Source organism: Tachyglossus aculeatus, chromosome X5 (genome assembly GCF_015852505.1).
Source record: "Tachyglossus aculeatus isolate mTacAcu1 chromosome X5, mTacAcu1.pri, whole genome shotgun sequence".
Classification (NCBI taxonomy): domain Eukaryota; kingdom Metazoa; phylum Chordata; class Mammalia; order Monotremata; family Tachyglossidae; genus Tachyglossus; species Tachyglossus aculeatus.
Window position 1 is genome coordinate 13,311,819 of NC_052097.1, and position 144,179 is coordinate 13,455,997.

The window sequence follows — 144,179 nt, forward strand, 5'->3', positions numbered from 1 at the left end:
CCGTGTATTTCTCCTTGTCTTTTTTCATGTTGTATTGTTTCATCACTCCTAGTGTGTCTGTCTCCAGTCCCCATTCCCCTATATATATATATATATGTATATAAAGTGATCTCCTTGAGGGACAGGATCTCTATCTAATTCCCAGTACTTATTTAATACAGTGCTCTATATTCATTCATTCAATCATATTTATTGAGTGCTTTCTGTGTGCACAGCACTGTACTAAGCGCATGGCAAGTACAAATCGGCAACATATAGAGACGGTCCCTACCAAACAACGGGCTAGCAGTCAAGAAGGGACATAGTAAGTGGTTAATAAATACTATTACTACTACTACTACTACTATTACTACCCAGTATCCAATAGAACCTGGGTAAAGTGCATTGATGAGGGGACACTCTGGTGGTTTCAAAGTCTGAACACACTAAAGGGGTCTAGCGCTGTGGAGAACTAAGTGCAAAGGCATTCTCCAATCAATCCATCAATAGTTTGGATTCTAGAAGACAGAAGACAACAGCCAAGAACACTTAGCTCATTGTCTTCCTCCCTTCTAGGCTGAGAGCCCTTTGGGTAGAGGTTGCCTCTATTTGTTGCCAAATCGTATTTTCCAAGTGCTTAGTACACTGCTCTGCACACAGTAAGCACTCAATAAATACGATTGAATGAATATATTGAGTGTTTACTGCGTACAGAGCACAGTACTAAGTGCAAGGGAGAGTAATAATAATAATAGTATTTGTTAAGCACTTCCGATGTGCCAAGCACTGTTCTAAGTGCTGGGAGAGGTATAAGGCAATCAGGTGGTTCCACATGGGGCTCACAGCCTTACTCCCCATTTGACAGATGAGGTAACTGAGGCACAGAGAAGTTAAATGACTTGCTCAAAGTCACACAGCTGACAAGTGGTGAAGCCCAGCTTAGAATCCACAACCTGACTCCCAAGCCCGAGCTCTTTCCACTGAGCCACGCTGCTTCTCTGTACAGTACAACAGAGTTAGTAGACAAGTTCTCTACCCACAAAGATGTCTCAGACACCAGTCCTTCTGCTCTAAAACCTAACGACCCTTCAGGTCATGCCAGAGGATGAAACAGGTCAGGTTTTCCTGCATTTTATTTGAAATCAATTTCTGGATGGAGGTTCTTATGAGACGAGGGCAGATTTTATTACCAAGTTGTTTTCCAGCAGAGCAGAACCAAATTTCAGGCTGGCTATCTTCTCCCCTGTGTTATGTGAAGAACACTTAGCTCATTGACTTAACCTAACCAGATACTGATGGAAATCACTAAATTGGTTGGTGACCTAATTTGAAACAATTCTATGTAGCCTACTGGAAGGAAACTGGAAAGCAGCTTGGCCTAGAGGAAAGATCGCAGGATTGATGAGAGAGGAGACAGTTGATATAAATCGATGCCGATGCCATAATTGAAAATGAGATAAATATTTCATCAACACAAGTCAATGTTTAAATAAATAATTGTTAAAAAGAAATTTGTTAGTGCATTCATTCAATAGTATTTATTGAGCGCTTACTATAGGCAGAGCATATAGTACTAAACACTTGGGTAAGTACAATATGGCAATAAAGAGTGAAAATAATAATAGTAATAATAATGGCATTTATTAAGCTCTTACTAGTGCAAAGCACTGTTCTAAGTGCTAGGAGGTTACAAAGTGATCAGGTTGTCCCACGGGGGGCTCACAGTCTTAATCCCCATTTTACAGATGTGGTAACTGAGGCACAGAGAAGTTAAGTGACTTGCCCACAGTCACATAGCTGACAATTGGCAGAGACAGGATTTGAACCCATGACCCCAACTCCAAAGCCCATGCTCTTTTAACTAAGCCACACTGCTTCTCTGCCCACAGTGAGCTCACAATTGTGAGGGGGTTGATGAGATAACAATAATAATAATAATAATAATAATAATGGCATTTATTAATCGCTTACTATGTTTAAAACACTGTTCTAACTGCTGGTAGTTTGACAAGAAAAATGGGGTGGAGGAAAGATGATAAATCGAAGAAAGCCTCCTGAGGGAGGTGACTTTAGGAAGGTTTGGGAAGAGGCTCTTAGGTGAGGAATGGTGAAAGAAAGGAAAATTTCCCCAAATCTTTGACTTCTATTTTCTTGTCCATCATTTAACCCCTCCAACAATGAGATTCGATGCCATTCAAAACACAGTATCCAAAGGATAACAGAACTTCTAAGGGCAATCAATTAATCACTCATTCATATTTATTGAAAACTTACTCTGCGCAGAGCACTGTACTAAGCACTTCGGAGAGTACAATATTAACGGAGTTGGTAGATTTGTCTCCTGCCCAGAAGGAGCTTACAATTTAGAGGGATGAAACTGAAGAGTCAAAGCTATATCTACCATCTGTTACCTACTCACTGGAATTGGCAGATGCATTTTAAATTTTCATTTTTAGGCAGTGAAGTGTAGCGGATGGAGGGTTTTTGTTCCAAATGGCAAGATCTGAATTTTCTTTCCCCCTCCTCTTCCCTGTGATTAAAACCATATGAGGGAGGAAGGAGTATCAGAACACACACCAGGCAATGTGTGATTGACTGGGACACAATTACCAATGTAGCTTCATTACAGTAACCATAATTATTGTAATTACCTTCCTACATAAATGTATTTCTCTGCTAAATCCTCGAATTAAAAACTCAGAACACTTTGAAAGAGGGGACTGTGAAACAAAGGCCATTTTCAAGCTGTTTCCCCTGAAAATTGTGAGTATTTATGTTGGTCAAAATGTTGGCAAATGGCTGAATTTGTTTATCTTGAGGTAACGAGGCTGAATGGTTTTCCTCAAGACTTGTATGCACACAGAAATATGGGGCATATAGAAAGAATGGTATTCCAAATATAGGGTTCATTACCACAGCAGCATTTTTATCTGGGGAGCTCAAAGGGAATTAAATAAGTCACTTCTAAAGCGGTAGAAATAGCATTTAAAAAGAGGGGAGAGGAAGAGCAGTATATGTTAAGTGCTTGCTATGTGACAAACCCCATTTTAAGTACTGGGAAAGGTACAAGATAATAATAATTATTATTACTGATGGTAGACCGCGTGCCCCATTTGGGACCTGATTATCTTGTATCTACCCCTTTGCTTAGTAAAGTGCCCTTTTTTTCCTGGTACTTGTTATAACAATGATGGTATTCGTTAAGCGCTGTACTAAGCCCTGGGGTAGAGACAAGCTATTCAGCTTGAACACAGTCCATGCCCCACACAAGGATCACGGTTTTAATCCCCATTTTACAGATGAGGTAACTGAGGCACAGATAAGTGATGTGACCAAGGTCACACAGCAGACGAGTGGCAGAGTTGGGACTAGAATCCAGATCCTTCTGATTCCTAGGCTCTATCCCCTAACCCCACTGCTTCTCACGCTTCTTCTCACCTTGCTTGGCACATAGTAAGTGCTTAAAAAAAAAATGCAATTATTACGGCACAGTAAGCAAAGACCAGGAAGAAAATCATGATGACACATGCATCTGTATTAAAACACCACTGGCATAAGCACAACTGCTCATTCATACAGCAAACCTCTACTTACGCCAACATTTGGATGATGTAAAACCTAAACAGACAGCTATATTGAGGGAAGAATATTGCCTAATATTTCCAACAGGGGATGGTCAAATCGGTTAATGAAAATACATGTTCCAGTAGAACTGAGGTGCAGCTCCCATACTGAATTGAAATCTCCTTGAGACCAGAATCATGTCTAGTAATAATAATAATAATGGCATTTATTAAGCACTTACTATGTGCAGAGCACTGTTCTAAGTGCTGAGCACTGTTCTAAGCACTTCTTCTAAGCTCTTACTACAGTGTTCTGCATAGAGTAAGTGCTCAATAAACGCTAATGACTAATTAATTAACAGGCTGGGTCAGCAGGGGAATGATATCATCTGGTGACATTTAATTGGGTACACTGTAAGTCGTGCTGAGTGCCCAGTTATTTGTTTCTGTTTCAAGATGTTAATTATCTTACTTCATTCTACAGCACAGTCACTTCATTTAGCACTTGATTTTAATACTTTTGAATGTATCTCTCAGGTCACTGCACCATAACTTTGTGATACTATTTTTTCACTATTTTGTTCTTTGACACTGGAATATTGCAATATGGAAACATCAGAAACCAAGTCTTTGGGGAAGCAGCGTGACCAACAGGGTAGACCACGGGCCTGAGAGTCAGAGGACCTGGGTTCTAATTCTGCCCTAATTAACTTGTGTTTACCCCAGCTTAGAACAATGCTTGACACATAATAATCACGTAAATATTTTTTTAAAAAAGGCTGCTGGGACATTTTGGGGGATCCTAAGTGGTTTCATAACTGGGCCATATACACAAGTCTGGATCTCCAGAGAAGCAGCGTGGCTCAGTGGAAAGAGCATGGGCTTTGGAGTCAGAGGTCATGGGTTTGAATCCCGGCTCCACCACTTATCAGCTGTGTGACATTGGACAAGCCACTTCACGTCTTTGTGACTCAGTTACCTCATGGGGATTAAGACTGTGAGCACCCTGTGGGACAACCTGATCACCTTGTAACCTCCCCAGAGCTTAGAACAGTGCCTTGCACATAGTAAGCACTTAATAAATACCATCATTATTATTATCATCTCACTAAGTAATGAGAGTTTAGTCGTCCATGCAGCCTCAATAGCAACAGAATTTAGGCACCTACTCTGGGAGAGCACTGTTCCAGGTGCTTGGGGAACATTCAGAAGAAGGAAAAGAAACAATTCCTGCAGTGTGGCCTAGTGGTGAGAGCCTGGGCTTCAAAGGACCTGCATTTTAATCCTGGCTCTGCCACTCACCTATGGCAAATCACTTAATTTCCTGGGCCTCAGTTTCCTCACCTGTAGAATGAGGATTCAATACCTGTATTCCTTCCCCTTTAGAAAACAAGCCCCGTGTGGGACAGGGACTGTGTCTGACCTGATTTTATTGTATCTGCCCCAGTGCTTAGCCCAGAGTAAGCACTTAAATATCACAGTTACTACTACTACCACCATTATCAAGTGGTGGAGCCAAGACTAGAACTCAGGCCCTTGCTCTATCCACTAGGCCACACTGCTGGGTTCAAATCCAGCTCTGCCTGCTGTGAGACCTTGGGCAACTTATTTAACTTCTCTGTGCCTCCATTATCTCATCTGTGAAATGGGGTTTAAGACAGAGTCCCGTGTGGAACATGGATTGAGACCAACCTAATTAACTGTAGCCTCCCCAGCGCTTAGAACAGTGCTTTGCACATAGTAAGTGCTTAATAAATGCCATTACTATTATTATTATTATTGTGTCTACACCTGTGCTTAGGACAGTGCTTGGCACAGAGTAAGCTCTTCAATACCATAAAAAAGTGAACATGGGCAGCGTGGCTAGTGGAGAAGCAGCGTGGCTTAGTGGAAAGAGCACAGGCTTGGAAGTCAGAGGTCATGGGTTCTAATCCTGCTCCACCACTTACCGGCTGTGTGACCTTGGGCAAGTCGCTTAACTCCTCTGTGCCTCAGTTACCTCATCTGTAAAACGGGGATTAAGACTGTGAGCCCCAGGTGGGACAACCTGAATACCTTATATCTACCCCATGCTTAGAACAGTGCTTGGCACATGGTAAGTGCTTAACAAATACCACAGAGTCGGCGAAGCCAAGGTAAATTCAGTGCTTCCACAGTGTCGAAGGTAGCTGAGGGGTCTAAGAGGATTAAAATAGGGTAGAGTCACTGCATTTAGCCAGAAGGAGATCATCGTTCATCTTTGAGAGGGCAATTTTGGTGTACTGAAGCCGGCAGAAGCCAGACTGGTGTGGATCAAGGAGAGAACTGGATTAGAGGAAGTGGAGAGAACAGGTGTAGACAAGTTGCTCAAGGAGTTTGGTGAGGAATGGTAGAAGGGAGAAGGGGTGATTCCTGAACAGAGCTAAGAGGTCAAGGGTGGGGTTTTTTAGGAGATACATGAGCATGTTTGAAAGCTGTGGGGAAGAATAATAAATGATGGCATTTGTTAAGCGCTTACTATGTGTAAAGCACTGTTCTAAGCGCTGGGGAGGATACAAGGAGAAGCAGCGTGGCTCAGTGGAAAGAGCACGGGCTTTGGAGTCAGAGGTCATGGGTTCAAATTCCGGCTCCACCAATTGTCAGCTGTTTGCCTTTGGGCAAGTCACTTAACTTCTCTGTGCCTCAGTTACCTCATCTGTAAAGTAGGGATTAAGATTGTGAGCCCCATGTGGAACAACCTGATCACCTTGTATCCCCCCAGCGCTTAGAACAGTGCTTTGTACATAGTAAGTGCTTAACAAATACCATCATTATTATTATTATTATATCAGGTTGTCCCACGTGGGACTCACAGTCTTCATCCCCATTTTACAGTTGAGGCAATTGAGGCACAGAGAAGCTAAGTGACTTGCCCAAGGTCACACAGCTGACAATTGGCAGAGCCAGGATTTGAACCCATGACCTCTGACTCCCAAGGTTGTGCTCTTTCCATTGAGCCATGCTGAAGAAGCCACTGGTGAGGGAACAATTGAAAATGGCAGTCAGGGAGGGAAGAAGGGAAAGGGGAAATGTTTTGATAAGGTGCAGAGGGATGGAGTTGGAGTCACAGATGGAAGGATAGATTTTGTGAGGAGGCATGAGATCTCCTCTTGAAATGCTGCTGGGAAAAATGGGAGAGTGGAAGAGGGGAAAGGAGGAGGGAGGGACTGAAGAGGAGCAGGGAAGATTTTAGGGAGATCACACCTGTTAGTTTCAATAAAGTACGTGGTCAGGTCATTAGCAGCAAGAGTTAGGAGGGTGTGGTGGATGGGAAATGCAAGGGAGCAGGGGTTTTGAGAAGGGAGTTAAATGCCTGAAACAACTGGAGAGGACAATGGACATGGGAGTCAATAAATATGGAGTAATAATCTTGCTTGGTGGAGAGTTCAGCCGCTCTCATGGCTTCAGCTACTACTTCTAGGCTGCTAATTCCCAAATCTGTTTTGCTAGCCCCAATCTCTTTTCCCATCTGAAATCTCACATCACCTGTTACCTGCAGGACATCCCCCCTTGAACAGTTCGATCTGTCCTAAACTGAACTCCTCACCTGCCTTCCCAAATTCCCTCCTCCGCCTACTTTTCCCATCACAATTGACATCACCATGTCATTCTCCTCATATCACTGAGGACTGCAATCTCAGGTCACTCCTCCCTCTCTTCCTCTTCCCATATTCAGTCAGTTGCCAGACACTGTTAGTTCTTCCTCTACCTCATTTCCAGGATCTGCCCCTCCTAAGTAGCCACCAGGCGCTTTTCATATTCCAACTTGTCCACCTCATCAACTTCTTTGCTGACTTCCCTGCCTTTTCAGTTCATGTTTCACTCTACTTCATGGATCATTTCTCTCTTCAGGCCTCCAAAACCTCAAAGCCCTGTCCATTCTTCTCCAAAACAAGTGGAAACTCACAGCCATTGCCTACCTTTCCACTCTCTTCTCTCATTACACCACAGACCACATGCTTAGTTCCTCTCCAGTTAACCTACTCACTGTGCTTCGTTCATTACTGTCTCCCTTCCTATGACCTCATTGTCCAGTTCAGCTGGGCTTAGTCCAGGATGTAACAGAAACTCCATCTGCTAGCCACTCCCCAAACTACAGGTTCCTCTCTCCACCCGTCCCAATCAGCAGGGTCAGGAAAGGGACCAGTTATGTTCATTTAACCAAGGTTGAGCTGATAAAGATCCCAGGAGGGTTCAGATTAGATCATCACTCTGCTGACCAGGTCTTCCTTATTTCATCCACTCCATTTTTAGCTTTCTCCCGCCCCCTAAAATCCCTTCTCCCAGCTTGCTCCACGCCCCCCATGCCGGGGATAAAAGCTGTTCCCATGTGCTCTCAGACTCTTCCATCACCACCGAGAAAAACAGCATGTAACAACCGCCTTCCCTCTCACCCGCTAGGTCCTGGCTTGCTCCCACATGTGCACAGTCTCTGCCATAACTGCCGAGATTTGGAGCTTATTTTGTCTCTTTGTTCATATTGTGTTTCACTATTTCATCACTCCAACCCCATTCCCCCACACTTAAAAACTTTGAGATTGTGAGACCTATGAGGGACAGGGACCATGTTTAATTTCCATTTGTGTATTCTCTCCCAACACACAGTAAGCACATAACAGTGTTACTATTACTATTATTGCTGCTGCTGATACTACTACTACCAAGCTCCTTAAGGACAGGGAGAAGCAGCGTGGCTCAATGGAAAGAGCCCAGGAATGGGAGTCAGAGGTCATGGGTTCAAATCCCACTCCGCCAATTGTCAGCTATGTGACTTTGGGCAAATCACTTCACTTCTCTGTGCCTCAGTTACCTCATCTGTAAAATGGGGATGAAGCCTGTGAACCCCATGTGGGACAACCTGATCACCTTGTATCCTTCCCAGCGCTTAGAACAGTGCTTTGCACATAGTAAGCACTTACCAAATGCCATTATTATTGTTACTACTAACTCCAGCACTTAGAAGAGTGCTTTGCACATAGTAAGCACTTAATAAATGCTTAATATATACCATTATTATTATAATAAATAATAATAATGGTATATATTAAGCACTTACTATGTGCCAGGCACTGTACTAAGCGCTGGGATACAGGTAAACTGAGTTGGACACAGTCCCTTGGCCCACGTGGGGCTCACAATCTCAAACCCCATTTTACAGAAGAGGTAACTGAGGGATGGAAAAGCAAAGTGACTTACCCAAGGTCATACAACAGACAAATGGCAGAACTGGGATTAGAACCTCGTGCTCTAGCCACTACACCAGGTTGCTTATAGGTTGTATTCTCCCAAATGTTTGGTTCTATATTCTGCACAGAATGAACATTGTACATATTTACTATTCTATTTATTTTGTTAATGATGTGCATCTAGCTTTACTTCTATTTATTCTGATGACTTGCCACCCGTCTACATGTTTTGTTTTGTTGTCTGTCTCCCCCTTCTAGACTGTGAGCCCGTTGTTGGGTACATGTTGCCAACATGGACTTCCCAAGCGCTTAGTACAGTGCTCTGCACACGGTAAGCGCTCAATAAATACAATTGAATGAATGAATGAACTATCGATTGGTCGATTACCCCTTTTCCAACATGCCCTAGACCTCATCTTTAAAATGGGGATCAAATCCTACTCCCTCCTAGTTAGGCTGTGAGCCTCATGTGAGACAAGGACTGTATCCAAACCTGTATCCAACCCATTGCTTAGTACAGCATTTGACACAGTTATTGCTTAACAAGTACCACTGACTAATCCTCACCCCATTTTAGGGTTATAAACCCACTGATCAGACAAGGAGGGGGAGACAGTTTATCCCACCTTCCATCATCAGCGTGGCTCAGTGAATAGAGCCCGGGCTTTGGAGTCAGAGGTCATGGGTTCAAATCCCAGCTCCTCCACTTGTCAGCTGTGTGATTTTGGGCAAGTCACTTAACTTCTCTGGGCCCCAGTTACCTCATCTGTAAAATGGGGATGAAGACAGTGAGCCCCTCCGTGGGACAACCTGATTACTTTGTAGCCTCCTCAGCTCTTGGAACAGTGCTTTGCACATAGTAAGCATTTAATAAATGCCATCATCATTATTATTATTATTATCATCATCCCCACATGACCCTTGGGAAACTGTTTTCTCCTTTCAGGTGTCACCCCTGGAGGTTGCCTCATTATGTTGTCACATTCCCCAACAACGTTATTTCCATTCCACTTCACCATTTTCCAGTGTCGGCAAATTGATAGCCTGGAGCCGTGCTGGGCATGTGGCTCCAGCTGGAGAGGAAGGGCAAGTCCAGAACTGAGTTGCTAAGGAAGCCACATGGGAGATAGAAGCAAAAACCGAGTCCTTAACTTCAAAGAAATAGCCCTAAACATAAATGGTGCCACACTGACAGGGTGAATGGAGGCAGAGGCACCAGATGAAAAGAGCATATGCTGAGTAGAGTGGTTATTATAACAGGCCTGGACTCTGACAGCTACTCAGTAAGTTTGGAAAGCCAGAGAAGTTCATTTATAAAGCCCTAGGGTTACTGTAGAATGAGATGAGTGGTTGGGTTAGAGTTGATGGCTTTATGCTGGAGCCTTTTCCCACTGACAAAAGAATGAAACAGGGAGGCATAGTGGGTCCAATTTTTGTAAATCTATTTTATACAACCATAATTGAAGACACGACAGGAAACCTAGCAGCCAGAGTTATGATATGTGTTTGGCACCCTGGGAAGTTCTTCCAGCTCAACAGGCTATGAAAGTCCCCGAGAGAAGCTTACAGGAACCGCTCTCTCCCCAAAAGTGCACTCACAAGCAGAGATGCCAGAGATCATGCATTACTTTGCAGGATCTGTTCAGTCCTGTGGAAGAATGGGTTTGTGGACCAGCTTGAAGTAGGGAAACTAACTACATGGATCTTCATCAGAAATCAGAGCTGAAAGCTGAAATCTGACAAATACAGTGACAAGTGATGCACCAATAGCCAAAGAATAAGAAGATAGTACTAGAAACCTTTGGTACAAGAACTGATTGAGCGAGGAAAAAGTATGGCAGGATAAAGCATGGGCTTAGGAGTCAGAAGGACCTGGGTTCTAATCCCAGCTCTGTCACTGGTCTGCTGTGTGACCTTGGGAACATCTCCCTATGTCCCTGTGCTCAAGCTGTGGAGAGCTGCGGGCAGAAATCCAGACATCACCCTGACCTCACCCATCTCAAATTCATCATCACCTGCTTTAATTCTAACCGCTCCTCCACCCGGCAACAATACTTCTCCATCCTTACTGAATCCCACTCCTATTACCCCCACTAGCTGCTCCAGATGTTTAATTCTCTCCTCAAACTTTGTTCCCCCTACCCTCATCTTGCCCCTGATGATCCAGCCACATACTTAGCTGATAAAATAGAAGCCAGCAAGCACGATCTCCCTAAAATGATCTCCAGTCCCTCCCTCCTCCTGCCCCATCTTTGATTCTCCCATATTTCCCAATTTCCCAGCAGATTGGGATCTCAAGAGGAGATCTCCTGCATCATTTTTTTTTGTAATGGCACTTGTTAAACACTTCCTATGTGCCAAGCACTGTTCTAAGCACTGGAATAGATACAAGATGATCAAAATCTTCTCCTCTCAAAATCTGTTTCCTCCATCTGCACCTCCGACTCCAGCCCTTCATACCTTATCAAAGGACTTGACTTATCAAAGGAAGGCAGCTGAGAGGTAAGAGAGGATTAGGATGGAGTAGAGGTCACTGGATTTGGCAGGAAGAAGATCATTGGTGACCTTTGAGAGGGCAGTTTCTGTGGAGAGAAGGGGGGGAAAAAGCCAGATTGGAGGGAAAGGGGGTCAAGAAGAGGATCAAAGGAGAGGAAGTGGAGGCAGAGGTGTAGGTAACTTGTTCAAGGAATTTGGAGAGGAATGGTAGGTGACAGATGGAGGAAGCCATTGGGTCAAAGGAGAATTTTTTTTTTGGATAGGGGAAACATGAGCACGTTTGAAAAAAGTGGGGGATGAATCCAGTGGAGAGTGAACAGTTGAAGGTGGCGGTTAGGGAGAAAAGAAGGGAAGAGGCAAGCACTTTGATAAGGCACAGAGGAATGGGTTCGGAGCTACAGGTTGAGAGGGTGGATTTTGAGGGAAGGCAGCAGATCTCTTAAGGTACTGTTGGGAAAGATGGGAGAGTTGAAGAAAGGGCAGGCAGAGGGAGGAACTGTTGCCAGCTTGTACTTCCCAAGCGCTTAGTACAGTGCTCTGCACACAGTAAGTGCTCAATAAATACAATTGAATGAATGAACTGAAGAGGAGTAAGGGAGATTTGACACCTGATGGAGTCAATTTTCTCTATAATGCACATTGCCAGGTCATTTGGGGCAAGAGATGGGGGAGCTGGGGGGAAATGGGGTTGAAGGAGGGAGTTAAACATCTAAATCAGCTGGCAAGGAAGTCAATAAGGATGGAGAAATAATGTTGCCTGGCAAAGGAAAGGGCAGAGTTAAAAACAGGAAATGCTGAATTTAAGGTGGACAAGGTTGGCTTGATATCAGTCAAGCTGAGTGAAGCCAATTTTGAATAATATTTCCAGGAGAAGGAGGAGGTCCTAGTGTCAATGGGATACTAAGTAATATTACTGACCAAACAATTCTGAAATCACACTGTGGCATCAGACTATAATATGGCACAGTTGGCATGCTCTATGCTGTGTGTCAGATCTAAGAAAAAAGTGCAGGAAACCACATCAAGACATTTATATGGTCTTCATAGACCTTGTGAAAATATTTGATACCTTTCATACATCTGGGCCCTCAAAATTTAGCAGATTTGACTGTCTTGAAAAGTTCATCAAGGTTCTGAGGCTACTTCTTGTCCAGCCAGGTCAAATGAGAAGGGGCCCATACAAATCAGTCCCCATCGGCAATGCTCTAAATTAGGGCCAGATCCTGGTCAACTAATTCTCTGCAGCCATGCTGAAAGATGCAAAAAGAAACATGAATGCAAGTGTTTGAAACTCTTCTAGCTCAGTAAATTTCTAGCGTCATCCAAAGTCCTAGAAACAGTCGTTTTATCATTACTGCATGCAGATGCCTGCACACAAGAACTCGAAAATGAATGTAAACCATTTCAATAATTCAGCAAGGCAATATGAGCTGATGGTATGTCTAGATAAAAATCGAGGTGATGTAACAGCCTATAACAGGGAACTCATACTCCCAATAAAAAAATTCCAATTAGCATTGTCTTATGCAGTCGAGTCATCGCCGACCCATAGAGACTCCATGGCACATCTCTCCCAGAATATCCCACCTCCATCTGCAATCGTTCTGGTAGTATATCCATAGAGTTTTCTTGGTAAAAATACAGAAGTGGTTTACTATTGCTTCCTTCCATGCAGTAAACTTGAGTCCCCTGACTCTCTTCCATACTGCTGCTGCCCAGCACCAGGGAGTTACTATCACAAAATTATGTTACCTAAGCAGCAAGCTGAATAAAAGTAGAAAATAGAATCAAAATCTCCAGAACATCCTTTGGGAGACTGTCATTGTGGCATTAGAGAAGCAGCATGGCTTAGTGGAAAGAGCACGGACTTGAGAGTCAGAGGTCGTGGGTTCCACCAATTATCAGCTGTGTGACTTCGGGCAAGCCACTTCATTTCCCTTGCCTCAGTTACCTCATCTGTAAAATGGGGATTAAGACTGAGTCCCATGTGGGACAACCTGATTACCGTGTATCTACCCCAGTGCTTAGAACAGTGCTTGGCACATAGTAAGCTCTTAAATACCATCATTGTAATTATTATTATTAGTATCAGTGTGCTTTAGACTCAGGGCCAATCTAAAGAAACATGGAATGACACTTTTGTGTAAACGGTCTAGGCAGGGCTGTGGTTGAGGATTTTGGCCTATTCAAATAGCAGATACACTCATGAGTAAATTTCCTCAGCAGAGGACTCCAAGTATGGAGGACAATAATATGCACACAGATAGGGCCTATGGCTGTTGTGCATAATAGATGAAAGATCAAATGCTTTGATTTACAGCAAGTTGTATAGCAGGGTAAGAGAGGCATAGAAACGAAGGGTGACCATTCACTTGCCTACTGACTGTCACTTCTGTAGTCAGGCAGATCAACAGAGATTTAGGAAACAGACATCTAAGCACACACTAATGTCTCTTCCCTGATTGGCTATGCCTGCTTGTTTCCATGGTGATTACACACATTCTTCCCTCATCCTCCATCCTTTCCAAGTCACTGCATCACCCCTTTATTTGCTAGAGACAGAAAGTATAATAAGATGCATTTTAATAAATTCAGATAAGTTTCAAAGAAGACCCCTTATGTTATAGATGGAAGTAGGTCTCTAATCATTTGTTCACACATTCATTTCCTCAAAGGAGACTGAGAAAGGTAGTCCTTTCATTCATTTCTCATTCTCATCACCTTCAGATATTTTTTTCCAAAAATATTTGGGCATGCTGTCTTCCTTTTCTGAAAGCTCATTATTGCTTGGAATGATTAGGGAGAAGAACATGCTGTCTGACCTCTCTGATGACAGCTTAAAGTTTTTTCATTGCACATTGTAAGTGCTTAATAAATGCCATGCACTGTTCTAAGTGCTGGGGAGGTTACAAGGTGATCAGGTTGTCCCATGGGGGGTTCACAGTCTTAATCCCCATTTTACAGATGAGGTAACTGAGGCACAGAGAAATTAAGTGACTTGCCCAAAGTAACACAGCTGACAATTGGCAGAGCCGGGATCTGAACCCATGATCTATGACTCCAAAGCCCATGCTCTTTCCACTGAGCCACGCTGCTTCTCTATTCCCTTCCCTTGTTCAACACTAATCCTTGGTCACATCTGATATTTAAAATTCTATATAGACTGGAGTCTTGGTGACTTGATTGTGAATATGGTTCTTCTTTCACTGATCTGCCCTTTGCTCTCCACCCAGAAATCAATGACTCATATTTATTTAGCACTTACTGTGTGCAGAACACTGTTCTAAGCAATTGGGAGAGTACAGTATCATACAGCAGAGTTGGCAGCCGTGTTCTCTGCCCACAAGGTGCTTGCAGCCATTACTTTGGTCCAAATGCTCGACATGACATGATTGGACTATTGGATTTTTTTGTCTTGCTGGTCTCTTTGCTTCTAGTCTCTCTCCCCATCTTCCAGAAGTGTCACACAGCACACACCCCACCTCTCCTCAAAACCTTCCAATGCTTATTCCTCTCCTTTCACATCAAGGAAAACTCTCCAGTGGCTTCCAGGTTCTCTCTCACCTCTCTCCATTTGACATATCAGCTCTTTACCCACTAGTCCCCAGCTCACACTCACTGCTTCTCCCAAATTCACCTCCTATCTCTATCCCACACTCCTCTCGCCCACCTCTAATCCCTTCTTTGCAGAATCCTCAGTCTACAGTCTGCCAGACTTCCTCCCACTCCTCTTTCAAGCCCTCCTAAAATCCCAGCTCCTCCAATAAACCTTCCCCAACTATCAGTTCCCTGAATTTTCTCTGCCATTCAGCCTCCCCTTGCTCTTTCATATTTATCTATGCCATCCTCAGCACTTGTGTAAAAAAGTGTGGCCTGGTGGAAAGAGCATAGTCCTGAGAGTCAGGAGACCTGGATTCTTAACCCAGCTTTGCCACTTACCTGCTGTGTGACCTTGGGCTAGTTACTTAACCTCTCTGGGTCTCAGTTGCCTCCTCTGTAAATTGGGGGTTAAATGCTTTTCTTTCTCCCGATTAGATGGTGAGCTTCATTTGGAACAGGGATTGTGTCTGACCTAATTATCTTGTATCTACCCCGTTGCTTAGTCCAGTGCTTGGTACAGAACAGAAAGCACCATTATTACATCATGTTTAACAGAATTTTGCAGAAGCACAGTGATTAAAGCCACTGGAAAATTCAGCTATTTAAGCACATATCATTGGTGGATACCACTGGGGCAGGCACTGTGGACTTTGATTGTTTGGCTATCTTCTATCCAAACATAAGTGAGGCTAAGTGAAGCAAAGTACACCTACTTCTCTTCTGCAGAAGACTGCATAATAGCAAACTCGCTTTGCAGAGAATATCATATACATGCATACTCTAGCCCCATGTTATGCTAAATCCAAGCAGACTCTTCTGAAAGGCTTGCCGATACTTGGAGTTTTCACCAAGCCCTATGTTTACTTTCTACTTCATCAATTCCTTCCTCCCATAGAAGAAGGACTAAATTCTGTCAAAGAACAGAACAGAGAATTACCATATTTACTTTCATAATAGCTGCCATGGCATAATTTCCTCTCCCTCACCCCCCTGATTTTTAAAAAGGAAATAAAATATTGTTTTCAAAAGCAGTGATAGTGGCACAAGCCAGGGGAAGAGGAGGCATGGAGTCAGGATATTTGGGCTGTAGGCTCAAGCTGTGATGGTTTTCTCTTAGAAAAATATGTTTCCCAGAGTGGAACAAGGACAAGGCAGGAGGGGTTACCGTAATTCACTGAATACTTGCAGTAGTTGGGAGCATGCAGTTGAAGGAAGTGCCCTCTTACCCTTCTGTTCCTTGTGCCCTCCCTTACTCCTTTTTCTCTTCTCCTGCTTCCCTTATTGCTAAATTTAATTCCCCATATACTCGCCCCATCCCTGTTTTGTGGTTGCAGAAATTATGAAAGAAGAGGGTAAATTACACAAATAAGAACTGAGTAGGGAATTGGATTCTGTCAAAGAACAGAATAGATAATTGGGTTCTATCATCAGACTGAGAATTGGGTTCTGCTTTAGAGTACAACTCTGTTGCATTGTATGGTCCCAAGAGCTTAGAGTCAGCACTCGATAAATATCACTGATTGACTGACTAGAACAAATAAGGTTCTGTTGAAGAACAGACTAGAGAGAACTAAGTTTGATGCAGGAAGTTCAAACCGCAAAGTTCAAGAAGTTAGAGAAAATTTGGAGAACATTTGCCATTTTTTATCATAGTGTCGTCAGGTAAGAGGATCATGTCTGAAAGTTTCCCTGCTCAGGGGAAGAGCTGGCTTGAGAGTTAAAATATTCCTCCTTTCCAAAATCCAGACCCAGAGATGGAGACTTCCCAAGGCCCAAGTATCATGGCTGTGAAAACAGATAGAAGGAAAAATAGCCACGACATCAAGCTGAAATACTTTTCAGTCACCGTGATGATAGTGTCTCAAATCATGACCCATTCACATCCCTTGGCACTCTCAGGCCAAAGCACTTTGCAACTAAAACAAAACAAAGCAAAAAAATGAAAAAAAAGGATGAAATTTGCAGTCCCATGGGGATTGAAGTATTTCTAGGGCTGATGTCCTGAGCCCTGATGAATGTATCATGTATCCAGAGAGAGCTGAAGAGTTTTGTTGTTTTTTTTTTTAAATGGTACTTGTTAAGCACTGTTCTAAGCACTGGGGCAGATACATGATAAGTAGGTTGGACCCAATCCATGTCCCACATAGGACTCACAATCATAAACCCCATTTTACAGGTGAGGTAACTTGGGCACAGAGAAGTTAAGTGACTTGCCCAGCAGGCACGTGGCAAAGGCAGGATTAAAACCCAGGGCCTCTGATTCCCAGGCATGTGCTCTTTCCACACTAGGCCATGCTGCTTCTCTAATAAATTCAGGGGATCATAGTATAAATGCATGAAAGTTGCCATTCTACCTGATTTTCAAAAGCTCGTTTTGTAAGCTTGTTGGATTCCATTTCTATGGAAGATATGGAACACATATCCAATAAGACTTTTTAAGTCAACCTTTAGTACAGTGTTTTGCACACAATAAATACCATCAATTAATTAATTATATGGATTTGCTTGTATGGACTGTATGATGGTTTGGATTATGAGAAGCAGCGTGGCATAGTAGATAGAGCATGAGACTGGGAGTCCAAAGGTCATGGGTTCTAAACCTGTCTCTGCCAGTTGTCTGCTGTATGACCTTGGGTAAGTTATTTCACTTCTCTGTGCCTCAGTTACCTCATCTATAAAATGGGGATTGAGACTTTGAGCCTCATATGGGACAAAGACTGTGTCCAACTCCATTTGCTTGTATCCACCCTGGTCCAGTTCTGGCACTTATAAGTATCCACCCTGGCGCTTAGCACAGTTCTGGTGCTTAGTAAGCACTTAAATGCCATCATTATTATTATTATTTGCTGGTTAAACACAACTATCAACCTACTGGACTAGAGAAACAGCACTCACATTAAGTTACTAACTTCATTTCACTCCCACAACATTGACTCCTATTGGTTTGATGAATGTGTATTCATTCCCTGTAATTGTTTTAAAAGATCCGTAACTCAGAATTAATGTGGTCAAAACAAATTACGATCAATTAGAACATGGATAAATCCAATTAAAGGCCTGCTCACTCTGTGTCCCTAATACTCAGTAGGTATATAAGCATAAAAACCATAATATTCTCAGCCTAACAGTGAAACTCAATCAGAGGCTTAGAGGGATGGGGGAGAAAGGAAGACAAGGAAAGGAGAAAGATGATATATCCTGCAAACACTTCTGATGAATGTATTTTGTTCTAGGAATACAATTCCCAACACCCCTAGTGGGATTCTGGGGGAGAAGTACTATTCCAAAAGGACTCCAGAATTCTGGATGCACAAGTGCAAGCAGCCAGAATTTTCTGAGTAAATAGTTCGATTATATAACAGTCATAATTATAATTGTGTTATTTGTTAAGTGCCTACTATGTTCCAAGTCCTGTACTGATCACTGGGATAGATACAATTCAATCAGATCAGACACACAATCTAAGTGGAAGGGAGAACAAGGACATCTTCCCTATGTTACAGAAGTGGTAACTTTGGCACAGAGAATCAAACAGTGGTATTTATTGAGCTCTTACTGTGTGCAGAGCACTATTAGGCACTTAAGAAGGTATAATAAAATACAACTGGAAAACATAATCCCTTCCCATAAGGAGTTTACAGCACACAGAAGCAGTGTGGCTTAGTGGTAAGAGCAAGGGCTTGGGAGTCAGAGGTCGAGGGCTCTAATCCCACCTCTGCCACTTAGCTGAGTGACTTTGCGCAAGTCACTTAACTTCTCTGTGCCTCTGTTACAGTCTTAATCCCCACTTTACAGATGAGATGAGCCCCACGTGGGACAACCTGATTGCCTTATATCTACCCCAGTGCTTAGAACAATGCTCGGCACATAGTAACTGCTTAACAAATACCAACATTATTGTTATTCATTGGTTCAAATGCCGGCTCCGCCAATTGTCAGCTGTGTGACTTTGGGCTAGTCACTTAACTTCTCTGTGCCTCAGTTCCCTCATCTGTAAAATGGGGATTAAGACTGTGAGCCCCCCATGGGACAACCTGATCACCTTGTAACCTCCTCAGCACTTAGAACAGTGCTTTGCACATAGTAAGCACTTAATAAATGTCATTATTATTATTATTATTCGATCATATTTGAGTGCTTACTATGTACAAGCACTGTACTATGTGCTTGGGAAGTACAAGTCGGCAATATATATAAAGACTGCCCCTACCCAACAACGGGCTCACAATCTATAAGGGGGAGACAGACAACAAAACAGAACATGTAGACAGGTGTCAAAACCATCAGAATAAATAGAATTATAGCTATATGCACATCATTAATAAAATGAATAGAATAGTAAATACATACAAGTAAAATTACAGGAAGTTAAGTGACTTGTCCAAGGTCACACAACAGGCAATTGGCAGAGCTGGAATTATAACCCAGGTCCTTTTGCTCCCAGGCCTTGGGAGAGAGTGGTCTCTGGGGTTGGGAACAGAAAAAAAGGCAGGGAAAGGAAAACAGAAAGATAGAGAGAGAATGGCAGAGAAAAAGGTAATTTGGAGGAGAGAAAAAGAGAAAAGCTGTAAGAAAAATAAATACAGAAAAAAACATGGGCAGAGAGGACAGAGACAATGGGGAAGAGAATAAGGCCAGGGGAATAGACACGTATTTCCACACTTAAACACACCCGAACTACCGCTACCATTCCTGCCTCTGTTTCCTCTTCATCACCACAACCTTGGGCCTGGCGGCAAGTCCTTCCCACCCTGGATGCTGGCAGCAGAAGCAGGAGAAGCCTCGGCTATGGGAAAGCCCTTCCCCATTGCTTTTTTTGCGGCAGCTAGTTCTCAACCCTCCATTTATCACTACTCCAAGGGGGGCCCCTATGTTTGCAAACTTTTCAGAAATAATCAATCCTATTTATTGAGAACTTACTCTAATAGTAGTAATAATGCCTTCCTTCGCTGATTTCCTATTATAATCTAGCACACTCACTTTGCTCCTGACAACCTACTCAGTGCATCTCGATCTAATAATAATAATAATGATGATGATGATGGCATTTATTAAGCACTTACTATGTGCAAAGCACTTTTCTAAGCGCTGGGGAGGATACGAGGTGATCAAGTTGTCCCACATGGGGCTCACAGTCTTCATCCCCATTTTACAGATGAGGTAACTGAGGCACAGAGAAGGGATTTGCCCAAAGTCACACAGCTGACAATTGGCGGAGCCAGGATTTGAGCCCATGATCTCTGACTCCAAAGCCCAGGCTCTTTCCACTGAGCCACGCTGCTTCTCTAATAGATCTAATCTATCTTGCCGCCAACCCCCATAGACCATGCTGTGCAGAGCACTGCACTAAGCATTGAGGAAGGTACAATAGAGTTAGTAGACACAATCTCTGACCTCCAGGAGTTTACAATCTACTGGAAATTGCTCTACCAAAGAGTATAACATCAAACAAAATAATTCCATTTAAGTGTAATTTTGTAAGACATGTTGCAAAATCTAAGGTTGCGAAAAGTAATGGCCCATGACTATTAAGACTAAATTCAATGAATTTTTGTTGGACTATTACTCCCTATGTGACCTCAGGGCATTGGGTATTACATGGGATCAAAAGAGTTAAGAGATTATTTTTAAAGCAAAAAAATCAGGAGAGGACCCCTGTTTGACATTACTGAATTATCAAACTCCACTTCTGACCCCAGAATGGTTGTTCATGGAATTCTATTTGGGAGGAAATATAAGACCAGACTTCTAAGATGTTTGAAAATGAAACCCGTGAAGGAGAGGACATTAAGAGAGGCAAAATAACAAAACTAAAAAATGTGGTGTGATAGATGTTTTCATAGTTTTCCTAAATTAAAGAAGGATAATACACTCAGAAGTTTTAATCAGTCAATAATATGTATGGCCTGCTTACTCTATGCAAAGCAATGGTATTTACTGGACACTTACTATGAGCAGAACACTGTACTAAGCTCTTGGCAGAGTACAGTACAACAGCATTAGCCAACGTATTCCCTGCCTATAGTGAACTCACAGTCTAGAAAGGGAAATAGACATTAATATAAGGAATTTAAAATATATAATTTAGAGATATGTACATCCAATACTGTGGGGTGGCAGGAGGGGTGACTATCACCCCTATCATCCCAGCTCCACCACTTCTCAGCTGTGTGACTTTGGGCAAGTCACTTAACTTCTCTGTGCCTCAGTTCCCTCATCTGTAAAATGGGGATTAAGCCTGTGAGCCCCACTTGGGACAAACTTGATTAGCTGGTATCCCCCAGTGTTTAGAACAGTGCTTGGCACATAGTAAGCACTTAACAAATACCAACATTATTATTATTATTATTATCAAATGCCCAAAAGTCACAGATCCAAGTGCATAGATAATGCAGAAGGGAGAGGGAAAAGAGGGCTTAAATCAGGGAAGGCCCCTTGGAGGAGGTGTGACCTTAATAATGTTTTAAAGGTGGAGAGAGTGGTGGTCTGGCATATATTGAGGAGGAGAGACTTCTAGGCTGGAGGGAGGATGTGAAAGGGGTCAGCGACGAGAGACAAGAACAGGGCAGAAAGAGTAGGGTGACGCTAGAGGAGCAGAACGTATGGGCTAGGTATAGTAATCAATCAATCATATTTATTGAGCGCTTACTGTGTGCAGAGCACTGTACTAAGCGCTTGGGAAGTACAAGTTGGCAACATATAGAGACAGTCCCTACCCAATTCATTCATTCAATCGTATTTATTGAGCGCTTACTGTGTGTAGAGTACTGTACTAAGGCCTTGGGAAGTACAAGTCGGCAACATACAGAGACGGTCCCTACCCAACAGCAGGCTCACAGTCTAGAAGGGGGAGACAGACAACAAAACAAAACATCGTATGATATCAGTGAAGTGAGGTAGGATGGAGAGAGGTGATTGCTTTAAAGTCAAGGGTAATGAGTCTCTGATATAGAAATAGATGAACAACCATTGGAGGTTCTTAAGGAGTAGGGAGTCATGCATTGAACGTTTTTGCTGAAAAATGACCTTTGCAGCAGCGTTAAGTATGGACTTGAATGGGACGACGCAGGAGGCCTCGAGGTCAGCAAAGAGGTGGAAGCAGCAGTCAAGGCAGGAGAGGAGGATAAGTGCTTGGATCAGCATGGATGGAGAGAAAAGGGCAGATTTTTGCAATGCCGTAAAGGTAGAATTGACAGGATTTGGCGACAGATTGAATATATGTCAGTGGAATGAGAGAGATAAGCCAAGGACAATGTCAAGGTTAAGAGCATGAGATAGGGAGGACAGTCGTATTGTCTACAGTGATGGGAAATCAATCAATCAATCAATCATATTTATTGAGCACTTACTGTGTGCAGAGCACTGTACTAAGCGCTTGGGAAGTACAAGTTGGCAACATATAGAGCCCAACAGTGGGCTCACAGGGTTTGGGTGGGAAGATAAGGAGTTCAGTTTGGGATATCTTTAATTTGAGATGTTGGCAGGACACTTAGGTAAAGATGTACTGGAGGCAGGAGGAAATGTGAGATTCAGAGAGGGAGAGAGTTCAAGGCTGGAGATGTAGATTTGGGAATCATCTGCATAGAGTTGGTATTTGAGGCCTTGGGAGCGAATGAGTTCTCCAAAGGAGTGGGTGTAAAGGGAGAATAGATGGGAACCTATAACTGAAACTTGAGGGAGCCCCACTGTCAGAAGGTGAGAAATAGAGAAGGAGTCAGCAAAAGAGAGAACGAGAAGGAGCAGACTGAGAGATAGGAGGAGAACCAAGAGGGGACAGGATCAGTGAATCCAAAGTTGAACACAGTTTTAAGGAGAAGGGAGTGGTCTTTCATGTCCAAGGGGGCTGAGAATTCTGGTAGGATTAGAATAGAGTAGAGGCCATCAGATTTCTTTCCGGCAAATCTGTGCTGTTCCTCCGCAGAGACCTCTGGGCCTTTTCTCAACTCATCATACCTCATTTAGCCTCCATTCCCAAACTACCTTCCCTGGATAACCAAATTGACCCTCTTAACTCCACCACTCCCCTATCCCTTCGTTGATCTCGTACCACTAATCCCCAACCCTGAATCACCTTCACAGTCCATTATTCTTGCTCCTGTGCACAAGCCGCAGAGCGCTGCTGATGGAAATCTAGGTATCAGAACGACCTCATGAACTTCATTTATCTTTGCATGCCTTAACTCTGTTCTCCACTCTGCCTGGAAAAATTATTTCTCCATCCTTGTTGACACCCATGCCCAAACCTCCTGTCCCCCTGCCCGTCCATCTCTTACTCCTAATAACCTGGCCACCTATTTTATTGAGAAAATAGAAACTATCTGATGTGATCACCCTAAAATCTCCCCTACCCTGCCCCAGTCCCTTCTTCCTCCTACCCTTTTTTCAACTATCCTACCTTTCCTAGCAGTATCTTGAGGAGATCTCAAAATCCACCCTCTCCAGATCCAACTCCATCCCTTCACATCTTGTCACTCTTGTCCCCTCACTTCTTCCCAACCTAACAGCCATCTTTAACTGTTTGCTTTCCAAAGGCTTCTTCCCCCCTGCTTTCAAACATGCCCATGTCTCCTCTAGCCCCAGAAAAACCCTCCCTCGATCCCTCGGCTCCCTCCAGTTACCGCCCCATTTCCCTCCTACCATTCCTCTCCAAACTCCTTGAGCGAGTTGTCTACACCTGCTGCCTCAGGTTCTTCTCTCCAATTCTCTCCTTGACTCCCTCCAACCTGGCTACCATTCCTTTCACTCCACAGAAACTTCGTTGAGGTGGAAATTGAAGCCATGAGAGCAAAAGAGTTCTCCAAGGGAGTGGGTATATAGATGGAGAATAGAAGGGGACCCAAAATTGAATCTTGGACACCCACAGTCAGGGGGTGGGAGGCAGAGGAGGGGCCCCCAAAAGGGACTGAGAATGAATGGCCAGAGAGATAGGAGGAGAACCAGGAGAGGACAGTGTTTGTGATTTATTTATTTATATTAATGTCTGTCTCTCCCTCTAGACTTTCAGAGTAGCAGCTTGGCCTAATGGAGTCATAGGACCTGATTTCTAATCCCAGCTCTGTCAATTGCTTGCTGTGTGACCTTGGGCTTCTTAACTTCTCTGTGCCTCAGTTTCCTCAACTGTAAAATGGGGATTCAATAACTGTTCTCCCACCTATTGAAGACTGTGAGCTCCCTTATGGGACAGGGACTGTGTCCAACCTAACTTATACCTACCCCAGGTCTGAGAACAGTGTTTGACACATAGTAAACCCTTTAACAAGTACCATAAAACCAATAAATAGGGCATGCCTCTCCTATATTGTACTCTCCTAAGTGCTTGCATGCAGTAAATGCTCAATGAATGTGATTGATTGATTATCTTAATAATAATAATAGTAATAATAATGACATCTGTTAAGCACTTACTATGGCTAAGCACTGGAGGGATACAAGGTGATCAGGTTGTCCCACGTGGGGCTCACAGTCTTAATCCCCATTTTACAGATGAGGTAACTGAGGCCCAGAGAAGTGACTTACCCAAAGTCACACAGGTAACAAGAGGCGGAGCCAGGATTAGAACCCATGACCTCTGGCTCCCAAACCCGTGCTCTTTCCACTGAGCCACACTGCTTCAGAGAGGGTGGGCAGTTTCTGTGGAGTATAGAGGGCAGAAGCCAAATTGGAGGAGATCTAGGAGAGAATTGGAGGAGGGAAAGTGGTGACAGTGGGTATAAATAACTCTCATAAGAAGTTCGAAGAGAAATGGTAGGAGATGGGCTGAGAACTAGAAGGAGCCCTGTGGTCAAGGAGGGATAGGGAATACATAAGCATGTTTGAAAGCAATGGGGAAGAAACCACTGGGAAGTGAACAGTTGAATATGGCCACCAACGAGGGAAGAAGGTGATGTGGTGTGAGTGTTTTAAAAATGTATGAAGGGTTGGGCTCAGAAACACAGACGGAGGACTTAAGATTTAGAGAAGAGACAAGAGATTTTATCTCGAGCTATTACCGTGAATATATGGAGAGTCCAAGAGAGTGGCAGGGGTGGCGGGGATTGGAGAGGAGCAGGGGAATTTTAGGGAGATCATGCCTGATAGTTTTGATTTCGTTGAAGTGTGCAGCCAGGTCATTAAGAGAAAGTTGGTTGGGTGGGGTAGGGGACAGAAAGTTTGAGGAGGGAGTTAAATGTTTGGAACAGCTGGTGGGGGAAATGGGTATGGAAGTGAATTACAAAGTAGTATTGTGGTCGGACAGTAGAGATGGTGGCAGAGACCCTCCCCTTGATTTAATTTTTGCCCCCATCTTGCCAAGTGGGCACTGGGGTGTTCGGCATCCCTTCTCGTTTGCATGATTTTAGGCTTCTGGTGTGAGGATAAGGGGCAGAGGGCTCAGTGTACCTTCCTTCTAGTGCCATCCTAGACCCCCCTGGTAGGTGGAGAAGGGGCACCATGCCTAGAGCCCCAGGTTCATACCAACCATTACCTTCCTGGACTGGGGGAGCCTCAGTGACACACAGTAGAAGTCAAACCACATCTCTGATCACCAAGATTAATGTGGGAAGGTTTTTACTTACTCCACCAAGGGTCCAATACCAGTCTGTGGTCAAAGGAGCCCATTCTGCCAATGCTTGCAACACCAGTCTGTGGTCAAAGGAGCCCATTCTCTCTGCATGCCCTCTGTCTGCCTCCAAGGGCCCCCTCAGGTGGGCCCATTTGTGTGTCTCAACGCAACAGCCTTTTATCTGCCTTAGGTGTCGCAGCTGGGGCTTTAAATGGCAGTCATTGATTTGTTCAGGCCCATTACAGGGTAGAACAGGAAGAGGAAGCCACATCTCCCTCCATGATCTCTCCCCACAGGCATGCAATCACCGGCCCTCAAGTAAAGCCCGTGAGTGCCTTCTCAAAGTCTCTTCGTTGTTGTTGCTCACACGATCACAGTCAGTCGCTAAAAAGGCAGCTTACTATGGGCTCACCACACACTGGGGTTATGGTGTGGGAAGGGATCCTCCCCTTCTACTCTCACAGCCCTGCTGCTACCGCCACCATCTTGGAACCACCCCACATGTGAACATTGCTTAGAACAGTGTCTGACACATAGTAAAGTCTTAACAAATACCATTTTAAAAAATGAATAAGCAAATATGACTGATTGATAAGGTCTGCTGCTCCATTGACTCCCACATTTCTCTTTACCTCAATCACCAGACTTCCCTACTCCTGCAAGACATTCCCCCTCACTCCCTCATCCTCCCCTCTCCTTTCCCCTTTGCCCTGGCACACTGCAAATGTTTTCCCAGTTGTGACTCTTGGGAACCTAGTGGATAGAGCAATTGCCTGGGAGCCAGAAGGACATGGGTTCTAATCCCAGCTCTGCCACATTTCTGCTGTGTGACTTTGGGCAAGTCACTTCACTTCTCTGGGCCTCAGTTTAACTCATCTGTAAAATGGGGATTAAGAAGGTGAGTCCCACGTGGGACAGGGACTGCATCCAACCTGATAACCTTTTATCTACCCCAGGGCTTAGAACAGTGCTAGGCATTCATTCATTCATTTATTCATTCAATCGTATTTATTGAGCGCTTACTGTGTGCAGAGCACTGTATTAAGTGCTTGGGAAGTACAAGCTGGCAACATATAGAGACGATCCCTACCCAACAGTGGGCTCACAGTCTAGAAGCACATAGTAAGTGCTTTAAAAATACTATCATTACAGCCATTGTTATTAATATTAACAAACATCATCATTATTATTATTATGTCACCCTATCGATGCCAGACCTGAGCCCAGTTCAAATCATAATGCCCATCTTCAATCAATCAATGGTATTTATTGAACATCTACTGTGTTCGGAACACTGTACTAAGGGCTTGGAAAGCCGCATGGCTCAGTGGAAAGAGCACGAGCTTGGGAGTCAGAGTTCATGGGTTCTAATCCTGGCTCTGCCGCTTATCAGCTCTGTGACTTTGGGCAAGTCACTTAACTTCTTCGTGCCTCAGTTACCTCATCTGTAAAATGGTGATTAAGACTGTGAGCCCTCCGTGGGACAACCTGATCACCTTGTAAACTCCCCAGCGCTTAGAACAGTACTTTGCACATAGTAAGCGCTTAATAAATGCTATTATTATTATTATTATTATTATGTGGAGTGGGACTCAAATCAATGGCCTAGATTCTTATTTCCAAGTGTGAGTTGTCAGAGAGTAAATCGCTACCTCAGCATCTGCCAATCTCTAAGTACTCTGAGTACTTCTATTACACTGTTCTAATATACAGGATCATTTAGATTATAACTGTTGTTGTTGTTGTTTTATGCTCTCAAGTTGTGTCCTACCCTCAGCGACGCCACGGACACTTCTCTCCCAGAACGCCCCACCTCCATCTGCAATCGTTCTGGTAGCGTATCTTGGTAAAAATATGGAAATGGTTTACCATTGCCTCCTTCCACAAAGTAAAGAGTTTCTGCCCTCGACTCTCTTCCATGACACTCTGGGAGCAATTATTTATCTTTTTACCCAAATTGATCTGTTTCTTCCACACCGGCCCCAAACAGATCCTTTTTTTAAAATAGGGTTAAATCCAAAGGAAAATTAACTTTCAAAGTAGAATTTTCAAAATTTTGCTGTTTCTTCTAATATTTTCACAGGGAAAGTGGCCTGAAGGCAGCTTGTGAATACATCCTACTTTGATTTATTACATTTGCATGATGAATTCCAGTTATCTCATCGACATCGGTATTATTGATGGGCCTTTGGGGATGTAGCCACGCGCTGCCTAGAATTCCTCAACGACAACTCTCTCCTCGACCCCCTCCAGTCTGGCTTCCGTCCCCTTCATTCCACGGAAACTGCCCTCTCAAAGGTCACCAATGACCTCCTGCTTGCCAAATCCAACGGCTCATATTCTGTCCTAATCCTCCTCGACCTCTCAGCTGCCTTTGACACTGTGGACCACCCCCTTCTCCTCAACACACTATCTGACCTTGGCTTCACAGGCTCCGTCCTCTCCTGGTTCTCCTCTTATCTCTCCGGCCGTTCTTTCTCAGTCTCTTTTGCAGGCTCCTCCTCCCCCTCCCATCCTCTTACTGTGGGGGTTCCCCAAGGTTCAGTGCTTGGTCCCCTTCTGTTCTCAATCTACACTCACTCCCTTGGTGACCTCATTCGCTCCCACGGCTTCAACTATCATCTCTACACTGATGACACCCAGATCTACATCTCTGCCCCTGCTCTCTCCCCCTCCCTCCAGGCTCGCATCTCCTCCTGCCTTCAGGACATCTCCATCTGGATGTCCGCCCGCCACCTAAAGCTCAACATGTCGAAGACTGAGCTCCTTGTCTTCCCTCCCAAACCTTGTCCTCTCCCTGACTTTCCCATCTCTGTTGACGGCACTACCATCCTTCCCGTCTCACAAGCCCGCAACCTTGGTGTCATCCTCGACTCCGCTCTCTCATTCACCCCTCACATCCAAGCCGTCACCAAAACCTACCGGTCTCAGCTCCGCAACATTGCCAAGATCCGCCCTTTCCTCTCCATCCAAACTGCTACCCTGCTCATTCAAGCTCTCATCCTATCCCGTCTGGACTACTGCACCAGCCTTCTCTCTGATCTCCCATCCTCGTGTCTCTCTCCACTTCAATCCATACTTCATGCTGCTGCCCGGATTATCTTTGTCCAGAAACGCTCTGGGCATATTACTCCCCTCCTCAAAAATCTCCAGTGGCTACCAATCAATCTGCGCATCAGGCAGAAACTCCTCACCCTCGGCTTCCAGGCTGTCCATCACCTCGCCCCCTCCTACCTCACCTCCCTTCTCTCCTTCTACTGCCCAGCCCGCAACCTCCGCTCCTCCACCGCTAATCTCCTCACTGTACCTCGTTCTCGCCTGTCCCGCCGTCGACCCCTGGCCCACGTCATCCCCCGGGCCTGGAATGCCCTCCCTCTGCCCATCCGCCAAGCTAGCTCTCTTCCTCCCTTCAAGGCCCTGCTGAGAGCTCACCTCCTCCAGGAGGCCTTCCCAGACTGAGCCCCTTCCTTCCTCTCCCCCTCGTCCCCCTCTCCATCCCCCCATCTTACCTCCTTCCCTTCCCCACAGCACCTGTATATATGTATATATGGTTGTACATATTGATTACTCTATTTATTTATTTATTTATTTATTTTACTTGTACATTTCTATCCTATTTATTTTATTTTGTTGGTATGTTTGGTTCTGTTCTCTGTCTCCCCCTTTTAGACTGTGAGCCCACTGTTGGGTAGGGACTGTCTCTATGTGTTGCCAATTTGTACTTCCCAAGCGCTTAGTACAGTGCTCTGCACATAGTAAGCGCTCAATAAATACGATTGATTGATTGATTGATTGATTGATGTAGCCTTAGGACAGATGGGGCATTTAAAAATGACTTCTCTTTACTCGGTTCGAGGGGCTGGAGTTTCCTTGTTAACTGACCCACTGGTCAAGTTTTCCTTATCGCTCGCGAATATCAGCATTCTTCTCTCCCCAAATTAGAGAATTCTCTTCCAACCCAATGTCTGTCTCCAACTTTGGACTGACAATGGAGGCTAATAATAATAATAGCAATAATTGTGGTGTTTGTTTAGCGTTTACTATGTGCCTGACACTGTACTAAGCTCTGGGGTTAGCCGCAAATCGGGTTGGATTCAGTCCCTGTCCCACACAAGGCTCACGGACTCAATCCCCATTGTATAGATGAGGTAACTGAGGCGCAGAGAAGTAAAGTGACTTGCCCAAGGTCACACAGCCGATGCACGGCAGAGCCGGGATTAGAACCCATGACCTCTGTTTCCCAGGCCCATGCTCTATCCACCATGCCATGCTGCTAAGTACTTATCATTGCAGTGTGTCCTAGCAGGAGCCCTCCCTGGAAAGCAGTGTGGCCAAGAGGAAAGAGCGTGGGGATGGAAGCCAGAAAATTTGGGTTCTAATTCCAGCTTCCCCATACCTTGCCTGCTGTATGACATTGGGCATGTTATTTAACTGTAAAATGGGAATTAAATACCCAAGGGATAGGGGCTGTCACTGATCTAATAATAATAATGTGTGGTATTTGTTAAGCACTTATTATCTGCCAGGCACTGAATGAAGAGCTGGGGTAGATACCAGATAATTGGGATGAATAATAATAATAATAATGATGGCATTTAAGTGCTTACTATGTGCCCAGCACTGTTCTAAGCACTGGGGGGGATACAAGGTAATCAGGTTGTCCCACATGGGGCTCACAGTCTTAATCCTCGTTTTACAGATGAGGTAACTGAGGCACAGAAAATAACAATAATAATAATAATAATGGCATTTATTAAGCACTTACTATGTGCAAAGCACTGTTCTAAGCCCTGGGGAGGTTACAAGGTGATCAGGTTGTCCCACGGGGGGCTCACAGTCTTCATCCCCATTTTACAGATGAGATAACTGAGGCACAGAGAAGTGAAGTGAATTGCCCAAAGTCACACAGCTGACAAGTGGTGGAGCTGGATTAGAACCCATGACCTCTGACTCCCAAGCCCGGGCTCTTTCCACTGAGCCAGGCTGCTTCTCTAGCCACGCTGCTTCTCTGAACACATTCTCTGACCCATACGGGGCTCCCAGTCTTAACCCCCATTTTACAGATGAGGTAACAGAGGCCCAGAAAAGTAAAGAGACTTGCCCACGCAAGTGGCGGACCCTGGATTAGAACCCAGGTCCTTCTGAATCCCGGGTCCACGCTCTGTTCCCTATGCCAGGCTGCTTCTCTGATTGTATTCTATCTACTCCAGCATTTGGCAAAGAAAAAGTATTAAACAAACATTATGGAGCATTCATTTAGAGATTTGCAGACACCAGAAAATAATAGCCTTTATAGAAACACATCAGTAGCATGTTATTAAATGGGAAATATAAAAACTGAAGTCCAAACAAAAATAGTCGAAATTTTTGAAGTGTAAGCCCAACTGAATGCTGAAAAAGAACAATCAAAATGATCTTTTCACGAGTCCTCGTGAACTTTCCAAATCCAGTGAGGGACAGCAGAGTTTTCGGTTCTTCTTCCTGAGATTTATAAAAATTCAGGTTTCCGCTACGAGTCCCAGCTAGCTATCAATTAAAAAAAAAATTCTTAGAGCTAGCCTGGGACTAGAAACAACACATTAAGGGGAAAGAATTGACTCCCAGTGGGAGAGTCAGGGCACTTAAGATACAAATGAACATTTTCTGCATAGAGATGAAATCCCCGAGGCCTACAAATAAGGCTAATTTCCTATTCATCTCACTTAGATACAGCTAATCATTATTCCTAGCGCATAGTAAGAGAAAGTGAACCTATGGGCATACCTGTTAGGGAAATTTGGCATATGGAGAAAATTAATTATATATTTCACTAGAGCTCATAAAATTGCATGTACAGAGAAGCAGCGTGGCTCAGTGGAAAGAGCACGGGCTTTGGAGTCAAAGTTCATGGGTTCAAATCCCGGCGCCGCCAATTGTCAGCTGTGTGACTTTGGGCAACTCACTTAACTTCTCTGTGTCTGTTACCTCATCTGTAAAATGGGGATTAAGGCTCTGAGCCCCCCATGGGACAACCTCCCCAGCACTCAGAACAGTGCTTTGCACATAGTAAGTGCTTAATAAATGCCATCGTTATTATTATTACCCTTCCCCAGCTGGAGAACTGGGCCATATTGTAAGCATTTATCCAGATCATATTAGAATTATTCCCCCAGCAAAAAGCTTGCCAGCCCATCAAAACTTTCTTCAGCCACCCACCTGTAGGACTTGTCCCCCATTCTGACTGCAGCAGTCCTTGGGTTAACCCCTTGAAGCCACCCATCTCCAGCTACGCCTGCCTCGGGTTCTGTCCCGTCCAATAATAATAATTTTGTTTTGTTGTCTGTCTCCCCCTTCTAGACTGTGAGCCCGTTGTTGGGTAGAGACTGTCTCTATATGTTGCCAACTTGTACTTCCCAAGCGCTTAGTACAGTGCTCTGCACACAGTAAGCGCTCAATTAATGTGATGGAGTGAATGAATGAATAATAATAATAATGATGATAATGGCATTTGTTAAGCACTTACTATGTGCAAAGCACTGTTCTAAGCGCTGGGGAGGTTACAAGGTGATCGGGTTATCCCACAGGGGGCTCACAGTCTTACCCACTCCCCCACTTCTATACTGTAAGCCCGTTATCAGGTAGGGACCGTCTCTATATGTTGCCAACTTGTACTTCCCAAGCGCTTAGTACAGTGCTCTGCAAACAGTAACTGCTCAATAAATATGATTGATTGATTGATTAATCCCCATTTTACAGATGAGGTAACTGAGGCCCAGAGAAGTTAAATGACTTGCCCAAAGTCACACAGCTGACAATTGACAGAGCCGGGATTGGAACCCCTGACCTCTGACTCCAAAGCCCGTGATCTTTCCACTGGGCCACGCTGCTTCCCATAGCCACACTGCTTTCCATCTCCAATCTCAATTTCCCAACTTCCAATCTCTCATCCAAAAGCTAAATTTTTGTCTTCCTCAACTGGATATCCACTCTAATTCCCTCCTCCTTCATCCTTTCCTTTTTGTTTGCTTCCTACACACACACACAAATGCACAAACACGTACACACGTATATTCCCTCCGCTCCCAACCTCCGCTGCCCCGTGGCATGCTGCTTCGTACTCACACTGCCAATGTTGTCTTCTATGTCCCCTTATCTTACCCTGACCTAATCATGAGCACCAGAAGCCCTGATAAAGCAAGGGCCCGCTTTATTTCCCCTCGTCCCGACCCCCCCAGATTACCCTGGCAAGAAGCAGCCCCCGGGGAAGAGTTGGTAGGAGCTCAGCCGGCACTTGGCTTCAGCGGGGAAGTCGAGTCATAGTCAAAGAAGGGAGAACAGGAATTTAATCCCCATTTGACCATGAGCCCGAGGTGGGACACGGACTATGTCTGATCTTGTTTTATTGTATTCATCATCATCATAATGATAATGATGGCATTTATTAAGCGCTTACTACACTCTTCTAAGCGCTGGGGATGGTACAAGGTGATCAGGTTGTCCCACGGGGGGCTCACAGTCTTAACCCCCATTTTACAGATGACGGAACTGAGGCTCAGAGAAGTGAAGTGACTTGCCCAAAGTCACACAGCTGACAAGTGGCAGAGTCGGGATTTGAACCCCTGACCTCTGGCTCCAAAGCCCGCGCTCTTTCCACTGAGCCACACTGCTTCTCTGGTGATTAACGTAATGTTTTGGCATATAGGAAGTGAGATACTGCTATTATTAACATTATTATAGACTAATATAATGTTATTATAGGAAGTAGCTTGATCCAGTGGAAAGAGCACAGGTCTGGGAGACAAAGGACCTGGGTTCCAGTCCGGGCTAACACCACTTACCTGCTGTATGACCTTGGGCAAGTCATTTAACTGCTCTGTGCCTCAGTTTCCTCAACTGTAAAATGAGGATTCAATATCTGTTCTCCCTCCTACTCAGACTGTTGGCCCCATTGGAACAGTGGACTATGTCTACCCCGATCGTCTTGTATCTCCCTGAGTGCTTAGAACAGTACTTGACACACAATGAGCGCTTAACAAATACCTTTATCACAGAGAAGCAGCATGGCTCAGTGGAAAACAGTACTTTGCACATAGTAAGCGCTTAATAAATGCCATCAAAAGAAAGAGCATGAGCTTTGGAGTCATGGGTCATGGGTTCAAATCCCAGCTCCGCCACTTGTCAGCTGTGTGACTTTGGGCAAGTCACTTAACTTCTCCGAGCCTCAGTTACCTCATCTGTAAAATGGGGATTAAGACTGTAAGCCCCCTGTAGGACAACCTGATCACCTTGTAACCTCCCCAGCACTTAGAACAGTGCTTTGCACACAGTAATAGCTTAATAAATGCCATTATTATTATTATGAGCATGATTATTAATGATTAGGAGTGAACGGAAGATGGGGGGACTGAACGAGCAAGATGGGTGACAGTCTGAAAAATGTGTTTCCGTGGTCTTCCAAAATTGGGATGAGAAATGGACAGTTGCGAGTTATGTATGAAGGTAGCCCGTGGGCGGACGTGAACCGGAACTGGTTGGAACTCGGTTCTGGAAAAAGAAAAGGTGACAGAACGACTTTTCCGGTATGATGATGGCATCATTGTGGTGGCATCTCTTTAGGCTCCATGGAGCTCACAGGGGGCTCCAGGGAGAACCAGAGGACCGGGCCACTTCCAACCTCCAACCCTCTCTTCATTTACCACCCCACTGGCCAGCATCAGCCTCATCCGATCGGGGGCTTCCCAAATCTTCGGTGCTCCTCCGGGAAGCAACTGGGCTCACAGCTGCCAATGCAGTTCCGTGAGGTACCCCAGCTTTTCTTCGGGCTCCTCCCCAGCGACAGGCCGACCCCGTGCCCTCTTCTCCCCCTCATTCTACACCACGCCTTCTCACCTTCACCTCCGCGGGCAGCGGAGGTCCAGTTAGAGAAAATATTTTATTTTCCCCCCAGAGATACATCCCACCTACTTCCTCTTGAACTCAGAGGATGTCCTCTGTCATTCAGGTCCTCCTGGTCTCTTTGTCCTCATGTCTCCCAGTATCCCGGATCATGTGTTTAGAGGCCAGTTGTGATGTTTGATGAATTAACGATACACGCACCCCTGTGTCTTTGGAAACTGAGACCATCCTGGTAGGCTGATGAACAAAGGTATGAGATGGCCTGATTATAGAGAAATCTAGTTTTTTTTTTTCAAAACAGAAAACTCTTTTCTAGGGACTGACTGATGAGCGGCGCAGGAACACGAGGAGTCAGGGCATCTGGGGATTTACGCTCAGTCCTGCCATTAAGCTGCCTGGGGAAGCTTTCCATTTGTCAGTTTAAAGTCAGCCTGTCTCCTTTCCCTCATTAGTCCAGTCTGTGAGTGATATTGCCTCCACAGAGCAGAACATTTATGATGAACTGGATCTTTCTCCGCCCGAAGTTATTCTCTGACACTTTGAGAGAAGTGTTAACTCTTTCCGACCACCACAAAACCGATTAGAGCTTTGCATCAGTGCTTTCTCTCTCTCTAAAGATCTGCACACAGTAAGTGCTCAATAAATATGAAGGAATACATAGTTGTATACACATCCACCCACATTTGTTTTCTTTAATCTGGTGGTGGAGCAGTCATTAATTCCCCTTATATCCTAGCTAAAACATAGCATCTCTCGTGAATCTGAGCCTTCAATATTCCCTTGCAACTCAGAGCCACACAGCGGGGGAGGCTGAGATAACTGTTGTATATATTTGACATTATTCATTCATTCAATCATACTTATTGAGTGCTTACCGTGTGCACAGCACTGTACTAAGCGCTTGAGAAGTACAAGTCGGCAACATATAGAGATGGACCCTACCCAACAACGGGCTCTGGGTGGCCCTATCCAGGCATGCCAGAGTAGGAGAAATGACCAATGTGGGATTGACCCCAGTAAGAAGAGAACCAATGATATTCTTGTGGTATTGCACTGTGAGACACAGAGGATAAATAGTATTTACAGTTTGGTGAGACAGGCAAGGTTTAATCAATCAATGATATTTACTGTGTAGCTACAATGTGAAAGAATTGGTAGAATTTACAAGAATTTACAAGGAGCTTACAGTCCATAGGGAGAGACAGACAATGAGATTGATTATGGATAGAGGGCCTTTAGGGACCTTTTCTAATTGCCCTTCCTTCCCCTCTTCCTCCCCAATCAATCCCACATTCCAGGGTGGGCAATGTGCCACTAAATAGGGTTGTTTAGACAGCCAGGGATTCACCAAGTAATGCTGTTGCTGAGCTGTTCCTTCAGCATGGCCTAATAGGAAGAGTAGAGGACTGGGAATCAGGAGCCCTGGGTTCTAGTCTCAGTTCCATAATTTGCTTACTCGGGTCCTTGAAAAAGTGGCTCAGTTCCCTCATCGGCAAAATGAGGGCAAAATGCCTATTCTCCCTCCCCCTAAAACTCAGTCCCACATGGGACAGAAACTGTGGCTGACCAGATTATCTTCTATCTACCCTGGCACTTAGTACACTGTTTGAAACCTAGTAAGAACTTATCAATCACAATGGCATTTATTGAGCACTTACTATGTGCAGAGCACAATTCTAAGCACTTGGGAGAGTCCAATATAAGAGAATTAGCAAACTTGTACTTGAGAAATATCATCATTACTACCATTATGAGCCAACAGCCAATATTCTGAGCAGCCTACTTCCACAGGATTTTTGTTTAGGAGCAGGGGAAGGGAGTAATCAATCAATCAATCAATAAATCATATTTATTGAGTGCTTACTGTGTGCAGAGCACTGTACTAAGTGCTTGGGAAGTACAAGTTGGCAACATATAGAGACGGTCCCTACCCAACAGTGGGCTCACAGTCTAGAAGACTAATATACCACCAGTAGGACATGCATTTGAATTGCTTTTCAGGATGTGGGTTCTAATCCTGCCTCCGCTACTTGTCTGCTGGGTGACCTTGGGCAAGTCACTTAACTTCTCTGTGCCTCAGTTACCTCATCTGTAAAATGGGGATTAAGACTGTGAGCCCCACGTGGGACAACCTAATCACCTTGTAACTATCCCAGCACTTAGAATAGCACTTGGCACATAGTAGGCGCTTAACAAATACCATATTTATTACTACTGTTATTAGTGGTGATGGGCACTCTCATACCCAATTTCCCTGTGAACAATAGCCAGCAGGATTAGATGGCTGATAAGAATCAGGGATGTCTGGTGTGGCCAGGGGGGTACATCTGTGCTGTTTTGGAAGTAGCAGGCATCCCTGGACCCTCATCCATTTTTAGAGAATGGCTGAGTGAAGCATTCACATCCACCATGCAAACCATTCAGGTATTTTTATTTACCTTTAAACTATTAAGGAGTCCTTTTAATTAATAGATAAAATGGGAGAGTGAAAGCATCGGATCCTCAGGGTGGCACCTGGAGAGTTTCCGGCACTCTACCAGTCTCGGCTACAGGAGGGAGAGTTAAGCAGAGGCCTATCCAGTCCATTCTTAGCTTGGGCAGTGGCTAGTGAGTAGAGGGCAATCTGCTACAGGTCAAAGCTCATCTGTGCTGGGCAGCACGGGAAAGAATCGAGGGCGGAGACTCAGGTTTACTGCGCAGAAGGCGGCAATGGGAAACCACTTCCATATTTTTATCAAGAAAACCCTATGGATACATTGTCAGAACGACTGCAGATGGAGAGCGGGGCGTTCTGGGAGAGATTTGTCCGTGGTGCCGCTATGGGTCGAAAACCACTCGACGGCATAAGACAAGGAAGTATCGAACGTTATTTGTAACTCTAAATGTGATACTGGTTTCACGCTTTCATGCCAAGCACTGACCTAAGTGCTGGGATAGATACAAGATAATCATGTCAGAAACAGCCCCTATCACTCGTGGGGCTCACAGTCCAAGTAGGAGGGAGAAGACATATTAAATCCCCGTTTTACAGATGAGGAAACTGAGGCACAGAGAAATGAAGCAGCTTGCCCAAGGTTGCAGAGCAGGAGAATAGCAGAACTGGGATTAGAATGCAGTCCTCGACTCCCTGACTCGTGTTCCTTCCACTAGGCCATGCGCAGGAAAAACGAAAAGGGAGAGGAAGACCAGTAAACTTGGCTCCCCTTTCGGATGAGCAATTCCACTCCTCAAAGAGTTCCCAAGGCAAACTTCCTTCTGGAAGGATGAAGAAGGAGAGGGACGGGGAGTGGGGAACCTAGGAGATTAACTCACCTCTCTGCCCCAAACTATGAGGGTTGCCCGGTCTGCGCCCAGGAATCAACTGGCTCCACGCCCCAAATAATGCCCTGATCTGAAAGAGTGACTGATCTTCCCAGAGTGCTAAATTACTCTCAGGGAGTAACTCTAACTATGAGGATTGGGTTCATTATTATCATCATTAGACCAAGTAATCCCCACTCTTTTCCAAATTACATTTAATAACCTGTAATCATGTGAGCTAAAGAAAAGAAATAGAAAACGGCTAATTGTTCCAATCTGACATTTATTCCAGGGCTCCTTGGGAGTTCTCTTCTGAACGAAAATGTGGGAATTGCAAGGTTGGCGATCCAAGACACTTCTGCTTTATCTAGTTACTTAAATCAAGAGGAAATGTGAACGTGTTATCTCTTGCTCTGTTTCAAAGAGAGGACTGGCAAAGGGGAAGGTAAACTCAGGTCAACCTTCTTCCAGCCAATCTGAAATGAAAGCAGCTTTAAATTGTAAATGAAAATGAACACTGTGCTGCCTTCATTGTTGGTGTGGTCTCACAAATTCTGTACCCATTGAGGCAACATTGAATTTCTGATTTCCAGTCCAGAGAGACTAACTCGAAGCCTTGTGGGCTTGGGAAGAAGCAGGACAGCTCAGATTGGAGCTCCCACTTCCAAGATATCCCCCACTGCCCCCCCCCTCCATTCATATTTGACAGAACACCACTCACCCCATCTTCCAATAATAATAATAATGGCATTTATTAAGCGCTTACTATGTGCAGAGTACTGCTGTAAGCACTGGGGAGGTTACAAGGTGATCAGGTTGTCCCATGGGGGGCTCACAGTTTTAATCCCCATTTTACAGATGAGGTAACTGAGGCCCAGAGAAGTTAAGTGACTTGCCCAAAGTCACACAGCTGACAATTGGCGGAGCCAGGATTTGAACCCATGACCTCTGACTCCAAAGCCCGTGCTCCTTCCACTGAGCCACACTGCTTCCAAGCCCTCCCCAAATCACATCTCCTCCAGGAAGGCCTCCCTAGGTCCTCATTTCCCCTACTTGCTCTCCTATTCTACGTCGCTCACGCATTGTTTCCTTTAAGAAATTGATACTCGTCAAACCTGCTGCCCTCCAGAACTTATGTCCATATCCTTTCACTCAATTTCCCTGATCTGTCATTAATTTTAGTGTCTGTCTTCCCACTCTGGACTGTAAGCTCCTTGAGGGATCATGTCTACCAACTCCATTGTACTGTATTCTCCCAGCCCCTTAGTACAGAGCTCCACGCACAATAAGCATTCAGAATTTATGATTGATTGATGATTGACTGATCAGTAACCACAACAGACCCACCGATGGCTCACTTGAAAACCACGCCAGGAAATTAGCATCGGGGGGGCCAGGGTAACAGTGGTGCCTCCAGAATGCCGCATGGCCTAGTGGCAAGAGCCAGTTTCTAATCCTGCTCGTGCCACTTGGCTGCTGTGGGACCTTGGCCACGTCACTTAGCTTCTCTGGGTTCCAGCTTCCCCATCTGTAAAATAGGGATTATGTATCTGTTCTTCCTCCCCAGTAGTCTGTGGGCCTCATGTGGGACAGAAACTGTCAGATCTCATTTTTCTAGCAAAGTGTTTGGCACATACACTTTAAGAGCAACTGTTATTCTCACTAGTAACAATCACTGATATTCCATTAAGAGACCAGCAGGAAACAACCTGGAAAACCGAAGAACTGTAACACCAAAGACTCCAAATACACCAAAGGTAAGTTGGGAGGGAGAGAGATAAAGGGACTTAAATTGTTTTGCACAAAATTTCATCCAGGGGAACGATGAATCTGTTTTGGAGATGTGCACCCTGTTCTGTTCCCAGCCATGACATGTTACACTCTGAGTAATTTGACTTGAAGCTTCGCACAATATTACCACAACTCCAGAAACTGTGGCAATGAGACAAATTTGACTTGTAACTGCATCACCCATTTGGACAAGTCTTAGTCAGTAGTACTTATTGAGTGCCCACTATGTGCAGAGCACTGTACCAAACATTTGGGAGAGAACAACCAAATGAGTAGTAATGAGCCCCGCTCAAGAGGGGTTTAACAATTAAGTGGGGGAAGTAGACAAAAGCCTTTCCAAATAGGAAGACTTGCTCAAATAGAGTATGAAATGATATCCACAAAAGCACAACAAGAAATTGTGAGCTGAAAATGCTATGATGCAAAAGTGCTGAGGTGATAAAAGGAGGCTATGTCCTGGATGGAAGAAAAATAAATTTGGGAAATCCCCCTGGAGGAGATGGGATGTCAGAAGAGTTTTGAAAAAAGAGAGCGCTGTGGTTTGAAGAATTTGTAGAAAGGAGTTCCAGGCAAGAGGAAGGGATAAAGCCAGGAGTTGGAGAGTGATGAACAAATTTAAACAATCAAGTTCTTTAAAATAAAAAGATATTACCTTCATTCACCCCACCCTCAGACACGAAACACTAATGTACATACCCATAATTTGTATTAATGTCTGCATTCCCCCCTCTAGACTGTAAGCTCCTTATGGGCAGGGAACGTGTCTATCTGCTCTGTTACATTGTACTCTCTTGACTACAGTGTTCTGCATACAGTAAGTCCTCAATAAATACAACTGAAGGATTGTTTTAATCATTTCAAATAGTCAAGTAATAGGTTAATTGCAAAGAAGATTCCAACAACTGTGAGTTCACAGTTCTAGGGAAGTTTACGTTTTGAAACTTTGAAAACAATTCAGCAGCAATAAAATGAGATACAGCTAAAATGCTCATCAAGTCAACTTTATTGCCGCTTAGGAACATTTTACAAATCAGGGAGAAAACTCAGTTCTTGGAATAAATAGTGATCTCAAACAATCATTTTTTGGTTGCCTAGAGACTCTTCCTCTGATTCCACGAGTGGGAATTGGTCTCGTGAGTGAAAGGGTGATGAGTCAGAATCAACCACTTCAGGGCACTTCATAATGTTAGGTAGATGTACAGCTAATGTCTCCTGCGCTTCATCCGAAAGGTACAAAATTAACCTGAGAGCACGGTATCCAGTTGGGACATAACCAACCTAGGAAAACTGACAATCAATGGAAAAAAGTCTTTTTTCAATAGTTCGCAATAATCCAGATATACTTTCTTTGGCATTACATCTCTTATGTCCACCCACATAAGTCCCGCTGTTCTTCTGGCACTTCTAAAAACGTCCTCTTTGCACCAATATGCTGCCCTCTTTCACGTGTCACATTTAAATTTCTCTCAAGGCCTTGCCATGTACAAATATATTTGCCATTCTTACGAGACAAAGTAATTAAACACCGATGCTGAGCTTCTTCAGTAGCTTCTCATGAATGCTATTTGTCAACAGGACTGGCCCAACTCAGAAAGGCAGTTCAGGTTTCAGAATTAAATTATTTGAACTAAAAAAAAACAACCCTAGTGAAGAAAAACGTATTAGATCAACTCTGAGGTAAAATGTGCATTAAAAATGTTCGGAATCCATCACTGGTTAGAAGTGGTAACACATTATCACTTATTTAAAATGAGGTTTGTAAAAATCCAAAACTCCCTAGAGCCTATAAAAAGGAAGCAGCTCAGAAGCTGAGCCTCATCTCTTTTCTTCCAGTGTTAATTAGTAATTAAGACTTCGGCTTCCTTATTTCTGGGAGGAAGTAGTCTTGATTCTCTTCCAAGTTGCGAGAGACTTGTCCGAGAGACGTTTAATAGAAATTAACCTGCTCTGAAATTGCTTCCACGTTCACTTCCACCGCAAAAGCCATTCAAACCATTCAGGGGCCTGCCCTGATTCCTTCTCTCAAGCCTCAGGACGGTGTTTTAGCCTGAGTCATGAGGCATGGAGGCTTTGAGTTTCCTGATGGCTCTTCAATTCACAGAACACGAAACCCCAACAGTTTCCAAAGGATCGGGGACCGTAAGTGCCTGCCCGGGGTAAGGGGGATCCAGTTTCTGCCTTGGTTCTCAAGGCCTACCCAGCTGGTGGCCCATTTTTATGGGCCTAAAAAAAATTTACAGAAGAACGCAGGGTTATCTCAATCACGTAAAATCAACCGACAGGCCCTTTGAGAATGTAAAAAGAGTTCTTCAGTTTTTTGTTTTTTAATTGCTAATTGCCTTCAGTATCTGTGCCGTCCTCAGAGCCGAATTAACGCAGGTTAATATTTCCTGCATACAAGGTAATGATCAGGATAGCCGCAAACCCAGTGAGCAAGCCTGCATTCTGGATAACGAAGTAGGTGAAATCTGTTTTCCTTCCAGTTACTTTCTCACTCAGCACATCATTCATCTCTGCGAACTGTAAAAAAGGAAAAACAAGGAAAAAAGATGCATTTTTGGATAACTGCTGCCATCCTGTGGCTTGCTAAAAATCACAGATTTGGTGAGGCGGGGACAGTGACGGTTTGGCTCAGGAGGAAAGCCTCTTGGATACCTGAAATACAAATCTTTCTCTAAAATTGCAGGCTGAAGTTGTCTTCTACACCTCGGCTGTACTCAGAGGTGCTAGGACCATCAGATTAGCCAAGAAGCTTCATTACAAACTTCATTAGGCCACTGTTGAGGGCACGGAATCGTGTCTAGTTAATTTATTGCACTCTCCCAAGTGCTTAGTATAGTGCATGCAATAAGTGTTCAATAAATACCACTGATTGACTGGACTGTTCTGTAGCCTAGTTTTAAGGGGGGGGGTGGGGGGGGTGCTTCATCTCTTCCATTCTGTCCTTCTTCTCCCTATCTCTTTCTCTGCCCCCCATCCCCAAAAGCATGAGTTTTCATAGGTCAAACCAACTGCCAAACCAACAGAATTTGGATCCGGTAAGGAAGTTTACAGCACCTCTATTCCAGCTGTACCCACCTTACTGTAGCTACCTTCTGCTGTAAACTGGGTGGTCTACATGTGGCCACTTTTTAGGACTCTGCCCAGAGATGTCTAAATAGCATGGACTCTGCTCTGCAAGCCACACTTTATTCAATCATTTGATGGTATTTATTGAGCACTATGTGCAGAGCACTGTACTAAGCATTTGGGAGAGTACAACACAACAGAGGTGGTAGATATGTTCCCTGCCCACAACAAGCTTACAGTCTAGAGGGGGAGACAAGACATTAATATTAGAAGCAGCAAGGCCTAGTGGAAAGAGCAGAGACTGGGTTACAATCCCAGCTCCGCTACTTACCCGCTGTGTGATCTTGGGCAAGTCACCTAACTTCCCTGTGCCTAGTTCCCTCATCTACAAAAGGAGATTTCAATCCCCATTCTCCCTCCCACTTAGACTGTGAGCTCCATGAGGGATCTGTATTCGTTCAATCGTATTTATTGAGCGCTTACTGTGTGCAGAGCACTGTACTAAGCGCTTGGAAAGTACAAGTCGGCAACATATAGAGACGGTCCCTTACCCAACAACAGGCTCACAGTCTAGAAGGGGGAGACAGACAACAAAACACGTAGACAAGTGTATCTACCCCAGCACGCTGTACAGTGCTTGGCACATAGTAGATTCATTCATTCATTTCATTCAATCGTATTTATTGAGCGCTTACTGAGTGCACAGCACTGTATTAAGCGCTTGGGAAGTATAAATTGGCAACAACTAGATGCTTAACAAATACCACAACTATCAATAAGTGAATTACAGATAGGTACATAAGTGCTGTGGGGCTGAGGGTGCAGGGGTCCACTGTGTCAAATACTCTGAGAGGCCTCAAGAACTTCAAAAACACTGACTCGAAAAAAGCTGAACCACCTCGGTCATGTGTTTATAGATGGTGCAAGGGATTGATAATCTGGAGTCCGGGGTGGAACAAATGGGATTGAGGGTGGGTCAACGAAGCCTCTTTCCTCAGCTCCTTGAACCACTAAAAGGAAAACAGCTAGACAAATCACAGAAGTGAAACTGGCCTCATTTGGGAGCTTGATGGGGCGTGGCAGAAAAGGAAATTACCCTCTGAAGATAAATGATCGTAAACCAAACTACCCGGAAATAAAGAGAATGACCCAGCTGATCCATGACTTATTTGATAGCTCACCAGGCTCAAAAAAAAATGTCAGTGCCACCCCTTTTACCTTCATTCATTCATTCAATCGTATTTATTGAGCGCTTACTGTGTGCAGAGCACTGTACTAAGCGCTTGGGAAGTACAGGTCAGCAACATATAGAGACGGTCCCCACCCAACAATGGGCTCATAGTCTGTCAGCTGTGTGACTTTGGGCAAGTCACTTAACTTCTCTGTGCCTCGGTTACCACATCTGTAAAATGGGGATGAAGACTGTGAGCCCTACGAGGAACAACCTGATCACCTTGTATCCTCTCCAGCGCTTAGAACAGTGCTTTGCACATAGTAAGCGCTTAACAAATGCCATCATTATTATGATTAGAAGGGGGAGACAGACAACAAAACATGTGAACAGGTGTGAACAGGTATCAAGAAATCAGAATAAATAGAAGTAAACCTAGATGCACATCACTAACAAAATAAAATAAACAGAATAGTAAATATGTACAAGTAAAATAGAGTAATAAATCTGTACAAACATATGTACAAACAAATTGGAAAATAATTCCATATTGCTCCATTTGTGCTAACTTTATATATGTGACTCAGACAGGTGAGGCAGGAGGGGGAGATAAACGGATCAGTTAATGTTCCATACTCTCAATCAATTGTACTTATTGAGCATTTACTGTGTGCCCGGCACTGTACTAAATGTTTGTGAAAGAACAATAACACAGAGTTGATAGACAAGTTCCCTGCCAACAAGGAGTTTACAGTCTGTAAGAGGAGCTTACAGTCTATCTGAAAAATGAATCAAGCCAACAAACTGTCCAAACTGAACCATCTCAAAGGGAAATGGAGAACTGTGGAAGTCTGCTTCTTATAATAATAATTATAATTATGGTATCTGTTGAGCACTTACTATATGTCAAGCACTGTACTTAGAGAAGAACAGGGTTGGGCCCCACTTCCCTATGGAAATCAAGATTCACACAAAATCATTTCTTACCATGTCTGCCAGGGAAATATACAGGAACATCCCACCAGCTATAGCAAAGATAACATTTGGAGCAAAATTGTTGCCCACCAATATGCCGAAGATTAACCCAAGGTAGCAGGAGCACGAGGAAAGGAAGTTGAAAAAGAGAGCTTGTTGAGTGCTCATTCCCGCATTGAGTAATATCACAAAGTCTCCTAGAAAAGAGTGTGGGGAGAGAAGGGGGGAGGAACAAACAACCACAAGTTACTTGACTGCATTTTTGGCCCAACCGGGGTTTTCCAGTTGAATGCTGTTCCAGTTTTCAAGGGCTGGGTCCTGCACTCCAGACCATACTTTACGCTGCTGCCCGGATCATTTTTTTTTTAGAAAAACTATCTGGCACACGTCACCCCGCCCTTCAAAAAAACCCCAGTGGATGCCTATCCACCTCTGTATCAAACAAAAGCTCCTCTCCATTGGCTTTAAAGCACTGCATCAGCTTGCCCCCTCTTACCTCATCTTGCTTCTGGCCTGGAACGCCCTCCCTCCTCTCATCCAACAGACCACCACTATCCCCTGTTTCAAAGCCTTAAAGAAGGCCCATCTCCTCCGAGAAGCCTTCCCAAACTAAGCCCCACTTTTCCTCATCTCCCACTCCCTTCCGCATCACCGTGACTTGCTCCCTTCACTCTTCCCCACTTCCAGCCCCAAAGCACTTATGTTCATATCTGTCATTTTATTTATCCCTTTTGCTCTTCCCCCTTCCCAACCCCAAATCACTTATGTACAGATCTGTAATTCTATTTACTTGTCTTGATGTCTGTCTCCCCTGCTCTAGACTGTGCTCTCGTTGTGGGCAGGGAATGTCAGTTTCTTGTTGGATTGTACTTTCCCCAGCGCTTAGTACAGTGTTCTGCACACAGTAAGCGCTTGATAAATATGACTGAATGAGGGAATGAATGAAATACTCCACCGACTGCTGCGCTCTGAACTCACCCACTCGGATCGTTAAGGGGGAAGCCTCTTACCCAGTTCATGAGGAAACTCCTCGCAGAGGATCGCTATGGCCGTACTAAGTCCCTGAAGGAGCGAGAGGGTGAAGGAAGCCCCGATGGCCAGGCCATCGATGAAGTTGTGGAGGGCGTCACTGAGGGTGATCATCCAGGCGATCGTGCCAATTTCCGACAGCTTGGGCTTGCTAAAACACTTGCACAGACTCGACTGCTCTTTGCCATCCTGAAGAGGAAAAGGAAAACCCAATGGACAGATAAAATGGCTACGACAATCCCAGATGCGTGCAGTGACCTGTGGAAAGACCACAGGCTTGGGAGTCAGGGAACCTGGGTTCTGTCCCCAGTCCTGCCACGTAACTGCTGGGTGATCCCAGGCAAATCGCTTAGCATCTCTGTACCTCAGTGTTCTAATCTGTAAAATGGAGATTATATACCTGTTCTCCTCCCCCACCTTAAGCTGTGAGTGATGGCCACCTTAAGCTGTGAGTGATGGCGTCCAACCCGATTACTTTGTTTCTACCGCAGCACTTAGTACGGTGCTTGGCACATAGCACGCCCCTAACAAATACCTTGATTATCAGTAGTAGTAGTTGTACAGCGCTTGACACACAGTAAGTGCTTAACACAATCAGTACCGAATGCACGTCGGCCAGTCTGTGGAAGTGCTCAAAAGAAGGGTGACTAAAGGTTTCTCTCCAGTCCAACCAGGTGCCAAGTTTTTTGCTGAGGCAGTCGAAAGACCTGCCAACAGAGGTGCCAACGTCTTATTGTGAGCGTACGGCAAAGAGCGAAATGCGGCCTGGGCTACTGGAGAGAGCAAGGGCCTGAGCGTTAGAAGACCTGGGTTCTAATCCCGGCTCCACCACGTGTCTCCTAAGCCCCCCCTCTTCCCAGACTAAGCCCCCCTTTTCCTCAGCTCTCCCTCCCCATCACCCCAATTTGCTCCCTTTGCTCTACCCCACCTCTGCGCCACAGCACTTGCGTATATATGTACATATCTACAATTCTATTTATTTATATTAATGCCTGCTTCCTTGTTTTGCTGTGTCTCCCCCTTTCTAGACCGTAAACCCGGTGTGGGCAGGGATTGTCTCTCTTTATTGCTGAATTGTACTTTCCAAGTGCTCTGCACACAGTAAGCGCTCAATAAGTACGACTGAATGAATGAATAACCTTGGGCACAACTTCTCTGTTCCTCAGGTATTTCATCTGTAAAACGGGGATTAAGACTGCGAGCCCCATGTGGGACACGCACTGCGTCCAACCTGATAAACTTGTATCTACTCCGGCATTTTAAACAATGCCTGACACGAAGTGTTTCATAAATACCATTAAAAAAAAAAAAAAAAGAGTGGGCGGAGACTTGAAAAGGGTTGACATCGAAGAACTTATCAGGGCAAAAATAGTAGTAGTAATATTATTAACTGAGCTCTTACCACATTCAGAGTACAGTACTAAGCGCTAAAAAGACTACATAGGTAGGAGCTAGACACGCTCACAATCTAGGAGCTCCCATTTCGGGTGGCTTCAACCCGGACTGGACATAGTCCCCGTCCCACATGGGGCTCACACTTCAAGTACAGGGAGTTGGATTTAATCCCCATTTTACAGATGAGGAAACCTAAGTATAAAATTCAGTGACTTGCCCAATCAGGCCCTCCTAAAACCACTTACACACCCACTCCTTACACCTTTGCTGACCCAGAGGATCATTAAGGAGTTACGAGAAATCCTTGAAAATTGTTTCCTGTCTCTCTTTTACATCTGGAGTATACACCAAACGGCTGTTATTTGCAGATGAAACCATTCTGTGTCATTTTCAGTTAGGGACCGGATGATTTTGTTGCTTGGATAAATATGAACTGGGGGCGGGGGGGGACCCAATCAGGGGTGTGATGGTTACCGTACATGGAATTTAAGAGAACGGAATTTAGCTTTCCAAAGTTGTCCGGGTGCTAGGGGCCTCAAACAGCAGAAACAAAAAACTCCAGGGGATGAAAGCAGGTAGGTTATGCTCTTGCACACTGAAAGAAGCAGGATATTTCTGGTTGTGAAAGGCCATGGGATAAGCAGCCTTGTCCACCCAGCCCTTAATCAATCAATAGCACTTATCGAGCACATTTACTGGGTGTAGAGCACTTGGGAAAGTAAAATCTAACAGAGTTGCCAGACAGGCTCTCTGCCCACAAGGAGCTTCCAATCCAGAGGACTAAGGTCAGTAAGGAGTCGGGACATCGAGAATTTATTAAGACCAATCCCTAAGGGTCCCTTGAATTCCCTGAGCCTTCAGGGTGTGGCATCCCAGTCACCATCAAGTCACTAAAGGGCTGAAAGGGGCCAATCATTCTTTCGTATTTATTGAGCATTTACTGTGTACACGGTACTGTACTAAGCGCTCGGAAAGTACAGTTCAGCAATAAAGAGAGACAATCCCAGCCCACACCGGGCTGCGTGTTGGTGTTGCCACTTTAATAACAACAACAACTCTGGTATGTGTTAAGCACTTGCTGTGTGCCAGAAACTGTACTAAGTGCTGGGGTGGATAAAAGCAAATCGGGTTGAACACAGTCCTTGTCCCACATGCGGCTCAGCGTCTTAATCCTCATTTTACAGATGAGGAAACTGAGGCCCAGAGACGTGAAGTGACTTGCCCAGGGTCACAGAGCAGACAAGTGGAGGGGACGGGATTAGAACCCTTGACCTTCTGACTCCAAGGCACAAGCTCTATGCTACGCTGCTTTAATAAGTTGCAGACTAGCCCCAGCTCACAATGGTGACCAGGAAAGGACAGAAATGGATGTTTTTATAAAGAATTGCCCTTCTGAAACTAAGTCACAGCCTCAGGTTGGAGAAGGCTTTAAAACAGGCCAGGGCAGTGCCTGGGAGACACAGAACAAATGGGGTTCTAGCCCCTGTACATTTTCCTAGAAGTCCCCTTCCTAAACCACCACCAATTTCCCAACTGGAGCATACAGTCCCATTAACTATGCTCCAAGGAAACTTTCCCTTGCCACAGTTTTTTGGCCCCATGGCAGGGATGAGATTTTGATTTTGGTTGATTTTAGGACCGCTTCCTGTCCCAATCAAAACTAGGGCAAGGATACCCCCTTCCCAATCAGTATGGCCTAGTGAAAGGAGCTCAGGCCTGGGTTTTAATCCTGGCTCTGCCATTTTTCTGTTATGGGACCTTGGTCAAGTCACAACTTCTCTGGCCTCAGTTTCCTCATCTGTAAAATAGGGATTAACTACCTGATCTCCCTCCTACTTAGACTGTGGGCCCACATAGGATAGGGACTGTGTCTTTCCTGATTATCTTCTTATAATGATGGCATTTATTAAGCACTTACTATGTGCAAAGCACTCTTCTAAGCTCTGGGGAGGTTACAATGTGATCAGGTTGTCCCACGTGGGGCTCACAGTCTTAATCCCCATTTTACATATGAGGTAACTGAGGCCCAGAGAAGTTAAGTGACTTGCCCAAAATCACACAGCAGACAAGTGGCGAAGCCAGAATTTGAATCCCTGACCTCTGACTCCAAAGCCCGGGCTCTTTCCACTGAGCCACTCTGCTTCTCATGTACCTTCTTATATACCTCAGAGCTTAGAATAGTGTTTTGCTCATAGTAAGCACTTAATACCATCATTTTTATTATTATTAGGGCACACAGATTGGGAGTGAGATAGCCATGGTAAGCCATCCTTCTTGAGGCCCATGGAAGACTCTGAGAAAATAAGTGTCCAACCTAACTGAGCTGTACCTAACCCGGTGCTTAGAACAGTGTTTGACTCATAGTAAGCACTTCACAGATACCATAAAAAAAATGTGAGTTGAAGAACCAGAACGAGCAGCTGGCTGGATGGGATCTTGGGAAGACACACTGGACAGGAAATAAGGAGAACACTACGGGGTCACGCTGAGGCTTCCTGAGGTGATACGCAAAGGGCTTTGAACAATCCAAAAGAAAAATGCTCTGTTAATCTGATGAGTCCAATCTTGTCTTTTTGTGGAGGGCAGATAAATTCTCGTCTTTGAACGTCAAGGGGGCAATGGGAGTAACAGCACTCAGTAATCGCCACGTCATTCTAGTGCCAGTACCTTGGTCCCACCCAACTTCATGCCTGTGAACTCACCTGCTTTAGGAAATCAAGAAGGGAGATCAAAGCCTCCTTTTACTTTTTGTCTGCCTCCAAACCTGATTCCAAAAACCATACAGGTGGCCCAAACACTTTCAAGAGCACCCGACAGAAGAGGAGCAGAAACAGAGAGACTAGAGAGGTCTCAGAGAATCAAGTCATGAAGGTTCTTTTCCACTTTATAAAAGAAAATTTAGCCTCGAGAAAATAACTGAGGCTGGAGGCCCTGGAGACATTCCCCATCTGTAAGGCAGGTTCCCCTCGGCACACGGAAATACGAGCTTCAACATTCATCATCCCATCAATGGTCAAGGATGTCCCTGGTTAGGAGGAGAAAATGAATTCGGTCTTGGGTGGATTCAATCATCTGTCTGAGCTGTGACTGTCTACCGAGTAGTGCAGCTGCACAATTCACACTAGACATCAAAGAATTCCTTCAGCTGTATAAACTAAGTGCAAGGAAAAACACAGATGTGGGAAAGTCAGAGGGAGGAAAAAAGGCTTTTGTTGAAAACTGAGAGAACTCTGAAGCAAATTCTAAATTCACCTTAACACACACACACACACACACACACACAAATATTTTTCCACCTCATTGTTATTGCCAGTTACGACCAGAAACAAAAATCACTCACCAAAGCCTTGATCCAGTACCCAGCTGCCAAATGTAGCATGTGAGAAACAGAACAATGTTTAAGTACAAAAGAGAAGGAGAAAGCAACAGCTAAAGAAAGGCCAAAACTATTCCTAACATAGAGGAGATCGCCCAGTCACCCAAACTTCATACATTCCTGGAAAATAAGATTGTTGTTGCAAAAAAACACCTATCCTCTTGGTGTCTGACCCTTGGAGCCTGAGCTCCTGGGGCTGGACGGACCTTCACAGAAAAGATTCATTTCCTTCCCCCTCCCTCCCTTCACATCCTGGAAACTGCACCCTAGGAGTCCAGGCTGGGGCTGAACCTGGGATGGGTCATTCCACACAGGGTGCTGCATCCTCCTACCCCCTAAACCTACTGCTTTTCCCGCTTCCCCAAAATGCCCTTGTTATTGATAAAGAAACCTACCCCATTTCATAGTGAAATACTAAAATGGTTCCCCCTCATCCCATCTTTATTCCTTGAACTGTTAAGGGACAGGCATCAGTATAGGTCCCAGCTGCCTTGGCACATTTGGTCACCTATATGGTTTTCCCCAATTACCAAACTCTCCACTTCCATCCAATTTGTTAGGGTTTACTTAGTGATCGGAGTTTTGAGGGGGTGGAGAGGCAGGGGTTGTGGAAGTTTTTTTCTGTAATCCTTCCTGAAATCAGCCTGAAGTTATTCCTGCTGACAATTCACAAACACTGGCTTGCCGACAGCAGATGGCTCCAGTTCAAGGATTGCTTTCCTGAGAGAAACCAACGAAAACCTCCCTTAAAAAATATGACTGATTCTTATGGGTGTTTTCCCTGAATCTGGAGAAATTATAATGAGTGCTTAACTGCAATGAGCTCATCTTCCTTTATTTCAATGATTTTTAGCTCGTTGTGGGACCATGTCTACCAACTCTACCGTACTGTACTCCCCCATGCACTTAGTACAATGCTCTGTACTCAGTAAGCACTTAATAAATACCACTGATTAAGCCAAATATTAGGAATACAGAGGAGGGAGGAGTGTGAAGAGAAACAAAACATGGTCCATCAAAAACAGTTATTAGATCATTCATACAGGCCACTAAACTATTATTTCTGCCCAATTTGTACAGCAAATACTTAAAATCCTTCCAGCTACAACCAAGAACTCAAAACTTCACACCCATAGTACCATTCCTGTCTATATATGCCAGACCACTACTCTCTCCACCTTCATAGACTTAAGTTCACATAATAATAATTATTATTATTATTGTATTTGCTAAGTGATTATTATGTTCCAAGCACTGTAATAAGTGCTGGGGTGGATATAAGCAGATCAGGTTGGACACAGTATCTATCCCTTGTACGGCTCACAGTCTCAATCCTCATTTTACAGATGAGGTAATTGAGGCCCAGAAAAGTGAAGTGACTTGCCCAAGGTAACCCAGCAGACAGATCTAGGATTAGAACCCATGACCTTCTGATTCCCTGGCCTGGGCTCTATCCATTGTGCCATGCTGCTTCTCTCCTCCAAGAAGCCTTCCCCAATTAAGCCCTCTTTTCACCAGTTCCCTCTCCCTTCTGTGTCATCTAGGCACCTGGATCTGTGACTTTTGGGCATTTGACATCTGCCCCACTGTCAACCCCACAGAAATTAATATACAAAGCTGGGCAGTGTTCGACTGTCTCCAGTAAACCTCACAAGGGGAGAAAGAGGCACCGTCTGATAGTTACCGGGAAATCAATAACATCTCCAAAAAAAAAAAATTCACCCAGTACTCCCTTCCCAATGCACCAGAATGTCCACTTCATCCCACTTCTGATCAGAAGGATGACATACAAATTCATGAAGCATTCCATATTTTTATGTGTATATATCAATAATTCTATTTATTTATAATGAAGCTACTGATGCCTGCTTATTTGTTTTGATATCTGTCTCCCTCCCCTTCAAGACTGTGAGCCCGCTGTGGGCAGGGATTGTCGCTATTTGTTGCTGAATTGTACTTCCCAAGCGCTTAGTACAGTGCTCTATACACAGTAAGTGCCCAATATATGAACAAATGAATGAAGCCAAAAGATTTCTCAATTACCCCTATTTCTTTTTCCTGCATTACTAAAGGTATAGCTCAAATTATCCTACTTTTAAAACAGTGGAATCCACTCAAATTCAACTTTAGGTCATTTAAAAATAACTTGTTGAAATAAGGGCATGCATAGGTAGCTAATGAAATATTCCTGGCCACAGGCCTGATTTTCACCTTTCTTCCACCCTTGCATTCCACTTGTTTTTAATTTCTACCCAGAATATCATTCCCAATGTAAGTCAAAATTAGATAGAATGATGGAACTTGAGTCTTGTGTTATATAGTAATACCAATACACTGGCTAGTGCAGGATAAATATAAGCTTAAAAGAATATCTCCTCCAATAGCTGCATCCATTTTAGGTTCCACCTACCCTCAGTTCTTCCATAATGCAAGTTTTCACGATGCATTTTGGAGAAGAAGTGGTTGACAAAATTAGCGAACGCTCTTCCGACAAAGCATATCGATCTGGATAGAGTGCGATGTGAGAAGAAAGGGTTCCGTGTATGGTTCAAGCTAAATTAGCTCCTCACTTTGCTCAGAGAAGAGAGGCTGCTCAACCCTCAGATTCCTTTGCAAAGGGGTAGCTGTCAATCACCTACCTGGTGACATCAGGAATTAGACAAGGAGGAGGGGGCTAGGGATTGAAAACATCAGCGAGATTCCCCATCACCAGAAGGTACGGGTGGGAAGGCAGGAGGTTGGCATTCTTCCACACCTCAGCCCACTGGGTGCAGGTCTGCCTAGCTCAAGCTGGGCTCTGTCCTAGGCCTTTTCAAAGTTCCAAGTCACAAGTGGGTGGCCCCAAACTGTTCTAGCATGGAGCCCCAGAACAACCCTGATCCTAGCTGAAAATAGCTACAACTGGGCATCCAACCTCTAAATATAACCAGAAAGTGTGGCCTAATGGAAAGAGCCCAAGCCTGGGAGCGAGGACCTGGGTTTTAATCCCAGCTCTGCCACTGTGGCCTTGGGCAAATCACTTAACTTCTCTGTACCTCAGTTCCTCACAAGTTAAATATGAAGATTCAATTCCTCTTCTCCCTTCTACTTGGACTGTGACAGGGGCAAGGACTGGGTTTGACCCAACTGAACCTCAGTGTTTAGTACCAGGCCTGGCACATAGTAAGGCCATACCAAGTATTCATTCATTTAATGGCATTTATTGAGCGCTTACTATGTGCCAACCACTGAACTAAGCACTTGGGAGAATACAATACCACCATTATTTTCATGCACCATGGAATTCACACAGCAATAGCCCCGTATTATAGCCTAAATTTCTGTTGTGGGCAGGGAATGTGACTGTTTATTGCTGTATTGTACTCTTCCAAGCACTTAGTACAGTGCTCTATGCACAGTAAGTGCTCAATAAATATGACTGAATGAATTAATTAATTAATTTAGGAGATCTGGCTGGTCTTGGCAACGGGGCCATAGAACATCTGCAGCATCTTCAATGACAACTGAAAAAGTTCTTTTAAGTGAAGTTCCAGCTCTGCTAGAGAACAGTGTGTGAATTCAGACAACCAACTTCATCATGCTGTGTCTCAGTTATTCATTCCTTCAGTTGTATTTATTAAGCGCTTACTGTGTGCAGAGCACTGCACTAAGCACTTGGGAAGTACAAGTTGGCAACATATAGAGATAGTCCCTACCCAACAGTGGGCTCACAGTCTAGAAAGGGGAGACAGAGAACAAAACAAAACATTAGAGTTTATATACATATATCACCTATGAGTGTTGGGGGTTTTTTTAAGCCAAGTCTTGGGCCCCTAAAACTCACCAAAGACCAGTCAGATATATGCCTGGCCAGGCCAGAGGATGGGGGTGCAATGTCCTGGCTGAAAAGGGAAAGAATGGTCACTCCAACATCAAAGCATCAAAGGTAAAGGATCCCAGCCAGTCTGCCATTTCCCGTTAGCATAAGAAATGCAAAGAATTAGCAAGGAAAATAAAAGAACCATCATACCTGGAAAGAGACCACACTGACATTATCGAAATGCAGCTGTCCATTGGGCTCGGTCACTCCTGGATTTGCAAAGCATGTCCCGCCGTTACTGGAAGGCAACTCTTTGGGCTGATTGGCTTTTCCCTGAGACGGACCCTCCTCGTTGTCTGCAAAGTGCAAGTGATCAGCCTGCATTTAAGGATGACAAAGGATGAAGAAATAACTTAAAGGGAAAAAAAAACCCAAACCTCCTCCACCCCTATCTCCTTCTAGAGGTTTCTTCTCCCCAGGAGTGTCTCGGTGTCAGAAATCAACCATTGCAAAACAGAAAATTAGCTATTCTCAAGAGACTGTTAGCGTCTTGGGGCTGGAATCATGTCTTCTAACTCTACTGTACTCCCTCAAGTATTTCGTACAGTGTTCTGCACATAGTAAGTGCTTAATAAATCGTGGCCTTGCAGAAAGAGGCCTTCATGCTGTTGCTAAAATCCGCTCCATCCAAGCTGATACCATGCTGAAGCAATATCCTTGCTTACTGCATCTGCCTCCTCGCTGATCTCCCGGCCTCCTGTCTCTCCCCACTCTAATAGATACTTCGCTCTGCTGCACGGATTATTTCTTAACAAAAACCCTCAGTCCATGTCTCCCCAGTCCTCAAGAACCTCCAATGGCTGCTCATCCACCTCTGCATTAAACAGAAACCCCTTACCATTGGCTTTAGTGGTCAACTTTAATGACAGAGAAGCACACAATCAGCTTACATTAAATGATCACAATCCCCGAATAAATCCTCTTTTCCTTGGCTCGCTCTCCCTTCTGTGTCATCTCTGCACTTGATTCTGTGACTTTGGCCATCTGATAGTCGCCCCACCCCTAACCCAACAGCACTTGTGTACATATCTTTAAATATTATAAATTACTTAGTCAAGTTCATTTCTGTCTCCCCTTCGTGTCTGCTAATTCTGTTGTATTGTACCCTTCCACACACTTAGTACACTGCTCTGCACAGCGCGCAGTAAATATCTCTGATTGATTGACTGAAGAGCTCAGGCCTGGGAGCCGGAGGACCTGAGTTCTAATCCCAGCTCAACTACTTGCCTGCCATGTGTCTTTGGGCAAATCACTCAACTTCCCTGGGCCTCAGTTCCTCATCTATAAAATGGGGATTCAACCTTATCCCTCCTAGTTAGAATGTGAGCCCCATGTGGGACAGGGATAATCCAACATGATTATCTTGTATATACTCCAGCACTAATACAGTGCTTGGCAAATAGTAAGCGCTTAACAAGCATTATTATTATTAGTGATTATTTTATCATCTCTTCAAAAATTCCAGTATATACTATTTGCACAGATTGATTAATCTCTTCCCAACCCACCTTCACAAAACGGTGACAAGAATAAAATATCTCATTGTATTCACTGTCATTCAATGATTTTAAGCAGGTAAAACATCGAAGAGGAGGCCCATTTACCTGTCCATAAGTCATCAATATCATCTTCAGCACCCTTTCTACAAAGAAAAGGATATAAAATCCACCAAACACAGCAACTGATTTTTCAATGTAGTTATCCACTTTTGGGTCAAATCCAAATGCCTAGGTGAATGGAAAAAGAAGGTCAGGTAAAGTTGTCTCATTCATCTGCATTTCAGGAAACAAACACTGCAAATACTATGGTTTTCAAGCAACACCAGAGGCCTCGACCTTCTAGACTGTAAGCCCGGTGGGGAGGGACTGTCTCTCTTTATTGCTGAATTGAACTCTCCATGCACTTAGTACAGTGCTCTGCACACAGTAAGCGCTCAATAAATATGATCGAATGAATGAACCTAACCTTCCCAACCTGTGCACCTTTGTGAATTTGACTGTGAAAGCAGAATTGGGCCTTGTTACTTTTAAACTTCCATACACTCCATGGTACTTTTTCTGGATGGCCCAGAGTAAGTGTCAAATGTGGTAAAACCCAAACGTCTTCAAGCATCTGCTTTAGAAGACTAAAAGATGGATATTTAATGGAAGAGGAACATGTCTGCTAATTCTGTTGTACTGGACTCTCCCAAGCACTTAGTACAGTGCTCTGCACATACTTAGTGTTCAATAAATACCAATGATTGACTGACTGATTTATAAGCTACAAGTGCCATCTGTTGTGGGGTGAAACAGGAAGCCCAGTTGTGGAAATACTAAAGTCACCGGTCTATGGATATGGGTGTCAAGGGAGCCACCTGTGTACTCTCTCTCATTTTGGAAGGGGGTTGTTTCAGTTTTGTCCAGCCTGGAGCCCTCAGAGCTAAAAGATGCCACCTAAATTTTTCAATAACTAATCTTGATTTATTAGCTGTAAGTAACAACAAGGGTTTGGAGGCAGATGTGAGTTGGGACAGAGAGAATAGGAGAGGTTAACCAGGATAGTAGTCAGAGGGGATATTTTTCAGGGGTTGAGGTTGGCGTTGGGGGAGGAATTAGGGAGAAGGAATGAATGGAAGTTTCACATCTCCTTATCTATCTCACCAATCCCCTTTTCCCGCTTGTATTTTTAGATTGGGAGCCCGCTAAGGGCCAGGGATTGGGTCTAATTCCCACCTCTGTATTCTTTCCCAGTGCTCTCCACAGTCAGCAATTAATAAATGCTATTACGACTACTACCCAGAGCTTAGAACAGTGCTTGGCACATAGTAAGCGCTTAACAAATGCCGTCATTATTATTATCATTATGGAGAAAAAGTCAAAAGGTCAAATCCAAATTCATCCAAGTTTAGAACCCACAAACCAGATCCCCTCACCCCACCATCATCTTTGCTACTGTGATTCCACCTCAGGTCCCTGGGGAAATCACACTCATTCTTTCAGTCCAGTTCCCAGGCATTCTTCTGGGGCAGAGGAGAGCGAATACGGTTCCCCATCAATCAGTAGCATTTGTTGAGCACTTACGACATGCAGAGCACTGTACTAAGCGCTTGGGAGAGTACACTACAATGGTATTAGTGGACACATTCCCTGTCCATAACGAGCTTACAGTATAGCCCCTAACTTGCAACCAGAGCCAAAATTAGGAATGGGAGAAGTCAGTCTCCACATTTGTCAACACAATTAAATCAATCCCTGTCCAGCCTGTGATGATACCACTGGGCTAACGCCACCTTTTTTTCCTAACAAGGACTCACATGTCTTTGGTTGAGCTGGCGTTCTATGAGAAGGAAAGTTAATTTAAATCTGACCCCCAGAGATTTCTTTTAGATAAAAACATTCAATAAATGGTATTTATTGAGCACATACTGTGTGCAGAATACTTTATTAAGTATTTGGGAGAGGACAATATAAAGGAGTTGGTAGACTGTTCCCTGACCATTATGAGCTTCCACTTATAGTCTGCAGAGGACTGTAAACTCTCTCTATTTTAAAAAACATACTCCTTCAAGAGCGCCATTTTGATATCTGCCTTGGAGGAACTGAAACAAACATTGATCCCCACTTATTTAACTCATTCTAATAGAAAACCTGAGAAATTTCCAGAGAATTGTAAAAGAGTGCCTTCTTTCCTGAAGCCACTAGCAACGTTCAATACATTACAAATATGTCAGACCTATCCCGTGATTCACCCATAGCTCCAACTAGCAATTGCAGTTCTTTTCTAATCTCGCTTCAGGAAAGGAAATTGACTTATATGTCCTAAAAAGGATAACCCCATAAAGTTAAATATCCACATCTGTAAATAGTAGGGTATAAAAAGTTCAGAAGCACAGCAGTGTCAGCTAGTTATCTGAGCACATGTGAAGAGCCAGAATAGAGAAGCTGCATGGTCTAGTGGATAGAACATGGGAATTGGGAGGACGTGGGTTCTATTCCCGGCTCCACCATTTGTCTGCTGGGCAACCTTGGGCCTCAGTTGCCTCGTCTGTAAAATGCAGATTAAGACTGGGAGCCCCATGTGGTACATGGACTGTGTCCGACCAGATTAACTTGTATCTACCCCAATGCCCGTCACATACTAAGTGCCTAACAAATGCCATTTAAAAAAAAGAAATTCAGAAATATTCTCTCTATAATTCAGCTCTGTAGCTCAGGATCTTTACTGGGATCCAGCTTTCTCTTCTGCAGAAAGTATTCCAGCTACTAACAGCCTGTGAGAGTGATGAGAGCTCCTAAATTGCGCACAGATTCAAATTGCTCTCTGCATTATTATCACCCAAACATAGGACCCGCAGCCTTACCTCTGGAATAAGCTGGAAAACTGCATTTGAGAAGAGAGTCCCGATGGCCAGGCCTACAAAATAGGTCAAAATCTTGGGAAAATAGGGTTTCTTTACCCAAGGAATTAAAAACACTCCAAGGAGAGAGGCCAGATTAATGATAGTCACTGCGAGGAATCCATATCCCCAAACTGCAAAAGAAAATGAAGCAGAGGCTGAAATATTCTGACTATAATTACTAAATGAAAAACTACTGCATCAAACAATGGTATGTACTGAGTGCTTCCTATGTACACAGCACTGTACTGAGCGCTTGGAAGAGTACAGCAGAGTTGACAGACATGCCCCACTCCCTCCCTCTCCTGCCAAAACTGGGGTGAATTCTCTTCCCAAGAGAATATAAAGGGAAGAAGCCAGACTAGGGAAAGCTCTGGCTGGAGAAGTTAGAAGCTTAAAATGTGTTCCTTTAGCAGGACTGTGCACTGAAACTTGTTGTTAATAAAATCCACTTATTATTTTTGCTAAATTTAACATGTGTCCACCTTCTTTTAGATTGAATCACCCTTGGGGACCAGGAATTGTGCCTAATTCAATATTCTAATACAATTTCCCCAAGAGCTTAATAAAGTGCGTAGCAGAAAGTAACAAATGCAATAAAAACAACAAATGCAGTACAATTCAGTGTTACTCAAAATGTCAAAATTAACTAACTTTCAAATTCAGGATTATGCATATACCAAATTTCTTTTTTAAACTTTTCAACCCTTGCTGACCTCCGCAATTGGCAAGATTTACTTTCTCCTTGGCTCTTTTCTAACTCACATGTACTACTTTTTTCCCCGATTACTCAGCGTCTACAGAATACCTAGGATTATAATTTTATACAGGGCACTGCTTAGGCTATTCGGGCAGAATTCACAAACAAGGATATTCTAGCCAACTCATACTTTGGTTTGTGACCTGAAAGTAGGAACTTCGTCTCCAAGGGGCAAGGATAATTTGTGAAGAAATCTTTTCATTAGAAAAATAAATTTAGACCCAAATTTGCATCAATGATATTTATCAAGTGCTTCCTGTGACAGAGCACTACACAGAGCAGTGTTGAGAGGACCCAGAGTTAGAAGACCTAATCCTGGCCCTCAAGGAGTTTACAATCTAGTAGGGGAGATTTAAGTCAACTATATCTTCGAGGAAGTAATAGAGTATGTACATATGTACCACAGTGATGGTTGGCCTGGATGGGGGTTAGTAGTTAAGCACAAAATTATTGAAGAGGTGGGGGGCATATGAAATGAAGAGATTAGAAATCAATTGGGCAAGGTCTCCTGGAGACGTGGTTTCAGAAGAGCTTGGAAGATGGGGAGAGCAGTGGTCTGTCAGATGTGAAAGGGGCTGGAGTTTCGGGAGAGGTCTGGGGAGGGTGTGAGCGAGAGTTCAGCAGTAGAAGACAACACTAGGAGCAAAGTGATGAAGTCATCCCCAGAGGAGAGGAGCAAAGCATGTGAGCTGAGTAGTGGAAAGTGCTTAGTACAGTGCTCTGCACATGGTAAGTGCTCAATAGATGCGAATGAATAAATGAAGAAGAGGGAGGACAAGGAGGGTGGAAGAGAGCTGGTGAAATGCCTGGAGAAGCCAACGGTCAGGAGTTTCTGCTTAATTACAAAGGAGTGGGCGGCCTTTGGAGTGGGGAGATGGGGCAGAGCGATGGTTTAGAAACAGTGCAGAAAAACAATGTACTTCATTTGGGGAAAACACATACCGTATCTACAAGTTTACCTGCAAATACACACTTTTCCTTAAAAGCGATACTCTCCTTAACGACCACAAACATCATTATTCAGGATTTCTGAAATATAAAAGTAGTAAATAACTTCCCCCCCACAGCCATACTATGCCTCAGACCTTTCCACTGGGTATTATTTCAGAATTCCCCAGCTAATGAAAAAAAAGTCTTCGGGACCAAAGTCAAATATTTAATGATAGGCCAAGACTGTCATAGAATAGGTTGCCATAGGATAAGCAATTAGAAGTGTTAAAGCAGAAGGATGAACTAGCAATTTCCAACCTTGGGAGAAAAATATTCTTACAAACCTTCTGGGGTTGCCGGTTTATGACTCTGTTCTGAGGGAGCACTGCAAGGGTGAAATACCAGCTGCTGTAAGACTGCAGGACATATTGTTGAGAAGTTTTCACTGGTTATCTGGGTATCGTTGGAAACTCCAAGAGTGGAAAAAATCTCTTCGGCCGACAAGCACTGCAATAGAATAAGCAAAGTGAAAAGTCATGTAAGTATAAAGCAGAGAAGCAGCGTGGCTCGGTGGAAAGAGCACGGGCTTGGGAGTCAGAAGTCATGGGTTCTAATCCCAGCTACCCCACATGCCTGCTGTGTTACCTTGGGCAAGTCATTTAACTTCTCTGAGCCTCAGTTCCCTCATCTGTAAAATGGGGATGAAGACTGTGAGCCGCACGTGGGGCAACCTGATCACCTTGTATCCCCCCCAGTGCTTAGAACAGTGTTTTGCACGGAGTAAGCGCTTAACAAATGCCATCATTATTGTTATTATTATTATTATTTTTATTATAAAACCTCCCTAAATAATTAAAAAATAAAATACAAGTCACAAAATAAAACCAAAGATGACAATAGGGTGTAAAGATGCTGCCCATTTCATCAAGACCAAGAAGAACACTGGGCTTGTAACTTCTCTGCTAAAATTTAAGTTAATGTCCGTCTCCCCCTCCAGATTGTACGCTCCTTGTGGGAACGGAATATGTCTCCTAATTCTATTGTATTGAACTCTCCCCAGTGTTTAGCACAGTGCTCTGCACACAGTAAGCACTCAAACAGTCAGAGGTCATGGGTTCAAATCCCAGCTCCGCTGCTTGTCGGCTGTGTGACTTTGGGCAAGTCACTTAACTTCTCTGTGCCTCAGTTACCTCATCTGTAAAATGAGGATTAAGATTGTGAGCCCCACATGGGACAACCTGATCACCTTGCATCCTCCCCAGCGCTTAGAACAGTGCTTTGCACATAGTACGCGCTTAACAAATACCAAAATCATTATTATTATTATTAAAAAGGGAAGCAGCATTACCTAGTGAAAAGAGCACAGGCCTGGGAGACAGAGGACCTGGGTTCTAATACCGGTTCTGCCAACTACTTGCTGAGTGATCTTGGGCAAGTCACTTCACTTCTCGGGGCCTCAGCTTCCTCAAGTGTAAAACGGGGATTAAATCCTACTCCCTTCTACTTAGACTTTGAGTCCCATGTGGGCAGGGACTGTGTCCAACTGATAAACTTGTATCTACCCAGCACTAAGATAAGTCTTTAACAAATAGCATAAAAAATACCATTGATTGATTAAAATGGAAGGCAGTTACAGGGTTACAGAGAGTCTCCCGAATCCGAGTACATGTTGGTTACACATACTTTCCAAATACAGATTCCCAGGAAACGCATCTGTGGCAGGAGTAGCAGAGGTCCCGTAGGTGAGGGAGAGGAGGAGACGGGCTACAGAAAGAGGAATGAAGACAGTGGGGTGGGCCCGTTCAGGAATAATAATAGTTATAATAATGGCATTTGCTAAGCACTATGTGTCAGGCACTGTTTAAAGCACTGGTTTAGATACAAACTAATCAGGTTGGACACAGTCTTGGTCCCACATGGGGCTCACAGTCTGGCTCTCCACATGGGTCATTCCCTCAAAAAAAGGTTAGAACAGCATGGAGGTAAGATCTCCTAGGGCAATACGGGTCATACGTCTAGTTAAACCAGTTCTTGATTACGTATGGATGTGGAGGGAGGGGATGGGGGAGTTCTATGTTTTTGCAACTGTGCTTCAAATAATCCTCCAACCACTCAGACCAGTAAAAACACACTGCAACTCCCCATTAGACTGCAAACTTCTTTAGAGGAGGAGCCATGTCCAATCAATTAGTGGTATTTATTGAGCACATCCAGTTTGCACAGCACTGTACCAAGCACTTGGGAAAGGACACTATAGTAAAGTTGGTAGGTGTGATCAATGCCCACAAGGAGATTACAGTCCTTAAATAAATTAGAGGTAAGGGAAATAGTAGAGTATAAGAATATGTATGTAAATGCTGTGGGGCTAGAGTGAGGATCAAAATGGGAAGCAGCATGGTGAGGTGGATAGAGTCTGGGCCTGGGAGTTAGAAGGTCACGAGTTCTAATCCTGGCTCTGCCACTCATCTGCTGGGTGACCTTGGGCAAGCCAGTTAACTTCTCTGTGCTTTAGTTACCTCATCTGTAAAATGGGGATTAAGACAGCCCCACGTGGGACAACCTGATTACCTTGTATCTACCCCAGAACTTAGAACAGTGCTTGGTACATAATAAGCACTTAAAAATGCCATAATAATAATTCTTATTATAAAATGCTTAAGGGGTACATAGTCAAGTAAAAAGTCAACCCAGAGGGACAGGTGGATACGGGAATTGAGTGCTTAGTCAGGGAAGGCCTCTTGGAGGAGATGTGATATTAAGAGGGTTTTCCCAAGCGCTTAGTACAGTGCTCTGCACACAGTAAGTGCTCAATAAATACAATTGAATGAATGAATGAATGAATGAATGGGGGGAGAATGACTGTCTGTTGGATATAAAGGGAGAGAGAGCTCCAGGGCTGAGGGAGGACTTGGGTAAGGGGTTGGCATCGGGAGAGACAAGATCAAGGTACAGAGAGTAGGTTGGCAGGAGAGGAGGAGAATCCAGTATCTTGTAGATCAGTGAAGTAAGTTAGGAGAGAAAAAGCTAGCTATGTAAGTGCCTTAAAGCCAATAGCAAGAAGTTTCTGTTTGATGCAGAGGTGGATGAGCAACCACTGGAGGTTTCTGAGGAGTAGGGAAATATGGACTAAACAGTTTTTTTAGCAAAGTGATCCGGACGGCAGAGTGAAGTACGGAGAGGGGAGGGGAGAGACAGGAGGAAGGGAGGACAAGGAGGAAGCAATCCAGTGGTCAAGGAGGGGAAAAATGGTTACATCAGCATGCTATCTGGATGGAAACAAACAGGCAGATTCTAGAGGTGTGATGACGGTAGCACAAATTTTGTGACAGATTGAATGAGCAGGCTGAATGAGAGAGATAAATCAGAAATCATGCCAAAGTTACAGGCTTCTGAGACAAGGAGTTCAACGGTGTTATCTAGGGCGATGGGTAAGGTCTGTGTGGGAAGATTTCCGCTTTGGGCACGATACGTTTGAGGTGTCGGTGGGATATCACAACAAGAGATGTCCTGAAGGCAGGAGGAAATGTGAGACTGCAGAGAACTAGAGAGATCAGGGATGGAGAAGTAGATCTGGGAATCATCCCATCCAATAGGCCCTCTTCAAAGCCTCCTGACTGACGATGCACAAACTGTATTGATAGCACTAGTCATTTTGCAAAGGGACAGCATCCTTCTCTCTTTCAGTTGAAGGTAACTGAACACTTGCTGAGTGTAGAGTGCTGTACTAAGCGAGAGTGCAATTCAATACAGATGGTAGACAGGATTCCTACCTGCAAGAAACTTACAATCTAGTGGGAGAAAGACACAAAAATAAATGATAGGTAGGGGGAAGCAAATAATTATAATAATTGTATTTGTAAAGTGCTTACTATTTGCCAAATACTGTCCTAAGTGCTGGAGGTAGATACAAAATAGTCAAGTCCCACATGTAGCTCACAGTTTAAGAGGGAGGGAGAACAGGTGAGGGAACCGAAGCACAGATTAGTTAAGTGACTTGCCCAATCAAAAAGCAGGTACTGGTGGAGGGGGGATTAATAATAATAATAATGATGGCATTTATTAAGCGCCTACTATGTGCAAAGCACTGTTCTAAGCACTGGGGAGGTTACAAGGTGATCAGGTTGTCCCACGGGGGGCTCACAGTCTTCACCCCCATTTTACAGATGAGGTAACTGAGGCCCAGAGAAGTGAAATGACTTACCCCAAAGTCACATAGCTGACAAGTGGAGGAGTGAAGTGACTTACCCCAAAGTCACATAGCTGACAAGTGGAGGAGTCGGGATTTGAACCCATGACCTCTGACTCCAAAGCCCATGCTCTTTCCACTGAGCCACGCTGCTTCTCTAGAACCCAGGTCCTCTGATTCCCAGGCCATGCTCTTTCCACTTGAGTGTCAGTATATATGATAAATGCTCAAGGGGTGAGGGAACTGAGACAAAGTGCGTAGCAGAATGTTAAGCACGATAACTGGATAGACGGTGATGAAAAGAATGTATATAATCAAAACATAATTAAAGCCATTATGCAATGGTAGCTTTTTATCTTGATGGGTAGATGTTTTAACTACAAGTTCTCTCTACCTACTTCAGTGAATTAGATAGCCATAAAAGCCCTTCAATTAAACTTATCTAACAAGGACGCCAATCTCCGGGAGAAAGCTTTGCTACAGCTGAACTATAGCGAAGCATCATGGCATAGCAACAACAGCACAGGCCTGAGAGTCAGAAGGTCACGGGTTCTAATCCCGGCTCCACCACTTGCCTGTTGTGTGACCTTGGGCAAGTCACTTCACTTCTCTGTGCCTCAGTTACATCCTCTGTAAAATGGGGATTGAGACTGTGAGCCCCATGCGGGACAGGGACTGTGTCCAACCCGATCTATTTGTATCCACCCCAACGTTTAGTACAGCACCTGGCACATAGTAAGTCCTTAACAAGCCACGACTATCCCAATTAACAACTTCTCTGGGCCTCATTTACCTTATCTGCAAAATGGGGATTAAATCCTGCTCCCAACTAGGTGGACTGTAATCCCCAGGTGGGATAAGGACTGATTAACTTGTTTCTCCCCCAGCACTTGAAACAGTGCTCAGCACATAGGAAGCACTCAACAAGTATTATTACACGTAGAAAGTCATTTGGTTTAATAGGTGGGGAAGCTCAAGTATCACAAATTCAAGAACTGTTTGCTGAAACGCTCACGATGGTCCCTGTCTTCCAAGCTATTAAAGGTTGCCCACTGAGAGTTCAGCCTTCACTAGGATCTCATTAGCAGCCTGCAAAATCCATTATCAAGAGCTCCTGATTTGATGCTAACAGGTTTGCCACAGGGGAGCTAGAACCTCCCTGCCGTGAAGTTATTTCAATCAGAAATTCCAAATTTCCTCAGCATAATGTTCTATGTAGGTAGTTTCTTCCCTTGTTCCTCCAGAGGGTTACTTACCAGCCCCTTCTGAGGAGCATAAACTAGAGGGAGGAGCACATTGGGAATGTGGTCTACTGGAAAGCGTATGCGCCTAGGAGTCCGGAGACTTGGGTTCATGGCTGCTGGGGTGACCTTGAGCAAATCATTTAACTTCTTTGTTACTCTGTTTCCTCATCTGTACAATGGGGATTCAATACCTATTCTCCCATTCTCATACTGTGGGAGCCCCATGTGATAACCTTGTAACCACCCCAAAGCTCAGTACATGCTCAGCACACAGTAAGTGCTTAACAAATACCCCAATTTCTACTTTTAAGGCCAGCTGGCCTAGTGGATAGAGCACAGGCTTGGGAGGCAGAATTCTGGTTATAATAATAATAATAATTTGGGTATTTGTTAAGCGCTTACTATGTGCCAGGCACTAAGTGCTGGGGAAGACACAAGGTGATCAGGTTGTTCCATGTGGGGCTCACAATCTTAATCCCCATTTTACAGATGAGGCAATTGAGGTGCAGAGCAGTTAAGTGACTTGCCCAAAGTCACACAGCTGACAAGCGGCAGGGCCGGGATTTGAACCCATGACCTCTGACTCCCAAGCCCATGCTCTTTCTACTGAGCCACGCTGCTTCTCTATAAGCATGGTCATGGGTTCTAATCCCAGCTTTGCCACTTGTCTGCTGTATGACCTTGGGTAAGTCACTTCACTTCTCTGGGCCTCAGGTACCTCATCTGTAAAATGGGGACAGGGACTGTGCCTGTACCCACCCCGGTGCTTAGTACAGTGCTCGGCACACAGTAAGTGCTTAACAAATACCACAGTTATCATTACTATTATCATAATTATTATTATTATTGTTATCATCTAGGCTTTACACCCAGAGGCCAGAAGGGAGAGTAGCACCATAGTTAATTCCCAACCAGCGGGGCAAAGTAGCTTCTGGGGAAAGAACTGGCCACAATCCCACTGCAGGTGGCCCAATCTGGGCCAGGCCCCCTTTCCCAACTGCACCAACCATGGAATGCCCACTCCCAGTACCCAGGAGTGAGAAAGAGGGAGCAGAGGGGCAAACAGAAGGGAAAAGGAGGACAGCACGTGCAGATTTTGTTACAGGAAGAACCAGCATATTCCCTGAAGTCTTTCCCAAGCCCACACAGATCAGATGGCAAGGGATTGGCAGCATTAAATTAACAAATGAGCTCCAAGGATGGGCTCTAAATGCAATTAGACCAATGCCAGGTGAATAACTGGAAATGAGCTCAAGACCGGGTCCACGATGGAACTAGATATCCTCGGGTCACAATGAAAAGTCTTCCTGCCTAGCATCGCGGCATCATGCCACTTACCGTGGGGGCAAGGGAATAGTTAAAAACCCAGATTTCTGGATATTAGACACCCAGGCATTAAGGCACCATATGGACTTTAAATCCAGAACAGGAATGTCCAGGTTGGTGGTTGGTGCAGAAGAGAATTTCAGAGTAATAATAATAATAATGGTATTATCTTTGTACAAAAACGCTTTGGGCATGTCACTCCCCATCAAAAATCTCCAGTGGTTGCCTGTCAACCTACGAATCAAGCAAAAACTCAATCTCAGCTTCAAGGCTGTCCATCACCTCGCCCCCTCCTACCTCACCTCCCTTCTCTCCTGTTAAATCCCAGCCCGCGCCCTCCGCTCCTCTGCCGCTAACCTTCTCACTGTGCCTCAATTACCTCATCTGTAAAACGGAGATTAAGACTGTGAGCCCCATGTGGGAAAACCTGATTACCATGTGTCTACCCCAGAGTTTAGAACAGTGCTTGGCGCATAGTAAGCGCTTAAAAATACCATCATTTTTATCTACGCATTTGGACCTGTGACCATTATGCATTTGATAATAATAATAATAATAATGGCATTTATTAAGTGCTTACTATGCGCAAAGCACCGTTCTAAGTGCTGGGGAGGTTACAAGGTGATCAGGTTGTCCCACAGGGGCTCACAGTCTTAATCCCCATTTTACAGATGAGGTAATTGAGGAGTAGAGAAGTTAAGCGACTTCCCCAAAGTCACACAGCTGACAATTGGCAGAGCAGGGATTTGAACCTATGACCTCTCCAAAGCCCGTGCTCTTTCCACTGAACCATGCTGCTTCTCTATTTGATATTCACCCTACCCTCAATCCCACAGCATTTATGCATATATTTTAAAATCATATATTATAAATTACTTATTTATATTACTGTCTGTCTCTCCTCGTCCTCTAATGACTGCAGGCTCACTGTGGCAGGGAACGTGTCTGCCAACTCTGGTGTACTGTGCTCTCCCAATCGCTTAGTATGGTGTTCAGCACATAGTAACCTCTCAATAAATACCACTGATTGATAGGTCAGGGATGGAGAGGTATATCTGGAAACCAACCACAAAGAGATGAGAGTTGAAGCCGTGGCAGCGAGTGAGTTCTCCAAAAGAGCGTGTGCATGTGGAAAATAGAAGGGAACCCAGAACTGAACCTTGAGAGACTCACACAGTTAGGGGACGGGAGGGAGAGGAGATCCAGTGAAAGACTGAAAATGAGCAGTCAGAGAGATAGAAGGAGAAGAAGGAGAGGACGGTGTCAATGAAGCCAAGGTTGGCTAATATGTCCAGGAGAAGTGGGTGGTCCTCAGTGTCAAAGGCGGCTGAAAGGTCGAGAAGGATTAAGATGGAGTGGAGGGGGACCTCAGAGAAGGCCATTTCCATGGAGAGAAGGATGCAGAAGCTAGATTGGAGGGGGTCAAAGAGAGACCTGGAGGAGAAGAAATGGAGATAGCAGGTGTAGATGATTCGTTCAAGAAGTTCGGAGAGGAACAGGAGGATGGAGATGGGGTGATAACTGGAGGGAGCAGTAGGATCAGCACCTAGAACAGTGCTTTCCACATAATAAGCGCTTAATAAATGCCATTGTTAATATTATTAGGATCAAGGGAGGGTTATTTTAGGCTAGGGAACACAGGAGCATGGGTGAAAGTAGAAGCCAAACAGCCACTGGAAAATGAATGGTTGCAGATGGTAGTCATGGAGGGAAGAGGAGAGGGGATAAAAGTGTTTTAATTAGGTGTGAAGAGATGGAGTCAGAATCACTGGTGGAGGCGATAGATTTTGAGACGACGTGGGAGATCGCCTCCTGACATACTGCTGGGAAATATGTGGGCACTGAAGAGAGGACAGGAGGAAAAAGGGACTGAAGAGGAGCAGGGGAGATTTCAGGGATTTCATATTTTTGTAATGATATTTGCTAAGTACTTGGTACATGTCAAGCAGTATTCTAAGTAAACAGACCAGACAAAGTCCCTATTCCACTTGAGGCCTGTCAGTATAAATAGGAGGGCAAACATGTATTGATTCCCAATTTTACAGTTGAGGAAACTGAGGCACGGAGAAGCTAAGTGGCTTGCCTAGGGTTCCACAGCAGATTTGTGGTGCAATGAGGATCTGATGCCCAGGCCTGTGCTCTTTCCACTAGGCCAGGCTGCTTTTCATCAATAAAGTATGTGACCTCATCATTAGGGGTAAGAGATGGTGGATAGAGGAGAGCAGCAGGACAGATGGTTTGAGATGGGAGTTAGATGACTGAAACGGGAGAAATGGGCATTGGAGTCAGTAAGGATGGACAAATATTGTTGCCAGAGAGAACAGAAGTTGAAGCACGTGAGGATGAATTTGTGATGGATATGGTCGGCCAGATGTCTGGATTTCTTTCTACTACAGCAGCACTCCGGGGCTCGTGAACACGAGTGGAGGAAGCGTATTGAGGAGACTTACGAGTCAGAGGTGCAAGATCAGTGGGAGGGGATCAGGGAGTTATGTTCCATGGAGAAAGCTGTTGAGGGAATTGATTTGTGTGTCAAGAGAAGGTAGTTTGGGTATGGACACCAAGTGGGGCATGAAGACTTTAGAAAATTGGAGGTCAAATGATTAAAAGTCTCTGAGGGGGAAAAGGACAGATTTGCAGGCAGGGCGTGGGAGGGAGAGAAGGCAGGGTAGGAGTTTGTGGTCAGATAAAGGCAGCTCTGACTTGGTGAAGTTAAAGACTGTACAGTGACTAGAGCTGATAACCCTTCATTCATTTATTCATTCAATCGTATTTATTAAGCACTTACTATGTGCAGAGCACTGTACTAAGAGCTTGGGAAGTACAAGTTGGCAACATATAGAGATGGTCCCTACCCAACAGTGGGCTCACAGTCTAGAAGGGGGAGAGTTTCCTCCGTTCTGATCCTGAAGTGCTATTCTTCCATCTATTCCTTCTTGCTCATTTCCCTCCCAAGGCCCCAGACTCTGGGCAATTTGCATAGTCCCATCCCTCATTCAGGCAGCGTGGTTCAGTGGAAAAGAGCCCGGGCTTTGGAGTCGGAGGTCATGGGTTCAAATCCAGGTCCGCCAATTGTCAGCTGGGTGACTTTGGGCAAGTCACTTAACTTCTCTGTACCTCAGTTACCTCAGCTGTAAAATGGGGATTAAGACTGTGAGCCCCATGTGGGACAAGCTGACCACCTTGTAACCTCTCTAGTGCTTAGAACAGTGCTTTGCACGCAGTAAGTGCTTAATAAATGCCATTATTATTATTATTACTGCTGCCAGAGCAACTCTGCCACTTTCCACACCTGAAGTAACTTATGGCAGGCCCAGAATCATCTATCATCTGTGGGAGACGGTGCTACCAGAGAACACAGAGCTCTCTCTCTACCAAGCAGCCTCAGCTGACCCAGAACCATCCAACATTTGCTGGGACGGGGTTATCTGAGGGACCAGAGATCTCTCTCTGCCAAGCAGCCTTAGTCAGCCCAGAGTCATACCATCTGCTGGGACACAGAGCTAGCTGAGAATCTCTTAGGTCTAGAGAGATATCTCTCTCTCTCTCTCTCCATCAGAACCTCTGCCTACGGCCCGCTGAGACACATAGAATTTGCTTCCAAACTTCTATGGGCCAGTGCCCATTTCTCCATCTTACTTCCCCCTGCGGCAGGGACTGACTACAAAGTGGACAAGACAGGACACAGGTGCGGTGGTCTGACACCCTGGTGACCAAGACTCACCTTTTCACACATTAACAGCTGACTGCCTGTTTTAGACTGTGAGCCCACTGTTGGGTAGGGACTGTCTCTATATGTTGCCAATTTGTACTTCCCAAGAGCTTAGTACAGTGCTCTGCACATAGTAAGCGCTCAATAAATATGATTGATGATGATGCCTTCTCATCTACTCTCCCAAGTTCTTAGTTCCCCTCCCAGGGTCACACCTGGAGAGTTTCCAGTCCTCTACCAGTCTTGACTACGGGAGGGAGAGTCAAGTGGTGGCATACACATTCCATTCCTTTTCATTCATTCATTCAATCGTATTTATTGAGCGCTTACTGTGTGCAGAGCACTGTACTAAGCACTTGGGAAGTACAAATTTGCAACATATAGAGATGGTCCCTACCCAACAATGGGCTCACAGTCTAGAAGGGGGAGACAGACAACAAAACAAAACATATAAACCAAATAAAATAAATAGAATATGTACAGAGTAATAAATATGTACAAACATATATACATATATACAGGTGCTGTGGGGAGGGAAAGGAGGTAAGGTGAGGGGGATGGGGAGGAGGGGGAGAGGAAGGAAGGGGCTCAGTCTGGGAAGGCCTCCTGGAGAGCTTGGTCAGTGGCTAGTGAGTGGAAGGCCATCTGCTACAGAGAAGCAGCGTGGCTCAGTGGAAAGAGCCCGGGCTTTGGAGTCAGAGGTCATGGGTTCAAATCCCAGCTCCACGACTTATCAGCTGTGTGACTTTGGGCAATTATCTGGGCCTCAGTTCCCTCATCTGTAAAATGGGGATTAAGACTGGGAGCCCTCCGTGGGACAACCTGATCACCTTGTAACCTCCCCAGCGCTTAGAACAGTGCTTTGCACATAGTAAGCGCTTATAAATGCCATCATTATTATTATTATTACATCAAAACTCACCTGTGCGGGGCAGCACTGGCATAGGAGAGAGAGTCGAGGGCAGAGACTCAAGTTTACTGCATGGAAGGAGGCAATGGTAAACCACTTCCGTATCTTTACCAAGAAAACTCTACGGATCCACCACCAGAACGACTGCAGATGGAGGTGGGGTGTTGTGGGAGAGATGTGTCCATCATGTCGCTATAGGTCAGAGACGACTCAATGGCGTAAGGCAAGAAGAAGCCTTCTCATCAACACAGCAGCCTGTTTACTCCTAAATTTTCCCCTCTTTGCTCTCAAGGAATAAACAGTAGTCAAAGAGGTCAAAATATACGAAAATGAGGGGTGAGACAAGGACGGCAAAATAGCCATAGGTTAAATAATCAGTGTTGCCTCAATACCTATGCACGCTTTGAATCAAACAGCAAGGTAGATTTAAAATGTTCTTCAAGCAACACACTTCTGTCTAAATCAAATGGGACACATGGTATCAGAAGAAACGGTTGTTTGCCTGACAGTGCAATTACTACTGTGCCAATTTTCTCAAACTCCCATGTTGTAAGGTTACGGACTGTACTCGGTCAATAATCGACCCGTCTCGGGAAAAATGCCCAACAGGACAAAGACCAAGAGGAAAAAGGGGGAATAACATGCACATTAAGCCAATTAGCCCTTTCAACTGCTGATATTCCCAGAACAGGTACAGAGGAGACGGAATGATGCTTGAGAACTTACAAGGAGGCCCCAAAACAGGTTCGAATGCAAAAAAAAAAAAAAAAAAAAAGTGGCAAACAAAATACAGTACCTGTCTGGACTTTGCTAAAGATTGTTAGACGACAGGGCTAAGAGTTTTTAACTCCATTGCTTTTGTTTATCGGATTATACACAGACTCCCCTGGCAAGGGGTTTAGTGGTAATGACTAGGTTTTCTTTTTAGGACTCCATGACTAAACAAATCAAATATACGGAGCCATCAACGTTGTCCTCGATAGAATGGACGGGGAACCGGGGAATTGGACCAATGTTTATTTCAATTTTAACGAAAAGAAGATGGAGGTGACCGGAGAAGGAAATAATGAGTTCTCTAGGAAAGGAAGAACTCAAAGATGGAAAGCAACAGCATACCAAAAAGATGTCATGAAGGGAACTGCTGTAAGAATATCGAGCAAGCAGGGCCCCAAAGTAAAGACTGTAAACATGGAACTGACAAAAGACTCGCAAGTGACCCGGACAAATGGCACTTAATACAGTGCTCTGCACTCAGTAAGCACTCAATAGAGAATGACGGTAAGCGCTGATGGCTGAATACATTTGCCATCATCAAGGCAAGCATCCAGAGAGGAGAGTCCTATTTTCCATTTGGATTCAAATCCTTAATCGGCAGTCCAGGACTGCCGATTTTGGTTTGGGGAATGAGGGGAAACCGCCTGCTGTCTAGGTTCCTGTAGACCAACAGGGATTGTGTCACTCAAAGAAGGAACAATTACTCATTCTCACCCTTCGGCTCTTTCCAGGAAAACCACAGGCAAAGCCATGAAACAAGGGACAACCTGTGTAGCAAACACATAGCCACATGATTTTTTTCAGGTGCAGCCTAATGGCTCTAGAATGAAAATTAATCTTTCTGAAGTAAATGCCTAAGCCAAGCGTTTCCACTAACACCAAATTTGAAATTGTGAGTTAAGATCAGGGTCAGTGACTGTGAGCCCGTTGTTGGGTAGGGACCGTCTCTATATGTTGCCAACTTGTACTTCCGAAGAGCTCAGTACAGTGCTCTGCACACAGTAAGCGCTCAATAAAAGAGAAGCAGCGTGGCTCAGTGGAAAGAGCCCGGGCTTGAGAGCCAGAGGTCATAGGTTTGATTCCGGCTCTGCCACTTAGCTGTGTGACCTTGGGCAAGTCACTTAACTTCTCTGTGCCTCAGTTCCCTCATCTGTAAAATGGGGATAAGACTGTGAGCCCCACGTGGGACAACCTGATCACCTTGTATCCCCCCCAGCGCTTAGAACAGTGCTTCACACATAGAAAGCACTTAACAAATACCATCCTTATTATTATTATTAAAAACAATTGAACGAATGAATGAATGTCTTTTGTTTGTGGTGCACTTTCCCAGTGCTCTGCACACGACAGGCACCCAATTACCCGAGAAGCACCGTGGCTCAGTGGAAAGAGACCGGGCTTGGGAGTCAGAGGTCATGGGTTCGAATCCCCGCTCCGCCACTTGTCAGCTGTGTGACCTTGGGCAAGTCACTTAACTTCTCTGTGCCTCAGTTCCCTCATCTGTAAAATGGGGATGAAGACTGTGAGCCCCACGTGGGACAACCTGATTACTTTGCATCCCCCAAGCGCTGAGAACACTGCTTTGCACTTAGTAAGCACTTAACAAATACCATCATTATTATTATTAAGATGATAATAACGGACACAAGGCAAAGTTGGAAGAAACGGTTCAGTGCACACACGCAGCAGTGATCCAGACATGCATATTACAGGCTGCGTTTTCCTTAAAAATGTAACTCCACTCCCTTTGTGTTTTCGGAGAACTGGCTCTGACTTTACCAAGATCCAGAGCTCACTGGAGATTATCCATTCCTAGATCATTTCTGCTGGGAGACTTGAAATTTCCTCGGCAACACGGCCTTTGTCCTGCCTCAACCTCCAACGCTCCAGCCTGGCTTGGGCACTACCGGTACGAGTCAGAACCTAACGAAGGGTGGTGTTTCCGAAAGCAAGCGTTTAATCTGAAGATCAGACAGGACCTCAAGTATATTGTCTCAACTTTTAGAACTGCAGCCAAACCAGTCTAGCGATCACTCCGGAGCACTTCAAGTCCTCCCTACAGACATTCCCATACAACTACAAAACAGATAGCGTACAATTAAATAACAAGAACAAAGAGTATAACCTCATAAGGTTAAGTAGGCTGAGTGTTGGTGTGGTCTAGTGAAACTTCTCCCAGGGATTTCATCTTCTTGCCAATTACAAACTGCTGACTTCCTTTGAGCAAACCAGTTTGTCGTTTTCTAAAGAACTGCCTTCGATGTGGCTCCAGGGCTGCTCACTGCAGTTAATGGGTGGTGAATTTCTACTTTGAACAAGAGACATTTGTCCTTCAACAGCACAGCCTCCACTTGCTGTTGCCAATTGGGAATTTCAAGTCTCCCAGCAGAAATGACCTAGGAATGGGTACACTCCAGTGAGCTCTGGATCTCGGCAAAGTCAGAGCCACTTCGCCGAAAACACAAAAGGAGTTACATTTTTGAAGGACCTCATGTTAAGGAAAACTCAGTCTGTAATATGTATGTCTGGATCATTGCTGCATGCGTGTGCCAAGCCATTTCTTCCAACTTTGCCTTGTGTTCATTATTATCAGCCTCAGTGGTATTTGGGTGCCTGTTGTGTGCCTGTTTTCAGGTAGAAGACTTGAAAATTTTAAAAAAAAAAAACCACAAATATTCACCAGGAGTGCATTACAATTGAGAAGCAACGTGGTGTAGTGAACAGAACACAGGCCTGGAAGTCGGAAGGTCATGGGTTCTAATCTTGGCTCCGTCACTTGTCTGCTGTGGGACCTTGGCCAAGTCACTTCACTTCTCTGTTCCTCAGTTACCTCATCTGTAAAATAATAATAATAATAACCATAATAATGGTGCAAAGCACTGTTCTAAGAGCTGGGGGGATACAAGGTGATCACGTAGGACTCACGGTCTTAATTCCCATTTTACAGATGAGGGAAATGAGGCACAGAGAAGTTAAGTGACTTGCCCAAAGTCACACAGCTGACAATTGGCGGAGCAGGGATTTGAACCCATGACCTCTGACTCCAAAGCCCAGGCTCTTTCCACTGACCCACACTTGAGACTGTGAGTCCCACCTAGGACAGGGACTGTGTGCAACCCAATCCACCCCTGAGCTTAATACAGTGCCTTGGGCACATAGTAAGCATTTAACGAATGCCATCATTACCACTGGGGATAACTGTCCTTGGCCAACAATCCTCAGAGATCTCTGATCACTGAAGCTATCAGCAGGGATATGGCTACTCTTTAATAAGAATAATAATAATAGTAATTGTTAAGTGTAGACTACGGACCAAACGCTCTTGAGCTAAAAGCCTGGCCAGCAGCATGAGGGAGGAGAGTAAGTGTGTGTGTAAGCCTACAATATGGGGATGGTGGGAAGGAATAAACTCTGCCCTTCGGCATGGGAAGAATTATCGGGACTCCCACTACCCCCAGACTCAAGAGAGCCTCAGAGCAGCCTTCCCTCCACCACAATACCTAAGTAGCACTAGAAGTCATCCCCCTTCATAACTTGTCACGGAAACCGACAGAATCCAGACGATCGAGATGAATGGAGAAGACGGCCACCCACGGGCAATTCAAAAATCTTCACTTCCACCAATTGTTTCTGTGTGGCCCACCTAACGTTTTCACCAGTACACAACAAAAGGGTAAAAAAATAAGCAGCCAAAGAAAATAAGACAGTTTCCCTTTTTCACCTTTCCTTCTGGCTAATGAATCATATTTACTGAACATTTTCTGTAGGCAGAGCACTGTACTTAGCACTTGGGAGAGACTAATACAATAGATTGTGCTCTCATCCCTGCCCTCAACAGAAGGAAAATACTCGAAGGACAGACAGCAAGAAGGGATAATCCACTAACCCACCCCTGAATAATCAAAAATGGATTGGTCTAAAGTTACTGTCAGTTGCTGGAAATCTTTAAATCTGCCACATTCATTCCCACAAGTCACTCTTAGACCCAAACTGGACTGCCATCTGTTTTGTCTTTGAGTTTTCATGCTTAATTTACGATAAAAATGACTGTCCCAGCGGATTAGAAACATATCCTTGGACCACCTTCAACGAAAAAAGGAACAATCCTATAATGTTTCCCTGCCATTGGATCAAGCCTGCAATTGTTTCACCTGGCCAAACTGAACACTCTGTTTCATTCCACCTATCTAAAAATCAGTATTGCATTGACTCAAGGCGGCCAGTGAGTCCAACACTTCTCAAATCACTGGATCCCTCATTGACACAGCACTAAGACATCATTACACTGTGGGAACTGTTTCTGATTCCAGCCAAGATTGAACGCTGAGGAGGCCAAAAACAAAGCAGAACTAGGGGAAGACAAAAGAAACGTTGATACTTGGCTTAGAAAAGGTAGGGCCTATGTCTTACTCTGGCTCTGCACAGAATCTATGCTGTATTCATATTCCTCCTCTCGCTTTCCATTGCTTGTATTAGTTAGACGTCAAAGGTATGAGGTCACAGTCGACCTGAGCGAGAGTCATCAGGTTGCACAAATAAAAGAACAGACAAACTATGCCGCTGGTAGACTCAAAAAGAAATTTGAAACAATTGTTTTCATCACCAGAACAAGTACCGTGTCCCATTTGGGTCATCGCACTTCTGAAAGGATGGCGGTATTTTTGAGACGAGTCACGGAGGGACTAGAAGTGTTCCCTGTGGGTATTAGACTTTCTCAGCTTTTAAGGAAGACAATTGTGGGCTAGGTGCATTGGCAGTCTTCTAGAGGGTTGGGGTGCAGAATAAGTGCCCCTGAAGGAGGGTCAGAAAGATGGATGTTCAAATATCCAGAAAGGAGGTTGAACTTTGGATACTACAATTAAACACTCCTACAAGTGGCTGAAGATGGCACGATATCTCTTGATCAGAGTTAAGAGCTGACTGGTAGAGATTTGGGGTGTTCCTCCTTCTGCAGTGTGGGAAGATGGGCAGATAGCCTGCTTTGAGGAGCCTCCCATTGCTCACTGAACTTGGGGGCCTCTTCCATTCCCACCCCTAGAGTCTTCTCTGCTGCCGCAAGCCTGGAACACCTCCCCTCTTCCTTCCAGGAAACATCCGTCAGCTTGAACCTTGTCAGGCAGTAGGAAATGGGAGGATTGGAGCGGGAAAGTTTCAAGAGAAAGGAATTCTGGAATCTCTGGCTCCTCTAGTATGCAAATCACTTCACCATAAAATCCGTCAGGGTTCCCGGAGTTTCGCCCTCCCTTGCCAGAGCAATTCCGCTCAGCCACCCTGCTTCTCTTCCCTCCCTGGCTCCCCACATCCACTGCCCCCACAGATTGTCCCAGACCTTTACTTCCCTCCTGAAATCCCAGGCGTCCTCCCCTCCTTCAGATCCTGATGACCTCACTGACCCCTTCCCATCCCAGTGATGCTGAGGAGAACCAGAGATGGAAATGTCTCGCTCTTCCACTCTCCAGCTTCCCACTTTCAGGCCAAATACCAAAGCCCTTAGCTATTGGTGCTTATGACAAAGGCCAAGCAGGGTGACCGTGGGCCACATTTCCCTCCCGCGTTGGGCTTCACTGGGGACAGAGATGGGAGATAGTGGTCAACCCAACCACCCACCGGCCCTTCCTCCAGAATCCTCCACGGTGCATTTATAATCTCCCCTCTACAACAACCCACCACACCACACACACGCACATATAATGGGCTAGAATAGCTTTCCTCCACTGCTACTTTTTACTTTATTTTTTATTTTTTGCCAATAATAATAATAATAAAGGCATTTATTAAGCGCTTACTATGTGCAAAGCACTGTTCTAAGCGCTGAGGAGGTTACAAGGTGATCAGGTTGTCCCTCGGGGGGCTCACAGTCTTCATCCCAATTTTACAGATGAGGTAACTGAGGCCCAGAGAAGTTAAGTGACTTGCCCAAAGTCACACAGCTGGCAATTGGCGGAGCCGGGATTTGAACCCATGGCCTCTGATTCCAAAGCCCGGAATCTTTCCACTGAGCTTCGCTGCTTCTCTATGCTGCTTCAATACCTATGGAGGCTGCTGAAAGGGGAGAAATGCAGGGGGCTTGGGAGAATCCCAAGCTGGGGAAATCTGAGCTGTCCACCCAGTGTGCATTCACCTATTCAATGGGAGGTGAGAGTTGGCCTCAATTAAAATTAAAATAAAAAACAACAACTAAATACAGAGTCAGCAGATGACAGGGGGATGACATTGAAGGAGGAAACAACTCATTTGCTCTCCCTCTGCACCTATCCTTCCAATGATCTACAGTATGCTTCCTCTGCTCCTGTGCTGGTACTGCAAAGAGCTGTTGGCAAAAATCCAGTTGTCAGGCCTACTTATAAAATTTACCCGTATTTGCTTCAGTTCTTCTGCTCAGCGACACTATTTAAGTTCCACATCCATTGCCCCCCACCAGTTATTACAGCCTTTTAAGTCTCTCCCGAAGACCCCACTGTGGCTCTGCTGCCCCACCCCTGATTCCTGCCCCTGGAAACCTCAAACACTTGGCTGGTAAAATTGCAACCAACAGACAAACCTCCCCAAAGACCTTCCCTCATCTCCGCAGCTCCCTTCCGTCTCTCAAGTCTCTCATCCTCCCAACCTTCTTTCAAGACTACCGGTGCATTCAAAAATCTATCGCATTCCACCTGTGCCTCTAACCTAAAATCATCCCCACTCCTTCCTCCTTAATCTCACTCAGTCACTTAACCTCTGTTGGCTCCTTCTCCTCTACTTTAAAAAATGCTGAAGCCTCCCCTCTGCTAAAACGGCCTTTGCTGGAGACTGGATCCCACTGCCCCCTCCAAATATCCATTCCTGCTCTATTCCTGCCCAAACTCCTCCAACAATTTGCAAACACCTCCTCTCCTTCAACCCTCTTATTGATCCACTTCAATCTGGTTTCTGTACTGTGACGCCACTCTCCAAGGCCACCAATGCCTTCAAGAAATCTAAAGGACCCTACTCTGGCAGCCTTTGAGATTATAAACGAATCTCTATGCCAGGAAACACTATGCAATCTCTGTCCGACACTGTTCTCTCCTGGTTCTGCTCCTCCCTCTCGAGTTACTCCTTTTCGGTCTCTTTCACTGGCTCCTCTTCTTTCCGTTAATCTCTAATTGTGGATTCCTTCACGACTCTACTGAGAGCTCACCTCCTCCAGGAGGCCTTCCCAGACTGAGCCCCCTTTTTCCTCTCCTCCTCCTCATCCCCCCTGCCCTACCTCCTTCCCCTCCCCACAGCACCTGTATATATGTTTGTACAGATTTATTACTCTATTTTATTTGTACATATTTACTATTCTATTTTGTTAATGATGTGCATCTAGCTTTATTTCTACTTATTGTGATGACTTGACATCTGTCCACATGTTTTGTTTTGTTGTCTGTCTCCCCCTTCTAGATTGGGAGCCTGTTGTTGGGTAGCGACCGTCTCTATATGTTGCCAACTTGTACTTCCCAAGCGCTTAGTACAGTGCTCTGCACACAGTAAGCGCTCAATAAATATGATTGAATGAATGAATGAATGACTCGGTTCTGGTGCCCCTATTAGCCCTATTTTACAATCACTCTTTTTTTTTTAAAGGTATTTCTTAAGCACTTACTAAGGGCCAAGCACTGTACCAAGAGCTGGGGTAGATGCAAGGATGGACGCAGTCCACGTACCACATAGAGCTCACAGTCTTAATCCCTTTTTTACAGATGGGCTCAGAGAAGTAAAGTGACTTGCCTGAGGTCACACAGCAGGCAAGCAGTCCACTGCAGCCCAGCAGTCCACTGCAGCCCAGGCCTCTGCTTCTGCCACTAGGCCATCCTGCTTCCCACTGCTTCAACAAGCTCAGCCAGTCCCTCTTCTACAGCTACCACCTCCTTGCAGGTGACTCCCAAATCTATCTGCTTAGCTGAGACCATTCGAGCGCTTAGTACACTGATCTGCACACAGTAAGCGCTCAATAAATATGACTGAATGAACGAATCCACTTGCCTTATGCCGTCGAGTCGTTTCTGAACCATAGTGACGCCACGGACACATCTCCCCCAAAACTCCCCGCTCTCCATCTGCAATCGTTCCGGTATTGGATCCAGAGAGTTTTCTTGGGAAAAATACGGAATTGGTTTACCATTGCCGCCTTCTGCCCAGGAAACTCGAGTCTTCGCCCTCGACTCTCTCCCGTGCTGCTGCTGCCCATGTAGCAGATTGCCTTTCACTCATTAGCCACTGGCCAAGCTAGGAATGGATTGGGCAGGCCTCTGCTCGACTCTCCCTTCTGTAGTCGTGACTGGTAGAGTACTGGAAACTCTCCAGGTGCGACCCTGAGAGGATTCACATCCACTGCAATCTCATACTTCCACTCGCTTCCGGGACATCCCCTTACGGATGCCCCGTCGATCCATCAGTGATATTTATTGAGCACTTACTCTGTGCGGATCATTGTACCAAGCCCTTAGGAAAGTACAACAGAAAGACTGTAAGACTGTAAGCTCCCTCTAGACTGTAAGCTCGTTGTGGGCAGGGAATGTGTCTGTTGTTGTATTATACTCTTCCAAGTGCTTGGTACAGTGCTCTGCACACATTAAGTGCTTAATAAATATGATTGAATGAGTGATTGAATGGGATCCCTGCCCACAAGGAACATACATTCTCAGGGGTGACACAAATTAAAGTGGATTAGGGAACCAGGAAACAGTAGACTGTAAGAATATTCACAAAAGTACTGTGGGGCTGGGGTAGGTGTCAAAGTACTTAAGGGATACACAATTAAGTGCACAATTGATGGAGAGGGGAAATAAGAACATAGTCAGGGAAGGCCTCTTGGAGGAGATGTGATTTGGGGAGGGCTGTGAAGGTGGGGAGAGTGATGGATAGTCAGATGAAAAGAGGGGAGGGGTTCCAGATCCAAGGGAGGACGGGAACAAGTGCTTAGTACAGTGCTCTGCACACAGTAAGCACTCAATAAATTCGATTGAATGAATGAAAGTGGTCGGTGGCAGGATAGATGAAATCGAGGTACAGTGAGTAGTTTAGCATTAGAGGACCGACTGATTGATTGATTGCCACGGGGAACGTAAGGGAGGAATAATGGGAGGAGAAGGGCCCAGGAGACTCCCACGTAGGACTATTCCCTAGATTCTTCTTCTTGTGGTCTCCCACCTCATCTCGGAGGAAGTCCAGGCCTTTCCTTCCCTCCCTTCTGTAAATACAAGGAGCAGGTCCCCTCAAATCATTAGCTTGATTTCCACTAGCAATTTTTGATTTTTTAAATCCAGGCAGAAATTCACCAAATTGTATCCTCTCAAATGCCACACACAGTGGGGAACCTCAGACTTCACAATTAAGACCCACGAGCTTAGGGACAGTGCGGAAAGAAGCTTAGGGAACAAACAGAAAACTAATGACCTGAAATCATCTTCCTCTCAGTATGCATTTCATTTCAATGAGCAATCTCCCTTTCCCACTTTTTTCTTTCATTAATTAAAAAAAAAGCCCCTGGAAGGAACACTGCTCTTTCATCTTGGATGAAATAAAATATGGCACACTCTGAACGATCCATGAGTAGATTATCCTCTGCCTGGTCAATTTTGTTATAAAGGTTTCCTCTTCCCTTGCCTCCATCTGACCCCCTTCCAGCTCATCCTTCTCTTCAGACTTTGCAACCTCGGGGTCAACCTCTCTCATCACCCTTAATGGAATAAGCGCCACGGACACTGCCAAGCATGAATGCCATCCTCGCTGTTTTCTGGTTCAAAAGGGGGCACAGCAGTGTCTGTCCTTGAAAGAGGTCTTTCAGAGCTGTTTGGCATCCATTACCCCTGCCAACCGATGCCCAGTGTGTGCTGTCGGCTATGTGGGGAATGGGAGGGAGAGAGAAACAATAACTGAAGCTAAGGTCCAGCTGGCAATGGCACTTTGAACCCACCCAAGCCTAAAATCTTCTGAAAGTGGTCAGCTCCGTGATGCTCTTTTAGTTGAAGAGACAGCCATGCCACTGGACGGCACTTTGGTGTGCGAGCAGTCTACGGGATGGATATAATAGCTTGGGTCGAATCGAAACTTGCACACAGAGGTGAAATCCTGTCAGCAATGACGTTTCCAAATACCAAGGACGGCTTTCTGTGCGTGCCTCCACATTCTCGCACAACCACGTGTTCTCCGAGCCTTCAGTATGAACAATATTCTGGTGCCGAGGTGTCAAGTCCGGACTGTCTCTGTTGCTGAACTGTACTTTCCAGGTGTTTAGTGCTCTGCACACAGTAAGCACTCAATAAATATGATTGAACGAATGAATGATCACTGTCGGCAGCTCGGTAGCCACCAACTCTAACAATCTGAGCCAGACTGTCCCAGGACAGAAGGAATGCCAAATGGCAAATGTGTTTCCCCTGGAAAACTTACAAGAATAAGTTATCGCTTCAAAGCACTGGAATACCCCTAGTTAAAGGAGCGTTCAAAGGATTCCCAAAAGGGGCCTAATTTTCCCTTTTGGAGTTTCGCATACCCTGAGCACATCTGATGACTTGCTCATTCATTCATTCATTCATTCAATCATACTTATTGAGTGGTTACTGTGTGCAGAGCACTGTACTAAGCGCTTAGAAACTACAATTCAGCAACAGAGACAATCCCTACCCACCACGGGCTCACAGTCTAGAAGGGGGGAGACAGACATCAAAACAAGTAAACAGGCATCAGTAGAATCATTATAAATAGAATTATAGATAGATACACATCATTAATAAAAATAAATAGCATTATAATTATAAAATACACAAGTGCTGTGGGGCGGGGAGGGGGATAGAGCGCTTAGAACAGTGCTTTGCACATAGTAAGCACTTAATAAATGCCATTATTATTATTATAAAGCGAAGGGAGAGAGTCGGGGCGATGGGGAGGGGACTTGAGAGCTCAATGTGGGCAGAGACTGGGTTCAACGTGCTTATATTATATTTCCCCCAGTGATTGGCACATAGTAAGTATGTGAATACTCTAGTTATACCTGGCTCAGTATACATTTATACTCATTTAAGGCAGCGTGAAGTACAAATGGTGTCAGAGATGCTCTTCCGTGTTACAGCTATTTTTTCTGAACGATCATGAATAGCAAAAAAGTGGCTTGATTGGCTCAGTTTTCCCATCCAAAGAAATGAGGCAGCCTGTGATATCTGTTAGAGCCGCAGAAGGAACAATGAGTTTAGCACCTTCTCCTGAGAAACTTAAGCCACCTTAAGTGGGAACAAATATTACATTTGGCAAATCCTGGAAAACCGAAGTTTCTATTTGAGGCACATCAAGTGGGCATGAATTCCTGAAACAGGGACCTAACTCTTCATCAAGCAGACCCCTTATCATCGGCTTTAAGGGTCTCCACCAGCCCCTTTGCCATCATTATCGGCTCTTCTCAGTCCCACACTTTCTTGCTCACACTGATGGCTCCTCCCAAGCAATCAATGGTATTCATCGAGCATTAAATGTGCGCAGACCACCGTACTTGAGAGATCCCAAGCCCACCTCCTGGCTGCAAATACTCTCATTTTGCTTCACTCAAACCACTTACTCACATTGTCCCCAGGGCCTGGGACCAGACCCGACTCCCCCTTCCTCACAAATCCACCATACTTTGGAAGACCGTGAGCCCGTTGTTAGGTAGGGACCGTCTCTATATGTTGCCGACTCCCCAACCGCTTAGTACAGTGCTCTGCACACAATAAGCACTCAATAAATACAACAATGAATGAATTGAATGAATCTCCCAACCTTCAGAGTCTTCCTAAAATCCCACCGGCTCCAACAAGCCTTCTCCGTCTAATTTTCAGGAACCCACCCTTACGGTAGCTTCTAGCACTCGTGTCCAATTCTCAGCCCTCGCTGTATATCTGCATGTTCGACAGCTTTACGTCTGTCTCCCCATTACAGTGTAAGCTCCTCATGGATGGGGAATCCGTTCTGTACAGATCTGTTGGATCGCCCAAGTGCTTAGTTCAGTGCACTGCTCTCAGGAGGTGTTAAATGAATAATAATAATGGTATTAAACACTCACTATGTGCTAAGCTCTGTTCTCCAGACTGGGATAGATACAAGATAATCAGATTGGTGGAGTCCCCGTCCCACATGGGGCTCACGCTCTTAATCCCCATTTTACAGATGAGGTAACTGAGGCCCAGAGAATAATCACTGTAGTATTTTTTAAGTGCTTACTCTATGCCAGGCACTATACTAAGCACTGGGGTGGATACAAGCAAAACGGATTGGACAAAGTCCCTGTCCCACATAGGGCTCAAGTCTCAATTCCTGTCTTACAGATGAGGTAACTGAGGCACAGAGAACCTAAGTGACTTGCCCGAAGTCACACAGCATACCACTTCTGGAGGATGCATGTGAAGAATAAACTGTTCAGTGTCTGCGTAAAATGGCCCTAAGCTGTGCAAGCCACCCGGGGCTAAATTATCATTCACTATCTTTCCCCTGCAATATAAGTGGAATTCATTCATAAAGCAGTCTCTCCCGTACCTACAATGGGGCTGCATACTGTTCTGATCACTCTGGGGCAGCCTTCAAGCGACGACTAAAAGCGACGAACAAAATAATCAATTTTTCCCATTATTTTTCCCCCCTCTATTCAATTCGTGTTTGCCCAGATCTCATTTCTGGGAAGGGAATGATTCTGTTATATTGTACTCCCCTAAGCGCTTAGCATAGTGCTCTGTGAACAGTAAGGGCTCAATAAATATGACTGAAATAATAATAATTATGGCATTTGTTTGTTAAGCACTTACCATGTGCCAAGCACTGTTCTAAGCGCTGAGGTAGATTCAGCACTTAGAACAGTGCTTTGCACATATTAAGCGCTTAATAAATGCCATCATTATTATTATTATAAATCTAATCAGGTAGACCCACATGGGGCTCACAGTCTTAATCCCCATTTTACAGATGAAGTAACCGAAGCACAGAGAAGTTAAGTGGTTTCCCCAAGGTCACCCAGCAGACAAGTGGTGGAGCCGGGATTAGAACCCGCGTCCTCTGAGTCCTAAGCCTATGCGCTTGCCACTAAGCCATACTGCTTCTCCAAGACATTGTACTCTCCCAAGCGCTTAGCACAGTGCTCTGCAAACAGTAAGTGCTCAATAAATACGACTGAAAGACACTGTACTCTTCCAAGCACTTGGCATAGTGCTCAGCGAACAGTAAGCGCTCAATAAATAACAACTGAAAGACACTATTCTCCCAAGCACTTTGCACAGTGCTCTGCGAGCAGTAAGCACTCAATAAATATGACTGAAAGACACTGTACTCTCCCAAGCGCTTAGCATAGTGCTCTGCGAACAGTAAGCACTCAATACGACTGAAAGACACTTGACTTTCCCAAGTGCTTGGCACAGTGCTCGGCGAACAGTAAGCGCTCAATAAATAACAACTGAAAGACGCTACTCTCTCAAGCATATTGCACAGTGCTCTGCGAGCAGTAAGCACTCAGTAAATAGGATTGAAAGACACTGTACTCTCCTAAGCACTTAGCATAGTGCTCTGCGAATAGTAAGCGCTCAATACGACTGAAAAAGACACTTGACTTTACCAACTGCTTGGCATAGTGCTCGACGAACAGTAAGCGCTCAATAAATAAAAACTGAAAGACACTACTCTCCCAAGAATATTGCACAGTGCTCTGCGAGCAGTAAGCACTCAGTAAATAGGACTGAAAGACACTGTACTCTCCCAAGCGCTTAGCATAGTGCTCTGCGAACAGTAAGTGCTCAATACGACTGAAAGACACTTGACTTTCCCAACTGCTTGGCATAGTGCTTGGCGAACAGTAAGCGCTCAACAAATAACTGAAAGACACTACTCTCTCAAGCATACTGCATAGTGCTCTGCGAGCAGTAAGCACTCAGTAAATACGACTGAAAGACACTGTACTCTCCCAAGTGCTTAGCATAGTGCTCTGCGAACAGTAAGTGCTCAATACGACTGAAAGACACTTTACTTTCCCAAGTGCTTGGCACAGTGCTATGCGAACAGTAAGCGCTCAATAAATAACAACTGGAAGACACTATTCTCCCAAGCATATTGCATAGTGCTCTGCGAGCAGTAAGCACTCAGTAAATAGGATTGAAAGACACTGTACTCTCCCAAGCGCTTAGCATAGTGCTCTGCGAACAGTCAGTGCTCAATACGACTGAAAGACACTTTACTTTCCCAAGTGCTTGGCAGTGCTCTGCGAACAGTAAGCGCTCAATAAATGTGACCTGTCTGCTGTGTGACCTTGGGCAAGCACTTCACTTCTCTTGGCCTCAGTTACCTCCTCTGTGAAACGGGAATGAAGACTGCGAGTCCCACATGGGCCACCCTGATTAGCTTGTATCTCCCCGCAGCAATGATAACAATTATCATTGTTATTATTAAAGAAGCTGCGTGGCTTAGTGGAAAGATCCCGAGCATGGGTGTCGGAGGGCATGGATTCGAAAACCGACTCCGTCACTTGCCAGCTGTGTGACCTTGGGCAAGTCACGTCACTTCTCAGGGCCTCAGTGACCTCCTCTGTGAAATGGGGATGAATAATAATAATAGTAATGATGATGATGGTATTTGTTAAGCACTTACTATGTGCCAAGCACTGTTCTAATGACGACTTTGAGCCCCACGTGGGCCACCCTGACTAGCTTGGATCTCCCCTCCAGCGCTGAGAATGGTGCTTGGCACATAGTAAGCGCCTAAGAATAATAATGATGGTATTTGTTAAGCGCTTACTATGTGCGAAGCACTGTTCTAAGCACTGGGGGGATACAAGGTGATCAGGTTGTCCCAGCGTGGCTCAGTGGAAAGAGCCTGGGGTTGGGAGTCAGAGGTCCTGGGTTCTAATCCCAGCTCCGCCAATTGTCAGCTGGGTGACTTTGGGCAAGTCACTTTACTTCTCTGGGCCTCAGTTCCCTCATCTGCAAAACAGGGATGAAGACTGTGAGCCCCCCACGTGGGACAACCTGATCACCTTGTATCCCCCCTGCACTTAGAACAGTGCTTTGCACATAATGAGTGCTTAGCAAATGCCATTATTATTATGATTAATTAATGATGGTATTTGCTAAGCGCTATGTGCCAAGCACTGTTCTAAGCACTGGGGAGGTTGCAAGATGATCAGGTTGTCCCACGGGGGGCTCACAATCTTCATCCCCATTTTCCAGATGAGGGAACCGAGGCCCAGAGAATAATAATAATAATAATGGTATTTATTAAGTGCTTACTATGTGCAAAGTACTGTTCTAAGCGCTGGGGAGGTTACAAGGTGATCAGGCTGTCCCACAGGGGGTTCACAGTCTTAATCCCCATTTTACAGATGAGGGAACTGAGGCACAGAGAAGTTAAGTGACTTGCCCAAAGTCACCCAGCTGACAAGTGGCGGAGCCGGGATTTGAACCCATCCCCTGACTCCAAAGCCTATGCTCTTTCCATTGAGCCACGCTGCTGCTACAAGGTGATCAGGTTGTCCCACGGGGGGCTCACAGTCTTAATCCCCATTTTCCAGATGAGGTAACCGAGGCCCAGAGAAGTGAAGCGACTTGCCCAAAGTCACCCAGCTGACAAGTGGAGGAGCCAGGATTAGAAGCCACGCTCTCTGATTTCCAAGCCCGGACTCCTTATAATAATAACAATGATGGTATTTATTAAGCGCTTACTATGTGCACTGTTCTAAGCGCTGGGGCGATACAAGGTAATCAGGTTGTCCCACGTGGGGCTCACAGTCTTAATCCCCATTTTCCAGATGAGGAAACTGAGGCCCAGAGAAGTGACTCGCCCAAAGTCCCCCAGATGACAAGTGGAGGAGCCGGGATTAGAAACCATGCTTCCTTATAAATGATGGTATTTATTAAGTGCTTACTATGTGCAAAGCACGGTTCTAAGCGCTGGGGCGATACAAGGTGATCAGGCTGTCCCACGTGGGGCTCACAGTCTTAAATCCCCATTTTCCAGATGAGGAAACTGAGGCCCAGAGAAGTGACTCGCCCAAAGTCACCCAGCTGACAAGTGGTGGAGCTGGGGTTAGAAGTCGTGCTTCCTTATAAATGATGGTATTTATTAAGCGCTTACTATGTGCAAAGCACGGTTCTAAGCGCTGGGGCGATACAAGGTGATCAGGCGACCCCACGTGGGGCTCACAGTCTTCATCCCCATTTTCCAGATGAGGGAACTGAGGCCCAGAGAAGTGACTCGGCCAAAGTCTCCCAGGTGACAAGTGGCAGAGCCGGGATTAAAAGCCATGCCCTCGGGCTCCCAAGCCCGGACTCCTTATAATAATAATGATGGTATTTATTAGTCTTTTAGTCTTTTATCAGTCTTTTAGACTGTGAGCCCACTGTTGGGTAGGGACTGTCTCTATCTGTTGCCAACTTGTACTTCCCAAGCGCTTAGTACAGTGCTCTGCACACAGCAAGCGCTCAATAAATATGATTGATGATGATTTATTAAGCGCTTACTATGTGTTAAGCACTGTTCTAAGCGCTGGGGCGATACAAGGTGATCAGGCGGTCCCACGTGGGGCTCACAGTCTTAAATCCCCATTTTCCAGCTGAGGAAACTGAGGCCCAGAGAAGTGACTCGCCCAAAGTCCCCCAGGTGACAAGTGGAGGAGCCGGGATTAGAAGCCATGCTTTCTGACTCCCAAGCCCAGACTCCTTATAATAATAATGATGGTATTTATTAAGCGCTTACTATGTGTGCACCGTTCTAAGAGCTGGGGCGATACAAGTTGATCAGGTTGTCCCACGTGGGGCTCAGTCAATCCCCATTTTACAGATAAGGTAAAACTGAGGCACAGAGAAGTGACTCGCCCAAAGTCACCCAGCTGACAAGTGGAGGAGCCGGGATTAGAAACCATGTTTCCTTATAAATGATGGTATTTATTAAGCGCTTACTATGTGCAAAGCACTGTTCTAAGCGCTGGGGCGATACAAGGTGATCAGGCGGCCCCACGTGGGGCTCACAGTCTTCATCCCCATTTTCCAGATGAGGGAACTGAGGCCCAGAGAAGTGACTCGGCCAAAGTCTCCCAGCTGACAAGTGGCGGAGCCGGGATTAGAAACCATGCTTCCTTATAAATGATGGTATTTATTAAGCGCTTACTATGTGCAAAGCACTGTTCTAAGCGCTGGGGCGATACAAGGTGATCAGTCGGTCCCACGTGGGGCTCACAGTCTTAAATCCCCATTTTCCAGATGAGGAAACTGAGGCCCAGAGAAGTGACTCGGCCAAAATCCCCCAGGTGACAAGTGGGGGAGCCGGGGTTACAAACCATGCTTCCTTATAAATGATGGCATTTATTAAGCGCTTACTATGTGCAAAGCACGGTTCTAAGCGCTGGGGCGATACAAGGTGATCATCATCATCATCATCAATCGTATTTATTGAGCGCTTACTATGTGCAGAGCACTGTACTAAGCGCTTGGGAAGTACAAATTGGCAACATATAGAGACAGTCCCTACCCAACACTGGGCTCACAGTCTAAAAGGGGGGAGACAGAGAACAAAACCAAACATACTAACAAAATAAAATAAATAGAATAGATATGTACAAGTAAAATAGAGTAGTAAATATGTAAAAACATATATACATATATACAGGTGCTGTGGGGAAGGGAAGGAGGCAAGATGGGGGGGATGGAGAGGGGGACGAGGGGGAGAGGAAGGAAGGGGCTCAGTCTGGGAAGGACTCCTGGAGGAGGTGAGCTCTCAGCAGGGCCTTAGGTGATCAGGTTGTCCCACGTGGGGCTCACAGTCTTAAATCCCCATTTTCCAGATGAGGAAACTGAGGCCCAGAGAGGTGACTCGCCCAAAGTCCCCCAGGTGACAAGTGGAGGAGCCGGGATTGGAAGCCATGCCCTCGGGCTCGCAAGCCCGGGCTCCAACAGTGGGCTCACAGTCTAAAAGGGGGGAGACAGAGAACAAAACTAAACATACTAACAAAATAAATAGAATAGATATGTACAAATAAAATAAATAAATAGAGTAATAAATCTGTACAAACATATATCCATATATACAGGTGCTGTGGGGAAGGGAAGGAGGTAAGATGGGGGGGATGGAGAGGGGGACGAGGGGGAGAGGAAGGAAGGGCCTTAGGTGATCAGGTTGTCCCACGTGGGGCTCACAGTCTTAAATCCCCATTTTCCAGATGAGGAAACTGAGGCCCAGAGAAGTGACTCGCCCAAAGTCCCCCAGGTGACAAGTGGAGGAGCCGGGATTAGAAGCCATGAGCTCGGACTCGCAAGCCCGGGCTCTTTCCACTGAGCCACGCGGCTTCCGCGACGGGGTGATGATGATGATGGTGATGATGATGATGATGATGATGATGATGATGATGATGATGATGCCCGGGCGGCCCCGTACCTGGTTGTGGTGCAGCTGGTCCAGCCGGTGCGGGTCCCGGGCGGGCGCGGCGCCCAGCTCCTCCAGCAGCCGGGACACGCCGGGCAGCGACAGGCTGCGGTTGTGCCCGTACAGGCTGAGGACGTCCTCGGAGAACAGCAGCCCCGAAGGCTCCCCGGAGGAGGAGGAGGAGGAGGAGGAGGAGGAGGAGGAGGAGGCGACCAGAAGGACCAGTAGCCCGACCATGGCTCGGCCGGCCAGGGCCATAGCGCCGCGCAGGCGCACTGCGCTCTCGCTCCCCCCTCCCCTCCCCGCCCGCTCGGCCCGCGCAGGCGCACACGCCCTCCCCGCCGTCGCCCCCTGCCGGCCGGCCGCGCCGCGCTCGGTCCCGTCGCCTGCGATCCGAGAAAAAAAAAAAAAAAGTAATCATTCATTCATTCCTTCCATCATCATCAATCGTATTTATTGAGCGCTTACTATGTGCAGAGCACTGGACTAAGCGCTTAGCGCTGTATCATCATCGTCAATCGTATTTATTGAGCGCTTACTATGTGCAGAGCACTGGACTAAGCGCTTGGGAAGTACAAATTGGCAACACATAGAGACAATCCCTACCCAACAGTGGGCTCACAGTCTAAAAGGGGGAGGCAGAGAACAAAACCAAACATAGTAACAAAATAAAATAAATGGAATAGGTATGTACAAATAAAATAAATAAATAATAGAGTAATAAATATGTACTAACATATATACATCTATACAGGTGCTGTGGGGAAGGGAAGGAGGTAAGATGGGGGGGAGGGAGGAAGGGGCTCAGTCTGGTCCATCGATCAATCCATCGTATTTATTGAGCGCTTCCTGTGTGCAGAGCACTGGACTAAGCGCTTGGGAAATCCAAGTTGGCAACATATAGAGACAGTCCCTGCCCAACAGCGGGCTCAGTTGTTATTTGTACAGATTCAATTCAATTCAATTCATTCAGTTCAAATCAATTCATACAGATTTATTACTCTATTTTACTTGTCCATGCTTACTATTCTATTTATTTTGTTAATGATGTGCATATAGCTTTAATTCTATTTGTTCTGACGATTTTGACACCTGTTTACATGTTTTGTTTTGTTGTCTCCCTCTGCCCATCCTCCAAGCTAGCTCTCTTCCTCCCTTCCAGGCCCTACTGAGAGCTCACCTCCTCCAGGAGGCCTTCCCAGACTGAGCCCCTTCCTTCCTCTCCCCCTCGCCCCCCCTCTCTATCCCCCCCATCTTACTTCCTTCCCTTCCCCACAGCACCTGTATAGATGTATATATGTTTGTACATATTTATTACTCTATTTATTTATTTATTTATTTATTTATTTTACTTGTACATATCTATTCTTTTTATTTTATTTTGTTAGTATGCTTGGTTTTGTTCTCTGTCTCCCCCTTTTAGACTGTGAGCCCACTGTTGGGTAGGGACCGTCTCTATATGTTGCCAACTTGTACTTCCCAAGCGCTTACTACAGTGCTCTGCACACAGTAAGCGCTCAATAAATACGATTGATCGATTCATTGATTGTCTGTCTCCCCCCTTCTGGACTGTGAGCCCGTTGTTGGGCAGGGACCGGCTCTATATGTTGCCGACTTGTACTTCCCAATCAATCAATCAATCAATCAATCGTATTTATTGAGCACTTACTGTGTGCAGAGCACTGTACTAAGCGCTTGGGAAGTCCAAGTTGGCAACATATAGAGACAGTCCCTCCCCAACAGTGGGCTCACAGTCTAAAAGGGGGAGACAGAGAAGCGCTCAGTCCAGTGCTCTGCACACAGTAAGCGCTCAATAAATACAATTGAGTGAATGAATGAATGAATTCCCCGCCCACAAAGAGCTTACAGTCCAGAGGGTACTATTTATTACTCTATTTATTTTATTTGTACAGATTTATTCTATTTATTTTATTTTGTTAATATGTTATGTTATTTTGTTAATATCATCAATCAATCATATTTATTGAGCGCTTACTATGTTCAGAGCACTGTACTAAGCGCTTGGGAAGTACAAATTGGCAACATACAGAGACAGTCCCTACCCAACAGTGGGCTCACAGTCTAAAAGTTAATATGTTAATATGTTTTGTTTTGTTGTCCGTCTCCCCCTTCTAGACTGTGAGCCCGCTGTTGGGTAGGGACCGTCTCTATATGTTGCCAACTTGTACTTCCCAAGCGCTTAGTACAGTGCTCTGCACACAGTAAGCGCTCAATAAATATGATTGAATGAATGAATGAAAGTCCCTACCCAACAGCGGGCTCACAGTCTAAAAGGGGGAGACAGAGAACAAAACCAAACATAGTAACCAAATAAAATAAATAGAATAGATATGTACCAGCAAAATAAATAAATAGAGTAAAAAATCTGTACAAACATATATACATATATACAGGCGCTGTGGGGAAGGGAAGGAGGTAAGATGGGGATGGGATGAAGAGGGGGACGAGGGGGAGAGGAAGGAAGGGGCTGAATCAATCAATCAATCAATCAATCCTATTTATTGAGCGCTTACTGTGTGTAGAGCACTGTACTAAGCGCTTGGGAAGTACAAGTTGGCAACACATAGCGACAGTCCCTACCCAACAGTGGGCTCACAGTCTAAAAGTTGAAGACTGTGAGCCCCCCGTGGGACAACCTGATCACCTTGTAACCTCCCCAGCGCCTAGAACAGTGCTTCGCACCTAGTAAGCGCTTAATAAATGCCATCATTATGATGTGGCCAACTTGCACTTCCCACGCACACAATCAATCATATTTATTGAGCGCTTACTGTACTAAGCGCTTGGGAAGCCCAAGTTGGCAACATCTAGAGCCGGTCCCTACCCAACAGCAGGCTCACAGTCAAGAAGGGGGAGACAGACAACAAAACAACACATATTAATTAAATAAAATAAATAGAATAGATCCGTACAAGACTTCCTGAGCACTTACTGGGTGCAGAGCGCTGGACTGACTCATTCATTCGTTCATTCGTATTTATTGAGCGCTTACTGGGGGCAGAGCACTGGACTAAGTGAACAGGAGAAGCAGCGTGGCTCGGTGGAAAGAGCCCGGGCTTTGGAGTCAGAGGTCCTGGGTTCAAATCCAGGCTCCGCCACTTGTCAGCTGGGTGACTTTGGGAAAGTCACTTCACTTCTCTGGGCCTCAGTTACCTCATCTGGACAATGGGTGTTGACTGTGAACCCCCCATGGGACAACCTGATCACCTTGTATTCTCACAGCGCTTAGAACAGTGCTTTGCACATAGTAAGCACTTAATGAATGCCATCATTATTATTATTATTGTAACCTCCCCAGCGCTTAGAACAGTGCTTTGCACATAGTAAGTGCTTAATAAATGCCATTATTATTATTATTATTATATCCCCCCAGCGCTTAGAACAGTGCTTTGCACATAGTCAGCGCTAAACAAATGGGGATTAAGATTGTGAGCCACACGTGGGACAACCTGATTGCCTTGTAACCTCCCCAGCGCTTAGAACAGTGCTTTGCACATAGTAAGCACCTAATAAATGCCATTATTATTATTGTATCCCCCCCAGCGCTTAGAACAGTGCTTTGCACACAGTAAGCGCTTATCAAATGGGGATTAAGATTGTGAGCCCCGTGTGGGTCAACCTGATTGCCTTGTAAACTCCCCAGTGCTTAGAACAGTGCTTTGCACATAGTAAGTGCTTAATAAATGCCATTATTATTATTATTTTATCCCCCCAGCGCTTAGAACAGTCCTTTGCACATAGTAAGCGCTTAAGAAATGGGGATTAAGATTGTGAGCCCCACGTGGGACAACCTGATTGCCTTGTATTCCCCCCAGTGCTTTGAACAGTGCTTTGCACATAGTAAGCTCTTAACAAATACCATCATTATTATTATTATTATTATTATTGGGAAATACAAGTCGGCAACATATAGAGACGGTCCCTACCCAACAGCGGGCTCACAGTCTAGAAGGGGGAGACAGACAACGAAACAAAACAGTTGGACAGGTGTCATCAGCATAAATAGAAATAAAGCTAGATTAATAATTAAAATAATAATAGCATTTATTAAGCGCTTACTACGTGCAAAGCACTGTTCTAAGCGCTAGGGAGGTTGCAAGGTGATCAGGTTGTCCCACGGGGGGCTCACAGTCTTTATTCCCATTTTACAGTTGAGGGAACTGAGACCCAGAGAAGTGAAGTGACTTGCCCAAAGTCACCCAGCTGACAAGTGGCGGAGCCGGAATTTGAACCCATGACCTCTGACTCCAAAGCCCATGCTCTTTCCATTGAGCCACGCTCCTTCTCTAGATGCACATCATTAACAAAATAAATAGAATAGCAAATAGGTACAAGTAAAATGAATAGAGTAATAAATCTGTACAAACTATACACAGGTATAATAATAATAATAATAATAATAATAATGGCATTTATTTCTAGACTGTGAACCCGCTGTTGAGTAGGGACTGTATATGTTGCCAACTTGTACTTCCCAAGCGCTTAGTACAGTGCTCTGCACACAGTAAGCGCTCAATAAATACGATTGAATGAATTAATGAATTTATTAAGCGCTTACTATGTGCAAATTAGAAAAGGCCCCCGGCACGGAACACTTGGCCCCTATCCACATGTTTTGTTTCGTTGTCTGTCTCCCCCTTCTAGACTGTGAGCCCGTTGTTGGGTAGGGACCGCCTCTCTATGTTGCCGACTTGGACTTCCCAAGCGCTTAGTACAGTGTTCTGCACACAGTAAGCGCTCAATAAATACGACTGAAAGAATGAATGAATGAAGAGTAATTAGGAGAGGCCCCTGGCGTCCGTGCCGCTATCCCACAGCAGAAGCAACGTGGCTCTGTGGAAAGAGCCCGGGCTTTGGAGTCAGAGCTCAGGGGTTCAAATCCCGGCTCCGCCAACTGTCAGCTGGGTGACTTTGGGCAAGGCACTTCACTTCTCTGGGCCTCAGTTCCCTCCTCTGGAAAATGGGGATGAAGACTGTGAGCCCCACGTGGGACCACTTGATCACCTTGTATCCTCCCCGGTGCTCTGCACGTAGTAAGCGTTTAAAAAATGTCATTATTATTACGACCTGATCCCCTTGTAACCTCCCTAGTGCTTAGAACAGCGCTTTGCACATAGTAAGCGCTTAATAAATGCCATCATTATTATTCCCGGGGGAAAGGGGGCTGGTTATCCTGCTTTATCGCCCCATGAAGTGGGCACCTTCCTGACCCGGCTGGGCAGGGGGCGAGGAGCGACTAAAGCTGTGATCCGCTCGACTCGCTTTCCCACCTGCTGGGCCTGCTGGGCCTGCTGGTCTCTGGTCCTACTGGTCTCTGGTCCTGCTGGATTGCTGGTCCTGCTGGTTCTACTGGCCTCTGGTCCCGCTGGCCTGCTGGTCCTGCTGGTTCTACTGGCCTCTGGTCCCGCTGGCCTACTGGTCCCACTGGCCTGCTGGCCTCTGGTCCTGCTGGTCCCTTGTGTGCTTCAGGGATGCTCCGGCCCACCCCAGATAAAGTATTAGTAAGGGTGGGGTGGGGCTGGAGGTGGGGCTGGGGGAGATAGCCGGACTGGCCCCTTGGGGCCCAGGAGGCCGGACCTCGCTGGCCCCCAGCCAAGACGACTTGGACTCCGGCCTGGCCAACAGCCACCCTTGCTCCTCTTCCTGCCCTGCCTGGACGGAGGGAGGGGCAAGGAACTCATCGAACACCCTTCTTTCCTCTCCCCCTCGTCCCCCTCTCCATCCCCCCGTCTTACCTCCTTCCCTTCCCCACAGCACCTGTATATATGTATATATGGTTGTACATATTTATTACTCTATTTATTTATTTATTTATTTTACTTGTACACTTCTAACCTACTTATTTTATTTTGTTGGTATGTTTGGTTCTGTTCTCTGTCTCCCCCTTTTAGACTGTGAGCCCACTGTTGGGTAGGGACTGTCTCTATGTGATGCCAATTTGTACTTCCCAAGCGCTTAGTACAGTGCTCTGCACATAGTAAGCGCTCAATAAATACGATTGATTGATTGATTGATCGAATGGCCCCTCTCCGATTTGCCTTCGCCGCCGGATGAGCTCAGGAGATGCAACAAATAAAGAGTTTGCAAATAACTGGTTGCTCCCGCCACGCCTAGTCTGGAAGCACTCCTCTGAAACCTGGCCAGGGAGAAGCTGCAGCCCCTAAGGGGTCACATCGCCCTTAAACAGAGGCAGGGGACCTGGGTTCTAATCCCGGCTCGGCCACTTGCTTGCCGTGTGACCTTGGACAGGTCACTTCACTGCTCTGTGCCTCAGTTCCCCTGTTCTCCCTCCTACTTAGACTGTGAGCCCCATGTGGGACAGAGATTGAGTCCAACCTAATTCACTCATATCTAGCCCAGTGTTTGCCACATAGTAGGTGCTTATTGAATACCATGAAAAAAATTCATGGTTTAGTTATAGCACTTTTATTTTATTTGTGTATATGTTTGTACATATTTATTACTCTATTTATTTATTTATTTATTTTATTTGTACATATCTATTCTATTTATTTTATTTTGTTAGTATGTTTGGTTTTGTTCTCTGTCTCCCCCTTTTAGACTGTGAGCCCACTGTTGGGTAGGGACTATCTCTATATGTTGCCAATTTGTACTTCCCAAGCGCTTAGTACAGTGCTCTGCACATAGTAAGCGCCCAATAAATACGATTGATGATGATGATGATGATGATTTCCATAGCCCTCTCACATTAACTACATCAGAGAAGCAGCAAGGCTCGGTGGAAAGAGCCCGGGCTTTGGAGTCAGAGGCCATGGGTTCAAATCCCGCTCCACCAATTGTCAGCTGTGTGACTTTGGGCATGTCACTTCACTTCTCTGGGCCTCAGTTCCCTCATCTGTAAAATGGGGATTAAGACCGTAAGCACCCCGTGGGACAACCTGATCACCTTGTATCCCCCCAGCACTTAGAAAGTGCTTTGCACATAGTAAGTGCTTAACAAATACCATTATTATTATTATTACCCAATTTTTGCCCTCACCTGCCTGGCGGTATAGTAATAATAATGGCATTTATTTAGCACTTACTATGTGCCAACCACTGGGCTAGATAATAATAATAATTGTGGTATTTGTTAAGAGCTTACTATGTGCCAAGCACTGTACTAAGTGCTGGGGTAGTTACAAGCAAATCAGGTTGGACACAGTCCCTATCCCACATGGGGCTCACCCTCTCAATCCCCATTTTACAGATGAGGTAACAGGCACAGAGAACTGAACTGACTTGCCCAAGGTCACACAGCAGATAAATGGCAGAGTTGGGATGTGATAGTCAGATCAGTGACAGTTCCTCCAGTCAAGGAGCAGAATAATAATAATAATAATAATAATAATAATAATAATGATGGCATTTATTAAGCGCTTACTATGTGCAAAGCACTGTTCAAAGCGCTGGGGAGGTTACAAGGTGATCAGGTTGTCCCACGGGGGGCTCACAGTCTTAATCCCCATTTTCCAGATGAGGTAACTGAGGCCCAGAGAAGGGAAGTGACTTGCCCAAAGTCACACAGCTGACAAGTGGGGAATCCAGGATTTGAACCCATGACCTCTGACTCCAAAGCCCGTGCTCTTTCCACTGAGCCACGCTGCTTCTCTAGGTATTCTATTTATTATATTTTGTTAGTATGTTTGGTTTTGTTCTCTGTCTCCCCCTTTTAGACTGTGAGCCCACTGTTGGGTAGGGACCGTCTCTATATGTTGCCAACTTGTACTTCCCAAGCGCTTAGTACAGTGTTATGCACACAGTAAGCGCTCAATAAATACGATTGATGATGATGATGACTGTCTCTATATGTTGCCAACTTGCACTTCCCAAGCACTTAGTACGGTGCTCTGCACACAGTAAGCGCTCAATAAATACGACTGATTGATTGATTGATTGATCGATTATTTCCATTTTACAGGTGAGGAAACTGCAACACAGAGAACTTAAATGACTAGCTCAAGGTCACGCAACGGATGATTGGCAGAGCCGGGATTAGAACCCAAGGCGCCCGAGTCCGAGTCTCCTGCATTTCCCGTGAGGCCCGTGTCAATCAATCAGTCAATCGATCGTATTTATTGAGCGCTTACTGTGTGCAGAGCACTGTACTAAGCGCTTGGGAGGTACAAATTGGCAACATACAGAGATAGTCCCTACCCAACAGTGGGTCTCGCACGGAACAGTTGTGCGCCCTGCCACCAACACCATTCTGTCCAGTCCCACAACCCAAATCATCTCCCCATTCCAGTCCCTCCCGTCCCCAAGAGTGGACCCCCTTCGACTCACCCACCTTGCCACCTCTACTGGCCCACTGGCTTCAAGCTGCGGTGGCGGGAAATATTTCGGCTCGGTCGGAGAATGAAAGATACGAGTGACCAGCCGGTGCTTTTGGCTCACTGCCATGGGGCCTGCTTTCGGCTCATTCTGAAGGAAGAGGTTGCCCAATTCCTGTTCGGTTCACTCGGTAAGAGGGCGAACAGCGCGTCGGCGTACGTGTTGAGACAAGCGGTGGATCCGATTGACGCTGGCCGGAGAGAAATCGAACCTCTGAATCATCCGTCGTCCCCGTAAGTTAGGCTGCCTTTCATCCCAAGAGCTCAGAGCACTCGGGGAAATAAAACATTCACTGGCTCTTTGCTCCCCGCCACCCTGGTAGTTAAAATTCAGTCCAGTTTTACGGCGGGTGGAAGTAAATTACAGAGCAGTGAAGAGGCTCGCCCGGGAATCCAGCGAGTCGGTGGTAAAGCTGGAAACGGAAAGAACTGTGTCGCTGCTAGGGTGGTCATTTTACATATACAGAGCTTTTTTCACCCAAATAATAATAAAAATAATAATAATGATGGTATTTGTTAAGCGCTTACTATGTGCCAAGCACTGTTCTAAGCTGCTGGGGAGGTTACAAGGTGAACAGGTGGAGCTCACAGTCTTAATCCCCATTTTACAGATGAGGTAACTGAGGCCCAGAGAAGTTAAGTGAATTGCCCAAAGTCACACAGCTGACAAGTGACGGGGCCGGGATTTGAACCCATGACCTCTGACTCCAAAGCCCGGGCTCTTTCCACTGAGCCACGCTGCTTCTCCAAATCGCCTACATACTAGGAATCAAATTAGCCTTGGCTCAAGAGCTCGGTGTTAGGGCAGCAGACTTTCCAACAGTAAAATAATAACATCATGTAAACCATCCTCATGACCGGAAATCTTCCCCTCCCCGACTCCCATGTCTCTTTAACCTTTTCACTCCCTTCTCCTTCCTCTCCACTTTGCAGCTTTCCGTCAGTAATATTTATTGAGCACTGAAGCCCGTCCAGTGCAATGGTTTCTACTGGCCCAGGGCCTACTAGTAGTAGTAATAATAATAATAATAATGATGATGGCATTTATTAATAATACTGATGGCATTTGTTAAGCGCTTACTATAAGCAAAGCACTGTTCTAAGCGCTGGGAGGATACAAGATGATCAGGTTGTCCCACGTAGGGCTCACAGTCTTAATCCTCATTTTACAGATGAGGTAACTGAGGCTCAGAGAAGTTAAGTGACTTGCCCAAGGTCACACAGCAGACATGTGGCGAAGCTGGGATTCGAACCCATGACCTCTGACTCCAAAGCCCGGGCTCTTTCCACTGAGCCACGCTGCTTCTCAAGCAGGTTCTCAAGAAATACGATTGATTGATTGATTGATTGAGGGGGCTCAGTCTGAGCGCTCACTGTGTGCAGAGCACTGTACTAAGCGCTTGGGAAGTACAAGGTAGTAAGCGCACAATAAATGTCGTTATTATGATCACTATTACTATCCGCCTATTATTCTAAGCGCTTGGGAAGTACAAGTTAAGCGCTTACTGTTTAAGCTTACTGTTTGCCTTTGCACTGTTCGAAGCACTGGGGAGGTTACAAGGTGATCGTGTTGTCCGATGGGGGGCTCACAGTCTTAATCGCTCACAGTCTTAATCCCCATTTTACAGATGAGGTGACTGAGGCACAGAGACGTTATGTGACTTGCCCAAGGTCACACAGCAATAGTAGTAGTAGTAATGGAATTTATTGAAGCAGCAAGGCTTAGTGAATAGAGCCCGGGCCTGGGAGTTACAAGGCTTTAATCCTGGCTCCACCACATGACTGCTGTGTGACCTTGGCCAAGTCACTTCACTTCTCCAAGCCTCAGTTACCCCATCTGTAAAATGAGGATGAGATTGTGAGCCCCGTGTGGGACAGGGACTGTGTCTATCTATCCCAGTGTTTAGAACAATGCTTGGCACATACCAAGTACCATTATTATTATTATTATCTACTGAGTGTGATGCTGACTACCAAGCACTTGCTACGGTATGATAGAACCATGAAACATTTTCTCTGCCCACATCCCATCAATCAGTGGTATTTAATGAGTGCTTACTGGGTGAGGAGCATTGTAGTAAGGGCTTGGCAGAGTACAATAGGATTAGTAAATATAATCCCTGTCTTCCAGGAAATAGCAATCTAGCCAGGGGAGATCAATCCTACTTATAGAGCGCTCACTGTGTGTAGGGCACTGTATTAAGTGCTTGGGAGAGTACAATACAACAATATAACAGTCACATTCCCTGCCACAGCGCTGGACACTAAAATAAATTACAGGTAGGGGAAAGCAACAGAGCTTTTAAAATTATTTCCTCCAATTCCCTCATGACGGCTCCCTGCCCAACGCACACACAATTCCTAATTCATCCTTTTCCCTCCTCCAACCCTGGTCCCCTAACAGCCGTCGCACTCCTGCCCACCCGGCTTCACGATGATTTTTCCTGGGGTTTCTCAGTCAGCCCTTTCCCCAGCTTCGGTCTCCTGGTCCTCCACCGTCAGAAACCGCCGGCCGGCCGGGGCCGGGGAAGAAACCCGCGGGCCTCACGCCATTCTTCATGCCTTGCCCCCCTGCTACCTTGGTCCAGCCCAGTCTCCACAGCCAAGGCAGGAAAGAGTCGACCTGACTGGTAACATCCAAAGGAGTAAAAGCGACGCCACTCTTTAGACTACACTGTGCTACTTGTTTCAAGAAACGAGCATGGGTAGACCATAAAAATATAAAGAACAACTCCAGATCTAAAATAATAATAGCATCTGCAGTATTTGTTAAGCCTTGTCTAAGTACCAAGCCCTGGGGTAGATACAGATACAAGCACTTAGTACAGTGCTCTGCACACAGTAAGTGCTCAATAAATATGATTGAATGAATACAGTACAATCAGATGCCATCCCTGTCCCTTAGAAGGCTCACAGCCTGTGGTAGAACAGATATTCAGTCCCATTTTACTGATGGGGAAACTGAGGTACAGGAGCCTTGCCTAAGGTGACACAGCAAACAAGTGCCAAGCAGCATGGCCTGGGTCAGAGGACCTGGGTTCTAATTCTGGCTTTGCCACGTACCTACTGTGTGATCTCAGGCAAGTCACTTAACTTCTCTGTGCCTCAGTTCCCTCATCTGCAAAATGGGGATTCAGTTCCTGTTTTATCCCTCTACTTACTCTGTGAGCCTCATGTGGGCTTTGATTAGCCTGTCTCTAGCCCAGAGCTTAGAACAGGAGGGGCAGGAAGGGGGAGGGACTGGAAAGGGGCAGGGAAGATTTTAGGGAGATTACACCTGATAGTGACAATTTTCTCAATAAAATAGGTGAACAGGTCGTCAGGGGCAAGGGCTGGGGGATGCAGGGGGATTGAGGAAGGAAATAAAGGTCTCGAACAGCCGGCGAGGTCAATGGGAAGGAGCGTCAATGAGGGTGAAGAAATAATTTTGCCAGGCAGAAGAGAGGACAGAGTCAAAGCATGCAAGGAGAAACTTGAAGCGGATGAAATGGACCTGATACCTAGATTTCCGCCAGCAGCACTCTCCGGTTCACGCACCGGAGTGAAGGAGGCAGGCTGTGGAGGTGATGCAGGGCTGTGGATTAGTGGTACGGGATTCGAAGCGGCAAAAGTAACTATAATTGGAAACAAAGGTGGAAACGGGAGAGCTGACCTAAGGTTCAGAGTGATGCTCTAAGTTGCGAGATTGAACTGGAGTGCGAGTTGTGTTGATGGAAATATTGCAATGTGAAGTGAACCTGTATATATGTGTATATGTTTGTACATATTTATTACTCTACTTATTTTACTTGTACATATTTATTCTATTTATTTTATTTTATTTATAGGTTTTGTTTTGTTGTCTGTCTCCCCCTTCTAGACTGTGAGCCCGCTGTTGGGCAGGGGCCGTCTCTATATGTTGCAAACTTGTACTTTCCAAGAGCTTTGTACAGTGCTCTGCACACAGTAAGCTCTCAATAAATACGATTGAATGAATGAAGTTAGATGGGAGAATTGGAACCTATTGCCTTATTTCCCACTGAAACCATAGTTAGGCTAATGCTGATTTTGCTAATTCGGAGTTCTTTAAATCATCTATTTGCTTGGGTGACAAGATCTCCACTTTGCCACCATCTTTGATTACTAATATTATTACTATGGTATCTGCTAAGCACTTACTATGTGCCAATCAGACTAAGCACTGGGGTAGATACAAGGTAAACAGGTAAGACCCAGTTCCTGCCCCATGGTCTAAGTAGGAGGGAGAATAGGCATTGAATCCCCATTTTACAGATGAGGTGACTGAGGCAGGTTCTTTCCATGGAAATTTCCAAACTTGGGAGTATCCCCCTCCTCAGTGATGATAGTTGTCCCATCAGAAAAGATGGATAGACTGTAAGATGGTTGTGGGCTGGGAATGTCACTGTTTATTGTTGTACTGTGAAGCAGAGAGCAAGAGAAGCAGCATGGCTCAGTGGAAAGAGCATGGGCTTGGGGGTCAGAGGTCAGGGGTTCAAATCCCTGCTCTGCCACTTGTCAGCTGTGTGACTTTGGGCAAGACACTTCACTTCTCTGGACCTCAGTTCCCTCTTCTGTAAAATGGGGATTAAGACTGTGAGCCCCACGTGGGACAACCTGATCACCTTGTATCCTCCCCAGTGCTTAGAACAGTGCTTTTCACATAGTAAGTGATTAACAAATGCCATCATTATTATTAAGAAATAAAATTGAATGAATGAATGAACAAATAAGCTTCAGCCTTCAGAGGTTAGGGGCTGCAGCAGAGGAACTGATTAAAATAATGCTTAGTAACTTGCATAAATACCATTGATTGGTCTATTGATTGATTCACACTCTCTTGTCTCTGACAAACCTGTTCGTTTTGGGATATGGAGCACAATTAGTGAGTAGCCAGGCAAGTGCTTATTGTGGGTAGGGAATGTGTCTGCCAACCCTGTTGTATTGTAATCTCCCAAGCGCTTAGTACAGTACTCTGCACTCAGTAAGCACTCAATAAATACCATTGATTGATTGCAAAGTACATGTGCGTTCTTCACCCATGTAAGCCAGCTACAGAACCAGAACCCAGGTCTTCTGATTCCCTGAGCAGTATTTTTTCTGTTGAACCAATTGAGAAGCAGCATGGCTTAGTGACAAGAGTGCGGGCTTAGGAATCAGAGATCATGGGTTCAAATCCCAGCTCTGCCGCTTGCCCGCTCTGTGACTTTGGGCAAGTCACTTAACTTCTCTGTGCCTCAGTTACCTCAACTTTAAAATGAGGATTAAGACTGAGCCCCATGTGGGACAATCTGACCACCTTGTATCCTCCTCAGCGCTTAGAACAGTGCGTGGCACATAGTAAGTGCTTAACAAATACCATCATCATCATTATTATTATTATTATAGCAGGGCTCATGTGTGTCAGAGCATCCCCCGTTTGCACCAACCAGGACCTTCCTGGACCATGGATCCTCAGTGGCATGTAGTAGAAGTCAAACCAGCCCTCTGATCACCAAGGCCACTGTGCAAAGTTTTTAACTTAGTTTTCCCACCATGCAAGGGAGGGACGCATACACTCACTCTCACTCACTCCACTCCACCGAGGGTCCAATACCAATCTGTGGTCAAAGGAGCCCGTTCTGCCAAAGCTGCTTCTTTCAACTTCCAAGCTCTGCTGCCTTCTGCTGCTTCTCTGAGGGCTGCCCTCAGCGTGCTTCTTTCTTGCTTCTCGGCATGCTTCTGCCCCTCTGCGTACCTCCACGCTGACTCCAGGTGCCTTCTATGTGTGTGTGTGTGTGTCCCCTGTGATTCAAAACCTTTCATCCACCTTAGGTGATGCAGCTGTGGCTCTACATAGCATCATTGATTGGTCCAGGCCCGTTAGCGGGTAGAGCGAGGAGAGAAAGTCCCACCTCCCTCCAGGCTCCACCATCACAGGACAGCAATCACCCGCCCCAAGTAGAGCCCATAATAATAATAATAATAATAATAATAATAATGGCATTTATTAAGCGCTTACTATGTGCCAAGCACTGTTCTAAGCGCTGGGGAGGTTACAAGGTGATCAGGTTGTGCCACGTGAGGCTCACCGTCTTAATCCCCATTTTACAGATGATGCAGTCCACTAAGCAGTTATTCCCCAGCAACACTGATAAAGCACCATTGCCTATGGAAGTAGCCCTGTGGTCACGGCTGGTACACAGAAGCCATGAGGAAACGAGAAAGTAATCTAAAAAGCCATGATGGTGAGAGAGAAAGTTTGAAGAGGGCGAAGGTATTCAGGAGGGCAGGAGAATCTGGGGGTGGGGTGGGATTGGGGCGGAGGGTTGACAGGTTCCTATCATGGAACCTCTTTGACTTAATATCAATACATAAACAACTCTATTTTACTCATCTGTAAGTGATATAGAGAACACAGTTCTGGGCAATTTTGGTAACATCGAGGCATCAAACTGCAGTTGCCAAATCTGAACAGTACTTACCACCGTTAGAGAAGCAGCGTGGCTCAGTGGAAAGAGCACGGGGTTGGGAGTCAGAGATCATGGGTTCAAATCCCGGCTCCGCCGCTTGTCAGCTGTGGGACTTGGGGCAAGTCACTTCACTTTTCTGGGCCTCTGTTACCTCATCTGTACAATGGGGATTAAGATTGTGAGTCCCGCATGGGACGACCTGATCACCTTGTATCCTCCCCAGTGCTTAGAACAGTGCTTTGCACATAGTAAGCGCTTAACAAACACCAAAATTATCATTACCATTAATAATAATTGTGGTATTTAAGTACTTTGTATGTGCCAAGCACTGGGGTCAATACAGGTTAATCAGATTAGACTCATTTCCTGACACACATGGGGATCACAGGCCAAGGGGAAGGGACATCATGGGAATCATATCCCCATTTTTATAGATGAGGAAACTGAGGCAACAGAGCAGTTAAGCGACTAGAGCAAGTTCACACAGCAGGCAAGTGGCAGAGGTGGGATTAGAACCCAGGTCTTCCGACTTTCTGTCCTATGCATTATTCCTTAGCCCACTCTGCTTCTTAAGGTGTGGGTGTTGGGAAAAACGTCTGTCCATAAAGAGATTTTGAGAGATAGTAGCACAGCAAGGGACCATCTTCGCGTGTTCACATAACACCTACAAGCAAACATCTCCCTCAGTAGCATCATCTTCAAAAACAGAAGACAACTCTAATTCCTACTACTTCCTCTATTTCTAATGATTTATGGAGGAAACCCACCTGGATAATTGAAGCCATCTCTCATCCTTACTTTTGGCTCCTGAGAAAAGGTGTAATAAACCTTAGCAGGTATATGGTATCTTGATGCCCCAGGCCTGAAATTTTTTTTCAAAAAGAATGGTTCGATTTCAGATCCTAAGTCTAGAAGTGTGCATCTTTAAGTTACTTTTCTGCCATTGTTTGCACTATCCCCACAGAAGTGATGAGCTGGGAGAAGACCTGTGAAAAAATGATGCGGCTTGACAAATATTTTGGTGAAGTGGATATTAAAAGCCCAACAGTTTTTGCAATGCTTTTTCTCCACTGGGAGTCTTTATTTTTTCTATGTTTCACTATTCTCTGAGAAGTACAGTTTTAATTGGAGTGTTTGCTTTCAAACCACTGCAGGATGAAAACTTTTTTTGGTCCTAGACTCAAGTGTCTAGACACTTCTCGGTACCTCAGCAGTGATCTCATTTATCAACGCCAATCTCCCAGCCTTTTGGCCCTCCCAGAAGGCGACTAGAATGTGAACAAAGAACATCTTGAAAAGCCCTAAGTGTCAAGTCTATTTGTAACTGCAGTAATCTTTGATTCAAAGGGATCATTGAGATTTCAATTACGCCAAGGGCGACTTTTCCCTTACGTGACTATTTCCAGGAAACCGGCTTTTATTCTTGTAAAATACTAGCCCCAGGAGAGTCAATGAGATGAAACATTAACCACAAAATTAATCACTGGTTTTGCCTTTCTATTTTTGACCTCCGGTTTATTAGTTCTAGCAAGTGAAGGGAAGAGGAGGAGGAGAGAAAGTGACTATAATAGAATGGGCTGTGGCAGAGGAAGAAAAGAGACGGGAGGGATGGGAGGAACCAGAGGGAAGTGGCTGGAATACCTGGCCCGGAACAAGAAGCAGTAAGGCCTAGTGGATAGAGCATGAGCCTGGGAGTAAGAAGGACCTGGGTTCTAATCCTGGCTTCACCATTTGTGTGCTGTGTGACCTCAGGCAAGTCACTTCACATCTCTGTGCCTCAGTTACCTCATTTGCAAAATGGGGATTAAGACTGTGAGCCCCGTGTGGGACAGAGACTGTGTCCAACCTCATTAGCTTGTACCCACCCCAGTGCTTAGTATAGTGCCTGGCACATAGTAAGCACTCAACAAAGACCAGAAAAATAAAAAAGCAAGGGGCTTTGCTGGTGGGTTTCTTTTTGCGCTCTAATGGGCAGTGGGCTTTCAGATCACAAGAAATTAAATATAAGATCTAGTCAACAAAGCCCCTTCATGGAGGAATTTCTATTTAGCCAATTCTGTCACTAGAGGAGGAGGAATAATAATAATGATGATGCTGGCATTTATTAAGCGCTTACTATGTGCAAAGCACTGTTCTAAGCACTGGAGAGCTTACAAGGGTGATCAGGTTGTCCTGGGGGGGCTCACAGTCTTAATCCCCATTTTACAGATGAGGGAACTGAGGCCCAGAGAATCAATCAATCAATCAATTTTATTTATTGAGCGCTTACTGTGAGCAGCACCTGTATATATGTGTATATGCTTGTACATATTTATTACTCTATTTATTTATTTATTTAACTTGTACATATCTATCCTATTTATTTTATTTTGTTAGTATCTTTGGTTTTGTTCTCTGTCTCCCCCTTTTAGACTGTGAGCCCACTGTTGGGTAGGGACTTGTCTCTATATGTTGCCAACTTGTACTTCCCAAGCGCTTAGTACAGTGCTCTGCACACAGTAAGCACTCAATAAATACGATTGATGATGATGATGATGCAGAGCACTGTACTAAGCGCTTGGGAAGTACAGGTTGGCAGGTTCACTTCTCACAACCAGAGAAGTGAAGTGACTTGCCCAAAGCCACACAGCTGACAAGTGGCAGAGCCGGGATTTGAACCCATGACCTCTGACTCCAAAGCCCGGGCTCTTTCCACCAAGCCACGCTGCTTCCCCTAGGAATCAAACTAATTGGCCAGGATCCTGCTCAGATAGCAGAGTTGCTCGGTTAATCAGTAAGTCAATCGAGCAGTGGTATTTATTGAGTGCTTACTGTGTGCAGAGTACTGAAGCACTTGGGAGAGCACAACAGAGTTGGCAGACATGTTCCCTGCCCACAAAGAGCTTACAGATTAGCCAGGGTAAGGCCAGTATAGAAGCAGCGTGGCTCAGTGGGAAAGAGCCCGGGCTTTGGAGTCAGAGGTCATGGGTTCAAATCCCGGCTCTTCCACTTGTTAGCTGTGTGACTTTGGGCAAGTCACTTCACTTCTCTGGGCCTCAGTTCCCCCATCTGTAAAATGGGGATGAAGACTGTGAGCCCCACGTGGGACAACCTCATGACCTTGTATCCCCGCAGCGCTTAGAACAGTGCTTTGCACATAGTAAGCGCTTAATAAATGCCATTATTATTATTATTATTATAGACACCAGAGCCATCGGCTTATGGGCTGAGATGAGAGGAGGAGCAGTTTATGGAGCAGAAATACGGAGGTAATAGTTCCACTCCTTAGCTACCACCAATTCCTGCCCCCCGTCCAACCTGGAAGTTAGGCTTAGGTGCCCGGAAGTCTCCACGTGGGCAGGGGAATCCTCACATTTTGGAATCTGTCCTACTGTGATTTGGGGTCCTTCAGGAAGAAGCAGCGTGGCTCAGTGGAAAGAGCCCGGGCTTTGGACTCAGAGGTCATGGGTTCAAATCCCAGATCCGCCAACTGTCAGCTTTGTGATTTTGGGCAAGTCACTTTACTTCTCTGGGCCTCAGTTCCCTCATCTCTAAAATGGGGATGAAAACTGAGCCCCTGGTGGAACAACCTGATCACCTTGTAACCTCCCCAGTGCTTAGAACAGTGCTTTGCACATAGTAAGCGCTTATTTTTTAGAGAAGCAGCGTGGCTCAGTGGAAAGAGCACGGGCTTTGGAGTCAGAGGTCATGGGTTCAAATCCCGACTCCGCTAATTGTCAGCTTTGTGACTTTGGGCAAGTCACTTCACTTCTCTGGGCTTCAGTTCCCTCACCTGTAAAATGGGGATTAAGACTGTGAGCCCCCCGTGGGGCAACCTGATCACCTTGTAACCTCCCCAGGGCTTAGAACAGTGCTTTGCACACAGTAAGCACTTAACAAACACCATTATTATTATTATTATTATTATTCTCTGGGCCTCAGTTCCCTCATCTGTAAAATGGGGATTAAGATTGTGAACCCCCCATGGGACAACCTGATCACCTTGTAACCGCCCCAGCATTTAGAACAGTGCTTTGCACATGCTATTATTAGTAGTAGTAGTAGTAGTATTCAGGACACATCTTCTAGACTGTGAGCCCACTGTTGGGTAGGGACTGTCTCTATATGTTGCCAACTTGTACTTCCAAAGCGCTTAGTACACTGCTCTGCACACAGTAAGCGCTCAATAAATACGATTGATTGATTGATTGATTTGTGTCTTGAAAATTTTTAAAGAAATGTTGAGCTGAAATGTTCACGTATTTCAGGAGGGGACCAATGTGTGCCCAGGGTGACTGACACCCCCACCCTACATAGGGGAGGGCAGGTCGAGGACAGTGACAGCAGCTTCCTTGTTAGTTCTGGGTTCGCGGGCCTGTAATCGATGGCCGGGTACTTAGGGTCAGGCTCACTTAGTCCTCACGCTTGTGGGGTCTCTGGGCAGCCCTGAAGGAGGACACGACCCCCTGAGGGTCAGTTCACCTGGCTCCAGCCCTCCAGCTGCCTGCCAATCTTCCATCATCTTCCTGGCAGCAGAGGCAGCTAAGGAGACGGCAGTGGACGCAGCAGATAAATGCTGACCCTCACCCTTCTTCCCCTTCTCTTCTGTTTGCCCCCCTCTCCTTTTCTTCTCACCCCAGAAGGCGCACCTCGACCTCCTAATCTATCGGTTTAGGTTCAATCCCCACCTGCCTCTCTCCCTCCCAGCAGGAGGAACAGAACCAGTGGCCGCAGAATGCAGAAAGTTGAACATCACTGTGGCTGAGACCGTCGTGCTTTAAGATGCCAAAAGCCAGAGACTCTGCTCTTCTACACGGAGCCCTCTCCAGGTTTTATTGTATCTTCCATTAATCCCCGTCACAGTCTTTTATGGTATTATCGTATTCTTATTGTTTTCTTTTCTAATTATCTGTCAGTCGCCAGTCCTCCAAGTTCCTTGATTCTGAGATGGAAAACCTCTTGAGGGCCAGGGATCATATCTCATTCTTACACGTTCAGTCTTTCCTGAGCTTCTTACCATGATTTGTACGTAGTAAGTACTTGTTAAGCACTTACTATGTACCAAGCACTGGGGTAGATACAAGTTAATCAGGTTGGATACAGTCCCTGTCCCCCATGGGGCTCACAGTCTTAATCCCCATTTTACAGATGAGGTAACCGAGGCCCAGAAAAATGAAGTGACTTGCCCAAAGTCACACACTAGACATGTGGAGAAGCCGGGATTAGAACCCAATTCCTTTATGATAGCATTTATTAAGCGCTTACTATGTGCAAAGCACTGTTCTAAGCACTGGGGAGGTTACAAGGTGATGAGGTTGTCCCATGGGGGAGGGGGCTCACAGTCTTAATCCCCATTTTACAGATGAGGGAACTGAGGCCCAGAGAAGTGAAATGAGTTGCCCAAAGTCACACAGCTGACAAGTGGCGGAGCCAGGATTTGAACCCATGACCTCTGACTCCAAAGCCCGGGGTCTTTCCACTGAGCCACACTGCTTCTCTAATTCCTTCTGTCACCCAAGCTGGTGCTCTCTTAAGTGCTACTCTCTTAAGTGCTTAATAAATACTATTACTACTAAGTATTATTACAAGAAATACTATTACAACTACTATTATTCATTCGTTCATTCAGTCGCTTCTATTGAACGCTTACTGTGTGCAAAGCACTGTGCTAAGCTCTCAGGAGAGTACAACATAACAGTAAATTGACACATTCCCGGCTCATAACAAGCTTACTGTTACTAATACTACTAGTATTGCTACTACTACTGCTATTATCTTTTAACCACCCCAGCACTTGGCAGGTAGAAGCGGCAGAAGTCAGAAGGTCATGGGTTCTAATCTTGACTCTGCCACTTGTCTGCTGTGGGACCTTGGGCAAATCACCTCACTTCCCTGGGCCTCGTCTGTAAAATGTGGATTCAGACTGTGAGCCCTACTTGGGACAGGGACTGTGTCCAAGCCAATTTGTTGTATCCATCCCAGCGCTTAGTACAGTGCCCGGCATGTAGTAAGAGCTTAACTAGTACCATAATTTATTTAATACTTAGAACTCTGTGCTAAGCACTTGGGAAAGGACAATACACCAACAACAATCCCTGCTCACAATGAGCTCACAGTCTAGAGGGGGGCAAACAGACATTAATACAAATAAACAGAAATAAATATAAATAAATAAAATTACAGTTATAAACGGTAAGTGCTGTCAGGTGGGGAGATGGGGGAAGAGCAAAGAGAGCAAGTCAGGGTGACACAGAAGGGAGTGGGAGATGAGGAAAAGCGGGATTAGCCTGGGAAGACTTCTCGGAGGAGATGTGCCTTCAGTCAGGTTTTGAAGGCGGGAAGAGTCATTGTCCGGTGGTTTTGAGGAGGGAGAGCATTCCAGGCCAGAGGTAGAAAACGGGTCACGGGTTGGTGGCGAGACAGGGGAGATTGAGGCACAGTGAGAAGGTTAGCACCAGAGGTGGCATTTTATTGAATAAATGCCACAATTATTATTATTAACTACATTCACATTAATAAATGCAATTGCTTCCCACTCATCCATCTGGAGCAGTGTTTCTGAAACTTTTTCATTCCGTGCCCCTGGAGATTTCTCTTTTCTACTGCCACCCTTCCCCCCACAGTCTGTCCTTTCAGGGGAAGGAGGAAGTCATCATGAAGTTGGAGGAGAATGAGATCACACCACGCTTTTTCTTAGAAAGGCAGAACAGCGTGATTTGACCCGCTCCCAATTCCTACGTGCCTTTGCCTCCAATGAAGGAAAATTCCCAACTCTATCTGCCCGCACCTTCTCCTCCAAGCCGCACTTTTACAAGGGCCCAGATTCTGTGTGTATCATTCAAACTCAGTGTCTGAAGGCTACGTGCAGCCCAAAACATCCCAGCCCAGCCCAACCCGGCCCAGCCCAATGTATACAAAGGACAGCTCCGTGTTTTATTATTTATATATATTCCCATATTCCCATATATAAAAATAATAAAACACGGAGCTGTCCTTTGTAGTCAAAGATCAATCTGCTGACAGAGAGGCAGTGTAACTTAGTGGAAACAGCACAGGCCTGAGGGTCAGAGGAAGTGACCCACAGTGGTTAGAGAAGCAGCGTGGCTCAGTGAAAAGAGCCCGGGCTTTGGAGTCAGAGGTCATGGGTTCAAGTGCCGGCTCCGCCACTTGCCAGCTGTGTGACTTTGGGCAAGTCACTTCACTTCTCTGTGCCTCGGTTCCCTCATCTGGAAAACGGGGATGAAGACTGTGAGCCCCACGTGGGACAACCTGATCACCTTGCATCCCCCCAGCGCTTAGAACAGTGCTTTGCACATAGCGCTTAACAAATACCATCATTATCATTATTATCAAGTGGCTTCTAAGCCTGGCTCTGCCACTTATCTGCTGTGTGACCTTGGCAAGTCACTTAACTTCTCTGTGGCTCAGTTTCCTCATCTGTAAATTGGGGATTTAATACCAGTTTTCCCTCCCTCCTAGAATGCGAGCCCCAGGTGAGACAGGGGCTGTGTCAGGGGAAGGATCATGGCCCGTAGGAAAGACCACGGGGTTTGGAGACTGGAGACCTCTCTGCCTCTTGTCTGCTGTGTGACCTTGGGCTAGTCACCTAACTTCTCTGTGCCTCAATTTCCTCATCTGTAACTAGAGATTCAAAGCCTGTTCTCCCTCCTTTTGGAAAACAGATTACTCTGTCCAAGCTGCTTATGTTTTATCTAACCCAGCTTGGCACTTAGTAACTACTTACCAAATACCACTGTTTTATTATTATTATTATTATTATTATTATTATTATTATTATTATTATTATTATTATTATTATTGTTCTCTTCCAAACTTTTTCCACCTAGATTGTGAGCCCCATTTGGGACAGGGATCTGGTAGCATTGTCAATGCTTAAGCACAGAGTTTGGCACACAGAAAGTGCTTAATGAATACCATGAATAACGACCTAGCTAGAACACCTTTTTTATTTCCTTGTCCGTTCAGGGTAAAAAGTGCATTCGTTCCTAAGGGTGCTGCAAAATCCCCTGAAGCAGCGTGGCTCAGTGGAAAGAGCCCGGGCTTTGGAGTCAGAGGTCATGGGTTCAAATCCCGGCTCCGCCACTCGTCAGCTGTGTGACTTTGGGCAAGTCACTTAACTTCTCTGGGCCTCAGTTACCTCATCTGTAAAATGGGGATTAAGACTGTGAGCCCCACATGGGACAACCTGATCACCTTGTAAATTCCCCAGCGCTTAGAACAGTGCTCTGCACACAGTAAGCACTTAATAAATGCCATTATTATTATTATTATTATTATTATTATTATTATTATTATTATTATTAGTATTCAGCTCCTTCACCAAATGAGGGACCAGAAAACGGATCATTTCTAATCAGCCCCAGGGTCAGACTTGGTTACCACCAGGATAACTCTACTACCTCTACTTTCTGTATCCAGTCATAAAAGGCACCAATAGTATTTGGTAGAGAAGAGAGTAGAGAAACAGCGTGGCTCAATGGGAAGAGCCCGGGCTTTGGAGGCAGAGGTCATGGGTTCAAATCCCGACTCCGCCACTTGTCAGCTGTGTGACTTTAGGCAAGTCACTTCACTTCTCTGGGCCTCAGTTACCTCATCTGTAAAATGGGGATTTAGACTGTGAGCCCCCCGTGGGAAAACCTGATCAACCTGATCCCCAGTGCTTAGAACAGTGCTTTGCACATAGTAAGCATTTAATAAATGCCATTATTATTATTATTTAGGGAAAATACTCCCCCTCCCAAGCCCCGAGGGACAGGGACATGTCTAATCCCTACTTTTGCATACTCTTCCAATGCAAACAGTAGGCCGCTAATAAATACCATTATCCCTACCAGAAACTCTATTGGCATAATAATGATATGACTGTGAGCCCACTGTTGGGTAGGGACTGTCTCTATATGTTGCCAACTTGTACTTCCCAAGCGCTTAGTACAGTGTTCTGCACACAGTAAGTGCTCAATAAATACGATTGATGATGATGATGACTACCACCAAACTCTTCTCTTCTTTCTCAGCTGGAATTGAGGGACAAAAGAAGACTCTTATCAAGCTGTTGGCTAATGAGAATGAATTACATATAATCAACATATCAACCAGACCTCAGCTGACACAAATTCAACTATTTTCAATGCATAGCTAGCTCTCTCTGTCTAGTTCCATTACGTCCTGAGGTCTACTACCAACTCTGCCACCTGCCTGCTCTTTGAACTGAACCTCTCCATGTCTCAGTTTCCTCATCTCTAAAATGGGGATAACAACACCAGCCATTCTCTTCACAGGGAAGTTGTGATGACCAAGTGAGATGTTAGGCAGAGCTCTTTGGAAATAAAAGTGCTGCCTAAAATAAAACTAATATTATCTCTCCTCTCTCCAGTCTTTCAACTCCTCCTGCCTTCAACTCCTCCTGGAAGCAGCATGGCTCAGTGGAAAGAGCCTGGGCTTTGGAGTCAGAGGTCATGGGTTCAAATCCCGGCTCCGCCAACTGTCAGCTGTGTGACTTTGGGCAAGTCACTTAACTTCTCTGCGCCTCAGTTACCTCATCTGGAAAATAGGGATTAAGACTGCGAGCCCCCTGTGGGACAACCTGATTGCCTTGTAACCTCCCCAGCACTTAGAACAGTGCTCTGAGCATAGTAAGTGCTAATAAATGCCATTATTATTATTATTATTTTCCTAAACTCTGGAGTAGGAACAAGCTAATCGAGTCAAATGCAGTCCATGTCCCACATGGGGCTCACAGTGTTAATCCTTATTTTACAGATGAGGTAACTGAGGCCCAGAGAAGTGAACTGACTTGCCTGAGGTTTCACAGCAGACAGGTGACTTGTAGAGATTAGAACCCAGGTCCTTCTGGCTCCCGGGCCCATATTTTAACCACTAGACAACATTGCTTCTCAATGTTCCTTCCAACAAGACTCCCCTGTGGCCGATCATTGACTGATGTCAGTAGCTTCCTCTTCCTGAGGTCGCCGCCCCTCGTTCTTCTGCGCACGTTTGAGCCAGACGTTGTACTGATGGACGGGAGACCCACCCGACTGGCCCGGCCAACTTCTTAATAACTGTGCCATTTGCTGAGTGCTTACTATACGCCAAGTGCTGTTCTGATCAATGGAGCCTGGACTAAAGCTCAGATCTCCTGCCACCCATTCTTGTGCTCATTCCCCTAGCCACGCTGTGCCTGTCATCCCTTCTCCTCACATGCTGCTGCATTGCTGAGTGCGTTGTTTAGCACAGTGCTCCTGTAAGTGCTCAATGAATCCGACTGACTGATGGACTGACTGATAGCATAAGGACTAGTAAGTTGTCTATGCTCCAGGACTTCACCCTAGATAATCTTGGCCTTCCACTGGAGTTCGAGTGTGGCTTTTATTGTTGTTGTTTTTATGGTATTCGTTAAGCACTTACTACGCTGCAGGTGCTGAATTAAGCTTTGGGGTAGATTGGAGAAAATCAAGTCGGACACAGTCCATGTTCCACATGGGGGTCATGACTTTAATTCACATTTTACTGATGAGGTACCTGAGGCACAGAGATGTTAAGTGACTCGTGAAGATTAGAACCCAGGTCCTCTGACTCCCAGGACCGTGGATCATAGGATGAGCTAGTGAAAATGCTCAAGAAGTTTTTTTCCCTCCCCGTTAGATTGGGAGACGCAGGATTGTCCAGAAACTAAGAATGTATTGGGTTGGCTGGTTTATGTCTTCTTCCCATTTATATGAGTACAACCAAAGCAGTAAAGGGCAAAAGAAAATCCACTAACCGTTTAACTCTAACTTTTTTTCCTTTTAAAAGGTTTCAATCCAGAACAGCCAAGTTGCTCCCAGTAGGTGCTCTGCGCACTTAATCTCCCCCAACACTTGGCCTCAAATGGCTGAATTTTTAAGAAGGCTCTGAAAAACAAATGCCTTTGTTTGACTCCCAGTGGAAGAAAGGAATTTTGGAAACAGAACAAACTTATCTTCAGGAACATCAAAGGGGCCAAACCAGAAGCTAGGACTGATAAACCTTAGATGGCTTTTCTGCTGCTTTATCTCCTAGAGAGGCCTCAAACTTTACTGGTGTTGCAGAGAAGGATTAGAAAAGGAAAGAGAAATGGGAGCCCATGAGGGAAAACTTTTATACGCACTGGGCTCAAGGCTGTCTCCAGGTAGACACAGGGAGCTCTTAAGAAGAAGAAGGAGAATTTCTCTGCCTTAAAGGATTCTGGAATATGTGCTGTCCAGGGAATTTATGTTGCTGCTAAGATTACATATTTCCAAAACATGTGGCGTAACAAACGTCCTTTGACACTCCTTGCATGGGAGAGATCGCTGACTTGAGGTGGATGGAGAAGGCTTCTCAGTGCTCTGCCCAGAATAAGCGTTCAATAAATACTCCTGATTGATGAATTGATTGACAAGGTCCATTTCTAAGGATCCATCTGCACTGCCCTATAGACTGCAAAATCCTTCTGGGCAGGGAGGGATCCCAACTACCTACTCTGTTCCCAAGAATTTAGTATAGTGCTCAATAAATACTTTGATTGACTGCTCCAGTGAGCACTGGAACATAAGGCCAACAGAATGCCAGGACATTTCTTTGCTCATCTGTAAGTAACTGATGTAGGTGACATTATATATATTAAACAGATGACTCAAGACCGCAAAGTGATGTCATACAGAACCTTTTGAGAAAGCCCCCAGAACTCTGGGTCTGTCTCTGAGTAGTCTGGGAAGCAGTGTGGCTAACAGAACCAACAAAAGCCGAGGAGTCAAGAGGTCTGGGTTTTAATCCTCACTCAGCCTCTTGTCTGCTACGTGACCTTGGGTAAGTCACTTCCATTCCCTGTGAAATGGGGATTCAATATCTGTTCTCCTTCCCACTTAGACTGTGAGCCCCATGTGGGACAAGGACTCTGCCCAATCTGACTGTCTTGTATCTCCATCAATTTAGACTCCATCTTTTAGACGGTGAGCCCACTGTTGGGTAGGGACTGTCTCTATATGTTGCCAACTTGTACTTCCCAAGCGCTTGGTACAGTGCTCTGCACACAGTAAGCGCTCAATAAATACGATTGATTGACTAATTGATTGATTTAACTCACTGCTTTTTTTTTTAATGGTGCTTGACACATAGTAAGCACTTAACAAATACCATAGTTCTTATTAATCATTATTATCTGCTGTGTGACCTTGGGCAAGTTACTTAACTGCCCTGTATCTCAGTTCCCTCATCTGTAAAATGGGGATTAAATATCTGCCCCCCCGTTCCACCTTTAAACTCTGAGCCCTACCCAGGCAGACCAGGGATTGTATCTGATCTGACTGACTCTAACCGTGTGCTCGGGACATAAGAAGTATATGACGATTATCACATTTATTATTGGTATTACCAATATATTCTTGATAACCCCCTCTCTCACTTCAGGGTCATTATGTTCCCCTCCAGAACCCTGCAAACAAGAGGGCCACTTTCGAGCCTTGGGATACCAAGGTGGAGGGGTGGCTCAGTGGAAAGAGCGCAGGGTTTGGAGTCGGAGGTCATGGGTTCAAATCCCAGCTCCACCAATTGTCAGCTGTGTGACTTTGGGCAAGTCACTTCACTTCTCTGGGCCTCAGTTACCTCATCTGTAAAATGGGGATGAAGTCTGTGAACCCCCTGGGGGTCAACCTCATCAACTTGTAACCTCCCCAGTGCTTAGAACAGTGCTTTGCACATAGTAAGCACTTAATAAATGCCATTATTATTATTATTATTATATAAAGGGTATCTGGTACCTTATCAATACCAGACTAGGGGCAGAAAACCACACTGTATAAATCAGTCCAGTGGCCACCCAGCAAAGAAAAACTGACAAAAGTTCTATTTGGAGAGTTTCTGAATGGAAAATCGTTGGTACTGATTTCTTCACATCAGAAAAAAACAACAGTGAGCTAAATAGATGTATCACTGTACTTTCTTCTCCTCCTAGATTTTATGCCTGACATTCTAAGCAATAGAAATGTAGTTGGCGTGCTCCCTTTTTTAAATCAATAGCAGCAGCCTCAGTCCTCCCGTTAGCCTATGGTATGAAGAGATAATCACTGTGAAGCAGTTTGGATTGGGTTAGACCTGGCAAAGGTAATAGCTAATAGTTTTATCAGCACTGAGCCCCAGTTTAAAGGGTGGGTGACTAAAGATGTCAGGCATTTGGGCAGTTGCTGCCTTCCTTCGGGATCTTGTGTTCCTGGGATTATTGTCATCTTAAAATTCCCCACCCGTTCGTCTTCCCACAGAGAGTCCGGACTCCTCCCATCCCGGGACTCTTTATAGTTTGGACGGCCCTAGCTGTCTCTATTTTACTGTTTTGGGAAGTGTACTCAGTCCCAGGAGAATGAGAGTGGCGGTGAAGGGAGATTACCCTAAAATACAGATCGGTGGCCATCTGAGTCACCTTTGCAATCCTTTTCCACTGTGATGCTTTGCGGCGGCGAAGGACACAATCGTAAACAGATCGTTCTCGTTTTAGGGCACACTCACACGTGTGTGCCACACACACGCACACACGTACACAGAGGCAGACCCGGGTTAAAGTACAAAGGCCTACGGGGCTCAGTCAATCTGCGTGAGGACCTTTGTTTGCTGTTGCTACTTTTGAAAAGGGTAAACGCTATTACTAGCGATCCGTTCTGTATGACCTTCTGATTTGCTTTTTTGGTTTCTCACTATTCTGCCACACCTAAACAGAAATATACACATATAAGTAAAAGCTATTTCTTGACATTAGGACCCGATGCCATTGGGTGTAAATGATTTTACACTGAGAGCTCACCTCCTCCAGGAGGCCTTCCCAGACTGAGCCCCCTTTTTCCTCTCCTCCTTCCCCTCCCCACAGCACTTGTATATATTTGTACAGATTTATTACTCTATTTACTTCTACATATTTACTATTCTATTTATTTTGTTAATGATGTGCATATAGCTGTAACTCTATTTGTTCTGATGATTTTGACACCTGTCTACATGTTTTGTTTTGTTGTCTGTCTCCCCCTTCTACACCGTGAGCCCGTTGTTGGGTAGGGACCATCTCTGTATGTTGCCGACTTGTACTTCCCAAGCGCTTAGTACACTGCTCTGCACACAGTAAGCGCTCAATAAATATGAATGAATGAATAGGGGTACTTGTTAATGATGGCATTTATTAAGCGCTTACTATGTGCAAAGCACTGTTCTAAGCACTGGGGAAGTTACAAGGTGATCAGGTTGTCCCACACGGGGCTCACAGTCTTAATCCCCATTTTACAGATGAAGTAACTGAGGCCCAGAGAAGTGAAGTGACTTGTCCAAAGTCACACAGCTGACAAGTGGAGGAGCCGGGATTTGAACCCATGACCTCTGACTCCAAAGCCCGGGCTGTTTCCACTGAGCCACGCTGCTTCTCTATTAAGTATTAACTGCTTACTATGTGCAGAGCTCTGTACTAAGCGCTTGGGAAAGTACAATGCAATCTGCACACAGTAAGCGCTCAATAAATACGACTGAATGAATGAATGAATTTTCCAGGGAAGCAGTGTGGCCTAGTGGAAAGACCACTGGCCTGCGGGTCAGAAGACCTGGGTTCTGATCCCACTCCAATATTTCCCAGTTGTGTGACCTCTTTTCCTTAGTTCCCCTCGTCTGCAAAATCAAGATTTTTTTTATGGTATTTGTTAAGCAATTACTATGTTCCAGGAACTGGGATAGATTCAAGACACAGTCCCCGTCCCACATGGGGCTCACAGTCTTAATCTCCATTTTAGATGAGGTAACTGAGGCAAAGAGCAGTTAAATGACTTACCCAAGGTCACATAGCGGGTACATGGTGCCAGAATTAAAACTCAAGTCCTCAGACTCCCAAGCCTGTGCTCACTTCACTATGCCTTGCTACTTCAATACCTGTTCTCCTTCCTACTTAGATGGTGGGCCCCATGAGGGACCTGATTATTTTATATCGATCTATCCCAGCTCTTAATACAGTGCTTAGCACGTAGTAATTACTTAACAAGTACCATAATTATTATTTAGAATAAAACTTTTTAATTCCGTCTTTTAATATATATAGCAGCACCAGCACTAGTTGAGTTTGGATTTGTGTTTGGGCACCCAGAAACTCTTGCGGAACTTTGTTTAATAGTATAATAATAATAATGGTATTTTTTAAGCGCTTACTATGCGCCAAGCACTGTTCTAAGCACTGGGTTTGATACAGGGTTATCAGGTTGTCCTACGTGGGGCTCACAGTCTTAATCCCATTTTGCAGATGAGGTAACTGAGGCACAGAGAAGTCAAGTGACTTGCCCCAAGTCACACAGCTGACATGTGGCGGAGTCGGGATTAGAAATACAACCTCTGACTCCCAAACCCGTGGTCCTTCCATAGGTATATGCTGGGTACAGCCTGTTAAGTATATTTCTATTTTTCAAGCCAAACCAAGCCCTAACCTGGTGATTTTTCAAAAACAAAAGCTTTGATAAAAACAGAACAAGTGCTAGTCAAAGATAGCCAAGGCCCATTCTCTTTATCTGAAATTTTGATTAGCAGAACTTGCCTAAGTCTCAATTAGTTCTACCAAATATGCATATTTACACACACACACGGCACTTGTGCCAAGCTTTGAGAAACTCATAACTTCTTTTTTTCATGTTTTTATGTGCCAGACACCTCACTAAGTACCGGAATAGATACAAGCTACTTAGATTGGACACAGCCCGTGACCCACAGGGGACTCACAGTCTTAATCCCCATTTTACAGATGAGGTAACTGAAGTATAGAGAAGTTAAGTGACTTGCCCAAAGTCACAGAGCCGACAAGTGGCGAAGGCAGGATCAGAACCCAGGTCCTCTGATTCCCTGTCCTCTCTTTCCACTGGGCCACTAGTCAAAGATGGTTGTTTCTGGTGGCTTTGAAGGTGGGAAGAGTAATTGTCGAATGAATATGAAGAGGAAGGGCATTCCAGGCCAGAGGGAGGACATGGGCCAGAAGTTGGCGGCGAGATTAGATGAGATCAAAGTATATTGAGAAGGTTAGCATTAGAAGAGCACAGTGTGAGAACTAGACTGTAGTAGGAGAATAGTGAGGAGAGGTAAGAGGGGGTAAGATGATTTGAGGGTTTTAAAGTCAATGGTGAGGAGTTTCTGTTAGATGTGGAGTTGGATGGGCAACAGCTGGAGGTTCTTGGGGAGTGGGAAAACCTGGCCTGAATGTTTTCGTAGAAAAATGATCTGAGCAGCAGAGTGCATAATGTACTGGAGTGGGGAGCGACAGGAGGCAGGGAGGTCAGCAAGGAGGCTGATACAGTAATCAAGTTAGGAGAGGATAAGGGCCTGGATTAATATGATAGCAGTTTGGAGGGAGAGGAAAAGGCGGATTTTAAAAATATCATGAAGGTCGAGCCAGCAGGATTTAGCGTACTCCCTCCCACTTAGACTGTGAGCCTTGGGTGGGACAGGGTCTGTTTCCAATCTGGTTATCTCATATCTATCAGTGCTTGGCAACAAATACCACTATTAATATTACCGTGGAAAAATCTTTATATGTGTGAATTTTCAGATCTGCTTTGCTTTTATTACTTTTTTCAAATATCCTTGCAGTCATGTCACTGTTACTGTTTATTTCTTTTACTTGTACATATCTATTCTATTTATTTTATTTTGTTAATATGCTTTGTTTTGTTCTACTGTGAGCCCACTGTTGGGTAGGGACCGTCTCCATGTGTTGCCAACTTGTACTTCCCAAGCGCTTAGTACAGTGCTCTGCACACAGTAAGCACTCAATAAATACAATTGATTGATTGATTGTTACATAAATATTTTCATTTGGATGGCAACACTATTTATTAATACCAGGAAGAAAATATATTTTTTTCTTACTCTGGCAAGAATGTTAACAATTTATACGAGACCTATTTTTTTCCATTCCGTTATTCAATTATTCCCAAACCCAAGCTCCTACAGCACATTACGGACTGACTCAATGATAAGGAATCTTACCTAAGCCAAACATTATCACTTTGGGATTGAGGGGAATTTGCAAGAGAGGCACTGAAGAAGCATGGTTATTAAGCCACCCAACAAAACCTGATGCAATGGAAGAGGGAACAAATGGAATCTGGTTGATCCAGCGTTTAGCTTTTTATCAGTTTTGAAAGGAGGAGGACACCACACCCTCTTTATCGGTCCCCAACAGTAGCAGAATGTGATATAAAGCAGCCTAGGTTGAGGTCCAGCTTTCCCTAAATCCTCTAAACTAGCTTATTTAGGATGGAATTAGTATTCGACTTTCCACCAGGGTATGGAACTCTTTAAAGAAAAAGACAAAAAATAAAACCTTAACCAATACCACAATTAACATTTTATAGGGTGGCAATCACCTGATTAAACCAGCTGGGTTTTAGCCAGTTGCAGAAGAGGACTGGGGAAAAGGAGGAGTAAACTAACTGGTAAACTAGTAAACTAAACTAACTTGGGGAAGCAGTGTGGCTCAGTGGAAAGAGCCCAGGCTTTGGAGTCAGAGGTCAGGGGTTCAAATCCCGGCTCGGGCAATTGTCAGCTGTGTGATTTTGGGCAAGTCACTTAACTTCTCTGGGCCTCAGTTACCTCATCTGTAAAATGGGGATTAAGACTTTGAGCCCCCCATGGGACAACCTGATCACCTTGTAACCTCCCCAGCGCTTAGAACAGTGCTTTGCACATAGTAAGTGCTTAATAAGTGCCATCATTATTATTATTATTATTAACTGGTGAAGAAGTCTCAGCCATTTTAAAAATAAGTGGGAACAAATATTTAGCAGCGGATAATAATAATGGTATTTGTTAAGCGCTTACTATGTGCCAAGCACTGTTCTAAGTGCTGGGGCGTATAAACGGTAATCAGGTTATCCCACGTGGGGCTCACAATATTAATCCCCGCTTTCCAGATGAGGTAACTGAGGCGTAGAGAAGTTAAATGACTTGCCCAAAGTCCCACAGCTGACAAGTGGCAGAGGCGGGATTCAATAAATACGATTGAAAGAATGAATGCACAATAAACAGTCATATTCCCTGCCCACACGCGCTTACAGTCTAGAGGGCAGGAGACGGAGATCAGTACAGATAAATAAAATATGTACAGAAGTGCTATGAGGCTGGGAGGGGGGAAGACCAAAGGGAGCAAGTCAGGGTGATGCGGAAGGGAGTGGGAACTGAGGAAAAGTGGGGTTTAGGCTGGGAAGGCTTCTTGGAAGAGATGGCCTTCAGTCGGGCTTTGAAATGGGGGAGAGTCATTGTCTTTTGGATTTGAGGAGGGAGGGTATTCCAGGCCAGAGGTAGGATATGGGCCGGGGGGTTGGTGGCGAGACAGGTGAGACTGTGGCACGGTGAGAAGGTTATGTACATCTATGTATGTATTTGTAATTTATTATTTATATTAATGTCTGTCTCTCCCCCATTCTAGACTGTAATCTCACTGTGGGCAGGAATATATCTGTTCATTGCTGTATTCTACTCTCCCAAGCGTTTAGTACTGCGTTCTGCGCACAGTAAGCGCTCAGTAAGCACGACTGAACGAATGAGTCGCAAGCACTTAACAAATATTAACTGTTATTCACTTTAATATGAGCCCAAAAGGATTCCTGAAAAAAATGAGATTTAGAGAAGTCACAGTGAGCTGTTGTCAAACAGAGGGAACTGCCACTTTAAAAAAAAATGCAATTTAAAATGGTTTAAATAGAACGTTCATTTTGACAATACAGAGAGGTCAAGGAAAAAATGTCATGACAAAGTGTTTCCTTTCACTTACTCATTTCTGAGATGGTGAATGTGTGCTGCCCTTTTTCTCACACAGACTTGAGATTCCTTTCGTATTTGTATTTCCTTTCATATTTCCTTTCTTTTAGACTGTGAGCCCACCTTTAAGACTGTAAGCCCACTGTTGGGTAGGGACTGTCTGTATATGTTGCCAATTTGTACTTCCCAAGCGCTTAGTACAGTGCTCTGCACATAGTAAGCGCTCAATAAATATGATTGATGATGACGGTAATGATTTGTCAATTCATTTTAACATCGACGCAGGACTGGAAACCAGTCCTGGGTTCTAATCCTACCTCCACCGCTTAAGTTGCTGTTTAACTTGACTTTCCTGTGCCTCAGTTTCCTCTCTGTAAAATGGGGATCCCGTGTCCTGCCCTCCTTCCCCCTTAGACTGGGAGCCACATGTGGGATGGTAACTCTATCTGATATGATCGTACTGTCTACCTCAGAGCCCGATATATAGTACTTAACAAATACCACCGTCATCATTGTTATTATTACAAGACACCCTTGACATTCTGGTGTAAGCTAAAAATACCTGCTTCGAAAAAAAAAAAAGTCATATTCAACCTTTCTCCATACCTGTCTTTATTCCCCTTAAGGAAGCAATTTCTCCCAGAGCCAGACTCACACATCAATGGGATAATAAAGTCTGATGGATTTACCGTTCTATGAAATTCCGTGCTTTAATCATGGTACGTTTATGACCGGCGCCTTTGAACCGGGAGTCGGAAGCTTCTGAACTCTGGGGCCACTCCTGGAAGGCTGCATGGAAGAATGGGACCAGTCTCCCCGCGAGGCTTAAGGAGAGCCGTGTCTCTGTGGAAAATGTGACCCCACCCTCCCGCTCCAGGCTTGAGTCAATCAATCGTATTTATTGAGTGCTTACTGTGTGCAGAGCACTGTACTAAGCGCTTGGGAAGTACAAGTTGGCAACATACAGAGACGGTCCCTACCCAGCAGTGGGCTCACAGTCTAGAAGGGGGAGACAGAGAACAAAACAAAACATATTAACAAAATAAAATGGAATAAATACGTACAAATTAAATAAATAAATAAATAGAGTAATACTTATTATGTGCCAAGCACTGTTCTAAGCACTGGGGTGGGATGCAAAGTAATCAGGTTGTCCCACGTGGGGCTCACAGTCGTAATCCCCATTTTACAGATGAGGCAACTGAGGCAAAGCGAAGTGACTTGCCCGAAGTCACACAGCTTGTAAGTGGTGGAGCCGGAATTAGAACCCATGACTTCTGACTCCCAAGCCCGTGTTCTTTCCACTGAGCCACGCGGCTTCTCATGTGAGTTTTCCATCAGATCAGGCGCCTATATGAAGTTTCCATTCACTATAAATTTAGCTCCCACATTATAGGAGAACTCAGTGTGAGCCAGGGGTTACTAGAAAGCCTAGAGAGAAGTTCCAGACAAAGTAAGAATTCAACAGGGGAGTAGGGGAGTATATGTACTTGTATATATGTTTGTACATATTTATTACTCTATTCATTTGTACATATTTATTCTATTTATTTTATTTTGTTAATTTGTTTTGTTGTCTGTCTCCCCCTTCTAGACTGTGAGCCCACTGTTGGGCAGGGATCGTCTCTAGATGTTGCCGACTTGGACTTCCCAAGCGCTTAGTACAGCGCTCTGCACACAGTAAGCGCTCAATAAATATGATTGATTGATTAGTACAGTGCTCTGCACACAGTAAGCGCTCAATAAATATGACTGAGTGAATGAATGAATGGGAAGCGTGCCAGTGAGGGCATGCGGGATCCCAGCTGAAGTTGGAGAAATGGCCCCCTTTATTCTGTCCCAGCATCAGTTCAGCACCACTGACGGTAACTAAAGAGAAGGCGCGTGGCCCAGTGGAAAGAACCCGGCCTATGGAGTCAGAGGTCACGGGTTCAAATCCCGGCTCTGCCGACTGTCAGCTGGGTGATTTGGGGCGAGTCACTTCACTTCTCTGGGCCTCAGTTCCCTCATCTGGAAAAGGGGGGTTAAGGCTGTGAGCCCCCCGTGGGACGACCTGACGACCAGCGCTTAGAAGAGTGCTTTGCGCATAGTAAGCGCTTAATAAAGGCCATCATTGTTTATTACTGAAGGCCACTTACTCTGGCCAGCAATTTGCTTTCCACATTCCCGTAGCTTCCGTATCTCCACTTGGAGCAGTGGGAGGGAAAGAGCAGGGAACTGGGAGTGGGCCAGAGCAGAGCCAAAAAGGCAACTGTCAGGAGATAGGAATTTGGGGATGGGACCTGAAGCTGTTGCCTTTTCACCTCCCCACTTCTCTCGCGCCATCGCCTTTCCATCCTCTTTCTCCAGCCCTGACCTCCCTCTGTCTCTGTCCACCTCTGGTGTCATCTACAACATCCCCGCTTTCGCTCGATCCCCAAACCCCACCTATAATACTCCCTTCCCTTCTTCAGTTCTTCTCCGGAATCACGCCAGGCACTCTGACTTATGAAACCGTAATTTACTCCCACCAGGAATTCATTCATTCGATCGTATTTATTGAGCGCTTACTGTGTGCAGAGCACTGTGCTAAGCGCTTGGGAAGTACGAGTTGGCAACATATAGGGACGGTCCCTACCCAACAGCGGGCTCGGGAAGGGTCTTTTGGGAATGGAAGAGTGAAACAAGGTGTCCCACAATCCTGCGTCTCGGCTGAAAACTGGGAGTCAGTCGTTCGAGGTAGAGCAGCACTGGGGTAGTCTAAGCAGCAGCGTGGCTCGGTGGAAAGAGCCCGGGCTTTGGAGTCAGAGGTCATGGGTTCAAATCCCGGCTCCGCCACGTGTCAGCTGGGTGACTTTGGGCAAGTCACTTCACTTCTCTGGGCCTCAGTTACCTCACCTGTAAAATGGGGATTAAGACTGTGAGCCCCACGTGGGACAACCTGCTCACCTTGTAACCTCCCCAGCACTTAGAATGGTGCTTTGCACATAGTAAGTGCTTAATAAATGCTATTATTATTATTATTAAAAAGCAATGGCTCTTTTTGAGTAGAAGCTTTGTACATGAAACAGAGACAGAAGGGAACCTACCAGCAAGCACTGCAAACAACCAACACAACAATACGGCAAAGGACAGTCTGTGAGCGCAATGGGTTGGGATAATAATGATGGCGTTCGATAAGCTTCTAAGCACTGGGGGCGATACAAGGTGATCAGGTCATCCCACATGGGGCTCACTGTCTTCATCCCCATTTTACAGATGAGGCAACTGAGACTCAGAGAAGTGAAGTGACTTGCCCAAAGTCACACAGCGGACAAGTGGCGGAGGCGGGATTAGAACCCATGACCTCTGACTTCCAAGCCTGGGCTCTTTCCACTGAGCCACGCTGCTTCCCTATGTGTGCAGAATGTGTGCAGGCCTCGTGTCTACCAACCTGATTGTAATGCACTCTCCCAACAATCATAAAAATTATTATTAATAATAATAATAATAATTAACAATGGTGCTTGTTAAACACTTACCATGTGCCTTGCATTGTACCAAATGCTGGGGTAGATACAAGATAATTAGGGTGGACACAGTCCCTGTCCCACATGGGGCTCACAATTTCACAATTCCACAATTTCACTTGAGAAGCAGTATGACTCAGTGGAAAGAGCCTGGGCTTTGGAGTCAGAGGTCACTGGTTTAAATCCCGGCTCTGCCAATTGTCAGCTGTGTGACTTTGGGCAAGTCACTTCACTTCTATGTGCCTCAGTTACCTCATCTGGAAAATGGGGATTAAGACTGTGAGCCCCCCGTGGGACAAACTGATCACCTTGTAACCTCCCCAGTGCTTAGAACGGTGTTTTGCACATAGTAAGTGCTTAATAAATGCCATCATTACTATTATTATTATTATTACTAGTCAAACTAAGAGGGAACAGTACAGTGCTCTGCACGCAGTAAGTGCTCAATAAATATTCTAGACTGTGAGCCCACTGTTGGGTAGGGACTGTCTCTATATGTTGCCAACTTGTACTTCCCAAGCGCTTAGTACAGTGCTCTGCACACAGTAAGCGCTCAATAAATACGATTGAATGAATGAATGCCACGGATCAATTGATGGATTCAGTCACCCAGGAACCCATTGGCGAATTTCACCATCAGTGATATCATCATCATGATCATCATCATCAATCGTATTTATTGAGCGCTTACTGTGTGCAGAGCACTGTACTAAGCGCTTGGGAAGTACAAATTGGCAACATATAGAGACAGTCCCTACCCAACAGTGGGATCACAGTCTAAAAGGGGGAATATCTTCCTTGAATATGACTAGGAATAGAAATACAAATGGTAAAACTGTGTTTTGGGCTGTTTTCCTTCATCTCCCCCTATTCCAATCTATTCCTTTCAGACAGGAAAGAATCAATCAATGAATCAACCCATCAGCTGTATTTACTGAGAAGCAGCACGGCCTCGTGGAAAGAGCACAGGCTTGGTTGTCAGAAGACCTGGGTTCTAATTCCAGGTCCCCCGCTTACCCGCTGTGACCTTGGACAAGTCACTTCCCTTCTCTGGGCCTTAGTTTCCTCATCTGCAAAATGGGGGTTCAATGCCTGTTCTCCTTCCTACTCAAGGACCAGAAGATCCATGTGGAATCTGCTTATCTTCTCTCTATCCCAGTGCTTAGTTCAGTGCTTGGCACGTAGTAAGCACTTAAAGGCTACTATCATTATTATTATTATTATTATTGTGCCACTACTGAGTGTGAGACACTGTACTGTGTTTGGGAATTACAACAAAAGTGAGGCACATTTCCCCTACTCACAATCAAATGGGAAAGGCAGACACAAAAAATACATAGAAATAATCTGAGTAGGAAGATATAATAGGAAATAATTCAGCTACATCAGGGTGACATAGTAGAGTAAGTAATTGAAAATGCAAATGAAAATCCAATTAGAAAAGTACAAGTTCAGGTAAGTGCGGAAGATGGGAATGAAATACTTAAGCGTTAAAGGTGATGCAACTAGAGTTTTGTGCATTATTCTGGGAAGGCTTCCTGACATCTGGTGGATTATAGGAAGGATTTGAAGATAATAATGATAATAATATTTGTTAAGCTCTCACTAAGTGCTAACCACTGTACTAAGCAAAGATAACCAGCTCTCACATGAGACTCACAGTCTAAGTAGGAGGGAAGATAGGCATTGAATCCCCATTTGGCAGATGAGAAAACTGAAGCACAGAGAAGTTGAGGGACTTGCCCAGGTTCACAAAGCAGGTAAGTGGTGGTGAAGAGGGAAGGGTGATGGTAATCGTAGTACCGGTAGTAACAGCATTAATAGTTTTTTCTTAAGTACTTACAGTGTTCAGAGCACTGTGCTAAGTGCTGGGAGAAAATACAAGAGTGGGAATTAAACAAGACCCCTGTCTCTTGAAGAGCTCACAATCTAAAAATTATTCATTCAATCATATTTATTGAGCATTTACTGTGTGCAGAGCACTGTACTAAGCGCTTGGGAAGTACAAGTTGGCAACAGAGACGGTCCCTACCCAACAGCAGGCTCACAGTTTAGAAATTACCACTAATTACTAATAATAGTGGTAGCAATACTTGTCATAATAATAATAACAACTATGGCATTTGTTCTGCACCTAATAATAATGGCATTTGTTAAGTGCTTACTATGTACAAAGCACTGTTCTAAGCGCTGGGGAGGCTACAAGGTGATCAGGTTGTCCCACAGGAAGCTCACAGTCAATCCTCATTTTCCAGATGAGGTAACTGAGGCACAGAGAAGTGAAGTGACTTGCCCAAAGTCACACAGCTGGCAATTGGCAGAGCCTGGATTTGAACCCATGACCACTGGCTCCACAGCCCGGGCTCTTTCCACTGAGCCACGCTGCTTCTACTATGTGCCAGGCACCATACTAAGCGCTGGAGTGGATGTAAGCAAATCGGGTTGGACACAATCCCTGTCCTGCATGGGGCTCACGGTCTTATTCCTCATTTTACAGATGAGTTAACTGAGGCCCTGAGAAGTGAAGCGACTTGCCTAAGGTCACACAGCAGACAAGCGGCGGAGCCGGGATTATAGCAGCAGTGGCGGTGGTGGCAGTAGAGTAGTAATTGTGCTTGATAGTATCTATTAAGCATTAATTAGGTGCAGATCATCATCATCATCAATCATATTTATTTATACATTTTATTTGTACATATCTATTCTATTTATTCTATTTTGTGAATATGTTTTGTTATGTTTTGTTTTGTTTAGATCACAGTACTAAGCACTGGGAAAGAATATAGAAGGGAATTAGATGTGGTTCCATGGTCCCTGTCCGGGACGGGAGGGGAGCGGAGGGGGTTTGTGTGGTCTGACAGATTTTGGAAGCTGGGGTGTTTCTGGCCAGGAGATTACAGTGTGAGCAAGAGGATGGAGGTGGAAGAGATATTTGTTTTTTCCAGTGATGTTTGTTAAGCGCTTGTGTTGTGTAAAACACTGCTCTAAGCACTGGGGTAGTTACAAGTTAATTAGGTTGAACAAAGTCCCTGTCTCATATGGGGTTCACAGTCTAAGTAGGAGGGAGAACAGTCATTTAATCCCCATTTTTCAGTTGAGGAAACTGAGGCCCAGAGATGTCAGTGACTTGTCTAAGGTCAACCAGCAGGTAATTGGAAGAGCATTCATTCATTCAATCTCATTTATTGAGCACTTACTGTGTGCAGAGCACCGTACTAAGCACTTGGGAAGTACAAGTTGGCAACATTTAAAGACGGTCCCTACCCAACAGCAGGCTCACAGTCTAGTAGGGGGAGACTGAGAACAAAACAAAGCATATTCACAAAATAAAATAAATAGAATAGATACATACAAATAAAATGAATAAATAAATAGAGTAATAAATCCGTACAAACATATATACATATATACAGGTGCTGAGGGGAGGGGGAGGAGGGGAAGAGGAAGGAACAGGGATTAGAACCCAGGTCCTCCAACTTCCAGGCCCGTGCTTTTTCCACTAGGCCATCTAAGAATTGAGAATTAGGTACGGTTGGAAGGTGCGCTTGGAAGGAAAAGAATGCACACTGGGGAATAGCTGGTAAAGAATTAGGAAGAGGAGCTCCAGAATTACCCCTTATTAATCTACGAATCGATCAACCAAACGAATTTAATGAGCACTTACTGTGGGCAGAGCACTGTACCGAGGGCTTGGGAGAGTACAATAAAACAGAGTTGGGAGACACATTTCCTGCCCGCAGTGAGTTCCAGTCTAGAGAACTAGCGATCATTTAAGTGTTTGCCTCTTTTGAACTAACTCACACATGTCAGCCGAAATACTGGCCAGTCAAAGGCAGGATAAAAATAAATCACCTCTTGGATCATTCCCCAAATCCAGCAGGACAGTGATGAATCACTGGTCTGGATTCCCTCTCCTCTAAATTCTTTTAATCACGGCGTTGCGGCAGGCATGGCTGCCTCCCTGAAGAGGTCATGAAACTGAAATAAAATTATCGTGCCAATCAAAAGGTCAGAAATCCAGGTACAGTAATCAAAAAAAGTTATACCGTCTCATAAATGTCCTCAGACCTGAGGACAATGACATAAAGAATAGCTCAGTTGTGTTTTACAATAGCCTTGATCTTCGAATCTTCGCATCTTTCTTTTTCCTTTGATGATTTCTAGAAAGGTAATAACCCTCTCTTTTTTATTAGACTCTTTAGGGCCCACAATTTTCAGCCAGGTTTCATCCGGTGTCTCAGGGAAGAGCATGTGTGTCAAGAACTATAGAAAAGACTTTCTCGAAATCTTCCCCTCAAGGAAAATTGTCAGTTACAGGAAAACCCGCTGAGGCCTATGCTGAGTTAGAATCCTTTAAATAATAATATTTGAGGGAAGAACCAGCGTGGTGTAGTGGACAGAGGGGTCAGAGGGTCATGGGTTCTAATCCCAGCTCCGCCGCTTGTCTGCTGTGTGACCTTGAACAAGTCACTTAACCTGTCTGGGCCTCAGTTACCTCATCTGTAAAATGGGGATTAAGACTGTGAGCCCCCAGTGGGATGCCCTGATCACCTTGTAACCTCTCCAGAGCTTAGAACAGTGCTTTGCATATAGAAAGCGCTTAAAAAATACCATTATTTGGCAAATAGTGAGCACTTAACAAATACCATTATTATTATTATTATTATTATTATTATTATTATTATTATTATAATCCTCCCCCTGGACTGAAGCTCACTCTCCCCGTTCCTCATCATCTGGGCACTTGGATGTATGTTCTTTGAACATTTGATATCCACCCCGCCCCAAATCCCACAGAACATTAAATGACATATTACAAATTATTTATTCATATTAATGGCCATCTCCCCCTCTAATCTCTAAGCTTGGTACGGGCAGGGAACGTGTCTGCTAACTCTCTTGTTTGGTAATAATAATAGTAATAATGATGACGGCATTTGTTAAGTGCTTACTATGTGCAGAGCACTGTTCTAAGCACTGGGGGGGAATACAAGGTGATCAAGCTGTCCCACATGGGGCTCACAGTCTTAATCCCCATTTTCCAGATGAGGTAACTGAGGCTCAGAGAAGTGAAGTGACTTGCCCAAGGTACTCTCCCTAATGCTCATTACAGTGCTCTGTGCATTCATTCATTCATTCAATCGTACTTATTGAGCGCTTACTGTGTGCAGAGCACTGTACTAAGCGCTTGGGAAGTACAAGTTGGCAACATATAGAGACGGTCCTTACCCAACAGTGGGCTCACAGTCTAGAAGGGGCAGAGTAAGCGCTCAATAAATACCATAGATGGATTGATTGATTAAGGACTGAGGTAGATACAAGATAATTAGAGAAGCAGCATGGCTCAGTGGAAAGAGCCCGGGCTTTGGAGTCAGAGGTCATGGGTTCAAGTCCCGGCTCTGCCAATTGCCAACTGTGTGACTTTGGGCAAGTCACTTTACTTCTCTGTGCCTCAGTTACCTCATCTATAAAATGGGGATTAAGACTGCGAGCCCCCCTGTGGGACAACCTGATCACCTTGTAACCTCCCCAGCGCTTAGAGCAGTGCTTTGCACATGGTAAGCGCTTATAATAAATGTCATCATTATTATTATTATCCTCATTTTACAGATTAGGAAACTGAGGCCCAGAGAAGTTAAGTGATCCCCCAAAGTAATACAGCAGGTAAGTGGCAGATCTGGGATTAGAACCCAAGTTCTGTGATTTTCAAAACACACGCTCTTTCCACTAGGACCGACTGTTTTTCGCTTAGGAATCCAAACCCTTTGGGCAGCTCGTGGGGTGAAACGGGCTTCGAAAAGGCAGTCTGGTCCGGCTCACGGAGACAGCACAGAATTGGAAAATGGAGATGTTTCTCCTTCTCTCTGGGAACTAGTTTCTCCAGGCTGAACACAGCTTCCCTTGTTTCAGGTCGAACTGCGAAACACCCTTGAACCACTTGCCAATTAACAGCCGGGAGTTTCTCTGCATTCCTTCCAGATCCTGGAGTGTGACTATCCCATAAGAAGCCAGAGGGATAAATGTTCTATTGTAATAATCACAATCTACAATTTTCATTGTCTCGGCCAAGATCTTCAGAGACCACGGTGATGTAACCGGTTAAATCAAGGATGAAAGGACTTAAATTATTCACTGGGCTTCCAAAAACAACAACAGTAATAATAATAATAGCATTTATTAAGCGCTTACTATGTGCAAAGCGCTGTTCTAAGCGCTGGGGAGGTTCCGAGGTGATCAGGTTGTCCCACGTGGGGCTCACAGTCTTCATCCCCATTTTAGAGATGAGGGAACTGAGGCCCAGAGAAGTGAAGTGACTTGCCCAAAGTCACACAGCTGGCAAGTGGCAGAGTCAGGATTTGAACCCACAACCTCTGACTCCAAAGCCCGGGCTCTTTCCACTGAGCCACGCTGCTTCTCAATAATAATAATAGTGGCTGTGATATTTGTGAAGCACTTACCAAATGCCAAGCACGGTACAAAACAATGGGGCAGAACCTCGTTGTGGGAAGGGAATGTGTCTGTGTCTATTACACACTCCCAAGCACTTAGTACAGTGCTCTGCACACAGTAAGCGCTCAATAAATACGATTGAATGAATGAATGAGTATGAGAGGCAGCGTGGCTCAGTGGATAGAGCCCGGGTTTTGGAGTCAGAGGTCATGGGTTCAAATCTTGGCTCTGCCAATTGTCAGCTGTGTGACTTTAGGCAAGTCGCTTCACTTCTCTGAGCCTCAGTTACCTCATCTGGAAAATGGGGATTAAGACTGTGAGCCCCCCGTGGGACAACCTGATCACCTTGTAACCTCCCCAGCGCTTAGAACAGTGCTTTGCACATCGTAAGCACTTAATAAATGCTATCATTACGAAGTCAAAGTAATCAGGATGGACATCACCCCTATCCCTCAGGGGGCTCACAATCTAAGGAGAAAGAAGAACAGATATTGAATCCCCACCTTACAGATGAGGAAACTGAGGCACAGAGGTCCACTCCCACACAGAACACTAGCTAATCATGACAGATCAAAATAGCGATTTAGAGAAGTGTGAAAATGCCTTCTTGGGGCCCCTTTGAAATTCTTGAGGTTAAGGGACCAAGTGTGCTGATGGCCGTGGGCCAGCAAAACCGTTTCACCCAATTGTTCAAGAAGGTCTGGGAGGAGAGTTGGGGGGTATGTTGGGCGCATTTGAGGTATCAAGCGGTTGGCGGCATTTAGCAAAGCCCATGAATTATTTTTGAGCAAGATTAAAAAGGCTACATGTTTCATTTTTCCCTGGATTTTTTTTTTGGTACAGTCTAAAGTACTTCGCACATAGCATCAGGGAAAATGAAAGGAATTCGAAGAAGCCTCCATCTACCTCCCTGCCAGCTGCATCTTCATTCCATGCGATCAACCTCTAGCTTTCAATCCAACTTTCACCGGCCTCCTCCCGGAATTCTTTTCAAAATCTCCTGCTCAAATAGGCAGGAGTATGATCAGAGCTGGTGGGGGGTAAAGGAGGGGGCTGCCAGTCGGGTTTCCAGCCAATTCCATCCTCTTCCTCTTAGGAACCCCTTCTTTGACCTCCTTTGAAGGCCTGAATTTCAAACTTCCCACCCTGTTTGTTTCCAGACTTGTCAACATATAATAATAATGATGATGATGGTATTCAATAAGAGCTTACTATGTAGAAAGCACTGTTCTAAGCACTGGGGAGGTTACAAGGTGATCAGGTTGTCCCACGGGGGGCTCACAGTCTTCATCCCCATTTTACAGATGAGGGAACTGAAGCATAGAGAAGTGACTTGCTCAAAGTCACCCAGCTGACAATTGGTGGAGCCGGGATTTGAACCCATGACCTCTGACTCCAAAGCCCGGGCTCTTTCCACTGAGCCACACTGCTTCTCTAACATATGGCCGGGTCGTCATAGACCCCATATAGCTTTGGACTAATTAGAATGGGGAACTGGAGTTTCTTCAGAATCAACAGAAAATGGACAAAAGGAAACCTCAAGCTTAGTACAGGGCTCTGCACACAGTAAGCACTCAATAAATACGATTGATGATGATGATTCTTCCAGTTTCCTTCGGTTCTTCCAGTGTACCAAAATTCCCAGCTAATCACAGAGTTTTGTGGTGTTTTGATGGCATTTTACCAAGCACTTACTATGTGCACTGTCCTAAGCACTGGGGAGGTTACAAGGTGATCAGGTTGTCCCACGGGGGGCTCACAGTCTTAATCCCCATTTTCCAGAGGAAGTAAATGAGGCACAGCGAAGTGAAGTGACTTGCCCAAAGTCACCCAGCTGACAATTGGCAGAGCCGGGACTTGAACCCATGACTCCTGACTCCAAAGCCCAGGCGCTTTCCTACTGAGCCACGCTGCTTCTATCAATGGCAGTTATAATGGCAATGGGGTTTACAGTAAAATGGGAAGGGGTAGAGGGAGAGAAAACAAATAATAATTCACAAGGGGGAGAATTTGCAATTTTTGAAACCTCAGCGAAACTCTGTGATCATCCACCTTCACCAATACCATTCTCATTCAAGATTACACACACTCATACACACACACAAACACACACTCACAGGGTTGTCCCGTGTATTTAGAGAAGACGCCACTGAGAGTGAAATTCACCGAGGGTTCATTTATAGCTAATAATTACGGTACTTGTTAAGCACTTACTAAGTGCCAGGCACTGTACTAAGCGCTGGAGTGGACACAAGCCAATTGGATCGGACACAGTCCCTGTGCCCCATGGGGCCCACAGTCTCGCTCCCCATTTTACAGATAAGATCGCTGAGGCCCGGAGAAGTGAAGTGACATTTTTATTAATTTTTTATAATGGCATTTATTAAGCACTTACTATGTGCAAAGCACTGTTCTAAGCGCTGGGAAGGTCACAAGGTGATCAGGTTGTCCCACGGGGGGCTCACAGTCTTAATCCCCGTTTTACAGCTGAGGTACCTGAGGCACAGAGAAGTTAAGTGACTTGCCCAAGGTCACACAGCAGACAAGTGGCAGAGCCAGGATTAGAACCCATGACCTTCTGATTCTCCAGCAATGCTCTATCCACTGCACCAGCTGTGCATTTTTGGCCACAGGGATTTAAACAGTAGCAGGGTGCAGGCTTACAAATTTTAGAATGCTCCTGTAGGCCTTCAATATTTCAATATTTCAATCAATAGTATTTATTGTGCACTTTCAGTGTACAAAACACTGTCCAAAGTATTTGAGAAAGAACAATATAACAGCGTTAGAAGGCACATTACCTGCCCAAAGGAACTTACTGTCTAGAGGGGGAGACAGACATTAAATTAAATTACCAATAGGTGCAGTGGGAGTGAGGGAGGGGTTTCTGCGGTTTTTTTCATGGTATTTGTTTAGCACTTACTATGTGTGAATTTCAAGTTCAAGATACTTTTATTGGGTTTCCAGTTTTGCTCAGTTTTTTAAAAAAAAGCAGTGGATAATATTTGAAAAAGCAAATTTGGTGGTTTGCTTCATGTCCGAGTTCAAACAAGTAATATTCTTCCAATATTTTCAACTCCCAGAGAACCAGTTCTTTCAGTAATGTTATCTCCCATCGGGAACAACAGATGATAATAATTATGGTATTTGTTAAGCGCTTATTATGTGCCAAGCACTGTTCTGAGCGCTGGGAAAGAAACAAGGTAATCAGGTTGCCCCATGTTGGGCTCACAGTCTTAATCCCCATTTTACAGATGAGGTAACTGAGGCATAAAGATGTGGCTTAGAGGCAGGATTAGAACCCACAACCTCTGACTCCCAAGCCCATGCTCTTGCCACTAGGCTATGCTGCTTTTCCTCTGTTAATAATAATAATGATGGCATTTATTAAGCGCTTACTATGTGCAAAGCACTGTTCTAAGCACCGGGGAGGTTACAAGGTAATTGGTTGTCCCACGGGGGGCTCGCAGTCTTAACCCCCATTTTACAGATGAGGAAACTGAGGCATAGAGAAGTGAAGTGACTTGCCCAAAGTCACCCAGCTGACAATTGGCAGAGCCAGGATTTGAACCCATGACCTCTGACTCCGAAGTCCGTGCTCTTTTCCACTGGGCCACGCTGCTCTCTGTTGCACCTCTGTCCTGATGAGCACCTGAGCAAAGCGGTTTGTGCCGCAATTAATCTACGGAAAGAATTAATTGAGCACCTATTGCTTGCAGAGAGTGTGGCTCAGTGGAAAGAGCCCGGGCTTTGGAGTCAGAGGTCATGGGTTCAAATCCCGACTCCGCCCATTGTCAGCTGGGTGACTTTGGGCAAGTCACTTCACTTCTCTGGGCCTCAGTTCCCTCATCTGTAAAATGGGGATGAAGACTGTGAGCCCTCCGGGGGACAACCTGATCACCTTGTAACCTCCCCAGCGCTTAGAACAGTGCTCTGCACATAGTAAGCGCTTAATAAATGCTAGCATTATTATTATTACTAAGGGCTAGAATGAATGGAAATGATCTCTGCTCTCCAGGAGTATACAATCGCGCAGAAGAAGCAGACTCATTAACAAATTACCAAAGGAGGAGGTAAGAGAGTATGAAAATGATTGACTACGTGATGATAATGTCAGTACCTGGGTCCTACGATGGTGCGAAAGGGCTGATGTGGCAGAGGGGACCGATAAGGTGGTGAGATTAGAAAGTAATCAGGGAAGGCTTCCTGGAGCAGTTGGAACTTCATTTCATTCATTCAATCGTATTTATGGAGCGCGTACTGTGTGCAGAGCATTGTACTAAGCGCTTGGGAAGTCCAAGTTGGCAGCCTATAGAGACGGTCCCTACCCAACAGTGGGCTCCCAGTCTAGAAGGTGGAGACAGAGAACAAAACAAAACATATTAACAGAATAAAATAAATAGAATAAATATGTACAAGTAAAATAGAGTAATAAATATGTCCCTCATCTGTAAAATGGCAATTAAGACTGTGAGCCCCCCGTGGGACAACCTGATCACCTTGTATCCCCCCCCAATGTTTAGAACAGTGCTTTGCACATAGTAAGCACGTAACAAACGCCATTATTACATTACGTCACTTCTCTGGGCCTCAGTTCCCTCATCTGGAAAATGGGAATTAAGACTGTGAGCCCCACTTGGGACAACCTTGATTACTCTGTATCTCTCTGGGCCTCAGTTCCCTCATCTGGAAAATGGGGATTCAGACTGTGAGCCCCACGTGGGACAACCTTGATTACCCTGTATCCCCCCCAGCGCTTAGAACAGTGCTTGGCACATAGTAAGCGCTTAACAAATACCAACATCATCATGTACAAACATATTCATTCATTCATTCATTCAATCATATTTATTGAGAGCTTACTGTGTGAAACACTGCTCTAAACGCTGGGGTAGTTAGGAGTTGATCGGGTTGGACACAGTCCCTGACCCACAGTCTAGGTAGGAGGGAGAACAGGTATTGAATCCCCTTTCTGACACTTAAGGAAACTGAGGCACAGAGGCTTAGGTGACTTGCCCAGAGCAAGTTGCAGAACCAGGATAACAACTCAGGCCCACACTCTTTCCACTAGGACACACTGCTTCTCATTGAGTCGTTCATTCGATCGCATTTATTGAGTGCTTACTGTGTGCAGAGCACTGTACTAAGCGCTTGGGAAGTACAAGTCACAGCATGCTTTGTTACAGTTAGTGCTTTGCGCAAATAGATATCCAGTGAATACTTATGATTATTATCATTTATTTCTACTCTCGTGCCCTTTTAACTGTCGTCTTCCCCCTTAATTTATCAGCTTCTCAAAGAGAACAATCCCCAACAGAGAACGTTTCTGTGAGCTCTGTTGCCCTGTATTCTCCCAAGTGCTTAATGAGAAGCAGCGTGGCTCAGTGGAAAGAGCCCAGGCTTTGGAATCAGGGGTCATGGGTTCGAATCCCGGCTCTGCCAATTGTCAGCTGTGTGACTTTGGGCAAGTCACTTCACTTCTCTGGGCCTCAGTTCCCTCATCTGTAAGATGGGGATTAAGACTGTGAGCCCCCCGTGGGACAACATGATCTCCTTGTAATCTCCTCAGTGCTTAGTACAGTGCTTTGCACATAGTAAGTGCTTAATAAATGCCCTCATTATTATTATTATTACAGTGCTCTACACATAGTAAGTGTTCAATAAATACCACTTGATGGATGAAGTTCGATGCTCAGCAAACAGTAGGTGCTCAGTCAACCCTGTTAAATTGATTATCTTTGCACTGTTTATAGCTCTCTTGTTTTTTGGGGTGGATTTACTCGATTTAAAATGAACTATGGTACTATGATGAGCTGATTCATTTTTGTTGATTTTTCTCTAAAGTGATGCCAGTAGGACAGCAACACCATTTCTGAAAATAAAGAGATACAAAACATTGTCCAGGATAAATACAATCATCAAACTAAGAGGCCGACCTCTTACCGCTTCTTTCAGTGTGCTTTCATTTCTTTTCAGTGCCTTTTGAGAGCTCTCTGAAGATGTATTTGTTCTCGCCCTTATTTTGTTTGGATGACCCAACGCAGAGAGCTTTTGTGGATGTTTACCGAAGAGAACTGGAACTCAGTCAAACCTCATGCAAGATTGAAAATTCATAGCTTGCTGTTGGAATGTGGAGTTTCAAAGCATGTGGTTTCTCCACGCCTTTCTGTTCCTATTCATTCATTCAATCGTATTTATTGAGCGCTTACTGTGTGCAGAGCACTGTACGAAGCGCTTGGGAAGTACGAGTTGGCAACATATAGACGCGGTCCCTACCCGACAGCGGGCTCACAGTCTAGAAGGGGGAGACGGACAACAAAACAAAACATATTAACAAAATAAAATACATTGAATAGTAAATATGTACAAGTAAAATAGAGTAATAAATCTGTACAAACATATATACAGGTGCTGTGGGGAGGGGGAGGAGGTAGGGCGGGGGGGGATGGAGGGGAGAGGAAGGAGGGGGCTCAGTCTGGGAAGGCCTCCTGGAGGAGGTGAGCTCTCAGTAGGAGAGCTCTCCTAGGGAACAAGTTTCAGTGAAACAGAAGATAGTTTGAATAACTAGAGGACTTCACGCTTCAGGTCTGCACAAAGGACCCCAAAGTGGCACTGACACAGTCCAACCTATTCCTCCTCCTCCCTCTTGGACACCTCTTCTCAATTTCATTCTCTGGCTCTTCTAAATGACTCTCCTCTTTTTTCTGTGGCCAATCTATCAAGTCCCGTCTTGGTGTCCTACTCTTTACACTCTCTCCAGCAGCACATTTGCTCCTAGGGCGTCAGTCAACACATTCATTCTTTCATTCATTCATTCATTCATTCATTCATTCATTCATTCAATCGTATTTATTGATTGCCTCCTCCAGGAGGCCTTCCCATCATCATCATCATCATCATCAATCATATTTATTGAGCGCTTACTATGTGCAGAGCACTGTACTAAGCGCTTGGGAAGTACAAATTGGCGACATATAGAGACAGTCCCTACCCAACAGTGGGCTCACAGTCTAAAAGGGGGAGACAGAGAACAAAACGAAACATACTAACAAAATAAAATAAATAGAATAGATATGTACAAATAAAATAAATAAATAAATAAATAGAGTAATAAATATGTACAAACATATATACATATATACAGGTGCTGTGGGAAAGGGAAGGAGGTATGATGGGGGGATGGAGAGGGGGACGAGGGGGAGAGGAAGGAAGGGGCTCAGTCTGGGAAGGCCTCCTGGAGGAGGTGAGCTCTCAGCAGGGCCTTGAAGGTAGGAAGAGAGCTAGCTTGGCAGATGGGCAGAGGGAGGGCATTCCAGGCCCGGGGGATGACGTGGGCCGGGGGTCGATGGAGGGACAGGCGAGAGTGAGGTACGGTGAGGAGATCAGTGGTGGAGGAGCGGAGGGTGCGGGCTGGGCTGGAGAAGGAGAGAAGGGAGGTGACTTCCAGACTGAGCCCCCTCCTTCCTCTCCCCCTCCCCCCCTTCTCCATCCCCCAGGCCTTACCTCCTTCCCTTCCCCACAGCACCTGTATATATGTATATATGTTTGTTTGTATTTATTAGTCTATTTATTTATCTATTTTACTTGTACATATCTATTCTATTTATTGTATTTTGTTAATATGTTCTGTGTTGTTCTCTGCCTCCCCCTTCTAGACTGTGAGCCCACTGTTGGGTAGGGACCGTCTCTATATGTTGCCAACTTGTACTTCCCAAGCGCTTAGTCCAGTGCTCTGCACACAGTAAGCGCTCAATAAATATGATTGATTGATTGATTGATTGAGTGCTTACTGTGTGCAGAGCACTGTACTAAGCGCTTGGGAAGTCCAAGCTGGCAACATATAGAGTCCCTACCCAACGGTGGGCTCACAGTCTAGAAGGGGGAGACAGAGAACAAAACAAAGCATATTAACCAAATAAAATAAATAGAATAAATATGTACAAATAAAATAGAGTAATAAATACGTACAAACATATATACAGGTGCTGTGGGGAGGGGAAGGAGGGGAAGGATGGGGAGGGGGAGAAGGGGGAGAGGAAATACATCTGTTTGGATGACTCCCAAATCTCCATCTCTAGCTCTGACCACCCCCATCCCCAAGCAGCCCTCATTTCTTCTTTCCCCACTCCCTTTTGTGTCACTCTTGTAATCAATCAATCAATCAATCAATCGTATTTATTGAGTGCTTACTGTGTGCAGAGCACTGTACTGAGCGCTTGGGAAGTACAAGTTGGCAACATATAGAGACGGTCCCTACCCAACAGTGGGCTCACAGACTAGAAGGGGGAGACAGAGAACAAAACCAAACTTATTAACAAAATAAAATAAATAAAATCTTGCACTGGATTTGCTCCCTTTATTCACCCCTCCCTCCGCCCTACACCACTTAGGTAGAAGCAGCGTGGCTCAGTGGAAAGAGCCCGGGTTTGGGAGTCGGAGTTCATGGGGATTAAGACTGAGCCCAGTGTGGCACAGGGCCTGTGTCCAACCCAATTATCTTGTATCTACCCCAGCGCTTAGCACAGTGCCTGGTACATAGTAAGCGCTTAACAAATACCATTATTTTTATTATGATGATGATTATTCACTCATTCATTCAGTCAATCGTATTTACTGAGCACTTGCTGTGTGCAGAGCGCTGGACTAAGCGCTTTGGAAGTACAAGTTGACAACATATATTATATTGTTATTATAAATAAGTTCATAAACCTATGAATAATCATGATAATAACGATTATGGGTTTTATATTATATATAATTATACATATATAACATTTATTATATTGTTATAAATTAGTTCATAAACCTATGAATAATCATGATAATAACTATTATGGTATTCATATTATATATATAATTATATATATCATTTATTATATTGTTATTATAAATAAGTTCATAAAGCCATGAATAATCATGATAATAACTATTATGGTTTTTATATTATATATAATTATATATATAACACATTTATTGTATTATATTGCTATTATAAATAAGTTCACAAACCTATGAATAATCATGATAATAACTATCATGGTTTTTATATTATATATAATTATATATATAACATTTATTATTATATTAGTAACTATTATGGTTTTCATATTATATATAATTATATATACCATTTATTATATTGTTATTATAAATAAGTTCATAAACCCATGAATAATCATGATAATAACTATTATGGTTTTTATATTATATATAATTATATATATAACATTTATTATATTATATTGCTATTATAAATAAGCTCATAAACCTATGAATAATCATGATAACTATTATGGTTTTTGTTGAACATTTACTATGTGCCAAGCCCTGTAATAATAATAATAATGGCATTTATTAAGCACTTACTATGTGCGAAGCACTGTTCTAAGCGCTGGGGGGATACAAGGTGTTGAGGTCCCACGTGGAGCTCACAGTCTTCATCCCCATTTTACAGATGAGGTAACTGAGGCACAGAGATGCTAAGTGACTTGCCCAAAGTCACACAGCTGACAAGAGGTGGAGTCAGGATTAGAACCCATGACCTCTGACTCCAAAGCCCAGGCTCTTTCCACTGAGCCACGCTGCTTCTCTATATTAAGCATATATTCTATGCTTAATGTATCTATATTCTCTCCCCCTTTTAGACTGAGAGCCCACTGTTGGTTAGGGGCTGTCTCTATATGTTGGCAACTTGTACTTCCCAAGCGCTTAGTACAGTGCTCTGCATACAGTAAGCGCTCAATAAATACAATTGATGATGATTAAGCACTTCTCTGTATTAAGCACCAGGGTAGATACAAGATAATCCGATCCTCCACAATCCCTGCTCACAGGAGGCTCACAGCCTAAGAGGGAGGTATTCATTCATTCAT

At 44.9% G+C, this 144,179-nt stretch overlaps 1 protein-coding gene and 1 non-coding gene across 2 annotated transcripts; both read right to left on the bottom strand.

The window, feature by feature from the left end:
• Positions 1 to 40,332: 40,332 nt before the first annotated feature.
• SLC39A8 (solute carrier family 39 member 8) lies at positions 40,333 to 99,036 on the bottom strand. Its single transcript, XM_038769196.1, has 12 exons — positions 99,005 to 99,036; positions 96,867 to 96,988; positions 96,091 to 96,480; positions 91,042 to 91,193; positions 90,820 to 90,984; positions 60,634 to 60,796; positions 58,564 to 58,733; positions 55,826 to 55,948; positions 54,372 to 54,539; positions 45,573 to 45,780; positions 44,575 to 44,759; positions 40,333 to 41,867 (listed from the first exon to the last, which is right to left on the bottom strand). The coding sequence occupies exons 1-12, from the start codon at positions 99,034 to 99,036 to the stop codon at positions 41,718 to 41,720; spliced, it is 2,028 nt and encodes a 675-aa protein (XP_038625124.1). The 3' UTR covers positions 40,333 to 41,717.
• LOC119947788 lies at positions 80,632 to 80,769 on the bottom strand. The gene has a single exon (XR_005456584.1). It is a non-coding gene; the product is annotated as a small nucleolar RNA SNORA7 (small nucleolar RNA).
• Positions 99,037 to 144,179: the final 45,143 nt, after the last annotated feature.

Bases quoted from the DNA above. Each gene is read 5' to 3' on its own strand.
- SLC39A8 (XM_038769196.1), bottom strand. From the start codon at position 99,036: ATGGTGTTGGTGGCAGGGCGCACAACTGTTCC. The intron at 96,481-96,866 runs GCAAATCGGAGA...CCCTCCGTCCAG, and splicing joins GAGCTCATCCGGCGGCGAAG to GCAGGGCAGGAAGAGGAGCA. The intron at 58,734-60,633 runs GTTTGTAAGAAT...TTTCTTTTGCAG, and splicing joins TAAACCGGCAACCCCAGAAG to TTTGGGGATATGGATTCCTC.